This window comes from Aquarana catesbeiana, linkage group LG01, assembly GCF_042186555.1.
Source record: "Aquarana catesbeiana isolate 2022-GZ linkage group LG01, ASM4218655v1, whole genome shotgun sequence".
NCBI lineage: Eukaryota > Metazoa > Chordata > Amphibia > Anura > Ranidae > Aquarana > Aquarana catesbeiana.
The window spans coordinates 475,756,981-475,901,159 of NC_133324.1; the positions used below are offsets into that span (position 1 = coordinate 475,756,981).

Consider the following 144,179-nt stretch of genomic DNA (forward strand, 5'->3'; position numbering starts at 1 on the left):
GTTCCGATTCTCGGCATCTTCTGCCCTACTCTCCAGGGCCTTCACCCTCGCCTTCAATGTGTGTAGGTCCCCTGAGTGATCCCGCACAGTGTCCTCAGTCCTGGAGACCCGCTGCTCCACCTCCGCCATGCGGCCGCGGAAGGAGTCCAGGTCTCTTCGGATAAAGTCCACATTGGTCTGGACATGATCTATTTTGTCCATTAGGGCAGCCTGGCCCGAGGCAATTGTTTGAATGGCTGCAGCTAGATCTGCAGCCATAGCAGGAGGAGAATCTGCTGCCTCCGTCTGGGACGCCATGTGCGCTGTAATGGCTGCCTGGCTCCGTGTCCTTGCTCCGTCAGGATGTGCCGCTGCCGACTTGGATCTTCTGGTATTGCCGCTGGGCATGACCCAGAGTCACCGCCGATCCCCTGGGCTCTCGCTCAACTCAGGATTCGCACCGGATCCGGGATTATATGGAGGATAAGAAGCAGTCTCCGGGAGCTCTGTTACTGAGCGTCCTCTCCCGTCGCCATCCTGGACACGCCCCAGAAAAGAAAGAAGAATAGTTAACATTAAAATAAAAATTAAACAAATATTTTTTAAAAAGTACAGATTTAATGCTGCCTCAACATGAGATTTCCTTAAAGAGCATTGCGTCTGTATTTAGTTAAACAAAAAAAAAACACAATTGAAACTGCTTCCAAACATTGCAGCTATACCAAAGGCAACTCTCTCTCTCTGCAGTGATTAACATATTAATTGATCCTTTTTTTAGGGCCAATATGCAAGTCAGGCAGGAAACAAAAAGAATTAAAGCAGAGAGGACAGCAACTCTGTTTAATTAAACAAACAAACAAAAAATAAAAAAAATTTAGAATTTAGTTAGGCCTGACTGCGATTACACTAATTCAGAGGCTTATCCTTAAAATAAACATAAAAAACTATGCTTTAAGGTCCTCTGTGTTTTTCCTCTATAGTATTTTGCCTAGTCTGGGTCATATCTGTCTTATCCATCAATGTTTGTTTGTGTATTTTTCCTAAAATACAAAACTAAAAACCATTAATAACCCTTCATTCTACCTATCTGAGAGGTTTCCCATTACTACACTAGTTGTGGATGCTTGAAACCACCTTCCAGCAGAGGTAATGAGTCAGTCAACATTATGAAAAGTAAAAAATGTACAGACACACCCACATATCTATACTCTGACAAAAAAGGTTATAGGAAAACTTGGTGGGTTTCTAAGTACTTAAAGTCTAAGAAGACAACATGTAAACATATAACCTTCACACACATTAACAGGACATGAGTCAATTTGGAAGGAAAAACAAAACACAAGGCATACTGAATCCATAAGATGCTATAAGGTGCAAAGTAATGTATTATTATGTACTTTCCAAGTGTCAGAATGAATTAAACTTCACTCTAAGCCCCAGGAAAGGAAAAAGAAAAAAAACAAATCACTACAGTTTCTCAGAGTTCTGGGGATTGAGATCTCATATCTGTGCACAGGATCATTATTCAGGAATACATTTAAACTTCTAAAAGAAAAAAAAGTATAACTGTAAACTGGTACCAGTACTGAGCTCATTACACACAGAAACTAAAATAAAAAGCATGTGCATAATTGTGATCACCTGATGGCCATTCAACAATGGTGTGTACACACCCCTGAGAAAAAAAAAAATCTTTGTTTACACATAGACAGTTCATACACATCCATTACATCACCCAGATACACACATTAATTGAGATTGAATCCCATACATTCTGGATAGAGAAAGCTTTTGTAATTGCAAAATAATTACTAGGTGTTTCATGCAACTGGGAGAATAAGAAAGAAGGAAAAAAAACAATGAAACAGGAGTACCTAGTACTTTACCTTTTGTTAGGCGTGTGTATTTATGCATATGTACAGCTATCTACATACACCTGCTTTATATGTAAATACACTTTCAGGAACTCACTGAACCTGAATAAGATAACTTATAGAAAAAAGTATTACTCCTTTTTTCTGTAACCTACAAAGAAAGCAAACAATACAACATTCTTACGTGTACATTGGTAAATGGTCAATGACATTCCCACTTTGATGTAGCCTTAATAGTTGAGGAAGGGATGTATGATCTAGTATTTTCATATTTAGTAGGCCCTGTTCCCCAGCATGGTGAGTACACTTCAATGTCACGCCTCTTTGTTGTATATTGATTTTGTTTCAATATCTTTTCACCAGAAGACAAACAGAATTGGGCAATTTGACCGAATAATCCACAGGTGTAACATTTTTATCTTTTGTAAAGTATTAAAGCGTCTCTTAACAAACAGTTTGGTTTTAGGCTGAGAATATTCAATGGCTAAAACCTGATTAGCAACTTTTTCTGTCTGCATACAAGATTTAGGGGCACTTTTAAAAGAGCTCCCACTCTCACAACTCCCTTTTAAAAGAGCTACCAGCTTTCAATAAGTTGTTGAAACTAGCACATACTCCAGATAAAGATAATTTCCCGTTGCATCTAGAAATACTCAAATCAGTTGCATTACAATCTATGGTATGTGGAGATTGCACAGGCTACCCCCAGGCTGGAAGATGCAGACAATTGTTTACATGTACTCTCTGCCTCCTTCAGCCCACGCGCCAGCTGATCATTCTCTTCCTGCTCATTTTTGTTGTCTATTGTTGGTTGCTGATGGCTAGCATTCAAATTTGTCATAGAAACTTGTAGAGTACTATACTACTTTTGGCTACTTCCAGATCCTCCTTGAGGGATATGTTTTGCAACAGTAATTGTTCGTAATTGTTAGCCAACAGCAAGCAGCAAAAATAAGTGCAGTCTTACCCTCACGTTTTATGTATTTTTTCTCTGTTAGCTTTACATTTACATTCTCTTGTACCTGGTGCCATGGGCTTTTAGATTCCTCCATTGCTCTTGTTATTTCAGAGCTATTTTTAACTTTAGCAATCCTGGCCATCAATTTCTCCATGCTGTACAACAAGTTCAGTGATGATAAAATACACCACAGAACAAACTTCTGACACAGTAGTCTACCAGTAGATATGCACAGGAGTGGAGACACAAACATTAAAATAACACTAGTATCTTCATGGAATAGAGTCCACACCCGAGAAACAAAAGATAGCGGAGACATGCTGAACAATAGAGATGGAGATACAGTTTGTACAATATACACACAACAAACAATAGTGGAAGAGAACCTCCAGGCAGACAATAGAAACAAAAAGTGCTGAGATACCGTGTGTACAGTTAGCACACAAGGAACAATAGGGTGGGTAACCCTCTATGTAGTCAGTTAAAGCGATGCAGTGCCGTATAAAAAAAAAAAAAAATGGCCTGTTCATTAAGGGGGCAAATCCTTCCAGTCCTTAAGTGGTTGAAGTAGTTTAACCCAGCTCAGACAGACTACACAAAAACTCTTGTCTATCTGCAATATAATTTTACTCTGATAACAATGAGAATATTACTGCTTGTAAATTCCCACAAAAAAGAACTGCCAAAAAAAACAATTAAAACAAACAACTCTCCTGTAGTTCAGTTCCAATGTCCTACACAAATACTATGCCTTTAGTGAACACAAAATCTAAATAAAAACAAAAACCTGTTGAACCTTTTCAACCAAACACAAAAAAATCACATTTTTGTGTCTTAAGAATAAATAAAAACATAAAAGAAACTAGGACAATAAGAAAAATCAAAAACAAACCAAAAAAAATAGTTGCAAAATTTTCCAACAAAGACCACACTCTTTCAGTGTCTTTCCAATAAAACATATATGTACTTACTATAAAGCAAACTTGAACAATGATTAGAGAGAAATAAAGCTTGGTAAGCACAAGGGAAACAAAGAAAGCAAAACAAAATTGTCCCGCTCAGTATATCCTCCCCATTAAATTGACCGGTTTTAATAGTTCTCCTAATATACTTTTTCAACTATAATTACGGGATATTAACCAAAACAAAATCTGTGGGTTATCCTCCCTCTTTATTAGAGTTATTCTAATACCCACTAATAAAACAAAAAAACTTTACCTATATTATTTTCCTAGATAAAATTGCTGTGACCTCCAAACTACCGGAAAAACAGACTCAGTTTAAAATCCACCCCAATAACCTAAATCTGCATTACACAAATCTTGATATTATATTAAATACTTTCAGTCTGGTCCTGCCGTAGTCGCTAATTATGTTACTCGTAAGTTATATTTGAGATTTAATATCTCTCAGATATGATTTGGGTTAGATGTATTGGTAAGTAGTAAGAAGGCCTAAACTAATACACATCTATTGTACAGGAAACGGGTAAAAATCATGGATTACATGAAGGAATACAGAGTGTATTCTTTAAAACATTAAAATACAAACCATGAGAGGGATAAGACATAAGACAAACATTTAGATCTAAGTGCAAGGGATATATTCCATAGTTACCATGCTACTGAACGTCAGTGCTCCATTCTGGTGACTGCCCTTCCAGCGAGAGTGATCTTTCCCCCTCGTCTATTCTGTGTTTATCATTACAGGCCGGTGCCTCATGGAGTGGCTTTAAATGGTGGGCCTTCCTGTTCCTGGTTAAGGATTGGCTAAATCCCTATACTTTGCCTAAGTCAACCCCCTTTAATGCAAATCATTGGCACAGACTATTTTGAGCGGGAGATTTAACTTGCATGTACACCTTTTCAGGGAAGTTAGGTATTGATGACCTTCATTGCATATCTAAACGAGGGATCCTTTGAAGTGAATATTTGTAGAACAAAGAGGTTTGGGTCCCATTGTTTAGATAAACAAGCATAGGCACCGAATCATCTGTATAACAGGGGCTTCCGGGAAGCTATATTACACACCCACATTGATACAACTCTAAATGAAACAATATTTTACAGCTATTAATGGAGATTTCACATAAACCCATAAGGCAACTCTGTCAAAGGTGTTTATATCAAATACTAATATAGTTCATTTTTGTCACCTTTTTAAATGTAATTCATTTAAAGCCCTGTGCAGACATTTGTTTTTATTTTGATATTACCCACTTGACTGCCAGAAGGTTTTACCCCTTTCATGACCAGGGCATTTTTTGCTATTTAGCACTACACTACTTTAGCAATTGCTCGGTCATGCAACACTGTATGCAAATTAAATTTAAATAATTTTTTCACACAAATAGAGCATTCTTTTGGTGGTACTTGATCAGCACTGGGTTTTTAATCTTCTTGCTATATAAATGAAACCATACCAAAAATTAGAAAAAAAACAAAAAAGCATTTTTTTTTAGTTACGGTTATAAAATCTTGCAAATAAATAATCTTTCTTCATAAGTTTAGGCTTAAATGTAATCTACTACATTTGTTTGGTAAAAATAACCCAAATCAGTGTATATTATTTAGTCTGTGTGAAAGCTGTAGAGTTTTCAAACTATGGTATATACAGCATTAACACGTATTGAACACGTCACCATTTTTCTAGGTAAATATATTTCTAAAGGTGCTATTGGCATGACATTTTCACCACATGTCGGTAAAAACCCATGCAATCCATACATACAAAAAATCAAAACAAATACATTCAGAAATTAGGTTATGTATAATAAAATGGAATGACACTGGGAAAAAGTATTGAACATGCTAACTGAAATTTATTTAATACTTCATACAAAATCCTTTGTTGGTAATGACAGCTTCAAGGCGCCTCCTGTATGAAGAAACTAGTCGCATGCATTGCTCAGGTGTGATTTTGACCCATTCTTCCACATAAACAGTCTTCAAATCTTGAAGGTTCTGTGAGCCTCCTCTATGAACTCTGATCTTTAGTTCTGTCCATAGATTTTCTATTGGATTCAAGTCAGGTGATTGGCTGGGCCATTCTAGCAGCTTTATTTTCTTTCCTTGGCTTTGTGTTTGGGATCATTGTCTTGCTGAAATGTCCACCCTCGATTCATCTTTTTCATCTTGGTAGATGGTAACAGATTTTTATCAAGAATGTCTTGGTACATTTTTCTATTCATCCTTACTTCAACGATATGAAGTTTGCCAGTACCGTATGCTGAAAAACAGCTCCACACCATGATATTACCACCTCTAAACTTCAATGTTGGTATGGTGTTTCTGGAGTGATGTGTAGCGCCATTTGACCTCCAAACATGGTGCATTACTTATTGTTTTCTTTGAAACAAGTGTACCTGCTAATTCCAGGTCTTTCTGAAGCTCTCCACAAAGAGTCCTTGGCTCTTGGACAACTCTTTTGATAATTCTTTTCACTTCTCTGTCAAAAATCTTGTGAGGAGTGCCTGGTCGTGGCCAGTTTATGGTGAAATGATGTTCTTTCCACTTCCGGATTATGGCCCCAACAGTGCTCACATGAACATTCAGAAGTTTAGAAATCCTTTTGTAACCAATGCCATCAGTATGTATTGCAACAATAAGTTTGTAAAGGTCTTGAGAGAGCTTTTTGCTTTTACCCATCATGAGATATTGCTTGTGTGATACCTTGGTCATGAGACACCTTTTTATAGGCCATCAATTTTATTTATTCATTTCAGGTACTTATATAGCTCCATCAATTTACGCAGCACTTTACATATGCATTGAACATTTACATCAGTCCCTGCCCTCAAGGAGCTTACAACCTAAGGTCCCTAACACATTCATACATACTAGGGCCAATTTAGACAGGATCCGATTAACCTACCAGCATGTCTTTAGAGAGTTAAGAATATAAATATAGATAGGTAGCTGCACCAACCCCTATCTTTAATTATACAATACTCAATCAATTATAACAACATAAATTATACATTAAATTGTAATAAATTATCATGATTCAAGCAAAAAACGTGACTAAGTGCACAAAAGTTCCAGTGGTAATTTGTCATAAAAAATGTATATCCCACGTGTCCGCATATAAATTCGTGTTTGAGCAATCCAAAGCTTCTGATTCACCACCACCTTCCAAAGTTTGCACTCACCAGAAAGCAGTGATCAAAAAGTCTCAACAATGCCTGGTTCAGTATATTCTCTGTTGAGATGTACCAAAGATTTTCCCAGCGAGTGTAGCAATACTCTTCATATATCTCCACCATTTAGTATTCCTTGTTTCTCATGCAAAACAAACGGCCATCATTGCTCACTATTGCTTACTTTATTTTAATTAAAAAAAAGCTTAACAAATGTTAACTCACATGAATTAGTGCCTTTAGACCGGCACTAAGTCTATCCAGTGTTCCAAATAGAGCCTGTGCTTGCCGCTCCGCCTCAGGAAACCGGCGTGCGTTTCAAGACTCGGTTTCACTGCGGTTCAGGGGCAGTAATGTCAGTGTCGCTCAACTAGCCTTAACGTGTTTCGCATAGATAATGCATCATCAGGAAGCTAGTTCCGCCATTTTACTTAAGGTATTTATGCCCTTACTTAGTATTGTCTAACCAGTTGGCTTCCCGCAGACCGGATATTGGTATTGGCCGCGTGCTCTCCCAACCATTCCTCCTTCTCCTTCTATTAGTATGCTGCTTCACAGTTGATATATTTAGACTATAAGGAAAAGCTGGATAGACTTTTACAATCCTATCTAAACTTTAATTTTTTTTTTTTAATTTCACAGAAAATTAATTTATTAATAAGGCATATATATATATATATATATATATATATATACAACCATTATACCTTTTAAAATATATAATATAATATACTAAACATATCTAAACAAGAAGTATATATGCATATACCAAATGTAGAAATAAAAATTAAAATGTGAAAAAAATTATAATAATAAAAAACTAAAATAAAAATGAAATAAAATTAAAACATTAAAGCCCTGTTTTAGGGTTTTTTTTCTTATAAAAACAAAAATAATAATCCTCAATGAAACAATTAATATCTAATTCCACGTTTAACCCATTCGTTTTCATATTATTCAGTTTAAACATCCAGTAGATTTCATTACGCAAGTTTAAATTCCTCCAATGTTGATCTATCTTATCTATGGCATAGAATTTAAGATGTTCTGGGTCCCTGTTATGCTTAATCCTAAAATGATTAGAAACACTGTGGTACCTAAATCCCTTTTTAATGTTTTTAATGTGTTCACCTATCTTGATAGAAAGTTTTCTCATCCTTCTCCCTACATACTGGAGCCCACAACTGCATTCCAGTATATAGGTGACATGCATGCTACAGCATTTAATGAGTTTCTCTATTTGATATTTTTGCATAGTTATTAGATTAGATAATATTAGATTGGAATTCCATTCTTTTTCTTGTTCCCTTTTTAGTCGTCCTACAAGGCTTGCACTTGCCACCCTTTTGGTCAAAAAATGTTATCCTCTTTTTAGGTGGATTTTCACTATACTCTTCTATAAATGAACTTTGGTTTGGAAGGCAGAATTTTACTTAAATGGGGTCATTACAAATAAATGGCCAATTTCTCTTTACAGTGTCCTCCAAAGTCTTATACTCAATATTGAATCCTGTAACAAAGGATACCTCATTTTGCTCTCTTGTTTTTATTGGTCTATCTTTTAGTATACTTTAACTATGCTTCCTACCTTATCCCTTGTATGCTCCAGTTCCTTTCTCTCATATCCTTTATCTACAAACCTTTCGATTAATATATCTGTTTGTTTGAGTAATAGTGCTTCATGAGGTCGCAATTGCGCTTAATTCTAATGAATTGGCTTTATGGTCCTTTTCCACTGTGGATGACAACTACTATAGGGAATGTAACCATTTCTGCCTGTATCCTTAAAGTGTGTCCTAGTGTTCAGATAGTTTCCGCTCTTAAAAAGGAGGGAAGTTAACCACTTGCCGACCAGGCCATAGCCGAAAGACGGCAGCAGCGCGGTCGGCTAGTTCTGGGTGGACATCCATGAACGTCATCCCAGAATCATGCTCTCGCGCGCCCGAGAACTTCCGTGACCGCCGGGTCCTCTGCATCATGGATCATGGTAAACGGCCGCTGATCACGGCCGTTTACCATGTGATCGCTCCGTCAAATGACGGAGCGATCACATGTCAACAAACCTCCCTCCCCTCTCTGTACTGATCGGTACAGTGCGAGGGGAGAGGGGGAGGGATCGGATGGCAGCACCGCTGTGGGCTGCATGTGTAGTGCCCACAGCGGTGTTCAGTGACAAATACAGTCACATCCATCCATCCCTCCATGCTCAGCCATCCCTGCAATATACCCTGCAATATACCCTGCAATACTCTGCAATATACCTCGCAATACTCTGCAATATACCCTGCAATATACCCTGCAATACTCTGCAATACACCCTGCAATACTCTGCAATATACCTCGCAATACTCTGTAATATACCCCGCAATACTCTGCAATATACCCTGCAATACTCTGCAATATACCCTGCAATACTCTGCAATATACCCAGCACTACTCTGCAATATACCCAGCACTACTCTGCAATATACCCTGCAATACTCTGCAATATACCTCGCAATACTCTGTAATATACCCCGCAATACTCTGCAATATACCCAGCACTACTCTGCAATATACTCTGCAATATACCCGACAATACTCTGCAATATACCCTGCAATACTCTGCAATATACCCGGCAATACTCTGCAATATACCTGGCAATACTCTGCAATATACCCGGCAATACCCCGCAATACTCTGCAATACTCCACAATACCCAGCAATTTTTAACCAGTTCCTGCCCGCAGTCATATGACGTCCTTGACTTTGAGCGGGGATATCTGAATGATGCCTGCAGCTACAGGTATCATTCAGATATCAGCTTTTTCAGCCGGCGATTCCCTACACCATAAGAATGATCATAGCGGCTGTTCCACTGCTTGATCATTCTTATGGGAGGCGAGAGGGGACGCCCCCCCTCCCGCCACCCTCCGGTGCTTCTACCGACTCACCGCTACGATCGAAGCCAGGATCGTTTTTTTTTTTTTTTTTTTCAGGCTTCCCAGCCTAGAGGTGAGATGTGGGGTCTTATTGACCCCATATCTCACTGTAAAGAGGACCTGTCATGCCATATTCCTATTACAAGGATGTTTACATTCCTTGTAATAGAAATAAAAGTGATCAAAAATTTTTTGGGGGGGAAAAAAGTGTCAAACTAAAATAAATAAAGTAAAATGAACAAAAAAAAAAAAAATTTAAAGCGCCCCTGTCCGTGTGCTCGCATGCAGAAGCGAACACATACGTAAGTCCCGCCCACATATGAAAACGGTGTTCAAACCACACATGTGAGGTATCACTGCGAACGTTGGAACTCAAAACATGTAACCAGTAAAAATTTTTAAAGCGTCACCTATGAAGATTTTTAAGTAGCGAAGTTTGGCACCATTCCACGAGCGTGTGCCAATTTGAAGGGTGACATGTTAGGTATCTATTTACTCGGCGTAACTTCATCTTTCACATTATGCAAAAACATTGGGCTAACTTTACTGTTTTGTTTTTTTTAAAGCACAAAACAGTTTTTTTCCCCCAAAAAACGCGTTTGAAAAATTGCTGCGCAAATACCGTGCGAGATAAAAAGTTGCAACAACCACCATTGTATTCTCTAGGGTCTTTGCTAAAAAAAATATATATATATAATGTTTTGGGGTTCTATGTAATTTTCTAGCAAATAAATGATTATTTTTACATGTAGGAGAGAAATGTCAGAATTAGCCTGGGTGCTCCAGAACGCCTGGAGGTGCTCCCTGCATGTTGGGTCTCTGTATGTGGCCAGGCTGTGTAAAAGTCTTACACATGTGGTATCGCCATACTCTGGAGTAATAGCAGAATGTGTTTTGGGGTGTAATTTGTTGTATGCATATGCTGTGTGTGAGAAATAACCTTCTAATATGACAATTTTGTGGAAAAAAAAAATCTTGATTTTGCAAAGAATTGTGGGAAAAGATGACAATTTAAAAAAAACTCACCATGCATCTTTTCAAATACCTTGGAATGTCTTCTTTCCAAAAGGGGGGCTTTTGGAGGGTATTTGTACTTTTCTGGCATGTTAGGGTCTCAAGAAATTAGATAGGCCGTCAGTACTTCAGGTGTGATCAATTTTCAGATATTGGCACCATAGCTTTTGGACTCTCTAACATTCACAAAGACCAAAAAATATACACCAAGTTGTACTTATTTTTACCAAAGATATGTAGCAGTATAAATTTTGGCCAAAATTTACGAAGAAAAATTACTAATTTGCTAAATTTTATAACAGAAACAAAGAAAAATTCATTTTTTTACCAAATTTTCAGTCTTTTTTCTTTTATAGCGCAAAAAATAAAAAACCCAACAGTGATTAAATACCACCAAAAGAAAGCTCTATTTGTGTGAAAAAAAGGAACAAAATTTCATATGGGTACAGTGTTGTATGATTGAGTAATTGTCATTCAAAATGTGAGAGCACCGAAAGCTGAAAATTGGTCTGGTTAGGAAGGGGGTTTAAGTGCCCAGTGGTCAAGTGGTTAAAGGTGTTTTTTTTGTGTATTTCCTGTGAACTTAATCCCGTATTCATTTGTGCCTATATGTTTTATAAATTCATTAAATTCTTCCTGGTTTCCTTTCCACACAATGAGTATATCATCTATAAATCTTAGACTGATATGTGTGGCCAACATCTTCCAAACATTTCCTCTTTCACCCACTTATTAAGGAATATGTTGGGCACACTTGGAACATACTTATTACCCATACCCGCCCCCTTTATTTGTCTATGTTGATGTGTATGCCAGAAAAAGTTGTTCCCCATGGCCATTCTCAAACCCTCCAGGATTAATTTCTTTTGTTTTAATTTTAAATCAGGTTGATTTTTTAATGCCCATGCCACTGCTACCAGTGCATTGGTCGGCTTTATATTAGTATACAGTGATTCCACATCTATCATTACCAATAGAGTGGAATCATCTACCCATACCTCCCTCAATTTATTAATCACATCTTTACTGTCCTTAATGAAGGCCTGTCCTTTACTTGCTAGGGGTTGTAGGAATACATCCGAATATTCCCCTAATCTTGAGTGGATGGATCCAATTCCACTAATAATTGGTCTTCCCAGTGGTTTGGTTCTATGTTTATGTACCTTTGGGACCTGGTAAATTACTGGATATTTGGTGCCTCGAGCAATAAATATCTACCTTCTTTTTTGTTTAATATTCTATTCTTAATCCCATTATTTAGGAACGCTCTTAGTTTATTTTTCAATTCCCTATTTGGAATCCTACTTAATTTTTGATATGTGGTAGTGTCATTGACTAGCCTGTCTAATTCTACTGCATAGTCCTCTTTTGTGAGAATGACAAGCCCCTCTCCCTTGTCCGAAGGGCCTCACCACTATATCCTTAAGTTTTTCTAATTTCTTGATTCCCTGACATACTCTATCATGTTTATTGGTGCGTTTAGGTTTAATGGCTTTATTTTCTATTCCACCATTTTCTTAAAAACTTCTATGTACTGATTAGAAGTAGATTTAGAATTAAACATGGATTTGTTCCTTGATTTACTGTGTATATTCACACACTTGTTCCTGATTCATTTTTCCCCCTTTTTCCAAAAAATGTTTCTTTAGGTTTAAATTCCTAATAAATTTTTGTAAATCGATAAAAGCTTTAAATTGGTTAAAAAATTAGTTTGGTGCATATTTTATTCCTTTATCTAAAACTAATAATTCTTCCTGTGAAAATGTTATGTTGTCAAGGTTAAAAATTCCTCTACCTAAATTTTCCCTTTTTCTTTTTGCTTACTCCTCTACAATCTCTGCGTCTTGTGGGTTTCTGTGCCAACCACCCCTGTTGGTCTGATATGGTTGCATGGGTGGTTTGTAAGGCTCCCTTCATTCCCCCTGCCATTGGGGGGTCTATAGTTTGGGGCATATACTCCCCTTCCTCTACCCCTATATCCCCCTCTCCAGGGTTTATTTTAATAGGCCATCGGTGGTTGATTTGGGCAGTGGTTTCCTGTGTATCCCCCTGTTGCATCTGGTCTATTTGGAGTGGTCTTAATTAGAGTTGGTATTGGAATTGGGGTTTTTTCACTTGGTATTTTTAACATTTCTATTAATGGGTGTACCTGTTGCTCTCATTTTTGCTCCTTCTCCATTTACCCCTTCTACTTCCATGTCATCACTCAGGGAAGTATTGTAGGAGCCATTAGGTGTGTCATCCTCCTGCCATTTATATACCTTCCCCGCTACATAATCTTTTTTGTCTCTTTGGTATTTTTAAATTTTCTTATTTTTTATTTAATTATCTAATTCTTGGAATTTACTGGCCCTGGTTTTATACTGATTAATTTCTACATGTGGTACCATATTTTCCTTAATTTTATCAATGTTGGTTTCTAATTTTGCTAGTTTCTTTCTCCTCCTTTCAATAATAATGTTCAATAATTTATTTTCGCATTCATTGAAGAAACCGTACCAAATTTTAGGTAATTCCTCATCTATCAATCTATCATTAGGTCCCACACTACAGTCCCACACTGAGTCTCCTTGGTGTGATGTCTCTATGTCTTAATCTCTAATCTCTATCTCTAAACTGTTTGTCCATGGCATTTTTAAGGTGTTTAAAACCCTATTCTAAATTCACAGCTGTAGTATTATCAAAATTTTCGAATAATTCTCCCAAATCTATCCTTCTATTTGCTAAAAAAAAGAAAATACATCCATTATTGCTGCCAGTGAATATTTACTTAAAAGTAATAGCAAATTAGTGTGATCAGTGTCACAGGCGTAAAAAAAAAAAGTGATATAGACACAAGGTTTGCTGCAGCTGCAGTTTCCCCACTAAATGTGGTGTATGGTATATTAATAAAGATAGGTAGCTGCACCAAACACAATCTGTAATTATATAATTACAGATACCTGACGAAGGAGCACGCATGCTCCAAACGCGTGCACGTATCAGCCTCCTTCCCTTAGAGACCAGGGACCTCCTGTATGATGGCTTCCTCCTGCACCCTCTCCATCCAGTCCGGGACACCTGAAACCCCTGGCACCACCCGGTACGATGACACTGTGCTTCATGGATGCTGCTTTGGACCCCTGGAACTCATCAGCTGTTCTCATAAGATGTGCCTGTTTTTAACCACCATAGTGCATTACTTTTAGAATAAATTTGTCTTCCAAATTGCTACACTCAGATTGGTGCTGCTTTTCTGTTCTTTTATGACTTCATCCCAGAGTCTCTTCTGCTTTTCAGTGTGCTGCCTCTCCAGTGTAAGCTCAAAGACCATCATGCCATTTCCTGTGGCTACCACCCAGGACATATTGGGGGTTATTTACTAAAGAAAATCCACTTTGCACTGCAAGTGCACTTGGAAGTAAAGTCGCTGTAGATCCGAGGGGTAAACAAAAGGAAAATAAAAAACAGAATTTTAGTTTAATTATAATTTAAATCATTATCTTCCCACTGCCTCCTTACCTGGACTAATAGTGTTACTTATTGTCCCTCCTAGTTCACCATCCATTGCCCCCTTTTTTTACATATATTTATAACTTTTGAATATAATTCTTGCCATCGTGTATGGTTATATACATGTTAAACTCTCCAATAGAGTTTTTTGCTTTCGCTTCTGCCTTTGGAGTACCTAGCATGACAATTATTGTTTTTTGCTTTTTGGATCCAGCAATATATCCCATTAATGATTTCGGCTAGAGACAGGTATATCCAACTTAAATTTCTCCACAGATCGTATTTTACCCCCCAGAAACTTTCAAGGATATACCCCACTCAATCTGATAAATGTCCTTAATGCGACACTCAACTGAGAACATTCCTCCATGTTGTCTGTTCTTGTCCCCTCCTTCAAAAATTTTGAATAGAGGTAGTAGAAACAATTAACTTCGTAGGAGATGTGACCATGGCTCCTATGATTCTCTTTTTAGGGATCTGCGATACGGTTACCTCTAATACCTATAAACGATTGTTTATATTCTATGCAGCATTTTATACGAGGAAAGCTATTTTGATCAAATGTAAGAAAACCGAACCTCCCACAGTCTCAAAGTGGAGATCCATACTTTGATTAGATTTTACCATTATACTAACTTACATATATATGAGTCGGAAAAAGTCCAAAAAGTTTGAAAAGATATGGGGTGCTTGGGCTAAGGGATAGCTTAGAGACAATTTTTTAAAGTCCTACCCATGTAAGCAAAAAGTGTCAGGTACTTCGATGTGTCCTCCCTCAGTCTCCCACTCCCGTGCCCCCCCCCCCCACACTTTGGGGTACAACACCCCCACTGTTAACCTATTGCTAAGCCAGATTTGAGACCTAACCTGTTGACTAATTGTCACTATGGATGCACTATTTTACCTGCTCAGATACGATTCCTTTATATTGCATACTTTGTATTGCACTGAACTACACACTGGGGGTTATTTACGAAAGGTAAATGCACTGAAAGTGCACTTGGAAGTGCAATCGCTCTAAATCTAAGGGGTAGATCTGAAATGAGTGGAAGCTCTGCTGATTTTATCATCCAATCATGTGCAAGCTAAAATGCTGTTTTTTATTTTCCTTGCATATCCCCCTGGGATCTACAGTGACTTTACTTCCAAGTGCACTTTCAGTGCAAAGTGGATTTGCCTTTAGTAAATAAACCCCACTGTGCCTTAATGTTCAGTTTAATTTACCTACTTATTTTTGTTTGCTCTTTTTTTGTCCAATTGTATTGTTAATTCTTTTTTTAAAAACTCTTCTGTTAAAAAAAAAAAAAAAAAGAAATTGTTTAACTACTGCATTTCCCATTCTTTTGCATTTATAAATTGGTAGAGTATCTCTCTATCTATAGTTGCACATTTTTCTGTTTTTCATATAGATACTGCACAGAACTCCACTGTTAATGCCTGTCAGTGCGTGGTAATATTTTCAGGAGTGGATATCTGTACAGTCATTTTAGTAAATTGTATCTGTCATGTAAAATATGGCAAAAATTGTTAAAATAACATACATGCAAAAATTCTTACGTCGTCATTTTAGAAACCAAAAATGAGCAAATGACATATGGGAGTGAAAATACCTCAAGCGTTATGTTTTTGACAAATGTAAGCACAGAATTTTCCCTTTCACGGTAGAGCTCCTACATTACAAGTGTTTTTATGGAGTATACCATTTCCAGGTTGAGAAAGTCTGCCACCTTCAGGCTATAGGGAATTCTACACTAGGCTAAAAGTGTTACTAGAAAGTGTGAGTACAAATAAATATTCTATGTAGATGCTTCCAAACTGAAATAAAAAATATTTATCCTTAAAATATTTATTGTTAGAGATTGATCATGGCAACAGATATTCTTGCTTCTTTAGCTGCTTTAAAGAAGCGGCAAGAAAGAAGGAAACATTATTACTAATCGACATTAGTTTTTATGAGTTGGCAAACCCGGATTTAGATTGATCAACTCCATTTAGAACAGTATTACAAAATGTGCTCAAACATCTACAGTATATGGACCAATTAGGGCAAGAGACAGAAAATTTTTCATGTCACAGACTGCTTTTGCTACAAGAATCTCTATTTAAAGCTGTAAAATTACTTAAAATACAGTACCATTAGTAAACTTAGGTCACTAAAATTTTATATATATTTTACATATATCAGGTTATCACAAAAGTAATTTTTACAATAAATGTTATTAAGATAACACTAGGTGATCCTGCCTTGAAGGTGACTTCCTGATATCGAGTGACAATGCTGTGTCCCTGCCTTACAATTGTTACCTTCATTAGCACCTTGTTACACAGACTACAAGTGGCTGTTTTAGTTATCAGAGAGGATATGTACTATACCGTATATATCTCCAAAAATGATATCAAAATATTTCCTTACAAAATTAATCCCTGGGTCACATCAGTGATGTTGAAGGGCATTTGCCATTACTGTATATGTCATTTGAATTGCTAGCGATCGCAATCCTGTGAAAAAGTATCTTCCGTGCTAATTCGTGGTATACTAACAATTTACGCAAACATTTATTTTCCTGTATGCATCATAACATAGCATTAAAAGCATAATGAAACGCTATAGTAAAATGCATACTTCAATTTGTGCTTTACCATTCCATTTGTTAGTTCCATATTTTGCAGTAAATATATGGGGGTACACACATTGCAGAAACATTGCAATGGGAACAGATACAGAAAAATGCTAATTTAACCACTTTGTGCCCAGGCCAATTCTGACATTTCTCTCCTACATGTAAAATTCATCATTTTTTTGCTAGAAAATTACATAGAACCCCCAAACATTATATATGTTTTTGTAGCAGAGACCCTAGAGAATACAATAGCGGTCATTGCAACTTTTTATCTTGCACGGTATTTGCGCAGCAATTTTTAGAACGCTTTTTTTTGGAAAAAGAAGATTTTCATGATTTAAATGAAAACAAACATTAAAGTTAGCTCAATTTTTTTGCATAATGTGAAAGATGAAGTTACGCCAAGTAAATAGATACCTAACATGTCATGCTTCAAAATTGCACACGCTCGTGGAATGGCGCCAAACTTTGGTACTTAAAAATCCCCATAGGCGACGCTTTAAAATTTTTTACTGGTTACATGTTTTGAGTTACAGAGGAGGTCTAGGGCTACAATTATTTCTCTCACTCTAAGGTTCACAGGGATACCTCACATGTGTGGTTTGAACACTGTTTTCATATGTGGGCGGGACTTACGTATGCATTCGCTTCTGCGTGCAAGCTCACGGGGACAGGGGCACTTTAAATTTTTTTTTTTTTTATTGTTAAATTTGACTTTTATTTTTCTAGTTTGACACTTTAAAAAAAAATGTTTTTGATCACTTTTATTCCTATTACAAGGAATGTAAACATCCCTTGTAATAGGATTATGGCATGATCGGTCCCTTTTACAGTGAGATATGGGGTCAATAAGACCCCACATCTCACTTCTAGGCTGGGAAGCCTAAGATAAAAAAAAATGATCACTGCTTCCCAGCCGAGGCGGCGCCGTTTTTTTGAATGCAGAGGCTGGGCGTGACGTCATAACATCGTGCCCGGCCTCCGAACGATCATAGAGACTCCGTTGACCATCTGGTCTGCCAGAAATCTCTATGATCACCATCCGGGGCTGGCGGATCCTGTCTCCGACTCACCGATGGAAGCGGTGAGTCAGTAGAAGCATCGGAGGGCGTCCCCTCCCGCTGCCCGTAAAAACGATCAAGTGGCGGAATAGCCGCTATGATCATTCTTATGGTGTAGGGATTCGCCGGCTGAAAAAGCCGATATCTGAATGATGTCTGTAGCTGCAGGCATCATTCAGATATAACCCCAGAAAGTCAAGGACGTCCCTGGACGCCCTACCGGCGCGAAGTGGTTAAAAAAAAAAAAATACTATTTAATCCCAAGTAAAAATACAGTATATTAATCCAAATTTGTTACCAAGTTAGGGCCCCATCATATATAATACATTAGGGTATATCAAAAACTATAAAAAGTAGGAATGGCAGGAAGGGGGTAAGAGTGCCCGGTACTGAGGAGGTTAAAGTATAACTAAACTTTTTTTTTAATGGAAATTCAAGTGCTCGGTGTCAATGGGTATATATAACACGGTACTACCTACATCCTAAATATTATTTGAACAAAAAAGTATTTAAAAAAAAAAAAGGGGGGGGACAGAAGGATTTTTCTTGGTACCGTTAAGGACAATACACCAGATTAAATTCACATAATTTTATTATAACTAACATCACAAAGAAAATATACCTAATATTAGAATACATAAAATTTAAAAATCCCTCTAACACCCACAAAATAATTCTAACTTGCACTATATAGATGTTAATCCAGAATAAAGGTGTACATGCAATCAGCTAGACTCGACATGTTTCATGGTGACCCACTTCTTCAGAACTAAAATGAAGGAGCAGAGTTCTACAACAAAAGGATAGAAAGATAAACAGAATAATACCAATAGTAATAACAATAAATGTTCTTAATTGCACAAAAGAGCAGCATAATCATACAGATAAATAGTTGCTAGAGATGGTGGTCTAAACCAGCACTTACCCCAAGAGCCAGATGAAGTACACAAGCAAACACCATACAGAGGCGCCAAAGCAATCTTCACCGGGCGAGCATGGAAGTAAAACAAAAAGCCTCAAGGCACCTACACTATATTACCAAAAGTATTGGGACGCCTGCCTTTACACACACATGAACTTTAATGGCATCCCAATCTTAGTCCGTAGGGTTCAATATTGAGTTGGCCCACCCTTTGCAGCTATAACAGCTTCAACTCTTTTGGGAAGGCTGTCCACAAGGTTTAGGAGCGTGTCTATGGGAATGTTTGACCATTCTTCCAGAAGCACGTTTGTGAGGTTAGGCACCGATGTGGCCTGGCTCGCAGTCTCTGCTCTAATTCATCCCAAAGGTGTTCTATCGGGATGAGGTCAGGACTCTATGCAGGCCAGTCAGGTAACTCCACCCAAAACTCGCTCATCCATGTCTTCATGGACCTTGCTTTGTGCACTGGTGGAAATCATTTGGTGGAGGACGGATTATGGTGTGGGGTTGTTTATCAAGGGTTGGGCTTGCCCCTTAGTTCCAGTGAAGGGAACTCTTAAGCATACCAAGACATTTTGGACAATTTTATGCTCCCAACTTTGTGGGAACAGTTTGGGTTGGCCCCTTCCTGTTCCAACATGACTGCGCACCAGTGCACAAAGCAAGGTCCATACAGACATGGATGAGCGAGTTTGGGGTGGAGGAACTTGAGTTCTGACCTCAACCCGAGAGAACATGTTTGGGATGAATTAGAGTGGAGGTTTCCATCCCAGAAAGTGGAATGAATACTGACCATTTTACAATCAGGCTTGGATCTACAATTGGACCTAGGTACTCTGAAGGATCTGATCTCAGCACTTGCCACATTGTTCCAGTGACTGCTAGTCTCCCATTCGTCAACTAAAACATACAAGGTGGATGTTGAGGACTCATCAGATGCTAGCTTTGAGTATACGAACCTTAAGGCCCCTCTCTGAGCTGCAGGCAGTATCTAGTTTATTTCTATGTTATAGTTGAGCCTGTTAGCGATTTGCTTGTCATGTTGCCCACTGCTCAGTTAAACTGCTTTTAGGTGTTTCATTTTTTTCTGAATCCTGTGTCCCTCAATTAATGAGAAAATTGGTTCACTAAGGGACACAGGTTCCACCCCTCTGCTCCCGGCTTTGCTTGGTAAAAAACTGAGGCATGCTGGGAGTGAACGGGGTTATACCAGGCTGGTAACTGGTTTTTGTTTGTTTACCAGTGTTCAAATCCTCTTCTAGGTTGCAGTATAACCCAATTGCCTTTGAATCCTGTGCCCCTCAATGAACTTCCAAGAAATCATTTTACAGTGAGAACAAAAATCCAATTTTGTCCTAAAAAAACAGTAAAGCAATCACAAAATGGCCCTGTCCACAACTAGTTCCTGCCCTGTTCTCCACCAACTCTACTACAAGCAACTTTAAACATAACTCTGGGCATTACCAGTCCTCCCTTCCCTGAGCTTATCATGATCATTATCCAGTATGCATAGCCACATCCTCCTCCATTCCTGCCTCATATACCACACCCCCTGCCCATGATTAGCTTCTGCTGTGTCCACAACCAGTTCTGCTACTTTCTACCATCCAGTCACGGTCTGCTGCTACTCGGCCTCCTAATCCCTGGTCCACAATCAACTCCCTATCTGATTTCTCTCGTTTCACTCCTTGTTGCTTTACAAGTAATTTCTCTAAATATTCTCCCAACGGTACAAAGTCAGGTGCAGCTTCTGTGTCTCATCCACCACTCAGCCACAATCATCATATCCTCTGCCCACCAGACCATGATGAAATCCAAGTCAACCTTCTTTCTCAAAGGTCCAAAATCTTCTCTTGATTTATTGTTTAGGGACCTGACTTCCTTAGAGAATCTGCTCTTTTGAGACTCCATGCCTGATCGTACCCTCTCAGTAATATATAACATCCTTGTGTGTGGCGCACATCCTGATCTTCCCGGTTATACAGACCGCTGGGCAACAAAACTTATTGGAAGCCTGGGATAAATTCTTTATACTTACTCACCATTTATCCTTAGCTAGTGGGGGCCATGAAATTAGCTTCAAATTACTATCTAGGTGGGGCAGGAGCCTGACCCTTTTTTTCATCATCTCTGTCTGTGACTGATCTCTGCTGATGTTGTCAGCGGAGTCAGGGTACCCTGATGCAAATGCAAATTTTAGTTGGAGCTACAGTACGCCATTCTCAACTGAGCAATAAGCATATTCTGACAGAGGTATTAAATGTGTAAATATATGCGGAAGCTAAAAACAGCAGGACAGGCACTTTCGTCTACTACTACAGTCCTACTCTAGAGTGATAAACTGCAAAATTACACTGGATGTGAGCATGCATGTGTGGGAGTAGCTCTATATTAACCCTATGGCATGCATAAATTATATATATATATATATATATATATATATATATATATATATACACACACACACACACACAGCATCTCACAAAAGTGAGCACACCCCTCACATTTTTGTAAATATTTAATTATATCTTTTCATGTAAGGACACTGAAGAAATGAAACTTTGCTACAATGTAGTGAGTGTACAGCTTGTATAACCGTGTAAATTTGCTGTCCCCTTAGAATAACAACACACAGCCATTAATGTCTAAACCGCTGGCAACAAAAGTGAGTACACCCCTAAGTGAAAATGTCCAAATTGGGCTCAAAGTATCAATATTTTGTGTGGCCACCATTATTTTCCAGCACTGCCTTAACCCTCTTGGGCATGGAGTTCACCAGAGCTTCACAGGTTGCCACTGGAGTCCTCTTCCACTCTTGAGGACATGAAGAGCTGGTGGATGTTAGAGACCTTGTACTCCTCCACCTTCCATTTGAGGATGCCCCACAGATTCTCAATAGGGTTTAGGTCTGGAGACATGCTTGGCCAGTCCATCACCTTTACCCTCAGCTTCTTTAGCAAGGCAGTGGTCATCTTAGAGGTGTGTTTGGGGTTGTTATAATGTTGGAATACTGCCCTGCGGCCCAGTCCCCGAAGGGAGGGGATTATACTCTGCTTCTGTATGTCACAGTACATGTTGGCATTCATGGTTCCCTCAATGAAATGTAGCTCCCCAGTACCGGCAGCACTCATGCAGCCCCAAACCATGACACTCCCACCACAATGCTTGACTGTAGGCAAGACACACTTGTCTTTGTACTTCTTACCTGGTTGCCGCCACACACACCTGACACCATCTGAACCAAATAAGTTTATCTTGGTCTCATCAGACCACAGGACTTGGTTCCAGTAATCCATGTCCTTAATCTGCTTGTCTTCAGCAAACTGTTTGCGGGCTTTCTTGTGCATCATCTTTAGAAGAGGCTTCCTTCTGGGACAACAGCCATGCAGACCAATTTGATGCAGTGTGCGGCGTGTGGTCTGAGCACTGTCAGGCTGACCCATCACCCCTTCAACCTCTGCAGCAATGCTGGCAGCACTCATACGTCTATTTCTCAAAGACAACCTCTGGATATGATGCTGAGCACGTGCACTCAACTTCTTTGGTCAACCATGGCAAGACTTGTAATGAGTGGAACCTATCCCTGTTAAACCGCTGTATGGTCTTCGCCACCATGCTGCAGCTCAGTTTCAGGGTCCTGGCAATCTTCTTATAGCCTAGGCCATCTTTATGTAGAGCAGCAATTATTTTTTTCAGATCCTCAGAGTTCTTTGCCGTGAGGTGGCATGTTGAACTACTAGTGACCAGTATGAGAGAGTGAGAGCAATAACACCAAATTTAACACATCTGCTCCCTATTCACATCTGAGACCTTGTAACACTAATGAGTCATATGACACCTGGGAGGGAAAATGGCTAATTGGGCCTAATTTGGACATTTTCACTTAGGGGTGTACTCACTTTTGTTGCCAGCGGTTTAGTCATTAATGGCTGTGTGTTGAGTTATTTTGAGGGGACAGCCAATTTACTCTGTTATACAAGCTGTACACTTACTACTTTGCTACAATGTAAAGTATCATTTCTTCAGTGTTGTCACATAAAACAATATAATAAAATATTATCAAAAGTGTGAGGGGTGTACTCACTTTTGTGAGATACTATATATATATATATTATATACACACACACACACACACACACACACACACAAAAATTATATACACACATACACTATACACTGTGTTATGTCCATCTTAGGGCAGGACTGGGTGCGACTGAGCGGAGCTAGCCGAACGTAGCCGAGTACACTCAGCTATGTATGAATGTCAGTGGCGCTCGCTTACAGTCAGCGGGGGATCGGCGTATAACACGCACCCATGATTTTCCCCTGATTTTAAGGGGAAAAAAGTGCGCGTTATAACTTATACGCCGATAAATATGGTAAATACATGTCAAAATATAATGGGAATAGGTTTGTTAATGTACTCACCACATTAAATAAAAAAAAACACACAATAAAACATTTTTAAACTTTATTACTCTTTTATTGTTTGAAAAGTTCTGTATAAATGTACAAATTTTGCACCACTTAAACATTCCTTAGGTATACAAACCCTTATGCATTACTGCCTGTGCATTTAAGAAGTTGCTCTGGTGTTGAATATGCCTTTATTAATGAATTTTACTTGTTTTCACCTACTTTCATATACTAGTAAAATGCATTGAGGCTTTGTATATATAAAATGTTGTATATTCTATTTTTGTTCCGCCAATATTATACAATTTTTGAACCATGTCAGTCATTTCACTTTTTTTTTTTTTTTTTAACAAGAAAGTAATTTCACATTTTTAATAAGGCAACATCGCAATCAGATTACAGGCAAAGTGAAATTCAGATCCTACATCTGCATGAGGTACATTAATTTACCAATTACAATATTTATGATATAAAATCGTGCTTTAAGTGCATAACTATGCCAAAACTTCCAGCAACAGCTGTCTAAGCAGATCCTTTTTCAGGATTCAAGATTATGTCTTCAGTGGTAGCATAGATGTTTCTGACAATCACAGCTTGGAATTCAGTCGGCCCATAAGCGCCTCCAGCTTCATTGCTAGAGCCATATTGCCTTTGATCTTCAGCTTTCCTCCCATGAATGCCATTGTTGGCTTTAGTTTACCTGATTATTAAGATTAAACATACTCAATGAGTGCCAGATTAAATGCTAATTTCTTGTTTAATTTACATTTGTAAAAACAAAACAAAAATGTGAAAAAAACCAAAAGTAGTAATAGAACAGATGAATATACAATAAAATGGTATCATAGTATGCGATCTCTGCTGAAAAATTAATTGGAAACCTAAACAGACTGATCTTTAAGTGGATGTAAACCCTCACATATACCCAGTGAAGTGAACAGCCTCAGATGATACACAGAGATTAAACAAATCTCCCTACAAAGGTTTTACATGTATATCTGCTGCCTTAAGCTTTATATATCCTTTAGAATGTGCACATCCTGTTAAAGATTTTCTCTTCCTGTTTAACACTGAGTGTGAAGTTTGGGTATACAGCTAAGACAGCTGATTGGGGGAAAGGCAAACCCCCCACTCTACATTGGCAAAGGAAGTAAGAAATGTGCAGAGCTCTGCTGTGAGATGGCAAGCTGTCTGCTAATCTATTTACACAAATTTCAGGCTGCTTTTATCTCCTTGTCAGAATTTATGAGGCTGATAACAGCTATGGAGTAGGAAAAAGCCACAGGACTCAGTGCTTTGGAGACAGATAAGAAAAACACTGCAGATCTATGTGCCCAGCTTAAATTTCATGAATCGGGTTTACATCCACTTTAATTCATAAATAGCTAGATGTGGACACTGTATAATTAATTTAGGAGCAGCTTATCAATGCAAGAGGTAGGCTTCCCAGGGATTATACATCTTATATTTTTTTATTTAATCATTCATCCCATAAATCAAGTTATGTTTGTTAAGCATCAATCTTGATGTGGAAGTGGGTGAGTTCTATTTATGAAAGCGTTAAATATTGGCCAAGAACGGGCATAAGTCAGGATGCAACAAAATCCATACGGATCAACCTTGTTACCAACAAGCGATATGCCAATCAGTGAATTATATACAAAGTGGCACACACACATACAAATATAAATAAATGAATAATCAGCATCTCCATGCCCTAGGAGCAACATTAGCACTAAGTGCAGTCCACCCAGAGAGATACTTACCTTGATTCTCAATTCAGAAATCTTTACTGTTGGATCCACACAGTGTTGCTTTAGAAACATTTCCCCATCAAGTCAACTTAGCTCTGTGCATATACGCCATGGCTTCTGTTATTCCTAGGGAGAGCCATACTAATGGCGGCTTCCAGCAGTTCTACAGATTACTCCCGGCAGCAATGAATAAACCTGCAGTGCGCAAGCTCTGGATTTAGAGTACAAGGGCTCTTTCAAATGCAAAGATTGCTGGATGGAGGAATAAGGTATTCCTCCAGGTGAGCTGTACTCAGGGGGGGCATGCCTTAAAGAAAACTGTAACTAAAAGTTACACGCGTCCTTGAAGTATAATGTTATAGTCACATGCTCAGCCATTTGTATATGCTTATAGGTTATAGAAAAACAGGATTTTTTGATACTTACTGTAAAATCCCTTTCTCGAAGTTCATGGAAGGACACAGCTCGGTATCTTTCTTGACTGAAGCAATATAGCACCACAAATGATAGGCCAGAGGATAGGCCAAATGGCAGTGCAACAAACTGGAAGTGACCGCCTGTCACTGTCCTACTCCTGAAACTGGTGCTATAATTCTACAGTCAAGAATGATTCTGAGCGGTGTTCTTCATTGAATGTAAGAAAAAAACGTGATAAAGATGAGCATCAAACAAACAATACTGGATAATACACTTTACAAGGTATTAAAGTCCATAGCCTTAGTCACGCTGAAAGATATTCAAATGTCCAGCTATTGTTATATATTCTGGATATTGTTTAGGTCCAATATCTTCATATGAAACATAGAGCTCTTTCTCTGGAGAAGTATATCCAAGTAGGGGAAAGTTCATAAGTATTATTACTATTGGCTATTTTTTTTAGGCTGAACTACATATACACATTTTAAAACTTCCTTCAAACTGAAATTTAAACTTGAAAGACAGACGGTCCTGCAGACTAGACTGTCTGTGTATCTATTTGCCCGTACCTTCAATACAAGCAAGTTACACTTGAAAAGGAAGAATCAATGAACTACCACAGTGCTCAACAGCTCCGTGGTAGTTCATCGAGAACTACAAGCCAACACAGCTGCAAAGGCTGTCGGACCTTGTAGTTTTTCTATTCAGAGAATACTGTGAATTGATGATGTGGCCTGGTGGGCAGAGCCCCGTACAGCTACATCTTTTTTTAGATTGTGACAGCCAGCCAAGGGAGAAGATACCCGCTAGCTGGCAGAACAGGGTATTGGGGGAGAGCGGGGGCCAGTGCATATGTGACATGTTACACCCTAAATATATGGGTGTAACATGTTACAAAAAGTAAACTTATCCTTTAAAGCAGTATTAAATACAAAAGCAAGCATTTGTTATATTGCAGTTAACCAATTTTTGATGTGATGGCTGCATTCGTTTTCTTTTTTTATGTTTTCACCTACTGATCTGTACAGCGAGTCTGTTTTTTTTCAAAAGAAGAAGCTCTTTGCAGATGTAGCAGATAGAGACTAGTATGTTAGTTAATAGCAGTTAGTATGAGACAAACTATTTAACATTGACGGGGTGCTTACAATAATCAGCTTTTATGTAAAACCTTTATTCAGAATAGTAAAAAAACGGTTTGCTGGAACTGCTTACAAAGTGTTAGCTATTTTGGCTTCAGTTTGTTAATGTATCTCTATCTGCTAGCATATGTAACACTCCCCTCCCCCCAGATAAACAATGCTGCTGTCCAAATGTGACCCTGTGCTTTATCCAGAGTGGGGGCACTCTAATACAGAAAGTATGTTACTGGCCAGATTATCAGGTGAAAACAGAGCCTAAAAAAGAAAAGCCTAAAAAAGGAAAACAAATGCAGCCAGCACGTCTAAGGATTGATAAGCTGCAATATATTAGAGTTTTGATTTTGTGTTTAACCACTTCAGCCCCGGAAGGTTTTACCCCCTTCCTGACCAGAGCACTTTTTACAATTTGGCACTGCATCGCTTTAACTGGTAATTGCGCGGTCATGCTATGCTATACCCAAACAAAATTTGCGTCTTTTTTCTCCACAAATAGAGCTTTCTTTTGGTGCTATTTGATCACCTCTGCCGTTTTTATTTTTTTGGCGCTATACACAAAAAAAGAGCGACAATTTTAAAAGAAAAAAAAAAAACAATATTTTTTAATTTTTGCCATAATAATTATCCCCAAAAATGTTTTTAAAAAACAAATTTCTTCATCAGTTTAGGCCCATATATATTCTTCTACATATTTTTGGTTAAAAAAAAAAAAATCGCAATAAGCGTTTATTGATTGGTTTGTACAAAAGTTATAGCGTCTACAAATTATGGGAAAGATTTATGGCATTTTTATGATTATTTTCTTTACTAGTAATGGCGGTGATCTGCGATATTTAGCGGTATTGCAACACTGTGGCAGACAGATCGGACACTTTTGACACATTTTTAGGACCATTGACATTTATACAGCGATCAGTGCTAAAAAAATGCACTGATTATTGTGTAAATGACACTGGTAGTGGAGGGATTAACACTAGGGGGCGATCAAGGGGTTAAATGTGTGTTCCCTCAGTGTGTTCTAACTGTATGGGGATAGGACTAAGTAGGATAGGAGACATTTCACTGTTCCTACTTACTAGGAACAAATGACATGTCTCCTCTCCTCTGACAGCACAGGGATTTGTGCATTTACACACACAAATCCCCGTGCTGGTGCTCGTGCACGTGATCGCGGCCATGCGCATTAGGTCCCCCGCCCCTCCGGCGGCTCTTAAAGAAACCCTGTATATATGCACGGGGCTTCACACAGCGGTGCCATTGTGCATGCGAACCGGTTAATACCACCTTAATGAATAATTTGCCCATACTAAAAGTACGACATTGGCCCTGATGTCCAGAAACTTGGGAAAGGGAAATGTGTTTTGCCAGCAAAAACCAACTGCTTGAATCTATCAATTCTCACACACGATAAAGTGGATGCAACAGGCGCCCTTTCCCTAACCACAGCTTTACACATGGGGTTCATAATTTGTGTCATTTTTTAAAAATCATTTTTACTAACCTGTAAACATTTTCACAAAGTCTTCGCTGTCCAAACTCATCACCACATCAGCTTTTACAGATGGTTCCCCTTTTCCAACTGCACCCTTGTCATTTTTCAGATCCATATACCATGTGCCTTGTTCTGCCCCTGAAATTAAAGCAGGTCACAAAACGTAAATGGATAACTTAAGCTGAGTTCACAAGAAGAGTTCTTTCACGTATCACTTCTGCATAAATAAAAGGAAGAAATGAAACACCTTCAATTTTAGTCCTTGGGTTATCAAAGAACACAAATATAAACATGGGAAAGAAGGGTCAATCCAAAGAAAACAAAAGAAATAGCTTTTATCGCTGTCGCCCATTCCCATCAGCAGACCCAGGAATGGCATCGCAGGTGCCACTGGGTACCATTCGCTGATCTCCCCTGCCTAGTAAGAACACAGAAATTACATGTAAAAGATCACTTCTGTGTCTGGCTGTCACTTTCCCAAGCCACTGTGGCCACTCCATTAGCTTTAAAAAGGTGGGCAGGCAAGACAACACCCCTAAACATTTGAGCCCTCCCCCACTCTCACACACAAATGTATGCATAAACACAAAAATATTGATAGAGCTACACGTTATATTGCTGCGCATGCCAGGTAGTAGAGCTGCACGATTAATTGTTAAAAAAATAAAATAAAATAATCGAGATCCCCATTCAACCCCCACAAGATCTTAATCCAGCATTTCCACGATTCATGTAACAGTGCACAGCAGTTTCCTGGCTCACAGCTGTCAAAAAAAAAAAAAGCAGCCGGAAATGTTTATCAACGTTTCTCAGTGCTGAAAGCAAGATAAAAAGAAACATTGTATCGTTCTGTTCAATTACAGATCAAAGGGATGAACTAACAGAAACATACTGATGTTTCTGCTAAAATATATATATATTATATATATTATATATTATATATATATATATATATATATATATATATTAGCAGAAACTATAGAAAATAAAATAGCGGTCGTTGCAATATTTAATATCACACTGTATTTGCGCAGCGGTCTTTCAAACACAATTTTTTGAGAAAAAGTTAGCCCAGTTTTTTTGTATAATGTGAAAGATGATGCTACGCCGAGAATCGTGATCTTTATTCTAAGCAAAAAAATCTTTATTTTCATTTTATCTAGAATTGTGCAGCTCTACCAGGCAGGAATAATTCTAGACCCAATATTCCTGGGTAACGTTAAATTAATTGATTTGTAGAAGCCTTTAAAGGGTTGCCTACACAAAATTTAGGGTACCAAAGTTCGCTGCCATTCATGACAATTTTAAAGGGGAAGTAAAGTCTTCCTCTTTAATTAATTGTTACCTACAGGTAAGCCTATAGTAAGGCTTACCTGTAGGTACTGTAAATCTCTCCTAAACTTGCACCTTTTAGGAGATATATTTACTATATACACTGCCGCTGACGTCATAGGCGCAAGAGCACTGAAGGAACAGCACGCCAGGACCATTTCTTCAGGACCCCTGCTGTGACCGGCGGCACCCGCGTGTGATGTCTTTGCTGCTGCGGCCATTCACAGCACCGGAGCCCGCGAACCCAGAAGTAACTCCGGGAAAGCTGTCGGCCATGGGAGAGGAGTGCGGGCGCCACTGCAGGGCATCATTCTAAGGTAACTATTTCGTAATGAGCTAGTATGCGATGCTTACTAGCTCATTATGTCTTTGTCTTGCAGGTTGTTTTTTTTGGGAATTTTTTTTTTTTTTGAAGGTTTACAATCTCTTTAAGGCTTGACATGTGTATCTACTCAGCACCACCTCATCTTTTATATTTTAACAGAAAATTGTGTAAAATTGCGTTTGTGTGCCCTAAAAAGAAGAATTTGACTTATCTGTAAATTCTATACCTTGGAGTTCAGTACAGGACACAGACAAAGTATTCATAAACCCTGGGTTATACAATCGTACCTTCAGGTGATTGGACACTGGCAAAGCTTTTGAGGACACACCACCTGGGTGCCACCACTATAACCCTACCCCACTCCGTTAAACCTCAGTTTTGTAGCAAGCAATGCAGAATAACTAAGGCACATGTGAAAAACGGAAGACCCCCTAACGGGGCTTTACTGCAGCCAATATTGTAATATAATACAATTCAAAATTGGGTGGATAGTCAAGATGTTTTATTGATATAAAAGATACCTAGTACATTCTTACATATAAAAGTCAGGACATGAACTGGAGTACAAAATTGGTAAAAAGCACTACCCATAACGGGAAGCAGTGTACAGTACAATCAGCCATGGGCAACAAAGATATAGTAGCATAAATTTTAAATCGTGAAACTGACGCGTTTCAACCCCAGTGGGTCATCTTCAGAGGATAGGTGTATGACAATGATGAGAAGTACATGTCCTATCTGACGATCTTTCCCATAACTGTTGCTCTTGGATGCTGGTCTGGATGGACTTATAGTCCTCTTTTTTTACTCCTCTTTAGTCCTCCTTACTTCTCTTTTATATTTGACTTGACTTTGTTACTCTTGCCTGCCATTTATATTTCTGTTCTGTTGGTGAGATCACACTTCATCTCTCATAACAGCAAGACAAGTGATTTTCCTCCAATCAAGTTGAACTTTTCTACCGACAGAACAGAAATATAAATGGCAGGCAAGAGTAACAAAGTCAAGTCAAATATAAAAGAGGAGTAAGGAGGACTAAAGAGGAGTAAAACAAAGAGGACTATAAGTCCATCAAGACCAGCATCCAAGAGCAACAGTTATGGGAAGGATCGGCAGACAGGACATGTACTTCTCATCATTGTCATACACCTATCCTCTGAAGATGACCCACTGGGGTCGAAACGCGTCAGTTTCACGATTTAAAATTTATGCTACTATATCTTTGTTGCCCATGGCTGATTGTACTGTACACTGCTTCCCGTTATGGGTAGTGCTTTTTACCAATTTTGTACTCCAGTTCATGTCCTGACTTTTATATGTCAGAATGTACTAGGTATCTTTTATATCAATAAAACATCTTGACTATCCACCCAATTTTGAATTGTATTATATTACAATATTGGCTGCAGTAAAGCCCCGTTAGGGGGTCTTCCGTTTTTCACATGCATCTTTTGAGGTGCGCAGCCCTTTTTGTCTGTACTCCTCTGAGTGTCCCTTTTGTTGCAGAATAACTAAGGAATTAACAGGTAAGTCAAAATCCCTCTTATCCTAATCATACAATACAGGACACAAAGTATTCATAGACCCTAGGACATCCCCAAGCAATGAAGAAAAAGGGAGGGCAACTAGGCAAATAGAACTGTGCCTTGCAGTCAAAAGCAGCATGCACAGAAGACTGGAGATCTATCTGCCTGATAATAATTAGAGAAAGTTTGAACAGAGGACCAGGTGGCGGCCTTTCATGGCTGGGCTACAGAAGTCTCCTGCCGAAATGCCTAGGAAACTCTCACTGACCTCTTGGAATAGAAAGAGATTTATCCTTGAGGATGTCATTTCTTATCCATCTTCTAATGGTGGATTTGGAAGCAGAGTGTCCCTTGGGAGGTCCTGAAAACAGGACAAATAGGGAATCTATATTTCTGATTCAAGCTGTAGCTTTGAGGCACACTCTAATGTCCAGGCAACGTAGAAAAAAACTTTCCTTAGGACACTTGGCTGCATGGCATAAAGATAGGACTATGTCCCCATTAAGGTAGACGACTGGCACCATCTTTTGAAAAAAGGATGGTCTTGGGAGTAAAGCAACCTTGTCTGCATGAAGTACGGAAACGGCTTCGTACACCAGAAACTCAGAGAAACATCTGGCTGATGTGACAGCAACCAAAAAGGCTACTTTGCAGAAGAGGTAATTTAAGCAAATATCCCTGAATTGTTTGAAGGGTGGATCTTTGAAAGAGAATGGACAAGGCAGAGACTTAAAAACATACAGCCCTTAAGGCCAGTAAATATACCCCAACTGGACCACACCAATCAATCTATATATCATGCAAAAAGTTTCTATGGTAAGTAAATGCTGGTAAGTGGGTCCTCATCCAATGTCCAACACATTTCGCTCACTGCGTAGCATTGTCAGGAGCATAAAGAATGAATTGGGGAAGAGTTTTAGGGGGAGCGCATGCTCAAAAGCTTTGCTAGTGTACTATCACCTGAAGAAACAAGGCTATAACTCATGGTCTATGAATACTTTGCCTGTGTCCTGTACTGTACAATTGTATTTTTCACTGAAATTCTGTGCTAATATAGTGTGATATAAAAAATTGTCGCTACCACTATTTTACTATCCAGGGTGTCTGTGGCTTTTAAGTAATTTTCAGGTCTAAAATGATTGTTTAAACATGTAAAAACACGTAAAGGGCCAACAGCAAAAACTTAAGTTTTAGATACAGCAGAAGGGACAGGGCCTATGTGAAGGGCTTTTATTAGTCTATTGATGTATGCTCTCTATGGGTGCACATGACTAAAAAGAGTTTCAGAACAGCAATTCAAATTAAATTATAAAATATCAAAAAACTGTTTTACAGCTCCCTATAAATCTTTATTGAACATCAAATGTGTATTCTTGTGCTTTAACCGCTTGCCGACCGCTTCACGCAGGTATACTGCAGCAGAAGGGCACGCACAGGCATACTAACGTACCTGTACGTAGCCCTTTAAGCGGCTTGCGGGCGTGAACCATCGCAAGCTCAGTGAGTGTGATCGCGATGTCGATGTCTGCTGGGATACTAGTCTCACGGAAGAAGAACGGGGAAATGCTGATGTAAACAAGCATTTCCCTGTTCTGCCTAATGACACTGACACTGATCACAGCTCCCTGTGATCGGGAGCGGTGATCAGTGTCCTGTCACACGTAGCCCCCCCCCAGTTAGAATCACCCCCTAGGACACACTTAACCCCTGCAGCGCCCCCTCTTGGTTAACCCCTTCACTGCCAGTCACATTTACACAGTAATCAATGCATTTTTAATCGCACTGATCGCTGTATAAATGTGAATGGTCCCAAAATAGTGCCAAAAGTATCAGATCTGTCCACTATAATGTCGCAGTCACGATAAAAAAAAAAAAATATTAATAAAAATGCCATAAAACTATCCCCTAATTTGTAAGCACTATAACTTTTGCGCAAACAAATCAATAAACGCTTATTGTGATTTTTTTACCAAAAATATGTAGAAGAATACGTATCGGCCTAACCGGAGGAAACAAAACTTTTTTTTTATATATTTTTTGGGGATATTTATTATAGCAAAAAGTAATGCGATTTTTTCAAAATTGTCACTATTTTTTTGTTTATAGCACAAAAAATAAAAACCGCAGAGGCAATCCAATACCACCAAAAGAAAGCTCTATTTGTGGGAAAAAAAGGATGTCAATTTTGTTTGGGAGCCACGTCGCACGACCGCGCAATTGTCAGTTAAAGCGATGTAGTGCCGAATCGCAAAAAGTGCTCTGGTCTTTCGCCAGCCAAATGGTCCGGGGCTTAAGTAGTTAATATAGTGTAGGCAAAGTCAAAGATGACTGACACTAGCTTTCATTTTGTTTGGTTGGCATCTGCGTCCAAGGCTTTACAGGTAAATGTAATCAATCAGCATCATATTCCCTGAAGGCAGGATCAACCAGGTATATTTCACTCTACACAAAACAAATGCTTGAGTGGCTTTGTGAGTATGCACACTGTTACATAGCACAAATAAGTCTTTCATAGTCTGTGTTTAATGAGTTTTTGTCACGCATAAAAAAATTAAACCAAGGAAAACCTATTGGAATCTATAGAAAGAAAAGCACACAATAAATGATATCCCTTCCCTTTTGTTCAGGAACTTACTCATAATAAATGATAGTCATTCGATAGCAGTAGTTTTGGCATATTTGATAAATTCTATATGTGCTGTTGAAATTGTGCACCCGGTGACTGTAGCAGGGAGGAGTACAACATAGTTTTGCAACTTACATTTAGAATATATGATCTGTGTCAACTTGTTTCTAACAAACCACCATTAAAATTAAAAGGTCAGACATTTAAACGTTAATCCTTTACATATCAGAGCCCTGCGCCATGAACGCCGGCTCCTGCACGCATGCGCAGGAGTTACATCATCACGGCTCTGGACAGTCACAGAGCCGGAATCTGCGAACCTGGAAGCAAGACGGGTGAAGATGGGAGCGTCTGCAGCGCTGCTATCTTGGTGCTGGAAGAGCTTCATTTTAAGTGAGGAGTTGACTTCAGATTCTTTCCTTAACTGACCCCCCCCCCCCAGTTCCTCAAACTACTGCTTAGCTAAACAGTCCTCCTTTTCCACTTCATGAGTTTGCCTCCTGTCTTGTTTTTGAACTAAAGAAACAGAAGCCAGACTATAAATGTTGAGAATCAGTTGATCCAGGGGTGGAACAGCGTGGTTTATTCTGTTATTGTCCACTGACAGTGCTGGCCTCCTGTTTAAAGAAAAAAAAAAAAAAAAAACACATCCCAATGAAGAACTGTTCTTGCTTTCCACAGCAAGGTCTTCCACTCTGTATACAAATATATATTGTTACTACAGCACGTTTGTTTTCCAACTGTAGGCACATCTAGGCAGTGCATAATAAGAGTAAATGCCAATCAATCAATTTTTCAGCATGTTCACCTAAAAGGTCAGCATTCTCACCTTCAACCATAACTGCTCTACTGCCAGATATAAAACTCAACTGGCACATTCTCAAGATTTTACTTGCCTTGTGGGTGATCTATGTACATTACAAGAATTGTAACAAACTTTGTTGCAGATTCCTACTTTTTGTTATTCTGAATAAATACATGTGCGTTTGTCTGTACCCGCGTTCTGAGTAAATGGAAGGGGAATGGTTTCATAATTATCAATCAGCTGCTGCACCTGCAGGGCTCAAATGAGGAAAGTGGTGGGCGTGGTCTGCATCCATTTAGACGTGATTTCCTGTTGGGAGTAACTCACCAAAAATGACATTTTTGTTGCAGGGGATGCCCAAAAATCAGTAAGCCAATCACACAAGCAGGAAATGACATATCTGGGGGGGGGGGGTCTGTGTACAGAACACCTCCAGGTACCCATATTGTATTGCATATTACAGCACTGCAGATTGAAAAGGAAAGGTAATTTTTAATAACATTCAATTCACTTGACCCTCCCTTCTAGATTGTAAGCTCTAATGAGCAGGGCCCTCTGACTCCTCCTGTATTTAATTGTATTGTATCTGTACTGTCTGCCCTCATGTAAAGCGCTGCACAAATTGTTGGCGCTATATAAATACTGTATAATAATAACAACAACAATATGACTTGTGTCGCAAACTGTATATGCTATATATATATATTTTTTTATTTGCCATTTTTTCCCCACTAATGTGGAATTACCCTTTAGGTTCCTTATTATTTCTTGATGTTCATCCACCATTGTTTCTTTTACCACCAGTTTCACAGCTACTTAGTGACAACAAATAGAACTTCCTACCTGAAAGTACAAATTGATAGATGCCTTGAACAGACTTTACAGCATCTTCATTAATTGATTTTCCAATGGCTTTAAATGTATCCTCCACTGGACTTTGGACTTTTGATGTTGGTTTTTCCCCACCTTTAAATGCAGAAGACACAATATGATACATGAAAAACAATGTAATTAGGTGGCTTTATGAAAATTGTAAAATGTAAATTATGCTTTTTCTTACAAGCCAGATCTACAAATGAAGATGGAACTCGCAGAACTTCGCAAAATATTCTTAAAATACCTTCTACTATAAAGTATGACAAATAACAAATACTGAATGATTTGTATTGAAAATCTGTTCTTGGGTTTTAAACCTTTAAATAAGACATTGATTTGAAAATGCTATATAGTTTTTCTCCAGCCTTGGTGCCCTACATGGTGTCTGCCATTTGCTGGACTGGATCTGCCTCCTGTTAGGCACCAGAATGGCAGCAATGAGCACTGAAATAAACGCTGTAATTTCAGGTGAAGTGACCTCTGCCCGACAGTACAGATAAAATCCTGGCCTTAGGGAAAGACAGTGGTGCTGGAGCTTGTGAACAAGTAAGTGGCAACCATCACTGGGGGATTAAGTTTCAATGTCACTGACCACCAATGCAGAAGGAGTAATAGTGACATTTGAAGAAAACTACCATGGACCGCCAATGGGAGGAGGGGTAATGTTAGATAGCACTGTCACTGACCACAAATGGGTGGGTGGGGGTATGATTAACCACCCCCTTCCCAGACTAATTTTCAGCTTTCAGTGCTCTCACACTTTAAATGACAATTACTCAGCCATACTAAATTGTACCCAAATGAAACTTTTATCAGTTTTTTTACACAAATAGAGCTTTCTTTTGCTGGTATTTATTAACCTCTAGGTTTTTTATTTTTTGTAATATAAGTGAAAAAAGAGCGAAAATTTTGAAAAAAAACTATATTTTCTACTTTGTTTTAAAAAATATCCAATAAAATCAAATTTCATCATAAACTTAGGCCAGAATGTATTCTGCTACATGTCTTTGGCAAAAAAAAAAAATTCTAATAAGTGTATGATAATTGGTTTGTGTAAAAGTTATGAAGCAAAGCCGATCAACTGACAGCCTCCTCTGTTTACATTACACAATGGCTGTGATTGGACACAGCCATCGTGTGATCAGAAAGGCCAATCACAGAGTCCTTCTGCCTACATCAATGTTGGGAGTGTTATGCCGTGTACACACGGTTGGAATTTCCCACAACAAATGTTCGATGTGAGCTTGTGTAGGCTTCATCGGCCATTTTCTGTCGGAATTTTCGACAACAAAAATTTGAGAGCTGGATCTCAAATTTTCTGACAACAAAATCTGTTGTCGGAAATTCTGAGCGTGTGTAGACAATTCCGACACACAAAATTCCATGCATGCTCGGAATCAAGCAAAAGAGCCACACTGGCTATTGAACTTCATTTTTCTCGGCTAGGCGTACGTTTTGTATGTCACCGTGTTCTTGACGTTCGGAATTTCCGACAACATTTGTGTGACCGTGTGTATGCAAGACAAGTTTGAGCCAACATCCGTCGAAAAAAAATCCAGGATTTTGTTGTCGGAATGTTTGATCGTGTGTACGTGGCATTAGTATGACCACAGACACCAATACTGGGAGTTATTATCATGGTGTAGCCACTGACACCAATGCTGGCGGTTCATCATTTTATTCAATCACACTAATTCTGGGGGTTATTACTACCTTCACTGACGCCAATACGTTTTTTTTGTTTTGTGTTCACTGACACCTATGCTAGAGGTTACTGCTGCCAGCAACATCAGTGCTGGGGGTTGTTATTTCTGCCACCCTCACCAAAGAAGGGGGTTATTCTTGCATAAATCAATACCAGGGATGGGGCTATTATTGTGGCCACTGATACCAAAGCTGGCTTTTTTGATTGCAGCCACTGACACGAATGCTGAGGATTACTACTACTACTAACACCAGTGGTGGGGCTTATTTTAATCCCGCTTTCTCTTCAGTGTGTGTGTTGTGGTACGCTGCAAAATTTTCAGGTGTTTCAACCCATTTATTTTTTTAATGGGTTGCCTAACAATGCAATGCACCACTACTGGTCTACAGATTTCAAAATTCAGTTTTTCCTATGCTGGATGCTATGGCCTACCAAGAAGTGCATCAATGATTACATACTTCATTCCAGCTTTCTCCCTTGCATGTGCAAGCACCTTTCAGACACAACAAACGAGTATTCTCCTGTGTGACTCTTGGGATGCCCATTAATTCCTTATGTATGGCGTTACTGCTTATGAAGAACAAGGCAGGAAAAGCCGTAGCAATGGCATGTCATCTGGGCAGACCATGACATTAAAAGAGAAGTATGGAAATCATTTTTTTTTAAATCATATTTACCTAGGTAGACACAGAAATGGTTCAATTCTGCATTTATCCCCCTCCGGGTCTAACAGAGCTCCCTGAGCAGGGAGCTGGTGACTGTCAGTCATTGGCTCTCTGCTCTACCCCCCCGCGCTCACTGGAGCGCTAAGCTGTGGAGGGGGGGGGCAGGAGCGTCTGGCTCAGGCTCTCAGTGGCTTGCTGAGAGACTGAGCTGGGTGATGTCCAGGCATGTGGGCGGATCCTGACCATATGGTTGCGATTTTGTCTGAGCATGGATCAGCCGTCAGAGGGCTTCAGCTCCCTGAAAACGGGTCACAGAAGCGCAGAAAGAACTGGACTCCCGTGATCCACAGAAGTACAGCCTTTAAACATAGGTCTACAATGTATCTGGGATTGGTCATAGCCACTATATTTTTAATAAGATAAACAAGGAGAGGTGGGGGGATAGGACCATGTCTAAGGTATTGTGTTTCAGCAGTAGAGTTGCTGAAACCCTTGAAAGCCACTTCGACCTTTGGGCAGTGAGTGCAGCTTTGGCTGCAATAAAACTGTACAATTTACATGACTTTATCACTAGTAGTTTTCTGTGTTTTATTACACAGATACTGTATATTGTTGTGTGTGGATGCACTCTGCACTACATTAGTTTATTTTTTAATAAGGTCATTGTTTATTAGAGTCAAAATAACCTTTCAGAAAGCAATTACTTACCCAGCTCCTCCAATTTACTGGTGACAACATCTGGGCTTTCATCTAAGAAAAAGTCAGGAAGCAAAGGATGCCCTAAGAGGAAAACGTCAAAACATTATACTCTATCCTATAATGTACACAGTTAAAATTGATAATTGATACACTACAATTTAATGCTGTAGTTTTAAAGAACTATTCAGAAGATATTCCAAAGTTGTTGAAGCTGGCCATTTGTATTGTCTTTAATCAAACTTCAGAATAGAAATCGGTAAAAAAAAAAAAAAAAATCAAATCAGTCCTACTGGTGATCTGCTTGATTAATCTAGATCAATACGATCCACAAAGATCTAACCTGCAAGAGCGTCATAACACATCATTTCAACTCCAGGCAGATTATTCAAAATTAGATTTTAAAAAGATCGCAACACACTAGATTTGAGCTGAGAAACACTGGACGTTTCATGATTTTTCTGAGTCGCTCCTACAGATTAGGTGTTTGAACTGCGGGAGGTCTACAATTTACCTGTCCACCAGCAATTAAGAGGCTAACAGCCTCATTGCAGGCAGCAAGTTGTTTCCCTTTTCTGATGAATGGGTGAACTATTCTAATGTCAAAATACCTTCATTTGAAAGAAAGTCTGACTCCCCCCCCCCAGTTCACCAACCTAATGAAAATATGACCGAATGTTGAATATATTTTTATATGTTAATTGCATGTGTACATGAAACACTTACAGGTATTTAGTATAATTCAAGATAAATGGTAAGGATGATCCGAACACCCACCCGATTCGGACCAGAACAGGCAAAAAATTCGGATGAACACGCGAACACCGTTAAAGTCTATGGGACACGAGCATGAAAAATCAAAAGTGCTAATTTTAAAGGCTTATATTCAAGTTATTGCCATAAAAAGTGTTTGGGGACCCGGGTCCTGCCCCTGGGAACATGTATCAATGCAAAAAAAAGTTTCAAAAACTGACGTTTTTTCGGGAGCAGTGATTTTTGTAATGCTTAAAGTGAAACAATAAAAATGAAATATTCCTTTACATATCGTGCCTGGGGAGTGTCTATAGTATGCCTGTAAAGTGGCGCAGTTTTCCCATGTTTAGAACAATACCACAGCAAAATGACATTTCTAAAGGAAAAAAGTCATTTAAAATAGCTTGCGGCTGTAATGAATTGTCGGATCCCGGCATGAGTCGTCCACCCCCCCCCAGCCTATGAATATTAAGGGGAACCCCGAACCAAAAAATGATGCGGTGATGTTCTGTCTTCTCGTTCCCTTCTCGGGAATAGGGCGCGTGTGTGTCCCACAACACATCGCATCCCATTCACAAAGCGCTGCGCAGTAGGAAACGGGCAGTGAAGCCGTAAGACTCCACTGCCCGTTTCCCTTAGTTAGGATGGTGGTGCCAGGACCCGAGAGCCGAGGGACGGGTCGGCCTCGGGCGGCCGACATCGCGGGCACCCAGGACAGGTAAGTGTACTTATTTAAAGTCAGCAGCTACAGTGTTTGTAGCTGCTGACTTTAAAAAAAAAAAAATTCCTGGCCGGAATCCTGCTTTAAAGGGGAACCCTGTGCCAAATAAAAAAAAAAATGGCGCAGCCCCCCCCCCCCCCCAATTCCATACCAGACCTGATTTTAAGGGGGATCCTGCACCAAAATTAAAAAATCCAAACACCTTGCCCTCATGTTGATGGGGACAAGGGCCTCATCCCCACAACCCTTGACCAGTGGTTGTGGGGGTCTGCGGGCAGGGGGCTTATCGGTATCTGGAAGCCCCCTTTAACAAGGGGACCCCCAGATCCCAGCCTCCCCCCCACGTGAATTGGTAACGGGTACATTGTACCCCTACCATTTCACAAAAAAAGTGTCAAAAATAGTATAAAAAGACAGGACACACTTTAGGACAAGTCCTTTATAAAAAAAAATATGTCCCACGATGTAAATCCATGTCACACTGTCGAAGATATTAAAAAAAAAAAAAAAAAAAAAAAAAAAAAGCCGCAACAGCTCCGCCTTCATGGGAGGCTCCCGCCGAGTGACACTTCTTCTTGGTGACAGCTGTTATATAGCTGAGGGCGGGGCCACCTGGTGACGTAAACGGGTGACCCCGCCCCCCTCTGACGCTCTGTGACGTATATAACACCGGTCACTGAGAAGAAGTGTCACTTGTCCCAAAGTGTCTCCTGTCTTTTTTAGTATTTTTTACACTTTTTTGTGAAATGTTAGGGGTACAGTGTACCCGTTACCAATTTACATAGGAGGGGAGGCTGAGATTTGGGGGTCCCCTTGTTAAAGGGGGGCTTCCAAATTCTGATAAGCCCCCCGCCCGCAAACCCCCACAACCACCGGGCAAGGGTCGTGGGGATGAGGCCCTGGTCCCCATCAAAATGGGGACAAGAGGCTTCGGGGGTGACTCCAAAGCATCCACCCCATGTTGAGGGCATGTGGCCTGGTACAGTTCAGGAGGGGGAGGGGGCGCGCTCTCTCGCCCCCCTCTTTTCCTGCGGCCTGCCAGGTTGTGTGCTCGGATAAGGGTCTGGTATGGATTTTGGGGGGACCCCTACGCCATTTTTTTTTTAATTTTGGCACAGGGTTCCCCATAAAATCCATACCAGACCTGAAGGGCCTGGTATGGATTTTGGTTTGGGGTTCCCCTTAATATTCATACCAGACCCAAAGGGCCTGGTAATGGACTGGGGGGGGAACCCATGCCGTTTTTTTCAATGAGTTTTTTATCTATATTGCGGGTACCCGACAATTCATTACAGCCGCGAGCAGTTTTGAATGACTTTTTTTCCTTTAGAAATGTAATTTTGCTGTGGTATTGTTCTAAACATGGGAAACTGCGCCACTTTACAGGCATACTATAGACACCCCCCAGGCACGATATTTAAAGGAGAATTTCATTTTTATTGTTTCACTTTAAGCATTATTACTGCTCCTGAAAATCTGTCTTTTTAAAAACTTTTTTTTGCATTGATACATGTCCCCTGGGGCAGCACCCGGGTCCCCAAACACTTTTTATGACAATAAATTACATATAAGCCTTTAGAATGAGCACTTTTGGTTTTTCATGTTAATGTCCCACAGACTTTAACGTTTTTCGAATTTGCCGCGAACACCGCATAATGTTCGCTGTTCGGTAAACAGACGAACACCCGATGTTCGAGTCGAACTTACGTTTGCTAAATAAATGTTACTGCCTAGACAACGCCATATTATTCTTTCTTCCTAGTATCATCTTTGTTCAATCATCACCAAGGGTCAGCATCATCTTCTTGGACTAGGATGCTGGGCCAGGCTAGGTCTCAGCAATTATTTTTAATTATGAAGGGTATGGCTTTTTGAAAAACGATTCTCTAACTTGACTTGTATCAAAAGAGGTTAGGTTTTTTTTTTTTTACAGGCTTGTAAAGTTACTAATAGGTCCGCTTTAAAAATATTTCTTGACAGCCTCTATGCTTTATCTGGCTTAAAATAATTTAATTTAATTTAATTTAATAAAAAATTAAAAAAAAATAAAAGCTTTAGAGCAGATAAACCATAAGCCACCAGAAATTATCTTTACCCACCTTTACAATTAATTGATAGAGGATGGAAGTGCTTCAATCAAGTTCTTTTGAAACACTCTTGTTAACGCATTCGTAATGGACATTGGCATGGCTCACTTACGCTGGGTTTACTGACCTGTATAACTAATATGCTAGGTTCGTTTTGTAAAAGAGGGGGAGGGAAAAGGCTGCTTGTTGCAATATTTTTCAATTCTATAAAAATTTAACGGCCCATTCATACTTGAGTTGTAATAACACGATCATTGCATGCCTCTGCACACTGGGGAGCAATTCATTTTGAATGGCACCCAAATGCACTAACCCAACGCTGGACTGTAGCGCACCACAATGCACAGTAAAATTTTCATTTGTTTTGGTGTGCTGCACTGGAAAGAATGCTCCATGTCCTTTTTTTGTCTGTTCTGGTGTGTTGGCAGCCCATTCATGTCTTAAAGTGGTTGTAAAGGCAGGTTATTTTATCTTAATGCAATTTATGTATTAAGATAAAAAGCCTTCTGTATGCAGCAGCCCCCCTAACACTTACCTGAGGTCCCTTCTCTGTTCAGCGATGTCCACAAATGTCTCAGCCGCCCGAGATTCTCCCTCCTGATTGGCTGAGACACAGCAGCGGTGCCACTGGCTGCAGCTGCTGTCAAAGTCAGCTAGCCAATCAGGGGAGAGAGGGGGTTCCCTGTCTGAACGGACACAGGGAGCTATGACTCGGCTCAGGTGCTCCCATAGCAAGCTGCTTGCTGTGGGGGAATTGAACAGGAGGGAGGAGCCAGGAGCACCAAAAGAGGATCCAGGCTGCTCTGTGCAAATCCACTGCAACAGAGCAGGTAAGTAAAACATGTTTGTTATTTTTATAGGGAAAAACTAACCTTTACGATCACTTTAACACAACACACATTAATGCGCAACATACCAGAACTACAAAGTTTGATTAGGCCCTTAAAGTTCAGTACAGTGCAGGTTAATTTTGATCTTGGCAGACCAATTAAAAAATAATCCTCAAAACCAGTTTTATGCATATAGTAGCTGTTTTGGCATTAAGTCAAGGAGATGGAATTTATAAAAAAGACATTTATATTTGTCACATAATTTTTTAACAGTTTAACGTTACTACCTGGAGACACTGCATAGACATCAAAATCTTTTATTCCTTCAGTCCTTAGTAGCTCTTCATCAATTACAAAATTTCCAGTGTAGCTCTTAGGTTTCGTTAAAATGGAGTATGCAGCGTCGGCCATGATGTCGGCAGTTCTGCATTGCTTCTCCACCCCAGATCCTCCCAGCATATCCATAGCAGCTGTATGTATACCTATAAACAAAAGTGAAACATCTGTGAGAATAATGTAAAGCAACCAACCTAGAGTCTACTGCTCTATCATAGAGCTGTATACTACCCCTTTTACATTTCAACCAAATATCTATTGACCTTTTTTCAGACACTTGTCCTATTCATGTGCTGTAAAATATGTTCCTTTAACCCCCATGTAATTATATTAGTTTAGCTATTAAGGTGAATAAGAAAAAAAATGAAAGATTGGTATTCACAATTTTTTTTGTACATGATGAATATTTCTGAATGACAGCTAAAGGTACAAAAGAGCTGCAGATATTGAAAATGGTTACCAAAATAGCAAAGTTACTGCATACAAGGATACAAAAGGTAACTCATTTTGCACTCTTCTTCACCTTTTACTATGAATCAACACACACTTTAAAAATTATAACAGGCTTATCAAAAGTACTGCACACAAAATTACATTTCATCTTCATAGACACAAAAGGGCAAAACAAGAAACTTAATAGATTTATACAATTAAATCACATGACAAGCAGATTAATATCAGGTTACAAAACAGAATAACCTGTAAAAGTGAGTGAGCCACTGAGAGAGGGGACGGGGCTGGGCTTCAGCTCCGTGTCTGAATAGACACACACAGCAGCAGCACGGCTGCCCCCATAGAAAGCTGCTTGCTGTGGGGGCACTCGGCAGAAGGGAGGGGCCAGGAGCCCGGGCGAGGGATGCAAGAAAAAGGAGGATCTGGGCTGCTCTGTGCAAAATCATAACACAGAGCGGGTAAGTATAACATGTTTGTTAATTTTAAACAAAAAATAAACAAAACTTTTAGTATTACTTTAAACATATGAGAAAAACGAAAAAAAAAAAATCTCTTGGGCAAGGACAACTTACATGTTGTATTGCCATTTCCAACAATGGAAGAGTATTGTGATACCACATTGTACCACATTCAAAGCACAATAGTGTGTTTAGAGACAACTGATCCACCTTCTTTCCCTTAACCCAATCATGAAGATAAAAGGTAAGCTCATTCAAAATTTCCTATTCTGCCAATATAAGGTTGGTGATGAATTGCTGCTGAAAAAAAAAACCAAAAAAACAAAAAAAAAAACATGTGGCTGCCTGATTCACAGCTGGCTTTGCCATTCAGGGTGCGGCTGAGAGTCAAAGCTGCCACTGCCTGCCTCTTCCCAGCCTGGCGTTCCAGTGAGAACTGGAGAAGCAGAGCAAGATGCAGTGACTGCGAACAATAATGTGGTTGCTCAACTCTTGGTCTTAGAGCTGATGTGAGACAGCTGCAGTATCACACGAAAGCTGCAGCATGTAATTATGGGTACAACTATGTACATATAATTCACCTTTAAAAATAATTATTTTTTTTAAAGTTTACATTAAAATAAATACATTAGATGAAAGACACTATTTATAGAACAATTAAAGACCTATAAATAAATGTACAAAAAAAGAACATGTTTTCATATCCTCTCGTTTTAAGTTGTCTTAGGCTTCAATCTAATACAATCGCTCAGCGAGTGTGTGGATGGAGAAATCAAGTCCAGTTTTTTCGTGCAACTTTTACTTTTACTGGCAGAACAAAAGTATTGGGGGGGGGGATCTCTGACAGGAAGGTAAATATTGCAGCAAAGGCTGGATTAGGCTTATTTTATTTTGATGGGTGATTCATTTATATCTTAATTTTTTTTTTTGCTGGAGTTCTGCTCTAAGGATACTGCTAATTATTTATCTAAAATCATTGTCCCTTATGAATTCTGAAATGTATTTAGTGAGCTGGGATGTAAACTACTGGTCCAGAGTAAACAATGCAAACAAAACCAAAAAAAAAAAAAAAAGTATACTTTTTCAGGAAATATAATAAACAAAACCCCCAAATTACAACTACAACCCTTTGAAAGTGACTTTATTACAACAAAATAGTAAACTAGTACCCAGGTATAAAGAACCCCCCCCCCCCCCTCTTTTTTTTAAATGTCAATACTGTGGAAATTATTTACGGAAATTATTGAAACTCAAGAATATAGGATAAGACCGTTGTAGTCGCTAATGAGCATACTGAATAAGCACCATAATATTCTACTCTTGAGATGTGTTATACAGTGGTAGCAACTGGGATTTTTGTGTTACTCAACACGTGTTATAACCTAGTGCATTGAAAGATTGATTTTTCAGAGAACAGATTTTTTTCTGAATGATTGGGGGATTACATCCATATTTTTACTGCATCTGGTTGTATCAATTTATTTGAGTGCACAGGGACACTTCTTAATTGTAAACAGTTGCCAGCAATGCACCCTGCACTTATATATACACAAGCAAATCTAAACTTGTGAGCCCCCCATAGGCCAGACTGGGTTTTTGCCGGGTTCTCTAGACCCCCAAGGTACGTGGGCAGTATACTAGGAAGTCTGTCAAAGTAAAAGGTCCGTAAGCCACATTCACGAAGCAGACCCATTTTTGTAAATCAAAATTGATAGAATTAAGTAGTGGCATAAAATTTAGTAAAGTCACCGTTGTAGCTAACAAAGAGATATTGAGAAATTCATTCTTGTGAAGATTTACTCCAAAATTACTTAAAGCTCCAAAAGTCTCAAATTCATTTAAGATGGCTAGCCAGGTGCTCTATTGTCATCACATATAATAATGGAGACAGGGTACACCCCTGATGGGTTTCACGTGCAACAGGGAAGCTGGAAGATAAAGAACCACTTGCCCTGGTGATATTTTCACTACAAAAGAATTAAAGCCAATGTGTGAAAGGGTCAGTCTGAGGAAGTCCCAATCCACCCGACCGAATGCTTTTCAGCATCTATTGATTGTAGCCAGAGAGGGACATGGTGGATTGAATGCAGAGTTTTAAGAGTGTTGTCTCTTGCTTCTCTATGAGACACAAACCCCACTTGAATGCTGTGAAAAAAGGATAGGAACAGGGCTGCAAATGGTTAGCGATAAGTTTGAAATAAAAAGTTTAATCTCGCCATTCAATAATGATATAGGGTGATAGCTTCTAAGGTCTGTACTGTCTTTCCCCGACTTAATGGCAACCCATATTTGTGCCTCCATATTTGAGCGAGGAAAGGACATTCTAGGGAGATGGCATTGAAGAAGTTTAAAAGAAGAGGGGATAATTCTTGCTGAAGTTGTTCATAAAATCTATTGGTAAAGCCGTCAGGCAGATTGTCAATACTGGTAATGCCCCAAATATCCTTGATGCTAGAAGATAAGTCTACATTGCTAGCCAGGGGTTATCCCAAGGCATTTTTGAAAATAATCTCAATTCTGATACTAAACAGGTGTTACAAACTGCTGTCCAAAAAAAAGAGGATTCTGTTCGTATGCCAGTATCATGGTTTTTCTGCATGTGTTTTTTCTTATATTAAACATTATTGGCATATCTTGTGTACAGCATATTCAGACGTTAAACAGTTTCAGAGTATGCCTGACAGGCATTTAGACAGTTTCAGATGATTCATGACAAGAATACACATGATGATAAACCAAAATGTGAGGTGTGACACACATTTTTTGGTATCAAATATAAAGGCTCATTTCAATGCTCATCATGCTGGCATTGTGCCCATAACATTAGGAGCAATACAATTTCCAATTCTGATGGCACTAAGTAATTTAACATCATTTGACATGCCAGAGAACCTACACAGTGAATTTACTGGTGAAACTACACAACAGGTCAGGGATAGAGTGTAAGAACATAGGAATGATATTAGATGCAAACAGACTGAGCTCTGTGTACCCAGACTCTTTGTGGAGGCTGGTTATAGGGGATACTGACTTTAACATTATAATAAAGGATCACGTTTTAAAGCCTAGGTAGGAAGGTGATCACATTATGCCCCAAAATGTAAAGAGGTTACTTTATTTTTGAAAGAAACTTGGTGTCATGACCTTGATTTCTTCTGGCCGATTCTAAATCGGTGACCATACCTGTGGTTCACTAATTTTGAATGACACACCAGGTTTTGTGCATACACACAAATATATTTTATATATTATATATATATATATATATATATATATATATATATATATATATATATATATATATATATATATATATATATATTTATAATACTTATATTGAAATTGTGGGGGTTCAAGATCACCAGCCAGTTGACTTTGTAAAAACAGTATTTTATTGTTCCATCAGCACCTCACAGACACCTGCTGACTGCTTCCTACTCTTTTCAGCCCTCTCTTACAGGCGAGTTAAACCTTTCAGGACCAAAGTCCCCATAGTCAGGGTTGAAGGCTCTTTCCTATCAGAAATCTCTGAGTCTCTGAACTCTGTGTCCCATACCAGGATTTAACAATCTTGGGAAAACTGTAAATCGTTTTTCCTCTTTCTATTGGATAACCACAGGACCCCTCACCCTGCATGGGTGAGAATGCCTGAGTTCTACTTCTGTATCTTGTCTCCCCCCTTAAAAGGGACCACAACCAAAAGAATAGGGACACATACCTGCCTTCCAGGATCCATCCCTGATGTCCTGTACAATACATAAAAAGTTATGATTAAAGTGCCACAAAGATGGTGTCAGTCTGGGGAAGAGAGTACCAGTCAAAGACAATGCCAAGGGCCCAGATACACAGCTCTGCTGGCATATAGTGTCATCCAGTCAAATAGCATGATGGGTAGAGGGGGCCAATGGCAGCACGCAGCATCTGCAAGTGTCTGATAGATCCATTCTTTGGACTGTCAACCCCAGTTGTTGGTATTTCTTGGGCGGCTGACATGTTTCCAGTAAGTGATGTTGAGGGCTGCAGTGTGACAGTTTTCCCTCCCCACACCCTGAAGTTGCTTATTTCCTCTCCTCATCAGCTCTGCCCAGGCCAATCCTCTGCTCACTGCAAGCCCTGTATTTTCAGTGGAACTGCCTGGCCACTTTACCACTGAAGATATGCAGAATTCTCTACAGTGTAAACAGTTATGGCGGCAATAACCCATAAAAGGTTGTTCTCTGCCACACATGTGTAAGTTATCACCAACATATTGCCAACTTTTTTTGCAGTGGTGCATATGGGAAAATGTGCCAGCCACAGCCTGCCCACTGTGCCACGACAGCTTCTTTTGCTCCAATGCCACCATTATGCAATGTCCTTTTTGCGTGCGTGGTATTGTCTGAGACTCTATATGTGACGTGATCGCACACACATATGCTGCTACTTTCCGACTGATTTGATAAAACCCATATTGGAATGATTCAACCCTCGTCTGTTTACGTATATAATTAGGATTGCTTGGGTCAATTCTGGGTTGCATTGCACACAACTAAATCAACATAAGACAATGATTTAAAATAGAAATAAAAGAGGGAGTGACAACTAACCTGTTTTAGGCCACAAAGCATTGACAGCAATTTCTCCTTTAAATTCTTCAGCCATCCCCAAAACGCACATGGACATTCCATACTTTGCAATTGTATATGCTAAGAAAATAAAAAAGTAGCATTACAGTGCATGCAAACACAAACATGTTGTTGTCTTGACTGCTCTCCTGTCAAAGCTATACAAAAGAATATATATATATATATATATATATATATATATATATATACACACACACACATACATATACACACACTGTGTATATATATATATATATATATATATATATATATATATATATATATATATATATATATATATATATATATATATATACTATATATCTAAGAGTTTAAGTATTTATGTTTATTATGCAACTTACGGTTTTAAGGCACCCACTTTAAAAAATGTATTTGACTTAAAGCGTTTTTTACCCCAACACTTCATATTCTTGATATGTGCCTGCTGTACCATACACTCGTATGAGAAAGTATCCTGTTCTCTTTTTACTGCTTCCTGGTGTACCTGCCAGTCCCTCTGCTTTCTTATTAAAAACTGACCACACTAAGCAGGAGAGCACACTGTGGTCAGTTCTCGAGTTATGCTGAGAACTCTGTGTACTCCAAGGATCAGACTTGTCCTGACATACCCCCGCTGCACAGCCATTCACTGGGAAGCTCAGTGTACTGCTGCTTCTCCTCCTCCTCCCCCCAGCTCTTATGCAGAGGGAATTTGGTCACTTATAAAAAATAAAAAGGAAAAAAAAAGGGATTTATAATGTATTTTTTTTATCTATACAAAAATTCTTTGCCTTTCATCTATTTTAAACGGAATGGGTTGCTTTACAAGGTGATCGTTTACAATCACTTTAACAATTTGTCAATTTCCATTTCTACATGGATGATGAAATCATGCAGGACACTGCCTAAAACAACTATTACTCTGTACAGTACTCAAAGTGATTGTAAGGCTTTGTGTTTTTGTTTCTTTTTTTTTTTTAAAAAACAGTTAAACTTACTTGCTCTGTGCAATGGCAAGCTCGATCCTCCTCTTCTCGGGTCCCTTGTCGGCACTCCTGGCTCCTCCTCCCTGCCGAGTTCCCCTATAGCAAGCTGCTTGCTCACTCCAGGGCCGCCTCTGGGTGTTCATAACACACACACAGGGGGTGTTGTCTTGGCCCTGCCCCCTTATCCCTCTTCACTGGCTCTGATTGACAGCAGCGGGAGCTGCTGTCTCTGAGCCAATGAGGAGAAAGATGGCCGAGAGAGCCTCTGCTCTTGTGCACATAACTGAGATTGGGCCCAGGCAAGTATGGGGGGGGGGGGGGGAGCAGCACATCAAAAACATTTTTAACTGAATGCAGAAAATGCATTCAGGCAAAAAACCTTCAAGCTTTTGAAACACTTCAAAACATTAGCACAACATAAAATAAAGTCGCAAACTCTAGAACTTACCACAGTGATTCTTAAACCAAACTGGATTCAAGTTGAGTGGAGGACTAAGGTTTAGAATGTGTGCCACTTTACTTCTTTTTAAGTGTGGGATGCATACTTTTGATCTGAAAAGAAATTCCATTTCAGGATGTGAAAAGCAGAGCAGTGGATATCTGTAACCTTATTTATCAAAATGAAAAAGAAAAACAAATCTGGTTGCCATGGAGTAAAATGGAAAGCTTATTGGACATTGTAATAAATGAGATTTTGCATGATAAATGAGGAGAATGAATGAGAAAAATACTGCCAGAACCCACACTAAATGCAGTCACAAAAGTGTTTAACATAAAATAATTTCGGATATAAAAACAAATACACACAAACACACCAAATATACTGAACATACATACAAACATACAGTAGCTGTGTCCCTAAGCTTATTCTTAGGCCTGTGACTGCTGTTAAAATAAATGCATTAATATACATTCTATGCATGTAAATATTCGGAATCACTCAGAATTTTCTGCGTGGCTTAGTTACCCTTGGGCAAATCATGGGCAGGAGTGCAGTGCCAACACTAGTTGACCCCCAAAACATTTTGGAGAGAAGAGAAAACTGAACACAAAGGATCCATGGTAGTCCACCAGATAGAGTATGGAATATACACTGTAGCAATATTTCTTCGGGTTATAAATCAGGCTAATATTTCTCTAAAACACAATATAGGTTCCATTCAGTTAACAAATATCTTTGAGTTAACTGGCAAAAATCTTATGGTGACAGCCTTCCAATTTGCTAATACCTGTAAATACAAATACTATAGTCTCCAGGTGCAGTAGTCGGAGTGAGGAGTGAATGAGCGATTGCCTGAAGAGTGCCCGTTTCCAATATTGCTGGCTCTGATCGCCATCACAAAGTTTTTGGATTAATTCATTTTACAATTATGTTGTTATCACTAGTGACATGACAAAGCCGAGGAAAGTTGACAAAGGCTATAGGATGATGCCTGTGCAAAAAAAATGGGGGAAAAAAGCTGTGGGACTCTAAATGAAGCACATATATGTATATATGCCTCCATCTCTATTCAGGTACAAAAGAGGAGGGAATTTGGGACTTTGAATAGGGCAATTTGACTTGATAAGTGTAAAATGGATGTTATTATGACGATCCATGCTATACAGCGTATATATATATATATATATATATATATATATATATATATAAAATTACCTGTGTATGAGCTATATGTCTATGCTATGTATTTATACCCAGCCACATGCCAACATATTAATATACTTATATCAAATTACACTTATCAAGTCAAATTGCCTCATTCAAAGTCCCAAATTCCCTCCTCTTTTATAGGATGATGCCTGGGCGATTATGAAGCCGATGTTGGATGGGATAAAGAAGCAATTTGTCAGTAGAATATGGGAATGATGGTGAAGCGGACTGATCAAGGTGTAAATTGAAATAGTGATGACTGGCCAATGTGAGAGCGAGCTGCAGAAAAATGAGCAGTGTGGGGTTATGTCAGGGTTGTGTTGTGATCCCCTCTGCCCTCAGACCCCCTCCCATTCTTATACTTGCATGTCCTTGATACAGCAAGATATCAGCTATGTGAAGAACGTGTTGGCACCACACAGTCACTTGTGAAAATCTTCGTAGCTCGGCCTATGACATGCACTCTGCACACCGATTTATTCCTATAGAGAGTGAGTACAAGCTCATATTCCACAGTTTTCCATCAGTACACTGTGGGGTTATTCCACTTTGTGCTACAAGTACACTTGAAAGTGCAGTCTCTGTAGATCTGAGGGGGACATGCAAGGAAAATAAAAAAAAAAAAAACAGCATTTTTGCTTGCACAGGATTGGATGATAAAATCAGCAGAGCTTCCACTCATTTCAGACCTTCCCTCAGATCTACAGTGACTGCACTTTCAAGTGTACTTGTAGTGCAAAGTGGATTTGCCTTTAGTAAATAACCCCCCATGTGCCAACAGTAGAGCCGATGGTGCAGTGTGTGGGCGATAGTGGAGCAGAGTAGGAACTAAAGCTACCCATAGATGCATCGAATTTTAGCCATTCCTGCTTACAGACTGTTGGACAGTGGCTTGCAGCCAATCATGTATTCTGACAGCAGAGGAGCCCTTTTTTTGTTTTTCTGATCAACCAGTGGGCTGATTGAAAACAAAAACAAAAAACAAAAAAAACAAAAAAAAAAAACAATCCCCCCACTGGTTGATCAAAAAAACAAAACAAAAACAGCATGTAAAACATAAAAAACACACAATGGTGTTGATTTACTAAAACTGGAGAGTGCAAAATCTGGTGCAGCTCTGCACAGAAACCAATCAGCTTCCAGTTTTTTTTTTTTTGTTAAAGCTTAATTGAACAAACTGAAGTTGGAAGCTGATTGGCTACCATGCACAGCTGCAGATTTGGCACTCTCCAGTTTTAGCAAATCAACCCCATTCAGTCTACACAGAATTAAAATAATAATAAAAACGTAGGTAGTAATCCTTCAACCGCTTGCCGACCAGCCGCCGCAGTTTTACTGCGGCAACATGGCTCGGCTGCGCGAACCGCTGTCATACTACGTTGGTTCTCTTTTTATCCACTAGAGGCCCCCTGCTTGCCCACGGAGCTGATGCGAGTGCCCAGCGGTCGCGATCACTGTCGGGCTCCCGCAATTGCTCGGGGCACACGGAGAACCTGGATCTGTGTGTGTTAACACACAGTTTCCGGTTCTCTGAGGGGAGAAGTGACAGATCGTCTGTTCATACACAGTATGAACAGCGATCTATCTCTACCCGTACACAGTCCACTCCCCCCCTTCAGAACACACACATAGGGAACACAATTAACCCCTTGATCGCCCCCTAGTGTTAACCCCTTCCCCGCCAGTGCCATTTTTACAGTAATCAATGCATTTTTATAGCACTGATCGCTCTATGAATGCCAATGGTCCCAAAAATGTGTAAAAATTGTCTGACGTGTCAGCCATAACATCGCAGTCGCGATAAAATTCGCAGATCGCCGCCATCACTAGTAAAAAAAAAAAAATTAATGATAAAAATGCCATAAACTATCCCCTATTTTGTAGACACTATAACATTTGCCCAAACCAATCAATTTACGCTTATTGCAATTTTCTTTTACCAAAAATTTGTAGACTACATATCTGCCTAAACGGAGGAAAAAAATGTTTTTTTATATATTTTTGGGGGATATTTATTATAGCAAAAAGTAAAAAATAATGTGTATTTTTTTCAAAATTGGCGCTCTTTTTTGTTTATAGCACAAAAAAATAAAAACCGCAGAGGTGATCAAATACCACCAAAAAGAAAGCTCTATTTGTGGGGGAAAAAAGATCGTCAATTTTGTTTGGGTGCAACGTCGCACGACCGCACAATTGTCAGTTGAAGCGACGCAGTGCCGAATTGCAAAAAGTGCTCAGGAAGGCGGTAAAATCTTCCGGGGCTGAGGTGGTTAAATTGCTCTACAAAGATTTCTTTTCAGAAGACCTATTTAAAGCAGAACTTCACTCTCTCAATCAACATTGACCATTTAAATCCTTATGCTGCAAGGATTATTACAGCGATATTAAAGTCTTTTTTATTTTTTTAAATAGCAAAAGTTTTATAAAACTACTTGTTCTGTGCAGTGATTTGCACAGAGCAGCCCGAATCCTCCTCTTCCCAGGTCCCACACCGGCGCTCCTGGATCCTCTCTCCTGCTGGGTGCCCTCCTGCTCTGGGGGCACCCAAGCAGGTGCACTCCTGACCCACGGCTCTGTGTGTCCATTCACGGCTCCGTCCTGATTGGCTCACTGGCTGCGATTGACAGCAGTGGGAGCCAATGGCTTCTGCTGCTGTCAAATTGAAATCAGGAGTGCGAGTCCCTGGAGAGGCAAAACTTGTGGACATCGCTGGATCGAGAGGGGGCTCAGGTAAGTATTAGGGGGGCTGCTGCACACAGAAGGTTTTTTACCTTCATGCATATGCATGAAGGTAAAAAACCTTGTGCCTTTACAACCACTTTAAAAAGATAGGAAGATATATCATATTTACTTGTTTTAAACTTTTTTTTTTTTACATTTCTTTAGTTACTTCCTGGTTTCTGGGCCTAGGCAAATTATGTCATATATACCAGGAGTCTTCAGAAGGGGTTTTCTCAGCTAAGCACGCCCTCTGCTGACTTTCACTATATGGACACTTACCTGTCCAGGGAGCACCGATCTTCGGATCGGCTGTCGGGTACAGCCACTGCCATTCCAGGTAAGGGAACCCGGCAGTGAAGCCTTTTGGCTTCATGCCGGGTTCCCTTCCGCGCATGCGCTTTCTGATTGGCCCGGTGGCAGAGGAAGGAGGAGGGGGCAGGAAGGGGACCTGTCAAAAACAGGTCCCCGTTCCCACCTCCCCCTGAAAGGTGCCAAAAGTGACACTTTTGGCAAGGGAGAAGAGCAATTAAGCGGAAGTTCCACTTTCGGGTGGAACTCCGCTTTAAATAGCGTTTTCGGGGCTCCACTTTAAGTACATAGGCTCAAGCTGAACTCCAGCCTTACCTTGCCCTGGGTGCCACACATTGGGGGGTGTCAGTGGCCAAGTGGCATTGGTTTGGTGGTGCGCTCCGCACCCGGGTCGGGTAACGCTGTCTGACACCATCCCGAGGGCATCCCTGGCTCTGGCTGCTCCCTTTGGTAGTTTTTTGTCAGCTGGAACACCCTCAGCGCTGCGGACGCAATAGCCTGGTCTGGTTACAGTTTTCCTCCTGCTAGCTCCACCCACCACTGCTGCGCAGCCAGACCAAGCTGAGTGTGTCATCATTCTCCGCCGGGGTGGCTGCTGTTACATATTGTGTCCACACAGTCTTGAGGAGTCTGGACCTCCCTAGCTGAAGCTGAGAGCCCAAGGTGAGCTGGTGATAGGGGGTGTGTGGGTTGTGAGAAGAGGCTGGAGGAGTGTTTGTGTCTGTCCTGCCACCCTATGCTGGTCTGACAGAGTATAGTGTAGCTGACCTGATAAAGGGGGGGGTAACCTGTAAATAGCACACAGGCGTGTACTATATACAGGTTGCAGAATCCAGGCGTGTGCTATAAACAGGTTGCAGAATCCAGGCATGTGTGGACTATATACAGGTTGCAGAATCCAGGCGTGTGATATACAGGTTGCAGAATCCAAGCATGTGTGTGTGCGCGCCAAATACAGGTTGCAGAATCCAGGCGTGTGTGTGCGCTATATACAGGTTGCAGAATCCAGGCGTGTGTGTGCGCGCTATATACAGGTTGCAGAATCCAGGCGTGTGTGTGCGCGCTATATATAGGTTGCAGAATCCAGGCGTGTGTGTGCGCGCTATATACAGGTTGCAGAATCCAGGCGTGTGTGTGCGCGCTATATACAGGTTGCAGAATCCAGGCGTGTGTGTGCGCGCTATATACAGGTTGCAGAAGCCAGGCGTGTGTGTGCACGCTATATACAGGTTGCAGAAGCCAGGCGTGTGTGCACGCTATATACAGGTTGCAGAATCCCAGCGTGTGTGTGCGCGCTATATACAGGTTGCAGAAGCCAGGCGTGTGTGTGCGCGCTATATACAGGTTGCAGAAGCCAGGCGTGTGTGTGTGCGCTATATACAGGTTGCAGAATCCAGCCGTGTACGCTATATACAGGTTGCAGAATCCAGGTGTGTGTGTGCGCTATATACAGGTTGCAGAATCCAAGCGTGTACGATATATACAGGTTCCAGAATCCAGGTGTGTGCTATATACAGGTCGCAGAATCCAGTTGTGTGCTATGTACAAGGTGCAGAATCCAGGCGTGTGTGTGTGCGCGCTATATATATGTTGCAGAATCCAGGCGTGTGTGTGCGCACTATATATAGGTTGCAGAATCCAGGCGTGTGTGTGCGCTATATACAGGTTGCAGAATCCAGGCGTGTACGCTATATACATGTTGCAGAATCCAGGCGTGTACGCTATATACAGGTTGCAGAATCCAGGCGTGTGTGTGCGCGCTATATACAGGTTGCAGAATCCAGGCGTGTGTGCGCGCGCTATATACAGGTTGCAGAATCCAGGCATGTGTGTACGCACTATATATAGGTTGCAGAATCCAGGCGTGTGTGTGTGCAATATACAGGTTGCAGAATCCAGGCGTGTACGCTATATACAGGTTGCAGAATCCAGGCGTGTGTGCTCGCTATATACAGGTTGCAGAATCCAGGCGTGTGTGTGCGCTATATACAGGTTGCAGAATCCAAGCGTGTACACTATATACAGGTGTGTGCTATATACAGGTCGCAGAATCCAGTTGTGTGCTATATACAGGTCGCAGAATCCAGTTGTGTGCTATGTACAAGGTGCAGAATCCAGGCGTGTGTGTGTGCGCTATATATAGGTTGCAGAATCCAGGCGTGTGTGTGCGTGCTATATATAGGTTGCAGAATCCAGGCGTGTGTGTGTGTGCGCGTTATATATAGGTTGGAGAATCCAGGCGTGTGTGTGCGCACGCTATATACAGGTTGCAGAATCCAGGCGTGTGCGTGCGCTATATACAGGTTGCAGAATCCAGGCGTGTACGCTATATACAGGTTGCAGAATCCAGGCGTGTGTGTGCGCGCTATATATAGGTTGCAGAATCCAGGCGTGTGTGTGTGTGCGCGCGCGCTATATACAGGTTGCAGAATCCAGGCATGTGTGTGCACTATATACAGGTTGCAGAATCCAGGCGTGTGTGTGCGCTATATACAGGTTGCAGAATCCAGGCGTGTGTGTACGCGCTATATAAATATAGGTTGCAGAATCCAGGCGTGTGTGTACGCTATATACAGGTTGCAGAATCCAGGTGAGTGCTATATACAGGTCGCAGAATCCAGTTGTGTGCTATGTACAAGGTGCAGAATCCAGGTGTGTGCTATGTATAGGGTCCAGAATCCAGGCGTGTGCTGTATATTGCTGTGTGACCACCACCCACATAGAGTAGCCAAGCTGTGAGCTTACCTGCTAAGGGGGCGGGTGGGGTGGTGTTGCTGTGTTCAACACCCAGGTAGAGTAGATGAGCTGGTCTGATAAAGGGGGGGGGGGGTGTTTGCAGCCCAGGTGTAAACAGACATTGACCTACACCCACATCTGGCAGCCATCAGATCTGTCCAGCAAGCAGCAGGTCACAGCAGCATCTTGCCATCTTCCGTGCGGTCCAGCAAACAACATGCCTTGGCAGCAGGTCAGTTAAAAAATCTGAATCAAATCATCAATGCCAATGATACCATTGTATGACAGATCCAATCCAGAAATCGCCATACAGTGGGATCTCTGGATCGGATCTGTCCCTGAGGACAGCAGATAATGAAAAGTATGGGCCATACTTTGTATTGTCAGCTGTCTCTTCATCTCACTCTGATGTCTCCCTCATAGGAGCTCCCGTCCAGCTCTCCACTTCCCTGACCGTGGCACGATCTGTCCAAAAATGTGGGATCTGCTCACACCTGAGTGACTGACACCTCTTGCCTGTCCCATCATTTCTCACTGGCTGCCATGGATGAACAGCATTGGCTGTTATTACAAGGAGCGGGAACGTCCTGGTCCCCGTACCTCTCCGCCCAGGTCTCCCATCCCACCCAGAGACCTGAGCCACCAGCCGGCACATCCGCCGGCTGGCCGGGGTCCTGAACAAAGCCAAATTTGCCTTTGATCAGGGCTCCAATGTAGAACCCGGAAGCAGGTGTCCCAATACCTTTGGTAATATAGTGTATGTTTCTTGCTTAATTGGTTCCCGCCCGGCTCACGCAGATATACTGCGGCAGAATTGCTCTGCTGGGCGAAACCCTGCACGGGTATGTCCTTCTCTTTTTCGGCCACCAGAGGGTGCGCGCGTGCTGCACGGCGGGGAACCCAATGTGCTTGGCTGGCGGGCAAGATCGCCGCCGGCCACACGCGATCGCGTGCACAAGCCCCAGCACGGGGATTTGATCCCTGATGTTAACCCCTTCCCTGCCAATATCATTAGTACAGCGACAGTGCATTTTTGCTTTTGGGCTTAGACATGGTTTCAGCTAGAAATTGTGTACAAGTGATCACAAAATATCTGAAATCTGTGCAATTAGAAGGATGATTCATTTTGTGTTTCATATGAAAAATGAATCCTTTGCAGACATTTGAACTGACCGGAAATGAATACCACTAGGTCAAGGGCAGCTAATTTTCTCTTTTCAGATACAAAGCTTTTTTGTTTTGTTTTTTTATTACTGGTAGTTCTGGAAAATAAAATTAAATGTTGAAAAGATTATAGGACAACAGCGATCACATTTATTTACTAAAAGGAAACTATGTACAGTGCCTTGCAAAAGTATTCACCCCATTGGCATTTCACCTTTTTTTTTGTTACATTACAGCCTATAGTTAAATGTTTTTTAATCTGAATTATATGTGATGGATCAGAACACAATAGTCTAAGTTGGTGAAGTAAAATTAGAAAAATATATACTGTACATAAAACAATTTTTCAGAAATAAAAAAAAGATAAATTTGTCATGTGCGTATGTATTCACCCCCTTTGTTATGAAGCCCATAAAAAGCTCTGGTGCAACCAATTACCACCTGTGTGCAATGATCTGTCATTACATATACACACCTTTTTGAAAGGCCGCAGAGGCTGCAACACCTAAGCAAGAGGCACCACTAACCAAACACTGCCATTAAGACCAAGGAACTCTCTAAACAAGTAAGGGACAATGTTGTTGAGTAGTCCAAGTCAGGGTTAGGTTATAAAAAAAAAATATCCAAATCTTTGATGATCCCTAGGAGCACCATCAAATCTTTCATAACCAAATGGAAAGAACATGGCACAACAGCAAACCTGCCAAGAGACGGCCGCACACCAAAACTCACAGACGGGGCAAGGAGGGCATTAATCAGAGAGGCAGCACAGAGACCTAAGGTAACCCTGGAGGAGCTGCAGAGTTCCACAGCAGAGACTGGAGTATCTGTACATAGGACGACAATAAGCCGTAGGCTTTATGGCAGAGTGGCCAGAAGAAAGCCATTACTTTCAGCAAAAAACAAAATGGCATGTTTTGAGTTTGCGAAAAGGCATGTGAGAGATTCCCAAAATGTATGAAGGAAGGTGCTCTGGTCTGATGAGACTAAAATTCAACTTTTTGGCCATCAAAGAAAACGCTATGTCTGGCGCAAACCCAAACACATCACATCACCCAAAGAACACCATCCCCACACAGAGAAACATGGTGGTGGCAGCATCATGCTGTGGGGATGTTTTTCAGCAGTCGGGACTGGGAAACTGGTCAGAGTTGAGGGAAAGATGGATGGTGCTAAATACAGGGATATTCTTGAGCAAAACCTGTACCACTCTGTGTGTGATTTGAGGCTAGGACGGAGGTTCACCTTCCAGCAGGACAATGACCCCAAAACACACTGCTAAAGCAACACTTGAGTGGTTTAAGAGGAAACATGTAAATGTGTTGGAATGGCCAAGTCAAAGCCCAGACCTCAATCCAATAGAAAATCTGTGGTCAGACAAAGATTGCTGTTCACAAGCGCAAACAATCCAACTTGAAGCAGCTGGAGCAGTTTTGAAAGGAGGAATGGGCAAAAATCCCAGTGGTAAGATGTGGCAAGCTCATAGAGACTTGTCCAAAGCGACTTGGAGCTGTGATAGCTGCAAAAGGTGGCTCAACAAAGTATTGACTTTAGGGGGATGAATAGTTATGCACATTGACTTTTTCTGTTATTTTGTCCTATTTGTTGTTTGCTTCACAATAAAAAAATCTTCAAAGTTGTGGGCATGTTCTGTAAATTAAATGATGCAAATCCTCAAACAATCCATGTTAAATTCCAGGTTGTGAGGCAACAAAACACAAAAAAAGCCAAGGGGGGTGAATACTTTTGCAAGGCACTGTAGTTATATCAGATCAGACTCAGACGGAGGATACTCTTTATTATTCAGTATCCCAGCTTATTGAAAATGGTGATTGAAGCATGAAATTAGACATTTGAGTCAGAAAATAAAATTTAGGGATATGAAAGTAGGTGTGTGTGTGTGTGTGTGTGTGTGTGTGTGGCTAAGGGACAGTTTTTCTATGTTTAAAATGTATGAACTTGTGTAATTTTCTCATTGTACACGAAGACCATTTTACTCTGCCTAGACGGCATTTATAAAAGATGCTGTCGTAAGATCAATAAAACTGATATTAAGGTGGAGCAATATTTTTTCAGGCTATTAAATTTTTATTATTTGTCAAGGCCTGGTGTGAAGCCATTTTCTTTATGTCACATCTGCATTACTATTCAGAATTATTTCACTTGTCAAGTAATTTGTTATGAGAATACTTTCAATAAAAAAGTAGAAGCTCTGCCTAGTGCCTCCCAGCCATTTTCACAATATTGTACTGAAAGAGATTTGTAATGGAAAGCAGCTGTTTAGAGGCAACCATGTGCATCATCGCTGCTTCATGCGAATATATTAAGCAATATATCAAACCTCAAACAATTTTTTTTTTTTACCCTGATTATGTAAAGGGTACTTTATGTACATTTTCTCCAGTACTGATTGCGATATAAAATAATGCAAAAACACACTTGGCATTGAAGGGTTGTTCAAACCCATTTGATTAAATAGCGGCACTCCAGTGCATTTGATCTAGGCCAATCTTATCATTCTGCACACACCACACTTTAGTTATTAACATTATTTATACTACATCGTTCCCCCAGCTGGCAAATGCACAGATGTATGAAACACAGTAAAGACACTTCAGTGCATTATTTTAATAAATGTGTCAAAGCTCTCCGCATTGTTCCTTTTAATGACACTTTTTACACAAAGACACACTGAATTGTGATTGTAAAATGCATTAAAAAGGGGTGTTCTTCTCAAGAAAAAAACAGCGCACGTTTGTGAGCTATATTTAATGCCTTCAAAAGCGGTATTGTTTGGCAGATGTAGAAGGTTATTCTGGGGGTTAATTAACTATAATTCTTTCTTCGGAGTCTGACTGGGGGTGTAAAACCCTTGGTTTAACAGCAGTTAAAATGCATGGCATTTAATAGAAAGTTGTACACCTGCATTATTGTAGCAGGAAACATATGTTTATGTATGGATCTAGCAAAGTGTTACCTTGCTACATACAACCATGGACAAATTTGTTGGTATCCTTAAACAGAAAAAGAACCCACAATTTTCTATGAAACCACTTGAAATGGACTAAAGCAATTGGCACTCCTCATTGTTTATTCCATATTTTATAAATATCATCCATTGCTTTTGATTTACCAGAATATTTTAAATAAAACAAATGAAAATGTAATGCGCAAAAAACAATGAGACCCTTTTTTACAGTTTTTTTTTTTTTTTTTTTTTAATCTTCTGTCAGGGTGGATTTGATTTGAATCATAATTTTTAAAGAGCATCTGTGTCCCTCAGCGGCTCCTCCTTTGACCCGCTGTTGACTCACCGACAGTCCCATTCACTTTAATGGGACGGCTGGTGATGCGGCAGTGACACAACAAGGTGAGGGATGTGGCGGCAGTGACACAACAAGGTGAGGGATGTGGCGGCAGCAGATGATTGGATGTCCACTAACATGCGCTACCATGATGGATCTTGAAATGACAGGTGCTCTTCAAATGTAAGGACTTATTCTTGCTGGAAGTTTTTTTGTGCATTTTCATGCTTCTTTGAGCTTTTTCGCATTTTTTGGGGCACTAAGGCCTCATGTACACTGCTGCTGGTAAACGGATGTTTAGGAGCAATTGGGCATTTTTTTCAGCTGCCCCTGAACTCTCCTCTATGCTATCTTATCAGTGCATGTACACAGGGTCGTTTATAGTCATTTCTAGGCAGCTGAGTTTAGAAGCTTTTTTTGGAACGCAAAAAAATGGATTCAGACGGATGTTCATAGGCATTTGAAACGCCAAATGCCTGTAACAGCTTGTAAACACTGCTAAACGCGGTAACTCACGTTTAGCAGCGTTTCATCTGTAAATGAAAAACATCTGTAAACACTTCTAGACGCAAACGCAACTAAACGTGGCATGTAAAGGCGGCTAAACAGTTTCTAGCCGTCAAGTTAAATCGTTGAGGAGAGGTTGAACAACATCCCGTGTACATGAAGCCTTAAGCCGTGTACACACAGGCGGACTTTTCAGCATCAAACGTCCGACGGACTTTCGGACTTGCCCACACACGAACGGACTAAAGTCCGTTCGAAAGTCCGTTGGTATAAACGTGATTACGTACGAAGGGACTAGAATAAGGAAGTTCATAGCCAGTAGCCAATAGCTGCCTTTGCGTCCTTTTTTGTTCGTCAGACTAGCATACAGACGATCGGATTTTTCCACCAGACTCGAGTCCGTCGGAAAGATTTGAAACATGTTCCAAATCTAAAATCCGTCTGATTTTCAACAGAAAAAGTCTGCTGAAGGTCCGATGAAGCACACACAGGTTTAGATTGTCCGACTGATTGGTTCTATTGGACCAGTCCGGTCGAAAAGTCCGCCCGTGTGTACACGGCATTAGGCATCTTTTCTGCTCGAAAGCTCCTCTCAAACATGCGAGTTTGGTGGGGTTTCTTTCTGCCTGTAAAATCGTGAAAAAACATTAGTGAGCATAGACACATTGGCTAACATGGAGGGGAGTTTCCAGGGAGAAAAAAAAAATGAGAGCTCAAAGGCCTGTAGGAGCAGCTTCTTAGAGCTCCAGTGTGTGTGTGTGTGTGTCTCTCTATCTAATATATCTATATCATATACACACACACACACACACACACACACACACACACACACACACACACACACACACACACATTTCTAACCTAGGTTTCTTGGAAGAAAGGAAAAGAATTATATAAAACTGCATAATGAAAAAAAAAAAAGGGATAGGTAAACCTAAAAGTCAAAATGCGCTTTTACTTTAGGACAGCTTTTCCTTTTAATCAAGTATTTTGTTTATTGAAGAATAACCATTAAGTTATATTTCCCAGCCAGATACACACAAAATACCTAAACAGTAAAAATTAGATCAGTGGTTCTCACCCTTACTAGTGCCGTGACCCCTTGATAAAATTTCCCAAGTTGTGGGGACCCCTAACAGTAAAATTATTTTCGTAGCGTGGGTGTGTCAGCACCCAAGGCAAGACAAGTAATTTGCGCCCCTTAACCCACGGATATTTAGCGCTCCCTGATTACCTTCCACTTGTACAATATTAAAACCCCTTATGGTACATTTTAGGATGTATCACTCTCTTTGTTCTCCTTTCTTTCCCCTTTCCCTCGCACTATCCTAACTCTCCCCCCCCCCCGTCTCTCTCTCTAGCCGTCTCCTATTCTTTCTCTCCCTTTTTCTTTGTTCCTCCCCCTCTTTTCCACTCCCTTCCATACATTCTCTATGTTTATTCCTTCTCTTACTCCTTGGTGGGGGGGAGTTGGGATGAGTGGCAGTGCTTGTGGGGAGTTGGGATGAGTGGCAATGCTGAGGGGGGGGGGGGGGGGGAGTTGGAATGAGTGGCAATGCTGGGGGGGGGAGTTGGGATGAGTGGCAATGCTGGGGGGGGGGGGGAGTTGGGATGAGTGGCAATGCTGGGGGGGGGGAGTTGGGATGAGTGGCAATGCTGGGGGGGGGGGGGGGGGTTGGGGGAGTTGGGATGAGTGGCAATGCTGGGGGGGGGGGGTGGAGTTGGGATGAGTGGCAATGCTGGGGGGGGGGGGTGGAGTTGGGATGAGTGGCAATGCTGGGGGGGTGGGATCAGTGGCAGTGCTGGGGGGAGTTCTGATCATCCAACTTAGGTGCTCTTGATCAAGGTCATCTGCTGATCTGAGAACTGTAGTAGGGACTTTTAACCGCAACTATAATCACAGGTAGTGTTACTCACTGTGTCTCAGACTTTGTGGTGTCTCGCAGCAGTGACACCTATCCCGAAATCAGGAGATATAGTTTCCTCCAGCCCCTCCCACGTCACATTCTTCACCAGTCAGCTGACTTCTATTCTCTGACCCCCAGCCATGCCATGAACTCTGAATGGGTGGCTGAGAAGAGGCTGGGTGGGCGACCACGGGCTCCAGGAACAGCCCAGCTGGGTGGCCGCGAAAAGTCTGGGAGAGCAGTGCGGGCTTCAGTAACAGCCCAGGATTCGGTGACCCCTGGCAAATCCTCATTCGACCCCCAGGTTTAGAACCATTGGATTAGATATAAAATACCAGACATGATTCTATTTGAGCTCTTCCATTTCCAGAGGTACAATGCATGAATAAATTATCCAGTTAGGTTTGCTTGGACAGAAATTAGCACAAAAGCAACAAATTCCACTGGGTTGCAATTGCAAAATTTTTAAAAGATACTGTGATCTCTTGTTTGAAGCTCACACAGTAAGCGCAAAATGTTATCCAGTGCATTTTATGGTATTGAATGAGGAGAAGGTTTTTTTTTGTTTTTTTTTTAAACCTTTCACTGTTCAAGACAAATCCTACCTGTCATGGCATTGAAGGGGTTAAAACAAGCTTATAGTAGCCATAAGCTAGCTTCTATTTTAGTATACAAGACCTACAGTAAAAGACAGTATGGCTGCCGAATCACTTTTACAGGATTCGGAAGGTGCTGCACCCCCATATCTTATTCGTGCCTGCTGTTTTTGGGGCTCAGGTGAGTAATCCAATGCATCCAACCTATACTGTTTAAAGCAGAATTCCAACTCCACCTGTTTGTCCCATCTGCTTCTGGTGCTTGGTAGTAAACTGTCCTCCTCTCTTTCATAATAGCAGGCACACACTTCCTGCTAGCAGACACCTAGTCTCCCACTAACTGTCATAATCAAGTCCCTGGGCTGCAGGGGTTGTGTGTTGGTGTGTTGTATGCGGTGCACACAACTTCCACAGCCAGTTTCATCTGATGAATAAAGAGTTACTGCAGAGCCCCTTCCCCGTGCACACTGAATTCTAATGCCGTGTACACACAATCGGACTTTACGGCATACTTGGTCCAGCGTACCGGATTTCGTCGGACAATTCGATTGTGTGTGGGCTCCAGCGGACTTTGTTTTCTCAAAAGTTTGACGGACTTAGATTTGAAACATGTTTCAAAACTATCCGATGGACTTGAGTCAGGTCGAAAAGTCCGCTCATCTGTATGCTAGTCCGACGGACAAAAAACGACGCCAGGGCAGCTATTGGCTACTGGCTATGAACTTCCTTGTTTTAGTCCGGTCGTACGTCATCACGTACGAAACCGTCGGACTTTGGTTGATCGTGTGTAGGCAAGTCCGTTCATTCGGAAAGTCCGTCGAAAAGTCCGACAGGCAAAGTATGCTGTAAAGTCCGGTCGTGTGTACGCGGCATTAGAAAAAAAAAAAAAAAAAAAATCTACTCCAAAAAAGTAGGATTACTCAAGAAAATAAAAATCATAATATAAAATAGACAAAGCTTGTGTCGGTTCCTTTGGATTCTGTTCAATGCATTATGAGAAATCTGCTGATACTGGAGTTCAAAATTCTAGTCACAGCATCAGCTAAGGTATCCTGGAGTTGTTAAACAGGCACAGAGAGGGGATGACTGGTTAAGGTCCCATATAACACATTTAAACATTTTCTAATGCAACTTTAAATCGTAAACGTCTACCGAAAAAATATATACCGATAGAAATGCAATATAACAACTTTCATGATGCCTAATATGAAATCCCTCTTCCCTCTGAAAATACTGATATGAAGGTCGCCTCTCATTAATGCCTGTGATCTTTTTATGGCAACAAAGGGTCCTAAATAATTCAATTTCATAAATCTACAGATCATGTACAGAATGCCACTTGCCTTTCGTCTAAAGCCCATCTAATTTTCCAACATTGTGCTGGCGGGGCAGAATGACACATACATATGCAAGGTAAGTGTTAGAACGAAATGTTTTGGATCTGCCCCATAGCACCAATGAACAACCATACATTTTACACTAAAAATTAACATCTGTACAGAAAAGATGTGAAATTATTTGTCATAGGATGCGACATTTGGCTTTACCGCAGCAATGCTCTACTTCCAAAAACCATGATTAAAATGCTGTCCAACTTCTTAACCACAGGACAAAACATTTATAATACATGTTGGAGAGTTAAAACAGAATTATTCACCATGAAATACTGTGGATCTCTATGTAGTAGCTATATATGTATCTACGCACTGGTCATGTTTTTCCCAAGCAGTATCTCCTTGCTGGTATGTATGCATTTATGAAGCTCTCTTTCACTTTCTGCATCCTCACAAAAATGCATCTACATACACACGAACCAATTATCACACACAAAAAAAGCGTGCAACTCTTCCATATACACAATCGCAATACTTTGATGCAAACACATGCACACTTTCACATATAGTATACAGTACAATCAGCTACTCTCCAACATGAGAAAAATTTGAAGAGAGCTGTGCAGGTTTTTTAAACACTATTGTTATTCCATATCATTAAACGATTGCAATACTTTCTCACTCATTCACAAATTTTCAATAGTGATGATACATAATTAAAGTGTATATAGACCCTTTACAATGAACATTTTCTCCCTTTGGCTTGTTAAAAGTATATTTCAGCATATATTTGTTTGATAGGTGGAAAAAACACATTCAATTCTGATAGAAGTCCAGTAAGCCTATAACCACTTGTGCCTAGTTCCCCCTCTAAACTACAAAACACCTACACCTATGTTTTGGGGATGTTAAAGTGGTGGTTGTGTCAGTCACAGTTGCATAGTTGGTGAGGTTGAAAAAAGACACAAGTCCAACCTATGTGTGTGATTATATGTCAGTATTACCTTGTATATCCCTGTATGTTGCGGCCGTTCAGGTGCTTATCTAATAGTTTCTTGAAACTATCAATGCCCCCCGCTGAGACCACCACCTGTGGAAGGGAATTCCACATCCCTGCCGCTCTTACAGTAAAGAACCCTCTACGTAGTTAATGAGTGGCCACGAGTCTTGTTAAACTCCCTTTTTAAATTTAAAAAAATTCTATTATGGGGTCACCAGTACAGTATTTGTAAATTGAAATCATATCCCCTCTCAAGCGTCTCTTCTCCAGAGAGAATAAGTTCAGTGCTCGCAACCTTTCTTCATAATTAAGGTCCCCCAGACCCTTTATTAGCTTTGTTACAAAGCAAATGAACAAGCTATGTATTTCACTGCACTAACAATGTTCTGCTGCTATAGCCTGATTTACCGTATTTATTGGCGTATAACAGGCACCCCAATTTTAAGAGGGAAGTTTAAAGGAAAAATGTTTTCACAGCCCCCTTTACAGTACACAGACCTCCTCCCCAGTACACAGCCCCCCTCCCCTGCACTCCCAGGAGACCCCCAGTCTCCTGGGACAGTGCTGCCAGCATTCTCTACAGTTAAGAAAAAAATCACTGCCAGGCCCTTCCACACTGCTACTCCTCTGTCACTCATCTTGTAATATGAAGCTTCCATATACCTCAATAGCTCTGTTTTTTCCACTGACCTGGTCACATGACTGCTCTCTCTAACGGTACATAGATGATCATGTAATCGCTCTCCTCCTCCAATCTAAAGCTAGGAGGAGGAGGAGCAGGAGAAGGAAAGCAGCCAGAAAAAACTGAGCTATTGAGACATTTAAAAGCTTCGTTTTATAATGACACTGACACATGAGGAGCGGTGTAGGAGAAGGGGCTGGCAAGTGAATTTTTTATAAACTTTAGGACTATGCAGGTAGCGATGTCCCAGGGCCAGGAAAGGCGGGGCAGCCGGCCTGACACCCCCCAATAGGTGGATCCCCATCCCTGTTGGTAAAACATAGTATCGGTGTATAACACGCAGGAACTGTTTGTCCTCTACTTTCAGGGGAAAAAAAAAGTGTGTGTTATACGCCAAAAAATACGGTATTTATAATAAAACGCGCAGGCACTGTTTGTCCTCTGTTTTCAGGGGGAAAAGTGTGTGTTATACACCAAAAAAATACAGTATTTATAATACCTTAGTTACTAATCTTTAGCTATCAATTCAAATGTAAAATGGCAACAAAACAATACATACGTTAGATATGTTCCTCTAGTGTTGATTCCCATCATAAGGTCCACTTTCTTCATTGGAGTGTCTACAGTATTAGTCAAACTGATTGCACTGGCATTGTTTACCAAGATGTCTATACCTGTTCACATAAATAAAAGCATATGTAAGCATCCTTAGGCAGAACTAGGGCCCCATTCACACCTGAGGGTTTAACAGCTCAAAGCTTCAAAAGACGCAACATAAAAATTGCATAGTTTTTAGCTGTCCCTATTCACACCAGTGTGTAGCATCTCTTGAAGCTTAGCCCAGCCTGATATACACATGCTTCTTTTAAACTACAGGCTTCAAGCATTTTGGCCTCACAGACTTCAATGCAAAAAAAGTGTGCATAAACAATTTTTTTCTCCCTGGTAAAAAATAAATAATAAAAAATAAAATGAAAATAACATTTTTTCCTCCCTGGTAACTAGCTTTCCATTGACAAAAAATAATGTAATCGAGAAACACCTAAGCAAAAACACTTGAAAATGTTTGTACAAATGCAAAAAATGCATGTAAAAATCATCAATGGCATTCAGCTCAAGAGTGAATACAGCTACCGGTAGTAGCTCACCAGTAGCGATTTCCTTACAGCCTTAGGTTTCTGGCAGATTTAGAGACCCACTGTGTGTATTGGCTGTGTGTGTGCAGTATGCTGTGGCTCCCAACTCCAGCCACTATGCTGGTTTATCCCTGCAGCTATTAAAATGTATCTTAAAACCAATTTGTTTTGGAAGTTAGTTTTGGAGTGGTGAGGGGCTAGAACCCCTGGAAGGTTTTCAATCACTGCCTGTGTCTTTGTTAAGGAGAGTTACACTCTGTTTCTCCTGATGACCACTGTCACTGGGACCGAAAGTGAGGGAAAATCCAACATTTTTAGTGGTCACTGGAACAGGAATAAAAGGGGTGATCCTCCAAGAGGGACAACTGTTCTGGTGACACTTATGTTAAAGAAATTTCTTCTCACTTGTTTCTTGGAGAGGAAGCGAAGATAAACCCAATTGGCGGGAAGAACCCTGTGATTGTTCAGACTATCCCCCATTCACAGACCAGGTTACAGAAATGTAACCAGCGAAAGAACTTTACTCAATGGAGGGGGGGGCAAGAGGGGGATTTATCCCCATCAGATCATCTTTAATGCAGCCCGGATATACGAAGCTGTTAACCCCCACAGCATTCAGCAGCAGGAAGAGAACAGGGCAGCCCTGCAATGAAGACTGCCACAGAATCCAACAGCCTGCACATTGTAAGACATACTTCATTATAGGTAAGTAATGTAACTAAAGCTGTAGAGAAAAAAAAAAAAAAAAAAAAAAACTTTTTTTTAGCTAAACTTCAGGTTTAAGCAACTTGATGATGGAAGCCACAGTGTGCAGGGGGAAAACATAACCATTGGACACTTTCAGGTGCTTTGGATGAATACGATTTCAGCATTACCTCTCAGCTGCAAGGGAGCAAAGTAATACACTTCTATTTGAAAACATTGTCTTTTTTTTTTTTTTTTAAGAATGAATGAAAAGTGTAAGTTTTGCAAAAAAAAATGCAAACATTTTCTATTTGATGTCTCTGTACTCATTGCTGTATTACTGATCTTTACCCAACTGTGCAAGCATTGTTCCATAGACAACTATGCACCTGTATTTAGATCAGGTCAGTAAAAAACATGGCGTTTTTAAACCTGTGTGCAAGAGGTCTAAATTCTTCCAACTATTGCATTTAACTGCATCTTTTCTAGGTCCTTTTTTTTTTGTATGTGGAGGTCTATGTTGATCATGGTGATAGCCTATATTCTAATCCCACTGGTAAGAACACTACCCAGGAATTTTTTATTGAACACCATAAACATATGCAAGAGAATCTCCCTGCCACACAATTTGTGAGGGTTTTACAGATTTGCTCTAAGAGCCCTTTCACACTGACAGTGCCCGGGCAGCAGCGGTAACCGTAGTTTTTGAGGCACTTGATAGCACCCACAAAGCACCGCTGCCGAGGAGCTGCCCATTGATTTCAATGGGCAGGGGCGCTTTAGGAGTGGTGTCGCTCCTAAAAGCACCTCAAAGAAGCAGCTTGTAGGACTTTAAGCGTCCTGTCAGCGCAGCGCCCCAGTGTGAATGCACTCTGGCTTTCACACTGGGATTGCAGATGGAGGCATTTTTCAGGCACTATTTTTAGCGCTAAAGTGCCTGACAAACGCCTCCAGTGTGAAAGGGGTCTTACCCCACTGACAGAGAGGTCTAGATTGGAAGCATTAGGGATAAATTACTTGAGTGTGGTTATCCCACACAAAGTTACTAGGGTAGACGATAGGTTACCTTAACAGGCCTAGAAAACAGAGGCCAAGAAATTTCCAATGTAAGCATTTAGAAGGGGACTTCAGATTTCAACTAACTGACCAGCTAGCGACAAAAGGGACACGTCGCACTGAATGTAGGTATTGTCTCTTGTGCGGTAAAAAAAAAGGAAAGGGAGGAGTATAAGAAAATAAAAGTGATAAAATGTACCAAAAATTTAAAGTAACCCCATTTGCCCTGCACACACCTGCAAATGCAACCGAGTGCACACTTATGTAAATCGCAATTTACCACGTTATATATTGCTGCAAATGTCAAAGTGAAAGCAATAATTCTACAGTCATCATTTATGGTGTACTCTAAACTGATAAGCTGCAAAGGCATTTAAATCATTGCCTAGTAATACTTTTGGCTACCATCATTTTTTGCCATTTTGTAGATGCAATCAGTTTTTAGGCTTGACATATTTCTTACCTATATGTTCTACACTACCTCATCTTTTGTTATGTACAAAAACACGGGGATTCAATTGTGTTTGTGTGAAATAAAATTCATCTTAGTGCGTTTTTTCCTGAAAATATAGATTTATTAAACAAACAGTGACGTAAATATCATGCAACATAAGAAAATTGCAACTACTATAATTTTTATTCTATAGGGCCTCTGCTTTTAGAAAATATATATTTTTCTGGGGGTTTCCAGTAATTTTATAGGCAAAACGACAGATTTCAACGTGTGCAAAAAAATTTGGATTTTTTGACAGCTTAGGCTTCATGTGCATGGGACCTTTCTCAACCTCTCCTGAACGCTGGAACATCACAGCAAGTAATCCACGTTTAAAAACGTGTGTTTAGCAGCGTTTACAAGCCACGTTTAGGAGCATTTACTAAAGATAACCCCCAGGAGATCCTCCCAAATGATTAGAAAGCACTAAAAACAAGTATTTAACAACCATTTCTGCCATTCTGTGAGAGAACAGTGTGAGTAGCAGCTAAGAAAAGCAATGTGCTTGTAGCTAGCTGTTATTTTTTGGTTGGTTTGTTAATATGGATCCCATGATGAGCATGTGTGAGGAAATGCTCCTGATGTTGCTTTTGCTGAGGCTCCAAAGACATAGAAAATTGCGTCAGAGGACCAGAGTTTGTCGCTCCTGAATGCATCCATTGATGGCTCAACGCATGTCCACAGGATACTTTTCTAATATGTATGTTCAGCTGCGTAATTACCCAGATAATTTTTTTAATTTTACACGCATGTCAATTGCCACCTTTGACGTTCTCTTGAAAAAGGTTAGACCCAGTCTAGTTTGCAAATTCTCAATGGTTGACGAGTGAGTGAAATTCCTATTCAACTTCAGCGTCAAGTAATGCAATTTGTGTATTATACACCATAATTGGCTGATGAAGGTCACATCACATTGTATATCAAGCTTGCATACAGTGTTAATTGAGTTTTTGGTGTGTTTTTAGCATTTTCCAGGCTCAAAAGTAGTAAATAAAATGTTTCCCATTAAAAACACTACTAGATGAAAACGCGCCTAAATGCGGGTAGCCGCGTTTGGTGTTTGAAATGCCTCTAAACACAGCTTCTGAACGCATTTCTTTGGGTTCCAAAAAAAAGCCTCTAAACGCAACTGCGTAGAAACGACTATAAACGAACCTGTGTATACGTACTGATAAGATAACAGAGGAGTTGTTCAGGAGCAGTTGAAAAAAATGCCCAACTGCTCCTAAAAGTCCATTTATCAGCAGCAGTGTACAGGAGGCCTTACTTGTAAAAGCCTTATTTTGGAGTACATCACGGGACACAGAGCAGCCATAATAACTAACTGGGTTATACGCCACCTACTGGTGAATGGACACTGGTAAAGCAAACAAGAAGTCCTCCCCTAAATAAACACTCCTACACAGGAAGTACCTCAGTTTTGTAGCACGCAATAAGCTTCCCAGACAAGAGGGGAGAGATCTGTGACCCGTGATGTACTCCAAGAAAAGGATTTTACAGGTAAGCTGTAGAAAAAAATCCTAAATTTTTTACACACATTAAATCTGTAGAAAAAAAAAAAAAAAAATACGAATTTCTTTATCATATATCACGGGACACAGAGCAGTCATAATAACTAACTGGGATGTCCCCAAGCAATTCTTTTGAGGGGAGGGAACCCATTATGACCAAAGAAACACAATCAGAATCTATATTGCTGCCTGCAGTACACTGCATCCAAATGCTACATCCGTCCTAACATTCACTTGATAAAACCTAGTAAATGTATGCACCGAAGACCAAGTAGCAGCCTTTGCAAATCTGAGCCATTGATGCTTGATGATGAACTGCCCATGAAGCACTCACTCTTCTGGTAGAGTGTGCCCTTACTGGAAAAGGTGAGGCCTTAGCCCTTAAACCATACGCCTGAACAATCACTTGTCGAATCCCAGTCCCAAGGACACAAGAGTGGCCTGACATGTGGGACTATCTACGCTACACGCTGTATAAAGTATGAATCCAGGAGTGAGAAACCATGGCCTCTGGAAAAAATGGATAGGGATGAACCCTTAAATGGTACCCAAGGCCAATCTCCTTTCCCCTACTGATTGGCAAAAGAAAAAAAAAAAAAATTCCCACTCATATTCCTGTGGGTGCCACTTCCTGGCTTCCCCCAGGGAAAAAATATTTCCAAGTCCTGTAATCGAGGTTCCCTGAAACCAGCTTCCAGGGCTCAACAGTGCTGAGATACAGGACTCAAGACCATTAGATCCCGCTGGACTGGGAGTGTTCAAGGAGCGACCCCGCAAGCTTCGCTATGTCAGCGTACCAAGCCCTCTTGGGCTAATTCAGCTAACACCATTATTAGTGTTACCACCTCCCAGATTCTTCGCAAAAGATGTGGGAGAAGTCGAAACAGAGAGAAAGCATCAAATACGGGAGAACTGGTCTCTAAGATGTTACAAGTGCATCTGCCCCTATTGCCAGTGGGACTTTCGTCCCAGACACACCCTGTTCCCACTTGTTGTGGAACTTGGAATCTAGTAGGTCCACCTGCAGAGTTCCCCCTGCCATTATTCTATATCTGGAGTATGTACTAGTGATAGAGATAGCCACTTGTTGTACTGTGTCAGACAGAATCTGGTTCACCTTCCTGAGCCGCTTCACTCCTGGTGGTTGATATATATGCCTGCAGAGGCATTTCCGGATTACACCTACAACTGGTTTGTCCCAACATCCAGAGCAAGACATACTGGCTAAAAATCCAAGATATTGATAGGCAGTGTTTTCTCTTGTGGAGACCAAGTCCATTGAACTATAGCCACCTTCAAACCAACTGGAGAAGCTGGCATCAGTGGTTATTATCTTCCCCATTCCTTCTCCAGAATTCGAACCATCAACCAGCAATCTTAGCTCAGCAATACCCCGGGAACAGAGCCCTCTGGCAATCCAATGCCTGGAACTTCATGTTCCAGACAGAGAGAATGATCTTCTACCAAAGACCTGGAGTAGGACTGTACGTAGGGAACGTGCCTTGACCTAGATACAACTTCCTCCTGCAGAAATATATCAAAAGGAAAAATCTGGAACAGACTGCTTCCTGAAAAAAGATTGAGGTATACTGAGATTGGCACATCTGCGTTTTCAGCAAGTCCAGTGCTGGGAGCTTTGTGAACCCTCAGAGCCTGAAGTGCAGAGACTGAAATTTGCAAAAAAAAAAACCTTGATGAGCCTGGAAAAAACAGCACATGAAGATATGCGTCATTGATGACTATGGACCCCGAAATCTACCTCTCGCAAAGGTCAACACTAAATGGACAGAGCCTATCTGAAACAGAAGGATGTCCAGCGGCTTAAGCTCTAAGCTAGACCTTATGTCCCCATTTGGTTTTGGGACCGCTACCGGTTGAGGGTTTTTTCTTGTTGGTTTGTTTTTAAATAATGAGCCCATACCTTCTGCTCCAAGAGTCAAATGCAACGCAAAAGACTGTCGACTCTGTGGCAGACCCCCAAAGGCCAAAAAGAGGCGTACCTACCTACCTAGCTTTTGCTGGCTAAAGATGGAGCAAAAAAACACCTCAGAGACTGCCCTAAGATCTTCTGGCCTGAGATACTCTCAAAAACACAGCAACCTCAGATGCCTCCCTCACACAGGTGGGGAAAAGCTTACAGCATCTAGTATTCCCGGACAGTCTCAATTCCATATACTAATTAGGCTTGATCCTGCTTAGGCTTCGATCACCAGAGATCAGGCATGATCAAGGTGATTCGGCCACAGTCCATCTGATGAAAAATTTAAAGTATCAGGAAAATACTGCAATGCCAAACCCCACAGTGGCTCAGATGCATCTGACACCACTGTCCATCGGGAGATGTGGACACCGCCAGATCATTGAACCTGAGAGAAGTGCACCTGCCTTCCCCGGCTGCCTCTCCTTTCTGGAACCATTTAACTGGTATAACAGGTAAATGACATAGCAACTATATTAGCCAACCTAATACACAGTCCTCCAAAGATGTTGGTTTACTGCTATGCAACCCCTTACGCATGCAAGTATGCAGGTACCCAAGTATACAAGTATTCTTGCATTTATGTAAGCAGCTAAAAGGAAAATAAGCACATATGCACGTAGTCCCAGGCAACCAAGCACATATGCACGTAGTCCCAGGCAACCAAGCACATATGCACGTAGTCCCAGGCAACCAAGCACATATGCACGTAGTCCCAGGCAACCAAGCACATATGCACGTAGTCCCAGGCAACCAAGCACATATGCACGTAGTCCCAGGCAACCAAGCACACATGTATACAGCTTAATGTAAATATGCACATATGTATGCAGTTTCATGTAAATAAGCATATACGTAGGTAGTACAAATGAATACATGACAGTATGAGTTAAAGCCATATGCATTTATGGAAGCATGTGCTTAGGCAAAACACGCACTTATGCAATACGTGCCCCTCTAAACATGCATTTACGCAATAAGCAAGCATGCGTTTATGCAACCCATATTTCGCAACAGGTATCTATGCAAACATGCATCTTTTTGCCACCATGTATCTTTATGCAACAATATATCTTCATGCAACCATGTATCTTTATGCAAACATGAATAAGCATGCATCTTTGTGCAACCATGCATCTTTATGCAAACATGTATAACCATGTATATTTATGCGAATATGTAAAAACATGTATCTTTAGCAACCGTGCGTTTCAGCCAAGCTTCAGCCAAGCTTAAGCTAGTTTGCAAGCATGCAACTTCTTAACTGCAGTTGGCCCCATGCCTGTCTTCAGTCCATCGGTCCAGCCTCTACGGGGGGGGGGGGGGGGGGGGGCTGCGTTCCGGGGCGCCGCCCGCCTTGATGGGGCCACAGAGCTCTTGTGGCGGGCGGGCTCGGGGCCACCCATGCTCATGTTTTTCCAAACGTGTATATTTAAACATGCATTTAAGCTACAAGTTTGCAAGCACGTATACTACGCTGCACCTGCATTCCGAGCAGTCAACAACACTTTAAAAGTGAACTGCTATCCATTCAGGGGTGTATCGACTTACATTTGTACAGTTCCCCCAGACAAGCAGTAAATATGCAGCATATAATCATGATTTGTCTGCCACACAGTTCTCGCATAATAAGTACTCACACTTTGTTAGTATCCATGGGCTGCCGTTATGTCTGCAGACTCCCTGCTAACCACATGGCCCCCCTTCCACTTCCTGCCTATATGAAAATAGGCCATACTAAGCAAGTCTGTGCCCTCTAGTGGCTGGAGGAGAAACAGCAGCCCACACGACTAAAAAGTACACAGCATGATTAAACAGCACACTGCCCCCAGTGGCCACCAGGAGGACAGTCAGATCTCTATTTTTTTTTAAAAGAGAAATTGCAAAAATGCAGGACTTACCATTCCCGCTGCAGGACTCTGAACATAACGGGAGTCCAATCTTCACCATCACGGTGAGCTGTCATAAAAGACCTTCAGAGACTGGGTTCCCCTTAATCTGGGGTCCACTCCCCTGGACCTGTATAGCACCCTGCTGGAAAGCACCTTGGTCAGAACAAACACTGCACAGGTTTCCATTACGCAGGGTCCAGTGCCATAAGGCTGCATTACAGGCAAAATTCGAGGAATCTTCTCTCCTGCCAATGAGGCTCAGGTACCATCCATTTTGGCCGACAGCTTCTTCGAATGGATCCGACTGAAGTCCATGATTCTTAATAGAACTGTCTAGCCTTCCAAGAGCACATGTCACATTAGTGACCATCCACCTAACAGACACTGGCGAAAAAACGGAGGTACTTCCTATGTAGGAGGGGTTATATAGGGGAGGACTTCTTGTTTGATTGATTTTCCAGTGTCCATTCACCAGTAGCTGGCGTATAAACCAGTTAGTTATTATGGCTGCTCTGTGTCCCGTGATGTACGATAAAGAAAATGAAAATATTGCTCTAGAGGGAAACTGGTTAATCATCTTGCTAGACACTTGCTAAATATGATGCTTAAAATTAGTATTTATACACCGATTAGGCGATATGTATGTGTTTAGAGCCCTAAAACCAGCTCTAATCTGTTGGGACGTTATCTCACCTAAGGTTACTGGTAGGGTTGCACCGATACCAGTTTTTTTAAGACAGAGTACTAGTACCGATACTTTCCTCAAGTACTCGCCGATACCGATAACTATTTTTACATCCATTTTTATAACCAACTTTTTTTTGGTGGAGAGGGGGTTATTGTTTAGGGTGGAGAGAGAGGGGGGGGGTTTATTTTTTTTTAACGTGGAGAGGGGGTTATAGTTTAGGGTGGAGAGGGGGGGGGGGGTTATAGTTTAGGGTGGGGCCTTAATTTTTTGGGAGGGGAAGGGGGTATTTGGGAACCCAATCACTGCGCTAAAACACCCAGTAGACTTGCCCTCCCTCTCCAGCAGCAAAACCTGGCTCAGTGCAGGACACACTACTCACTAGGCAGGCAGATCTGTCACCCCGCAGCTGCCCGAGTAGGAGAAGCACATTGCCGGAGGACACAAAAATAGAGCTAAGGGGGAGGGGCAGAGCCGGGACTGGAATGGGCGAAGACGCAACATGCTACTGCAGGGAAGGGAAATCCCCACTGACAGCTGAAACGTCATTGGTTAAGGACGCGGCGGCCCCGCTCCTTAACAACTAATGACTGCCTGCATTCTTTTGTATATATTCTTTCATCTGTCAGCAGGGGAATCGCGCTGACAGATGAAAGAGCCAAACCTGAAGGTATCGAATTCAGGTATCGGCGCATTTGCACAAGTACCGATACTCGTGCAAATGCTTAGTACCGATGCCGATACTAGTACAAACCCTAGTTTCTGGTTTGCCCTTGTAAGCAGTTTAATACGTGTGGTAGGAGAGCTAGTCATAACTTTCATTCTACCGTAACTGGCCGTACATATCAAATCAAACATTTTTGCACTTGTTAACTTGTCCGTGTGGCAAACAATTTGTGGGCCGAAGTATTAGGTCATTTTCAACGCGGGCGTCCGCACATATAAATTTGATTAAAGCCGGTAGTACTAAACATACGGTCCCCCGCCATTATAGGGAATTTCATGAATCGGAACCCTATAGGCACACAATTTCTTATTATTGATAAATATGTTGCCCCATGGAGGGGAGGAGCTACTCTAAGAGGTGTCTTTCGCTCGGAGACGTATTGGATATACGAGCTTGCAGTCCCACTTTCCGCAAGAAATGAATGTGGAGCGGGACATCAACTCGTTCATCAACCAAGCCTAATAGGAATGTTTCTTTCTTCTTTTTATCCTTCATAATTTTTTATAATAATTTTTCCTTTTTTTTATTAATTTATGCTTTCATTCAGTTGTTTAGGCTTATGACCTTTAGTCATTTTAGGTCCAGATTTGGATTTATTTATAATTATAATTTAAATTTGTCTTTGAAAAGGTACCTTGTTTTATTAAAATAAGTTTTATGATTATTAAATTAGGAAATATATTATCTAAATATATGATTGGTTCTGTGGCTTTGGAGGTGACCGTATTTGATCGATGGGATTCAACTATAGTCGACCAATCTGTTCACCGGTAGAGATCCTGTTGGATAGCTGACACCGTCGCAAGCCGCAGTTGATATTTTGATATATATTTCTATTGCTTACTGTAGAGAGAGCCATGTGGCCATCCTCATAAGGAGGCTTGGCTTGCTTTCTATGAGGAGCCGTGACGCTGCCGTTGTAACTAGTGACGTCACGACATACGGCATTAACGATGCCCGGCTCCGCCTATTGTTTTGCCGCACATGACACGTTCTAGTGTCATCCCAATAGCAAGTCATGTGGCCAGCCTCAGATTGAGGCTTGGTCTACTTCCTATGGAACGTAGTGACGCCGCAGCGCTAATGTGGTGTCGCAACATCACGTTGTATGGGACGAACGAGGCTTGGCTCTGTTTAGTACAGGCAGCCTCTCATGACATAATATGAAAACGAGGCTTGGTCCCGTTCTCTCACTTCCTGCGGCCAGTTTCCTTTTTTCTTTTTAATATTAAGATATTTTAAATATATTATTTCTCTTGTGAGATTAATACTACTTGGGACCTTATATATACATAATGGCCAACTCAAAATTTAAAAGCTTTATCTAACCGGAAGTGATGCAATCTAGTTACACTTCCTGTATCATGACACTTCCATAAGGGGTCATTAGTGTTTTATATAGCGGTGAGGTGGGGGGGGGTTCGCACCCCAGATGACGGCTCTTTAGCAGAAATGCGTTGGGTGGACACTTCACAATTACCGCTATTCGAATTTTGTGCTTTTGATGATCTTCTAATATGTGAGTCTATTTTTGATATATGTTATAATAAACCAGTGTTATTGCGTTATGCGAGTCCTTTTATATCTCGCATGGTATACGAATATTCGTTTGTGGCCTTCTATTGGAATATTACTTTCTATGCTGCGCGGATAATTGTGGAAGTTGAACTGCCATCTTGGTTTGGAAGTCATTGAGGATATCTGAGAAGACGCATCATTCTGACCAGTTGGTCTCTAAGCCTTTTTGACTTGGATGAGGTAAGTCCTCTCAAGTCAACAACCTCTGGTAAGCCTCTCGATGTGATCGGCGACAGCTCCTGAACCAACAGCTTTCCTGCTCACTTTTGTTGCCTCCAAACCTCTACATAGCTATGCTGCTTACCTATTTGATCCAGTTGATCCCTCAGCCTTTGTGACTTGGTTGACATAGGTCTTTCCTAGACATTTGCTTTTGGTAAGCCCCCTAAGACCCTGGGTGGTGGCTTTCTCACTTTTTCTTATTATTTTCAACAACATTGGTGGACTTTCGATATACGGGTTCTGGGTGGTGTCAACTCCATCTGAACTTTTTGGACTTTACTGTTTTTTATTTTTTAATTCCTGTCTACATTATCTGTATATATGTACTACACACAGTGTATTATATTTAGCTCATACTAATATTGCATTGTGGTTTTTTCACTTTTGTTCACAGTATGTACACTATATTTGTACTATATAGAGTACATAATAGTTTTTTATGTTAACACTTAATTGTATGTTATACACTTGAGTTGTGTTTAAACACTATTCACTTAATTTTCTAAGTTTTTAGCGCTACACTTTTTTGTACACTTCTTTCTAATACTTGGGTCTACAGGTGTGTTGGCTGCTATTTACTTCCATTTTTTTTACGCAGCGCTGTATTACTTATATTTTTATGCCCTTGTAAGCATCCTGGCATTCTGGTTACGACCCTGGTTTCTGTTTGCTTGGATGCCATCTACCCTAACCTTTTACCCATGTCACAACACTACCTGCATGCCACCTCCTCAAACCATATCCACCTATGAATTTTAAGATTGTCTAATGTTTTAACACTTTGCTTGAGTTGTCAATCAGCTCTCACTAAAGATGTAAAACCACAAGCTGCAACTTAGAAGCATTACGCAGTGAAACCCAAACTTCACTGTAGGGGTAACTGTAAGAGACAGGGCACTGTTTAAGTTTCATGGCTCCAGGCAGCCCATGTGTACCATAGCCGGTTATACAGCGAGTACAACACAAAGCATAACGCCATGTTTTTTTTTTTTTTATATATCAAATATGTCAGAACACACACACAAAAAAAAAAAAAAAGGAAGAAGAGTACACATTCCAAAAATGTGGTCCCAATAATAAACAACAGCAGGTTCTGCAGTGACGGCAAACTTTAAAGTTTACGGATATTTTGATCGCCATTACCAAACCTAAACTACATACCTTAATCTACTTTTACTTTCTACATTTACTAGCTACAGTGAAAAATGTAGACAACTGTTGCTTGCTTGTCATGCTATTTTAAGGTTTACGCTTTGGTGGAACACTTTTGAGACTGTATCTGAAACAAGTTACAGGCCAACAATAAGTCTTACCTCCAAATGTGCTCACTGCTTTCTCCACAGCATCGCTGATTTGTTTTTCGTCTCTCACATCAACAATGCAAGGCAAGGCCCTTCCACCAACCGCTTCAACTAAGGTAAAAATAGAAAAAAAGTTAAGCATGTATTTCATTTATCCATTACTGTATAATAATTGAGACAGTACATACCGGATACTAATACAGCATTTAAAGTGGCTGTATACTTTTTTTTTTTTTTACTTTTACCTACAGGTAAGCCTATAATAAGGCTTACCTGTAGGTAAAAAAAAATATCTCCTAAACCTGTACGGTTTAGGAGATATTCCCCTTGCAATGAGCCGCTAACTGCAGCAGCGCATCCGCACAGGGGATTCTCGGCAGACAGCCCGGCAAACTCCGGAGCTTGCTGGACAGAAGGCTCCTGCGCGCATGCGCGGGAGTGACGACATCGCGGCTCCGGCCACTCACAGCGCCGGAGCCGCGATACCCGGAAGACACGCCGAGGGGAAATGTCAGCTCCCTCGGCGTGGACCGGGTGAGATGCCGGCGCCTCGTTCTAAGGTAAGTATCTCATAATGAGCTAGTATGCGGTGCATACTAGCTCATTATGCCTTTTCCCTTGCAGGTGTAGAAAAAAAAAAAAAAAACAGCGGGTATACAACCGCTTTAAAGGTAAAGGTTTTTCTTTTTTTTGGCCCAAAATAAAAAAAAAAAAAAAAAAAAAAAAAAAAAGGTGTTATCTTTTCCAGCTCTGTGCAACAAAATTTGCAAAGAGCAGTCCCTTACATCCTTTTTGTCAGTCTCCCACCAGCACTGTCTGCTTTTCCCTCCTTCAAATGCCCCTCTTCAAGCCGGGTGCTATGGGGGCACCCATGTGTGCACGCTCCTGATCTGGGCTGTACGCGTCCAATGCCAGTAAGCCACAGATTTTGACTGACAGTAGCAAAAGCCTATGGCTCCCGCTGCACTCAGTGTCTGTTATAGCAGAAAGTAAAAAATATTGTTTTTTTTTTTCAAAATTGTCAGTCTTTGTTAATAGCGTGTTCTCCTGCTTAGTGTGGTCAGTTTTTAATAGGATAGCAGAGGGACTGGCAGGAACACCAGGGGTTTCACACAAAGAACAGGATACTTTTTCATACAAGTTCATGGTACAGCAGACACAGATCAGAAATATGAAATGTTGGGTTCACGTAATCTTTATGGAGGCAGATGATCTCAGGAGGAGCTCTAGAAGTAGATTTACAGTGGATATAGGAAGTCTACACACCCCTGTTAAAATGTCAGGTTTCTGTGATGTAAAAAAAATATGAGACAAAGATAAATCATTTCAAAACTTTTTCCACCTTTAATGTGACCTATAAACTGTACAACTCAATTGAATAACAAACTGAAGCACATTGCCTGTCCTATGCCCAAGGAGATTATCAGTGAGGGGAGTAATGAAGATCCAACTACGGCCCTTCTAAAATATGTCACAGAAACACAGTGCGGCCACGGGACTGGAGTTTTTAGCTTTTGCCAAGTCCAGCAAACTCTTTCCTACCTATGCTCTAATGCAGAAAACCCGGAACAAAGTTAAGCAGCTACAGGATATTACCGGCTTCACTGGTTATAGCCCTATTTGGGACAATAGGTACTATAAGGAACTACAATCCCTGATATGTGCAGCAAGGTGGAAATTCTATGGTGTTGCACACCTGGTACATATCTTTTCTAGTGGTAAACTGTGCTCCTTTTTGGAATTACAGGCTAAATTTGGGTTACCCCAATCAATGTATTTCCCTTATTTACAGCTATATCATGCGATTAAGGCACAAACTGGTGGAGCCTTGTGGATACAATCTCTGGCTCCTGTCTTCCATTACATGACAGAGGGATCCCATTTTAAAGGGATTTATCTCCAGGTCTTATTTTATGTTTTTGTCTGTATTCCTAAACAACTTCCCAGCCAGAGTGATAACCAGGTGGGAGAGTGATGTGGGCACTTTTGAAGAAGTCCAATGGAAAGAAGTGTTACAGGCTGTACAGTGCTCTCTCAATACGGTACAACTTTTATCCCAGCTGTATATTGTGCTGAGAGTACACCTTACACCTGCGAGACTGTATAAGATGGGCATAAGAGAAAGCTCTGATTGCACTGGGTGTTCTAGGGACCATGAGGACCTTATCAATTTCTTTTATGGCGTTGCCTAAAACTACACCTCCACTGGACGTGAGTTTTTTACAACCATTAATAAAGTATTTCAGGTTAATGTTCCACGGGATCCCAAACCGTGCATTTTGGGAATCCTTGATGACTTTCCATTTGAAGATAACCCTAAATAGGCAATTACAAGTGCTCTCTTTCAACCCCGTAAGCTCATTCTTAGATTCTGGAAGGCGACTGAGCCTCCTACTCTAAGGGAATGGATAGCCCTGATGAGAGCTACCTTACGATTGGAAAAATATATTTTCCAACATCATGGCCACCCTGGTAAATTTGACAGGTTATGGTCCTCATGGTTGAACACATCTGGCCTAGCTCCAGTAGATCTAATTCTGGACAGGTTACTGCTTTAAATTCAAATGCCGGTTTAACTCGGGAAGTGTAGTTGATGGTACGGAAATGTAAAGATGTATTTATCGTGATGCTTGGGGGGGAGGAGAGGTATCTACTGTGCGTTGTAATCTGTGGATAATGTGATCTTGAATGTACGTACATGACACGGTTTTAACTGGAACCTGTATTGTTTGTTTATTTCCTATGTTTAATTTCAATAAAATCCTTTTTGAGAAAAAAAAAAAGAAAATCAAACTGAAATCTTTGGGGGGGGGGGGGGGGGGGAGTAAAACACCCTCTTAAAACTGGGGATGTAGCTGTGTTCAGAATAAAGCAATCATATTCAAACTCATGTTAAATAGAAGTCAGTACACACCTGCCATCATTTAATATGCCTCGGATTAACCCCAAATAAAGTTCAGCTGTTCTAGTGGATCTTTCCTGACATTTACTTAGTCGCATCCTACAGCAAAAGCCATGGTCCACAGAGAGCTTCTAAAGCATCAGAGGGATCTCATTGTTAAAAGGTATCAGTCAGGAGAAGGGTACAAAAGAATTTCCAAGGCATTAGATATAGCATGGAACACAGTGAAGTCCGTCATCAAGTGGAGAAACTATGGCACAACAGTGACATTACCAAGAACTGGACGTCCCTCCAAAATTGATGAAAAGATGAGAAGAAAACTGGTCAGGGAGGCTGCCAAGATGCCTACAGCAACATTAAAGGAGCTGCAGGAATATCTGGCAAGTACTGGCTATGTGGTACATGTGACAACAATCTCCTGTATTCTTCATTTGTCTGGGCTATTGGGTAGAGTGGCAAGACGGAAGCCTTTTCTTACCAAGAAAAACACCCAAGCCCAGATAAATTCTGCAAAAACACATCTGAAGTCTCCCAAAAGCATGCGAGAAAATGGGTTATGGTCTGATGAAACCAAGGTTGAACTTTTTGGCGATAATTCCAAAAGATATGTTTGGCACAAAAACAACACTGCACATCACCAAAAGAACACCATACCCACAGTGAAGCATGGTGGTGACAGCATCATGCTTTGGGGTTGTTTTTCTTCAGCTGGAACACGGGCCTTAGTCATGGTAGTGGGAATTATGAACAGTTCCAAATACCAGTTAATATTGGCACAAAACCTTCAGGTTTCTGCTGGAAAGCTGAACATGATGAGAAACTTCATCTTTCAGCATTACAACAACCCAAAGCATATATCCAAATTGACAAAAGGAATGGCTTCACCAGAAGAAGATTACATTTTTGGAATGGCTCAGTCAGAGCCCAAACCTAAATCTGAGGGGTCATCTGAAGAGGGCTGTGCACAGGAGATGCCCCAATCTGACAGATTTGGAGTGTTTTTGTAAAGAAGAGTGGGCAAATATTGCCAATTCGAGATGTGCCCGGCTGATAGACTCATACCCAAAAAGACTGAGTGATGTAATAAAATCAAAAAGGTGCTTCAACTAAATATTAGTTCAAAGGGTTACTTTTTTCTTTTTAAATAACAAACATGTCATACTTTCCTCCACTGTGCAGTTAATTTTGCACAGAATGGCCCCAATCCTCCTTTTTTGGGGTCCCTCAGCGGCGCTGGTGGCTCCTCCCCGCATTGAGTGCCCACGTTGGAGAAGTGCTCTCCTATAGTGGACATCTGTGCGGGCGCGCTCCAAGGTCCTGCTTCTGGGTCTATTGACACAGAAAGCAGAACTCTACCCTGCGTCATTAGATTTGATTAACAGCAGCGGGAGCCAATGGCTGCACTGCTATCAATCTATCCAATCAGGGCACGAGACACCGGCCGGATCTGGTGTGCTCACTCCCGTGGGAATTACGGGGCTCAGGTAAGTATTAGGGGGGCTCGGGGGGGGGGGGGGCTGCAGCACTACAGAAGCTTTTTCACCTTAATGCATAAAATGCATTAAGGTGAAAAACCATGTGGGTTTACAACCCGTTTAACCACTTCCCTACCCGCCCATAGTCATATGACGTCCACAGATGGGATCTCCCATCCTGGGTGGATGTCATATGATGTCCTGGGATTCCCGGCCGTCTAGGGGGCGCGCGCCCGCCGCGTTCCTCGGGACCCGGTGCGTGTGCCCGGCGGCCGCGATGTCCGCCGGGCACCCGCGATTGCCCGTTAACCGGGCCGGCATGTGGATCTGTGTGTGTAAACACACAGATCCACAGCCTGTCAGCTCTGAGGAGAGCGATCTGTGTTCCCAGAACAGAGGAACACAGATCGGTCTCCTCCCCTAGTGCGTCCCCTCCCCCTTCAGTTAGAATCATTCCCTAGGAAACATATTAACCCCTCCCCGCCCCCTAGTGGTTAACCCCTTCACTGCCTGTCACATTTACACAGTAATCAATGCAATTTTATCGCATTGATCGCTGTATAAATGTGATTGGTCCCAAAAATGTGTCAAAAGTGTCCGATGTGTCCGCCATAATGTCGCAGTCACCAAAAAAAATCGTGATCGCCGCTAAAAAAAATAAAAAAATATATTTTTTTTAAAAAATGCCATAAATCTATCCCGTATTTTGTAGACGCTATAACTTTTGCACAAACCAATCAATATACGGTTATTGCGATTTTTTTTACCGAAAATATGTAGAAGAATACGTATCGGCCAAAACTGAGGAAAAAATTGTTTTTAAAAAAAAAAAATTGGGATATTTATTATAGCAAAAAGTAAAAAATATTGTGTTTTTTTCAAAATTGTCGCTCTTCTTTCGTTTATAGCGCAAAAAATAAAAACCGCAGAGGCAATCAAATACCATCAAAAAAAAGCTCTATTTGTGGTGAAAAAAAGGACGTCAATTTCTTTTGGGTACAACGTCGCATGACCGCGCAATTGACGTTTAAAGTGCGACAGTGCTGAAAACTAAAAATTGGCCTGGGAAGGAAGGGGGTGAAATTGCACAGGGTGTGCACACTTATGCAACCATATTAAATTTTTTATTTTTACTTCCCTTCACCTACAAGATTTTAGTTAGTTGTACAGTTTATAGGTTACATTAAAAAGGTGGAAAAAGTTCTGAAATTATTTAGCTTGATCTAATTTTTTTTACATCACAGAAACCTGACATTATCGGGGGTGTGTAGACTTTTTATATCCACTGTAACTTTACACACCAGTCACCCTAATCATTTCATCCACAAATTAATAGCCTTCAGCCTCACTGCCCCCAAATATTACAAAATCATTGTTGTAGGAAATGCTTGCTTATCATGTCTGACTAAATTGAAAAAAATCAGACCACAAAGAAAGCAGCAATTACTTACAGACTTCTGTACTGTTTATCTATACCCACTACATAAGTGTCACTCTTCCAATTTACAAACATATTTCTAAGAAAAATGAAATACGGTGTTTTCAAGCAGAAAAAACAAAAACAAAAATAAAACACAAATCATCAATATTTACTTTCCGCAGCTGCAGTATATATTGTTCCTGGAAGCTTAGGGTGTGGGTCTGCAGTCTTTGCCGCTACAACCACATTGGCACCGTCTCTTGCAGCTTTCAGCGCAATCGCTTTTCCAATACCGCGACTGGCCCCGGTGATGAAGAGAGTGCATCCAGCAAGTCTCCTGCAATATATGAAGAGCTGAATAGTCAGAGTATTATATATATATATATATATATATATATATATATATATATATATATATATATATATATATATATATATATATATATACACATATATACATACACATATACATACACACACACACACACACACATATACACACACTATGGTACAATGATGCTCTAACACATTTTTTTTCCCCAAACCACCATAGATGGTTTCACATGAGTGCCTTTAAACAGGCTTTTCATGTAACTAATTGTGGAGTTTACAGATGCTGTGGATAATACACATTAGCTCATTACACAAAGCAGAAAACCCCATGAGCAGTGTCAGTTGTTTCTCACACTACTGAGCAAAGCTTTGCTATGCATCTCTAGGGCAATCATATAATCATGTCAGAATGGATGTCCTAACAAAGTTTTGTTCATGCAGCCAATCTTCAATGGAAGCCAAGTCCTAATGAATGACCAAGGTAAGATGGGAAGGCAAAGAATGATCCCACATATTTGGTTTGATTTACAAGTAGTTCTGCACCTTGTAGGAGTCGCATGGACTATTACAGCTATAGCTACGCTCCAGAATCGAAGCTTTGATAAATTTTGCTACCTTTTTTTTCTGTAGATCTTTAAAAAAACATTGAGGGGGATTTACTAAAACTTGGGAGTGCAAAATCTGGTGCAGATGTGCATGGTAGCCAATCGGCTTCTAACTTCAGCTTGATTTTAAAAAAAAATTCATTTAAGCTGATTGGTTTCTATGCAGAGCTGCACCAGATTTTCCACCCTCCAGTTTTATCACATCTCCCCAATATGTCTTTGTTCAACATGGTAAAAAGCAAGGCAATTCATAGCAATAGCTCCTCATTCATCTGCATTGCACAAAACTGATGAAAGGCAAAAGCTCGATGTACTCCATCAGCGTTGTATGGAAATCCTGGAGCTGCTTAAAATACTGGCACACAGCAGCTACCCTAAAAACTACTTTAATGAAAAAAAACCCAGCACACTAAGGCCCCATTCACACCTCAGCGTTATGGAGCTTGAAGGTCCAAAACACTGGAGGAGAAAAAATAAATTGAACGGGAGCCAATTCTCCTCCCAGCCTCCGCTTCCTGTCATTCACTTAGCAGGGTCTGGCATACAGCGGGAGTTGGCAAAGAACGGGGTGAGCTGAGGGTGGGGCGGGGCCTGTCAAAGTTTACTTTTCCTATTAACAAGATGATGATTGGTTGCTCAGACCGCCTGACAACCAATCCCCAGCTTGTTAATAGGAAAAGTAAACTTTGGCAGTTCCTGCTCCCCTGTCCAGTGCTGTGCTCTGCTGTAAGTCTCTCTGCATCCTAAAATCAGTTAAAGTGTCATTTATTGGTTTTAATTTTTTTTATGCTCTATTTAATATATTAAATGCATTAACATAATTACTTACAAGGCAGTAATGATGGGTACAGTGCCTATAGTAGCCAATCATATTTTATCCTTATTTTATCACACTCAGATCAATTAAATATGCTTTACGGTAATATTGTTAAAGTTGTTGTTGTTAATATTTATTTTTGTAATGTAATTCTGCACAAAACATTTAACAGTGTCATTTCATGGGATAATTAACAAGGTTGTGTTTCGGAGCGGAGTTAGGGGCGGTGCAGGGTAGGGGTTTGGTAGGGCAACTGGTGGCAAGTAGCTGTACAGGCCTGGCTTGTAGCTCAGGACTTGAAATTTTGAGCCCTGCCCTAACATTAACCCCTAACCTAACAAAATAAATAATATAACAATAATAAATAAACCCCTAACAAAATAATAAAAGTAGATGAAAAAGCTGAAAAACATAGCAACAAATGATGAAGCAGATTATATTTTTCTCTATTGGCTAATTAAAAACTACCAAAGCTCAAAAACGCTGCACTCAAATGCTTAAAAAAAAAAAAAAAAAAAACCTCAAAAATGTGACGCTCAGGTGTAAATACAGCCTTTAGGTGGTTGTTAAGCCACAATATCATCTGTATACCATCCCATCTGCTATATAATGCTATGTGTCCCAGCGCCTGTGCTGTATAAAAAAAACAAACTGCAGATTTCTACCTTATCTTAGAGCGTCTCCCGCTCCTCGGCTCTCCTTTCCCCAGCTGACAGCTATAGCGGGCGGAGCCAAGAGTCTCCCACTGCCGTCAGCCGGGTGGAAGAGAAGCATTGAGCCGAGGAGTCACGCGAGTGCGCGGGAGACGCACTGAGATAAGGTAGAAATCGGCATAGTTTTTATACAGCACGGGCACAAGGACAGACAGCATTATAAAACAGATGGGATGGCATAGATGATTTAGTTTATTATAGCAGTAGGATGGGGGGCAGGCAGTGTCTGGAGCTGACAGGCAGGGGAAGGGGGAGAGCAGAGTGGAGACACAGCAGACGATGGAAGCACGTAAACCGACCATGGTGTCAGCGCTCAGTGGCCATGATAAACCATGGTCAGTTTACAGGTGGAAGGGCAGAACCAGGCAGGATCAGCCAGGTATTTCAGGTGATAGATGGGGCTGTGCTGTATAACATGCTTTAAGGGAACAGGCTCTACGGTATTTTTTTTTAGGGTAACAAACACTGTAAGGTCCCTTTTACACGATAAGCACACTCGGATCCACCTGTCCGTTTTTCAGGCGGATCTGAGCGGGTCACCCATTGACTCCTATGGGCAGGAGGATGTCAGCGGAGATGTGTCCGCTGATACCCATCTGCCATCCAATCAAAACAGATGTATGGCGATACGTTCGCCATCCGTCTTGGCGGATCGGATGGGATCTGATGAAAATGGACATGCTGTCTGTTTTCGTCCGACCTCCCCATAGAAAGCAGCGCGGCTCGGTGAGCAGAGACGGACCTGTCATCTGCTGGCTCAGCGGAGATCAACCGAGCAATCTCCCACTGAGCGGATCTGCACGTGTAAAAGGTGCCTAAAGCAACAGCTGACCAGCTAGTTAGATGTTGCTTTAATGCGTTGGGCTTTCTTCAACAAAGTTGTTTTTGGAGCACCTGCTGTGCCAGTATTGCATCTGTTCATAATGTAATTATACTAGTGGCTCAGGGAAATCACTTTTTTTTTTTTTTTTTTAAATATCTTGGTAGACATTACAAAACAACCTGTGGACTGATTGTGCACAGCATGCAAAAAGAAAGAAAAAAAAAATGTACACACTGTTTCAAGAACCACAGAAAATATTATATATATATATATATATATATATATTCTCATAGCAGTCCTCTATGGCCTACTCTGCCATCACCTAATACTGCAAAGAGACCAGGCTTTGCAGTACTACAGTAACCCCAGTACTACAAGGCAGAATTACTAACCACTATGTGCTGTCCTAGGTTACACAATTACATTGCAAAAGCACAGTGGACGTTTGCACACACACAAAAAAAAAAAAAGACTGAGTTTAAATAACACTCTGCACTATACCGGCCACTGTTGCAGGATCCTTTGCCCCAGACCTTGTACAATTACTAATGAAATGTGCTGTGTGTAAATACAGAGATGGCTTGTTGTTTTGCTGACAGGCCACCTGCCCCCCTGTGTTCCTTCCTATGCACACTGTTCTGGCTTACCCTGTATTTGGCAGCATGGTGGCTGTGTGTGAGCACAAACTTCTCCCAAATCTGCAATAGCCGAGGTGGCTGCTGGCTGCTGCAAGTCTGAATATCTGGAAATGGAGAAAGGAGGAGTTAGAGGTGATTCCAGACACTACTGGTGCCGGTGCCCTTTGTTCCACATTACCAAGTTCACCAGTAACGTCACCACCTAAAGGTCAATACGTTTCGATCAGTACATAGTAATGAGCAGTACATGAGAATCATGCACCAACACAGCTGGCACTAAAAGTACAACTGCACGGCAAGTCTGCTATACAGATGTACCTTTGTACCACACCAGGAAGTCCTCACCATGACCGGTCACCTACTTCCAGATGGACTGATACAACAAGCACGCCCAGAGTAGGCTGTCACATGGGACGTGGATGCAGCATCGCAACCAATAGCTGATCACCTCACTTTATCTCTCTGAATTTGATTGGGTATGCTTGTAGCGTAAAAACGAGGCTTGGAACGCATGGAGGGGCGGAGCGTAACTCCGGGTTATAATAGGGTGGCGGTGCTCATGCTGTGTGACAAGTCTTAGGTAGGTCGAGTGATATAAAAGCAAGAAGCGTATTTATCACCTGTGAACCGGATACAGGGTTATACGGCAATAAAATGTGTTTTTGGTTGATTGAAAGTAGACCCTAACCCTCTTTCAGAAAAATCAGATCTACTTGCAACTCTGCATACTAATGGGAAATTATTTAGTTGTCATTTTTAACCTCTTGACCTCCAGAAGAGTTAACCTCCTTCATGACCAGACAATTTTTTTTGTGATATGGCAATGCGCTACATTAACTGACAATTGCGCGGTCTTGCGACGCTGTACCCAAATAAAATTTATGTCCTTTTTTTCCCCACAAATAGAGATTTGTTTTGGAGGTATTTGATCACCTCTGCGTTTTTTTTTTTTTTTGCGCTATAACCAAAAAGAGACCAACAATTTGGGAAAAAAATATATATATTTTTTACTTTATGCTATAAAACATATCCAATAAAAACAATGTAAAATAAAAAATCAAATTTCTGACTTATAGCTGGACTGCAATGTTGCGGCGGACATTCTGACACTTTTGACACTTTTTGGGAACCAGTGACGTTAATACAGTGATCAGTGCTAAAGATAATAAAAATGTAAAACCTCAAATTGCTTCATAAATTTAGGTCAATATGTATTCTGCTACATATTTTTAGTAAAAAAAAAAATCCCAATAAACGTATATTGATTCGTTTACGCAAAAGTTATAGGATCTACAAACCATAGGATATTTATTTTTTTTTTTACTAGACAGCGATTAACGACTCATAGCGGGACTGCAATATTACAGCGGACATTCTGACACTATCTAACACTTTTGGAAACCAGTGACACTAATACTGCGATCAGTGCTAAAAATAGGCACTGTCACTGTACTGATGACACTGGGAAGGGGTTAAACATCAGGGCAATCAAAGTGATCAAGTAGATGTAAACCCCCACATACAGTTGTGCTCATAAGTTTACATACCCTGGCAGAATTTATGATTTCTTGGCCATTTTTCAGAAAATATGAATGAGAACACAAAAACGTTTCTTTCACTCATGGTTGGTGTTTGGCTGAAGCCATTTATTATCAGTTAACCGTGTTTTAAATCATAATGGCAACAGAAACTACCCAAATGATACTGATCAAAAGTTTACATACCCCAGTTCTTAATACCGTGTATTGCCCCTTTAACATCAATGACAGCTTGAAGTCTTTTGTGGTATTTGTGGATGAGGATCTTTATCTTCTCAGATGGTAAAGCTGCCCATTTCTCTTGGCAAAAAGCCTCCAGTTCCTGTAAATTCTTGGGCTGTCTTGCATGAACTGCATGTTTGAGATCTCCCCAGAGTGGCTCAATGATATTGAGGTCAGGAGACTGAGATGACCACTCCAGAACCTTCACTTTATTCTGCTGTAGCCAATAACAGGTCACAATGACAACATGGTATCCATGATGAGGACACTGGGATCGCCATCCATTCACTTGATTCCCCCCCCCTTAAACCTTTCCTCGATCGGACAACTAACCTTGGAGATTGGCTACCGCCCTAATGAATATGGGTGACACCTCTGCAGCATTACAAAGAGAAAGACTTCCTATATAATCGGAAAGTTTATTCCGTTTCTCTCCTCAACCAACTGACCTTTTGTATCCAGTGACGATAGAGAACACAGCTCTACCATCCCTGATCGGTATCCCTCTGCAGCGGCTGTGACGACACCAGTGGATCACGGAGAACCCGTCTAGATGCCGGAGGCTGCGAGAAACTGTACATCAGAAGATGTGGTGAGCTGTATCATATCTCTTTACCTGCTGTCGAGATTATCATCTTAAGTGATAAGTCAAGTTTGTTGTGCAGTACCTAGGTTGATACTTTGTGTCACTAGCCAGTGATCTCCAATAATTGTGTATACACATTTATACAAGGAACTTTTCTTTGCAACATAGTTTCTATCACGGAGCTATCGAGGAAATTCACACAGCACTAGCACTTTCTTAAAAAATTCAACAGAAATATTTTTTCTTTTTCTTGTGGAGAAATAGCCATGGACTTTTATATTTTGTAAACGCAGAGAGCCTGGATACAATCAGTGGCACTGAACTAGTGTTCATGGACATGTTATAATCAACTTTACCGATCTTTGGATCGATCCAGATCTGCATGTGTGTGAGTGCCTGTGTGAATGAAAGGGGATAAGTTCAGGTTGAACCAGTGTTACGGTGGCCACCGCTGTCCTACATAGACATTAGGTCTTTTTAACATGAATTGGATATAGGAGTATTACTTGTGTATTCTATTTTGCAATCTTTGTTTAGTTTTCTAATATATGGATAATCAATAAATGATTTATAACTTATCCACCGGCCTGTCCTCTATGAAGAATTGCTGTGTGACCTTTTCACAAATTTTGTTCTAGCCAATGACAGGTCGACTTGGCCTTGTGTTTTGGATCAGTGTCATGTTGGAATGTCCAAGTACGTCCCATGCGCAGCTTCCTGGCTTATGAATACAAATGTTCCTCCAGTATTTTTTGATAACATACTGCATTTATCTTCCCATCAATTTTGACCAGATCTCCTGTGCATTTGTAGCTCACACATCCCCAAAACATCAGCGATCTACCTCAGTACCTTTCATCATAGGCCTTGTTGACTTCTCTCCAAATGTAACATTTATGGTTGTGGCCAAAAAGCTCAATTTTGGTCTCATCACTCCAAATTACTTTGTGCCAGAAGGTTTGAGGCTTGTCTCTGTGCTGTTTGGCGTATTGTAAGCGGGATACTTTGTGGCATTTGCGTAGTAATGGCTTTCTTCTGGTGACTCGACCATGCAGCCCATCTTTCTTCAAGTGCCTCCTAATTGCGCATCTTGAAACGGCCACACCACATGTTTTCAGAGAGTCCTGTATTTCACCTGAAGTTATTTGTGGGTTTTTCTTTGCATCCCAAACAATTTTCCTAGCAGTTGTGGCTGAAATTTTAGTTGGTCTACCTGACCATGGTTTGGTTTCAACAGAACCCCTCATTCTCCACTTCTTGATTAGAGTTTGAACACTGCTGATTGGCATTCTCAATTCCTTTGATGTCTTTTTATATCCCTTTCCTATTTTATACAGTTCAAATACCTTTTCCCGCAGATCCTTTGACAATTCTTTTGCTTTCCCCATGACTCAGAATCCAGAAACGTCAGTGCAGCACTGGATGAAAGATGCAAGGGTCTGTCAGGAGTCCAGAAACTCATTGACCTTTTATACACACACACTAATTACAAGCAAACAGATCACAGGTGAGGATGGTTACCTCTAATAGCCATTCAAACCCCATTGAGCCCTTTCACACTGAGCCGCCCCGGGCGTCGGCGGTAAAATGCCACTATTTTTAGCGGCACTGCACTATTCGGCCACTAGCGGGGCGCTTTTAACCCCCGCTAGCGGCCGAAACAAGGTTAAAACCGCTGGCAAAGTGATGCCTCCTACTCCGGGCCACGCCCACAGCATGAAAAGAGATTTTTCAAGTCAATTTATATTGGATTGTCAAATATAACTATGGTTTGTATTGTTATTACAATGCCGGTGTTACAAAAAGGAAGTATATGCTGTGACTGTGCAGAACTACTGTAAATATATTGGCTATCACTTTAAGGGCTCGTTTTCACTTGCGCTTGTACACTGAAGAGCAAGCTGTGATGAATTGCTGTTTAGACAGCATTTGACATTTGAAAGGGTGTTATGGCACCTCCTCATTGCCTGTTTTAACCCCTAAAAGCCTGCACCACCAGGCTGCAACCACATGAAAATTTTTGCTAGCCATGGCATGTGAATAATCTGTACAGCTGCCTTTAAGGCCTGCTTCGCATGCGGCTGACAGCAGGGGTCCAGTGCATCCCTATTCTCCTTTTAAGGGACGAATCAGGCCCTAGTTTTTTGCCTGAATTTGGACATCAAACGGAGCCAAAGACGCACAGGACCCCTGTGCAATCCGCTCCGCAGCCAACGCGGAGATGTGTGAACCGGCTTCATTGAGAGCCAGGCTCACTGTCCTGTCATGCAAATTGGATGGGGGGAAACCCTCATCCATTTTGCATAAGTGTGTACTCAGCCTAAAGCTTGGAGGGGGAGGGTGGTTCCCGCAACTTCCTGGTTTTTGGAGGCACTGGTGATGTGGCCAGGGCCTCACAAATGCCCCTTGGGTAGGTTATGTCACCAATGCCTTCAAGGGAGATCTATCTTCTTAACAGCGAGATCTTGGGGATATTAACATTTTATTTCTTTTTACAGAAGAGTGTTTTGTTGTACAGCACATGTGTGAGAGGAGATGGATGACATTGTGTGTCCTTGTGTTGCTCCCTTGCAGCCAGCAAAGAAGCAAAGCATGAAAACATGTTCTCTTCTATTTTTAACAATGCTATCTCTGGCAACAACTCAGTAAAATTGCTGGTATAACATGGCCTTATAGGGCGTACACATGGTCGGACTTTGTTCGGACATTCCGACAACAAAATCCTAGGATTTTTTCCAACGGATGTTGGCTCAAACTTGTCTTGCATACACACGGTCACACAAAGTTGTCGGAAAATCCGATCGTTCTGAACACGGTGACGTAAAACACGTACGTCGGGACTATAAACGGGGCAGTGGCCAATAGCTTTCATCTCTTTGTTTATTCTGAGCATGTGTGGCACTTTGTCCGTCGGATTTGTGTACACACGATCGGAATTTCCGACAACACGCTCCGATCGGACATTTTCCATCGGAAAATCCGACCGTGTGTACGGGGCATTAGAGTTGCCACCTATTCTTCAAGCCAAACCCGAACACTTCAGTGTCTCACAGCTAATTTTTTTTTAAAGGGGAATGCTGTGGACTCTGGTGTAAAGGGGAACTCTGATGTAAGGGGGTTTCTGCTCACCAAACCTCCCACTTACATCAGAGTTCCCAGCATTTCCCCTTAAATCAGGGTTCCCAAATACCCCCTTAAATCAGAGTCCACAGGGCATCCATTACATCTGAGTCCCTCTTACCTTAGTATATTCACTCGCCCGGAGGCAAGAGAGAGAAGGGAGGGTGGGGGAGACTTCTGTCACAGACATTGGATGGTGAGCTCACTCCCCCAAAGATGGAGGCTTAGGTATCGACACCTTTCATCCATGATGTATCTGAACTTCAGATTTCCAGCCCACACATCCCTTTCCAGAGGACCAGAACACCGGAGATTGGAGTGTGTGGGTGGGCAGGCAGAGTTGTAAGGGTGAGAGGAGGAGGAGCTGATCAAGCCCTCTTTCCTCTCCTGTCTATGTAAGGGAATGGGTCCTGTGCACACCCCTATGCACTCGGCGGTTGTGTTACTCGGTTACTTGGAGAGCCAGAGTTCATTATGAATATTGCGTTCATGTTTCCATTATGAATATTGTGTCCGGGTTTCAGGAGGTCTGAAACCTGGACACACAATTCAAAACCTGAACTGTCCTGGTGAATGCCGGACAGGAGGCAACCCTACATGGCCTCCCTGTTAGGTGGCTGCTGTCTGTACACCTAATACAGAATGGGACAGGCTGTCACACTGACAGGGGAGCCCTAATAATTACATTGACTCTCCCAATTTAATGACCAGGGCTGGACGGCAGGAGACAGCAGGCCAGAGCCACCGGGAAAGGGCCATGGTGCAGCTGTGACACCCTTCCCAAAACCCAGCTTGGCCTTATAGAGAGGACGATGAGAGGAGAAGGGGGGAGATCAGTTTAGAAGCAGGTGCATAGAAGGTATTTTGGGGAGCCAGAGATAACAAGGGGGCAGTGTGTGTGTGTGTGTGTGTGTGTGTGTGTGTGTGTGTGTGTGTGTGTGTGGCACAGAAAGATGCTACTTCTCGTGCAAATGATACATTTTATGTTTAATTCAATATAGAATGTTATCTTTTTTTCCGTTACAATTAAAACATACCTGTGTGCTGTCGTTTTGCTGTAGTTGACTAGCATTACCAGTCCCTGAGGGGAAAAGAGGACAGTCAACCATTTGCTGAATGCAGGGGTAAAAGGACCAGTGCAGAGCTTTGGGTGGGAAAAACAGGAAGCTCAGAGCATAATGCAGCAACCCTTTTCACTCTGACAGTTGTAGCATTGATGTGTGCTAGTAGCAAGAGTTTCATTTGAGGTCACAATCACACAGATTAAGTAACTGCCTTGGAACAAGGAGTAATAAAAGGGACAGGTTGAAGGTAAGGGGTTGAGAAAAACAAAGTGGTATTAAACCCAGAAAGAAACATATTGCAGCTTACCTATTCTTAGATGTGATGGCTGCATTAGTTTTCTTTTTTAGGCTTTCTTTCTTTTATTTTCACTTGATGATTCTGTCGTTTTTCAACAGAACAAGTTGTCCTGCAGATGTAGCAATTGGAGGGTTGAGACAAACCATACAACACTGACAGGGATGCTTACAATAATCAGCTCTAGTTATATAAATATTTTTTTGTTTATTTCAAGCACGTATCTAGCACTGTCAATTTACGCAGCACTTTAGATATACATTGTACATTCACATCAGTCCATGCCCTTAAGGAGCTTACAATCTAAGAGTCCCTAACTCACATACTGGGGCCAATTTTAGAGTCAAATATATATTTTATTGTGTTTAACAGAGTGAAACAACATAATATACATTATAACTGGATGTTCAGTGTAGGGAGTAATGCAATACAGGCTTCATATTTGGTGTATGCTTGGTGAGAAACCAGTAAAATATACAGGTGCAACCTTTTGCTAGTAGATGTCGGCTTAGCCCGCCGTGTATTACAAATCATCTTATTAAGAATGAGGATGCGAACCTCCAGATCTTAGTCATTGTAATGTAGAAGAAGAGAATGAAGAAGATAGAGGGGGGGGGGGGTTGGAAGATTGGGAGGGGAAGGCTGGGGTGTAGCAGGGGGGAGGGGGGGACTGAAGGGGATGAGCAGGCCTTGGTGCAACACATTGGGAGGGGAGGGGAGGAACATAAGGTACGTTTAGTTCAGTTGAGGCGAGCTTTTAGGGAATCGGAGGTGGAGTATTCAATCCAAATGAGCCAGAGATTTTTAAATTTATCGACGGTATCAATCATTGTCCAAGGCTATCATCTCTTCCATGCGCATGATGTCGTTGACCACTGAGACCCAGGAGGACAGGGGAGGGGTGGTAGTAGTTTTCCAAAAAAGGGGTATAAATTGTAAGAATGGCAAAAACCTGAGACCAGAGGGGTTGAATGGCTCCACACTCCCACCATATGTGGAGATAACTTCCCTCCACATCGCCACCTCTCCAACATGAAGTGGGGGCAGAGGGGAAGATTTTATGAAGTGATTGAGGGTCCTTGTACCACCTGGATAAGAGTTTAAAGTTCATCTCTTGTGTGTAACAAGAGGTGGAGGATTTGTACGTAAAGTGGAATGACTTTTGCAAGTCAGCCAAAGAGAGAGTTATTTTCCCAGGTCCGTGGCCAACCTCCTGGTGTAAGATGGGGGTTGGTCGTGGATAAGTGAGTGTTGTAATTTATAAATGGTAGAGAGCAGGTGTTTGGGTGTTTGTGAGAGAGAGCATAGTTGTTCGTAGCCTGTCAGGGGCCTATGTATTTGAGAATAGGTCTGAACAGAAGGAAGATATGTGGAGAGCAGTAAGCCAGTTACCCTGTACTCCTGGTACAATAGGTGTACCCAAGGTTGGGTGCACAAATGAGCTTGCTATATAGGCCATGTAGAACGGAGTTATGGACCCACCGTATTGGATCCCATACCCTGGGGGAAGGCAGGGTGATCGAATAATGATGTAAGTGGCGAGGGGTCTGTGGGCAGCAGCAATGACAATCCCTTTTTTGTACCATAGGTGTAATGCTGCAGTCGTTAATGGGGAGGAATTGGACAGAAGGTGTAGTTTCTGCCCATACCCCCATAGCAATGCCCGGAGGTCGGGAGTGGAGAGATCTTGTTCTACCATTGTGGATGCTTTGGGGAAAGGTCAGGGGAACCATTCCTGGATAATGGAGAGTATGGCAGCCCTATGGTACAATTCAAAGTCCGGGAGGCCTGCTCCACCTCTTATTTTGGGGTATGTAAGCAGGATAATCCTTGCCAGATAAAGCGTATGGACATGGACCATAGGGAGTTGAAGAAATGTTTGGGGACATAAATAGGGACTGTCTGGAATAATTTAAATAATTTGGGAAGGGTGTCCATTTTAAGTGTGTTAATGTGGCCAGGTCAGTGGTGTCCCATTCCAAGTGTCTAGTTCCCTCCGAAATCTAGTCAATAAGGGGAGGTAGTTGAGGTTATAGAGATCTGAGAGGTTGGATGGGATTGTGATCCCAAGGTAAGATATGCCCTTGGATCCCCACTGGAATGGGAAATTGGTCTGTAGGTGGTAGGGATATGTTGAGAGCTTCTGTCTTGGACATGTTAAGTTTAAAGTTCCTAAGTTCTCCAAATCTATGGAATTCCTGCATCAGGGAAGTTAGGGATGTGTGAGGTTGTTGAACGTAGATGAGGAGGTCATCTGCATAGAGCGAAAGTTTGTGAACGGAAGAGGGCGTCTGGATCCCCACTATATTTTCATTTGGCTGTTGCCAAGTGTTCTATCACCAAAACAAAAAGTAGGGGGGATAGAGGACATCCCTGACGGGTTCCGTTAGAGATTTGAAACGAAGAGGATGAGGAGTCATTGACCAGGACAGATGCCGGGGGACGAAAGTACAATGCCATAACCTTGGACACAAACCTGGGGCCAAGGCCTATCTGTTCCAAGGAAAGGCGTAAAAACTGCCAATTAACCTGGTCAAATGCCTTCTTGGTGTCAAAGGATAGGTTACATGCCTTTAAGTTGTGACGACGGATGTAGGAGATGAGGTGGATTGTTTTAGTGGTATTGTCCCTGGCCTCTTGGTGGTCTTGTACAAAGTCTCGAATTGACTGCTCAATAGCTGCCACGCAAGGGGTGTCTTTAAGTAGATTGTCGTTTAAACACATAGAGAGTGTTTTGTGAGATTTGGGGGGTGGGTCAAACTTAAATTACGGGGGCATGGTCAGACCAAAGAATGTTACCAAGGGATGCCTGCAGTGGGATGTCAAGTAGGGATTGGAAGACAAGGCAATAGTCGATGCGACTGTAGGAGTTATGAGCAACTGAGTAACAACTGTTTTCTCTCTCAAATGGGTGTTGCACTCGCCAAACATCCACTAGTTGAGCAGAGTGCACGAGTGATTTTATGTGTCTGAGGGTGGAGTGTGGGATGGAGGACTTACCGGAGGAAGTGTCCATGGCCGGAGAGAGAGTCACATTAAGATCTCCACCTAGTAGGAAACAAGGACCGCCAAAAGAGAGCAATTTGATCAGGACCATGGATAGGAATCCCCCCTGGTCTTGGTTCGGTCCATACACGTTAGCCACTGTAAAAATAGAGGATTTCGATTTTAATTTAAGGCTGCGTTCCAGCCCCTTAATTCCGTATCGGAAACGACGTAGTAGCGTAGCCACTACTTCCGGTACTGAAGTAAGGGGCTGGAACGCAGGTGGAGCGCAAGCTGTGAACCAGTGCCCTTACAGATTGCCTGTTTCATTGTGCTTATAGGTCTCCCTGTACTGGGACACCTTTTGTTTTTGCATATAACTTTTAATAAATACTTTTTTAAAATACTACACAATGGAAACCTTATCTCATTCTATGAGGATCTTACTATGAACAGCTGACGATTCAACTTTGGGAAAAGTGACTAGGAAGACTCCCTTGGATACCCTTACTGGGTGGAGTGACCTGCTAAGGCCCTACAGACCACAGATACCACGTGTGGACCACTAGGAGAGATACCAGGAACCATCCCAGGCTATCTTTACATGCCCATTACCCCTGCAGGGGTTCAGGGAGCTGGTGAGTGGGGACCCATCAGGGGGAGCACAGAAGTCACTCGATTCTCTGAACACAAGAGTCACTTGAGCACTTTGGACTTTTTTTGTTTTTCGCTGGTCATTTTGGAGCTTCATAAATAATTTTTTATATATATTTTATATCTTCATGCTGATTTTTTATTACGGTTTATGACTAAACATATGTGTCACTGGATTTTGCTGGTTTTGGGTTTTATACATTTTTGCACATAATGTATATATATTTTTTATCTTTTGGACATTAAGGTTTTTTTGATGGTACATGGATCCCATGAGGTTTATCGCTCAAGGTTATTCTTATGTACACATATATATGTGAGGTTTATTGGGATTCACTTAATATTTATTTTTATCTGTGTATTGCACATTTTTTTATTTTTTGCACATTGGTATGGATGCATGGAGCCTGCATTATCAGGTTAACTAACCCTTCCGTACACACATTCACCACTGGCATGCACATTGCCACTATATTCATCCTTATAAGTTAGCCAGTAGGTAGCACCACCAATCCCACACCTGCACATCATTACTTTCTTCAGTCTCATTCCAGGGACTGATTAGGGGAGGCTGCAACCTGCTATAATATTGTTATAATATTGTTTCTATCCTGAGCGCGGAGTTTCTCTCTATATATAACAGTCACATATAACTTTAACCATGTGCCTTATAGTACTGACATTGTGTGGCACACCTGCATTTCTTCCACACTGTTATGGAAGTACCCGGGGAAGCCCACAGGAATCCCATGTACACAGGATATAATTTGCAGAACTGGGGTGGGGGGGGGGGGACAATCCCTCATATCGAGCAGGCCCAATCCGAGCTCAGTGTTGGGGCCAATTTTAGACAGGAACCAATTAACCTACCAGCATGTCTTTGGAGTGTAGGAGGAAACCAGAGTTCCCGGAGGAAACCCACGCAGGCACAGGGAGAACATGCAAACTCCAGGCAGGTAGTGTCATGGTCGGGATTCGAACCAGCAACCCTTTTGCTGCTAGAGTGCTAACCACTACACCACTGTGCTGCCCATATATAAAACCTTTATCCCAAAAGGAACAAAACTGTTGCTGTAACCTATTTTAAAGTGTTAGCTGGAGTTTAGCTTCACTTTGTTGGTGTATCTAAATCTGCTAGTACATCTAAGGCAGGCCATACATGGGTCGAATTTTGAAATAGTTTTCTTTCGAAAATCTTATCTAAGAATTTACGTTCAAATTCGCACCATTAGTGGGCTGCAGCAACAGCCGATGTCCGTGCGGCCATCGAATTTGAGTAATCGGGCATGTTGGAAATTTTTTGAAAAACAAACGATTTTCTAATCAATGATGGGAGAATCATGCGAGAAATGTAATTGAAAAAGAAATGCACATGTTCAAGAAAAGAAAATTCACGGAAAGAAAAGAAGATTTCTGGCCACGAAAATTCCTTTCTGTAGCAACAGGAGGTGAAATTGAAGGCTTGGTCAAATTTCAAAATCAATCTGATCACAAAATGCACGAAATTTCATATTTTCAAAAGAAAATTATTTCGAAATTTGACCATGTATGCCCAGCCTAACACTCCCCTCCCCCCAGACTGACAATGCTGCTGCTCAAAGGTGACCCTGTGCTCTTTCATCCAGAGTGGGGGCACTCTCATACAGGAAGTGTGTTACTGACTAGATCACCAGGTGAAAACAGAGGGAAAAAAAGCCTAAAAATGAAAACGAATGCAGCCACCATATCTAATGATTGGTAAGCTGCAATATATTACATTTTTGGTTTTGGGTTTAATACCGCTTTAAGGCCCACGTAGGCATTAACGTATGCATGTTAAGACATAACTAAAGTAAAATAATTTTATATATATATATATATATATATATATACACACTGTAAATGTATCTCCCTTTGTAGTCACACATTCAGTTGCACTGAGTGCAGAGAGTATAAGTGATAACCAGTAAAGAGGCTCAGGAAAATAGCACATCTCCAGCAACTGTTTAAAATAGCCATTCACAGTCAATGACACTTGAACTCCCTGAGCGGCGATGAGCATTGCAGTAATGCATAGGTGTGAATAGGCCCTAAGTGGCAGATGCTTCTATTTCATTTTACTGGCCAGCTCCCTTGAACTTCACCAGTTTATATTTTTATGGCATCCACCCTTTGTTAGATACACAAATCCCCTACGAGCTGAGAAAGAGGGGGGGGGGGAGCACAGCCTGCACCTTCTCTCAGCTTTCTCCTCCACTCCTTGGGCTGACAGAATTAGTGCTGCCGATGTCACTACTCCTGTATCCTTATAGTAGAAGGAACTTCCCGTGCCCCCATCCCTACAATACACACTGCGTCCAGAGCAGCCGCCCCTTCTGTCCACCCCTTGTCCTGACCCTGGTGTCTAAAGATAAGGGTGATATACTTGAATAAGAAAATTTGCCTTGTATCCATTAATTCAACAAAAATATTAACAGGTGTAATAGAGTACTGTGGAAAAAGTAGGTACACTCTAGACATCAAAAGCTGGTATTGCCCCCTTTAGCAGAACATACTTATTGTTGGAATTTTGCATAACTTCTCACCACTCTCTGACATTGACTCTCTCCTTCTCCTAGTGAACTCAGTAGCTGTCGCTCCTTGCCATTCAAACTGCGTAGGTGCACATTGTGTGCTCTCTCCTTCTCTAAGCTGAGCTCAGAGAAGCTCTCAGCTTGAAATGCCTGGAATGGCCGCTATTGAGCATGCACTATTTTTTGGCAGTTTTGAATGCACTGCACTGCAATGTTTGCTGCACTGTACTGCAATGCATGTTCATCGGGAGGTGTGCTGAGGAATGAATGGCACCGCATCTCACCAACATATTTAACATAGTCGCACGTTGCAGTCACACACTTTACTGCAACAAGCATAGGTGTGCACAGGGGGTGTGCCTGGGCACACCTTAATCACTATGTGCAGTGCCAATTCCCCCTACTGGCCACACCCCCCTCCTTTTTGCCCCCACCCGCAGTACTGCTGGCTTCCCTCCTCTTCCCCTGGCTGTTGATGGGTATGTTTTAGGATGGATGTACATTTACCAACTGTCAGGGCTGGACTCAGCCCTTCCTTCTCTGAGCTGGCCACTCAGCTGTCGGCTAATTGCCAGCTCCTATCTCTCCACAGTTACTCAGCTGTTGATGATATCCTGCTCGTCAGTCCTGCCTACTTAAGCCGTCCAGCCCAGAGGATCTCTGCCTTCGCTTTGGTCAACATCACAGAGACTATCTCCTGCATTCCTGTTTAAAGACTTGCTTGGCTGACATCCCTCCTGGCTCCAGATCCGTCTTGCTGTTCCACTACATTCATCCCTGACTTCTGGCTTGGCCAACTATCCGTTCCAGTTAGGCGGTTACTGAACTTTGGCTAGGTTTTGACTACGTTTGTTCTTTTTACTTTTGTTTTTTAAACAAGTGTGATTTAACTGTACTTCTGTCTCAGTCTGATTTCATGGTTCATGACAGTGGGCAAAGGCCATGAATTCAGAAGATGCAGTCAATCCACTTGTTGGTAATATTTTTTCCAGATTGGATAACTGGATCACCGCATGGATCAGTTTGCCATGGCATTACAAATGCTTCTGAGTTGTACGGCTCACCTGGAATCTCCCACTGTAGCCACCCTGGTACAACTTATGTTGCAGGCCGTCCCTGCTGCTGCTCCAGTCTCTGTGCAGGCACCCGCCTCGAGTATTACCTCTATAAGAGGTATGTCTGGTTCCGCTCCGCTTCCCCAGTGATTTGGGGGTGATCCAGTCCAATGCAGAAGGTTTCTCAACCAGGTTGAGATATATTTTGAAGTGCTGCCCCAGGTGTTTCCCACGGACAGAAGCAAAGTAGGTTTTGTGATATCTTTGCTTTCTGAGAAAGCCTTGGCCTGGGCAAACCCTCTATGGGAAACGCAAAAACCTGTTGTCTTGACTTACCCTGAGTTTATGGCTTCGTTTAAAAGGGTATTTGACATTCCTGTAAGCTCCGCTTCTGCTGCCAAATGCCTCATGTCCATTGAACAGAGTACGAGAACTGTTGCCGACTACACCATTGAATTCCGTACTCTGGCAGCAGAGGTTGCATTCAACAATGAGGCCCTCATGGCTGCTTTTTCTCATGGTCTCTCGGATACCATCAAGGATGAGATAGCAGCCCGAGATATACCCACTGAGCTGGAGAAGTTGATCACGTTTGCCATCCTCATTGACTCCAGACTCAAAGAAAGACTCTCTTTTAAGGAGCACTTGCTGAAGCCTCCTGTACGTTTGTCTCCAAGCTTTGCAGTCCCACCCGTGCCTCCCTCACCTCCCATGCCTCCTGGTACCGAATCAGTCAGTGAAGGTGAACCCATGCACTTGGGTTTTACGTGTCTCTCTGTGGATGAGAGAGCCTTTAGGAGGAGGGACAGATTGTGCCTTTATTGTGGCCAGGCAGGTCACCCTTTGAAGTCTTGTCCTACCCGTCCAGGGAATGCCCGAACCTTGAGGTCCTGTCACAGACAGACCTTAGGTGGCGTTTTTTCATCCCCAGTTATCCAGAAGGATAAGCCCCTGGTTTCGGTCACCCTTTCTTGGGCTAAGTCGTGAGTCAAGATACAGGCTCTAATTGACTCTGGGGCTGCAGGCCTGTTCATTGATGCTGCCTTTGTATCAAAGCACTCGATTCCGCTGCAGCTGCATGACACTCCATTTGCCATTGAGGCTCTTGATGGGAGCCCTCTACAGCCTGCACATGTGACTCATGAGACGGTTCAATTGTCCATGGCCGTAGGGGCTCTTCACCATGAGATAATCCAATTCCAAGTTATTTCCTCACCTAAGTTTGGTTATTTGTTATCCTTGGTTACAGAGGCACAACCCCTCTTTTGATTGGCTCCGTACTGAGGTTCTCTCCTGGTCGCCACAATGCAGTAAGACATGCTTCCAGAAGGTAGCCAAGGTCCTGTGCACCTCTTCACTCTCCTCCCTGCCGGAGGAGTACCACGATTTTAGCGTTGTCTTTGACAAAGGTCAAGCCGGTAGTTTGCCTCCACACCGGCCGTATGATTGCGCAATTGACCTTCAACCTGGTGCCATACCCCCTCATGGCCAGGTTTACCCTTTGTCAGTCTTTGAGGATAAGGCCATGGAGGAGTATGTTGCAGACGCACTTTCTCGAGGTTTCATCCGCAAATCCTTGTCTCCTGTTGGTGCTGGTTTCTTCTTTGTGAAGAAGAAGAGTGGTGAACTGAGACCTTGTATTGATTATAGGGGTCTCAATAGTTACAGGATTAAGAATCCCTATCCAATTCCGTTGATTACGGTGTTATTTGACTGCCTCAAGGGAGCAACGATTTTCACGAAGCTTGATTTGAAAGGGGCATATAATTTCGTGAGGATTAAGGAGGGCGACGAGTGGAAAACTGCTTTTAATACCAGGACAGGCCATTATGAGTACCTCGTAATGCCTTTTGGCCTTTGTAACGCCCTGGCAGTTTTCCAGGAATTTATTAACAATGTCCTCCGAGATTTGTTGCAGTTATGTGTGGTGGTTTATCTCGATGATATCCTCATATTTTCCAAGTCCCTGGAGAGCCACCACACAGATGTCTGTCGTGTGCTTCAGAAACTAAGAGAGAACAATCTCTATTGTAAATTGGAGAAGTGCGAGTTCCGTGGTGAACAGGTTAAATTCATGTCATTTCCACTGTTGGTTTTTCGATGGACCCAGAGAAACTTTTAGCAGTCCTACAGTGGCCCTGACCCGTGGGTTTACGTCCTCTGCAGCATTTCCTGGGCTTTGCCAACTATTATCGGAAGTTTATTCGTAACGTCTCGTCTCTGGTCAAGCCCCTGACTGATATGACCAGAAAGGACAGTAACCCACAGAGTTGATCTCCAGAGTCTGTTAAGGCCTTTGATAGTCTCAAGGCTGCCTTTGTTTCTGCTCCTGTGTTGGCACATCCTGATCCTACATTACCTTTTATCCTTGAGGTTGATGCTTCTGAGGCGTTGGCGCCCTTCTGTCTCAACGTTTTACCTCTGAGATCGCTTTGCATCCTTGTGGCTACTTTTCCAAGAAATTGTCACCTGCGGAGTTCAATTACGAATTTGGTGACCGAGAGCTGTAGGCGATCATTTTAGCCCTGAAAGAATGGAGACATCTCCTCAAAGGTACCACTATGCCAGTTCTCAATCTTACTGACCATAAGAATCTCACATTCTTGTCTGAAGCTAAATGCCTCTCTCCCAGAAGGGCACGATGGGCTCTTTTCTTGTCAAGTTTCAATTACATTGTCTCAGTCTTACCCGGTACTAAGACTGTAAGGGCTGGCGCTTTGTCACGACAATTTTCCTTCACTTCCAAGATGGAGTCGGTTCCGATTCCTGTGATTCCTCCTGATCCTATTCTGGCTATGGTTCGCACCAGTCTCACTTCTCCTTTGGTTGACAAAATTCTTGCTGCTCAGGTCCATGCTCCTCCTGAGAAACCTTGTGACCGCTGCTTTGTCCCAGAGAGTTTCTGTACTGCCGTGCTCCAGACTTACCATTCTCCCAAGGCAGCTGGCCACCCTGGGAAGAATCAACTCTTTTGGGCCATTTCCCAACAATTCTGGTGGCCTAGTCTACGCGCTGATGTAACTGCTTTCGTAGCTGCCTGTTCCGTGTGTGCTCAGAGTAAGACTCCACGACACCTTCCAGTGGGCCTCCTACAACCCATACTCAATGGAGAGAGGCCCTGGACCCACCTGTCAGGAGATCTTTCGCTTACATGGGCTACCCAAGGTGATTGTCCCGGACAGGGGTAGTCAGTTTGTGTCCCAGTTCTGGCGAGATTTTTGTGCACAGTTGGGAATTCAGCTTGCTTTCTCCTCTGCGTATCACCCTCAGTCTAATGGGGCCACAGAACAAGTCAATCAGCCCTTGGAGCAATTCCTACGTTGCTATATTTCTGACCATCATAACAGGTGGTCAGACCTATTACCATGGGCAGAGTTTGCTCACAACAGTGCCTTGAATTCTGCTTCCCGATTGTCCCCGTTTATGGCGAATTATGGTTTCCAACCTTCCATGTTGCCTGACTCATTTGTTCCGCAGAGTATTCCTGCATTAGAGGAGCATCTCCGTGGTCTTCGTTCCACTTGGACACAAGTCCAGGAGGCTTTGCGACATGCTAATGATAGGTACAGACTCCATGCTGACCCCAGACGCCTGCTTGTGCCTTCCTACCAGGTTGGGGACAGGGTCTGACTGTCATCTCGCAACCTCCAACTTCGTATTCCCTCGCTGAAGTTTGCACCTCGGTTTATTGGGCCTTTCCGTATTCTTTGCAGGAATAACCCAGTGGCTTACACATTAGACCTTCCTTCTAATATGCATATTTCAAATGTATTTCATGTCTCCTTATTAAAACCTTTGGTCTGCAACCGCTTTTCCACCTCGGTGCCACATCCTCACCCTGTACAGGTTGAGAACCATGAGGAGTATGAAGTACAGTTCATTGTTGACTCCCGTAGGTTCCGTGGGCGCATACAGTTCCTGGTGCATTGGAAAGTGTATGGTCTGGAGGAAAGCTCTTGGGTCTCATCCTCGGACGTACATGCCCCTGTCCTCCTCTGTGATTTCCATAGACACTTTCCCCTAAAACCTGGTGGTCCTCCGAGGAGGAGGGGTCATTGAGGAGGGGGTACTGTCAGGGCTGGGCTCAGCCCTTCCTTCTCTGAGCTGGCCACTCAGCTGTCGGCTAATTGCCAGCTCCTATCTCTCCACAGTTACTCCCTGTTGATAATATCCTGCTCATCAGTCCTGCCTACTTAAGCCGTCCAGCCCAGAGGATCTCTGGCTTCGCCTTGGTAAACATCACAAAGACTTTCTCCTAGATTCCTTTTTAAAGACTTGCTTGGCTGACATCCCTCCTGGCTCCAGATCCGGTTTGCTGTTCCACTACATTCATCCCTGACTTCTGGCTTGGCTGACTATCCATTCCGGTTACTGAACTTTGGCTATGTTTTGACTAAGTTTGTTCTTTTTACTTTTATTATTAAACAAGTGTGATTTAACTGTACTTCTGTCTCTGTCTGATTTCCTGGTTTCTGACACCAACCCCTTCCTTTTCGAAATTAACACAGTGAGCACACTCGCTCACTGTATTCATTCATAACTGAAGCATAGTAAACTGTGTTTAGTGTGCTTCAGTTTGTGAATAAACAGGAAGCCACTCAGCACAGAGCACTTCCCATTCATTCACTGTCCAGTGCAGCTGAGGCTGCAGAGAAAGGCATGTGTGTTTTGAGCTTTGGGGAGCACACCCTAATGCAAAAGGCTGCGCACACCTATGACAACAAGGTGATGTGAACAGTACCTAATGGCAGATTCACACTTGCCCGCACGCTAAACCTAAGTGATTTAGTGTGCAGGCAGCTGCAGTGTGCTGTAGTGATGTGCTAACTTCATTTAAAGTGCACAAAGTGACACTTCATTTATATGACAGCACAGCAGCACTGTGTAATTCGCTTCTTTGCGGAGACATGTGGTGACATCCAATGAGGTGCATTAAAATGCAGCATGTCTGCATTATATTGCACCTCACTGTACTGTACCTTCGGGTTGCTCTGTAGTGAGAACAAGGCACAAAGAAAACAATTGTATGTGCCCTAGCGATGACTGGTGTTCTGTTTGGAAAAATGCCAGTCACTGCTCTAGTGTGAATGGGACATAAACTGCACTAGCAGTTTTTAGACCTGTTATAATCTTTTTTGAAGGCTGCTATGGGAGAATTGCAGGTGGAATAACCAGCACACACATACACACTACTACTTCACAATATGTGTCAAAACTAGCAAAGTCCCAGTCTGGACACTTTTTTGTGTGTTTTATTCCCCCCTTGGCATAGTTAAAGTGATTGTAAAGTCTTGTTTTTATTTCCCTTAAAAATAACAAACATGTTATACTTACCTGCTCTGTTGCAGCGGATTTGCACAGAGCAGCCCCAATCCTCCTCTTCTCGGGGTCCTCTTTGGGTAGCCTAGCTCCTCCCTTCTGTTGAGTGCCCCCACAGCAAGCAGCTTGCTATGGGGGCACCCGAGGCGAGTCACAGACCCGTGTTCATTCAGACACAGACCCCCGACCCGGCCCCGCCCACTCTCTCCCCTGATTGGCTAGCTGACTTTGATTGACAGCAACAGAAGCCAATGTCGCCACTGCTGTGTCTCAGCCAATCAAGAAGGAGAATCTCTGATGGCCAAGATGCTCGTGGACATCCCTGGACAGAGAAGGACCTCAGGTAAGCATAGCTCCCAACTGTCCCTGATGTCAAGGGACTGTCCCTGATTTGGAGCAATGTCCCTTTTCCCTCATTCCTCTTTATTTGTCCCTCATTTTGGTCTGATCTATATAGATGTATATAAAATTGCACTTTTTATCAAAAAGTGTTCTCCAGCGCTAAACATTTCATCTGATTTCTAAATTGCTGCATTTGTAAATTTCAAAAGCCAATATAAAGGAATAGTAGTGGTAAAAAAAGCACTTGTGGGCCTAACTACTCTTGTTTTTTTGTACAATTCTCCTTTAAGGGGGTGAGGCAAGGGGTGAGTCCTATGCCTACATACTTTTGCTGATAGAAGTCCCTCATTTCCATCTCAAAAAGTTGGGAGATATGGGTAAGTATTAGGGGGGTTGAGGGGGTCTGCTGCACACAGAATTCTTTTTATCTTAATGCATAGAATGCATTAAGATAAAAAAAACCTTCTGACTTTACAACCACTTTAATAATAGAAAAATCTTAGTCTGTAATACATACCTTTATTCTGGAGCTGTTCTCTGCAGTTCTTCTATTCCACCACTAGAGGCCCTCAAATGCTCAGCATCATTCAACCTGGATGGACCACTTAGGACATATTATTAAATGGATGTCATGACCTTGTCCCCTGAGGGGCAGCAGTGCAGCAACCTTTGTACAGATAGCGCTGCTGACATCATCACTGCTCTGAACATCAACAGAGGACTCCCCTGAGGCCAGGGAAGAGGTGTAAAAGAAGAAGACCCAGCTTGTCATGTGACTGACCTGAAGACATATGAACAAGGTACGTAAAAAGAAAAACAAAAAAAATTAATAATGTAGCAAAACATACACGGTAGGGGCCTCTATAGGGGTGATGATTGGGGGGCAAGTGCCGAGCCCAGAGTAGGGCTTTTATCCAACATGCCTACAGCCCTTCATTTCCTGCATGTTAAAGTAAATGCATTGACTTGATTTCCATTTAGGGCTTATTCACACCAGGTGCGATGCAGGAATGCATGCAAAATCCTGTATTTTGGGATGAATTAGAGGGGAGACTGCAAGCCAGTCCCTCTCGTCCAATATCAGTGCCTGACCTCACAAATGCGTTTCTGGAAGAATGGTCAAACATTCCCATAAACACTCCTAAACCTTGTGGGCAGCCTTCCCAGAAGAGTTGAAGCTGTTATAGCTGCAAAGGGTGGGCAAACGAAATATTGAACCCTACAGACTAAGACTGGGATGCCATTAAAGTTCATGTGCATGGAAAGGCAGGTGTCCCAATACTTTTGGCAATATAGTGTAGGATAACATGCTGGGGAGTTTACTGGCTGCAGAACAAAATGCCTGAAACCATAAACAGCAGCTGTAAAAACGTCCAGTGTACATGAGGCCTAAGTGGTCATACAACAATTTGTAAGGATAAGACCAGTAGGGGATAGTTAGTGCTTAGAAACACTCATTATTACTGAAGCAGATTATTGGAAAAGATCTGTGCAAGCTGGCTGAATACACATGCACATGCAAATCCTAAATCCATCAGGGAAGTTACATGAAAACGGTGGCATAACCCAACACATAATGGCAGTAGACAGCCAGATATCTCTCTGCATTGATGAGACAATTTTTTTTTATTTCTCTACAGATCAATTTGCTTTTGCAAAGCAGTTGTAGAATAACCTGCTCCTCAAAATATCCATCTACCATGAAGGCACATAGAAAAATCAATTCCAGTTGAATATTTTATGAATAATAACATCCATTACTAGACTATAAATATAGACTTCATTGTAAGAAATGTGTTTTCTAATTTCCCTTGGGAAGGTCTTGGCTGTGCCAAATATCTAGCTGATACTTTCTAAGGTTTGCCACATCTGAACTAACTGTGGCCTTGCCCTAACTCCTTGGGGACGCAAGACAAATTTTGTCTTTACAAAGCTTTTAGTGAGCACATCCCTGTACTGCTAGATTGATTGATCTTTTCCAGCTAATAAGCTAGAGGCAGCAGATATATACTGTATGTATGTTACTCAATGGCATTAATTTACTAAGGGATGTTTAAAGGAAACCTTTACAGAGATATATTTATTGGCTGATAATGCTGACCTCATTCTGAAAAGACACATTGCCTGGCTGTCCCTGGCTTTAACACTTTCTAAAGCCAGCCATAGACAATTCAAATCTCGGCAAGGACCAGCCAAGATTGGGCAGGCTAAATGTACCTAAGTTGATCAATCGTTAAACTTGGGTACACCCAGCTGTAGAATTTTACATAAGATTATTGCTAGCAGCTTTTACAGCCGCTAGCAGTAATCACTGTGTTCTCCCGGTGGGGACAGCTCCCCCCACTGGGAGAACACAATGGCTCCGCACGAGGGATTCCCCCATCAACACTGACTGTGTTGATGGGGGAATCAAGCGATTTTTTTCTTTTCTGCAACCACAGGTAAGAAAGAAAATTGCTCTATGACCAGCTTCAGGCTGGTTCACACTATCTTCGCATGCGTCTCACAGCAGGAGTCTGGTGCGTCCCTGTTCACCGCAACAGGCACAATTTCAGCCCAAATTTTTGTCTGGATTCGGACCAGAAACGAACCAAAAGACGCACAGGACTCCTGTGCAAATTCACACCAGAGCCGCAGCGGTGATATGTGAACCGGCTCCATAGAGAGCCGGTCAAAATCTCCTGCTATTGTGAATTGGATGCGGGCATCCAATTTGCAATAGTGTGAACCCAGCCTAAAGCCTCGTACACTCAATCGGATTTTCGGCAGGGAATTGTGTGATGACAGACTGTTCGCCTAAAATCCCACTGTTGGTACGCTCCATCAAACAATGGTTGTCCAACTTTCGGCCAACAAATGTTGGATGGCAGGCTAGTAATTTTTCGGCAGACAACGGTCTGTTGTCAGATTTTCACCTACCAGTGTCGCCTACCAGTGCCCATCAGTGCCACCTATCAGTGCCTTTCAGTGGCGCCTATCAGTGCCCATCAGTGCCACCTATCAGTGCACAAGTCCATCACACAAAAGTCCAAAGTACAAACACGCATGCTCGGAATCAATGCTCACCAAACACGACATTAGCAGAAGGTGCCCAAAAGGTGGCGCTCAAGAGCTGAAATTCCACGTAGTACGTCACTACATTTGTGTTTGTTGGCCGACAAGTTCCTGGCACACGCCCTTCGGACAAAAGTCTGATGCTCTGTTGGCCAACAATCCGATCGTCTGTACAAGGCTTAAGTCTTGGAACAAACATTCAGCCCTTGATCTGCATACTTGTTTTTGGAGTGATTAATAAAAATAATAAAGACATTAGACATTGTCACAAAGTGTTAATACAATGATAAGAATGCTTGTTTTAGCTGTGTAACAGTAATTTTCAAATCTCATGACTAGGTTGATAATAACTGTCACATTCTTAAATATAAGTATCCTTATTCTGGTTTGTTAGCTTTGTGAATTGAGCTTATCGCATCCCTGTAATAGATACAAAACAAACTATCATTTTTAAATAGTTAAATTTAAGGATTAGGTTAAGAGTGATGTTCCAGGTTAAATGTCTAAGTTTGAGTTTTAGCTCTCGTTCACATTGGAGCGACTTGTCATGCGATTTGACACGTCAAATAGCATGACAAGTTGCACCCTATTGTCAGCAATGGCACTGTTCAAACTGACTTTGCAGTGCCGCATCGATTTGAAAAAGTAGTTCCTACACTACTTTTCTGGCAATTTCGGGTGCAACTTGCAGAGACATCTGTGCATGAAGCTGCACAGATATCTTCAAAGTCGCACGCAAAATCGCACTGACATTTCAGATGAAGTTGCACGATTTCAAAGTTGCATTCAGTGTGCACGAGAGCTAAAGGGGACCTGAACTCATCTAAGTATATCTAAACCGAAGCCAAAAAAATATAGTATTGCAGCTTAATTGCAGCTTAATTGTCCTTAGATGTAGAGCAGTGGTTCTCAACTCCTGTCCTCAGGACCCACTAACAGGCCAGGTTTGCAAGAAAACTGAAACACATCACAGGTGATATCATTTGCTGCGCAGTGACTGCAGTATTCTAGTCTGCATCTCTCCAAGGTAATACATAAAATCTGGCCTGTTAGTGGGTCCTGAGGACCGGAGTTGAGAACCACTGATGTAGAGTTTACTTCCTGGTATGTTAGAGTGCCTATTGTGCCCTGTACACACAGGCAGACTTTTCGGCAACAAAGGTCCAACAGTCTTTCCGACGGACTTTCGACGGACTTTTCCGTCAAATCGGACTTGCCTACACGCGATCACACCAAAGTCCGACGGATTCGTACGTGATGACGTACAACCGGACTAAAATAAGGAAGTTCATAGCCAGTAGCCAATAGTTGCCCTAGCGTCAGTTTTCGTCCGTCGGATTAGCATACAGACGAGCGGATTTTTCGATAGGAACTTGGTTCGGCAGAGTTCCGACGTAAAGATTTGAAACATGTTCCAAATCTAAAGTCCGTCAGATTTTCGACAGAAACAGTCCGCTGAAGGTCCGATGAAGCCCATACACGGTCGAATTGTCCGCCAGATTCGGTCCGTCGGACCAGTCCAGTCGAAAAGTTCACTCGTGTGTACAGGGCATTAGCCATTTATAAAGGTTAGGTCATTGAAAAAAATACATTATAGGGTTGAAACATTTTTGCTCACATTTTAATTTCTATTTGTTTTTATTTCCAAAAAAGCAGCCTAGTACACATTTTGGAGCTTTAGTACATCCCTCTGGAAGATTTTGGTTATAAAAATTGCTAAATAGAGCTGGAAAAAGAGGATAATCTTCCCTGTTTTGACTTGTTTACAGATGACAAAAAATGTTTAATATACCTTTTACATTTTTGTTGCTATAAATAAGAATGTGGTTAGTAAACAATCTAATCACTGAGTTTAACCACTTACTGACTGGGCACTTTCACCCCCTTCCTGCCCAGGCCAATTTTCAGCTTTCAGCGCTGTCGCACTTTGAATGATAATTGAGCGGTCATGCAACACTGTACCCAAACAAAATTTTTATCATATTTTTTCACACAAATAATATAATAATAATGTAATCACCACTGGGTTTTTCATTTTTGCTAAATAAACAGAAAAAAAAACCTTTTTCATAGTTTGGTATAAAATTTTGCAAACGGGTGATTTCTCTCCTTTACTGATGTGCACTTATGAGGCGGCACTGATGGGCATTGATGGGCACTGATGAAGCTGCACTGATGGGCACTAATAAGGCAGCTGCAGATGGGGGCAGGAGGCAGAGAGGTCCTGCAGATGGGAACAGGAGGCAGAGAGGTGCTGCCGATGGGGACAGAAGGCATAGAGGTGCTGCAGATGGAGACAGGATGCAGAGAGGTGCTACAGATGGGGACAGGAGGCAGAAAGGTGCTGCAGATGGGGACAGGAGGCAGAGAGGTGCTGAAGATGGAGACAGGAGGCAGAGAGGTCCTGCCGATGGGGACAGGAGGCAGAGAGGTGCTGCAGATGGGGGCAGGAGGCAGAGAGGTCCTGCAGATGGGAGCAGGAGGCAGAGAGGTGCTGCAGATGGGGACAGAAGGCATAGAGGTGCTGCATATGGAGACAGGATGCAGAGAGGTGCTACAGATGGGGACAGGAGGCAGAAAGGTGCTGCAGATGGGGACAGGAGGCAGAGAGGTGCTGAAGATGGAGACAGGAGGCAGAGAGGTCCTGCCGATGGGGACAGGAGGCAGAGAGGTCCTGCCGATGGGGACAGGAGGCAGAGAGGTGCTGCAGATGGGAACAGGAGGCAGAGAGGTGCTGCAGATGGGGGCAGGAGGCAGAGAGGTGCTGCAGGTGGGAACAGGAGGCAGAGAGGTGCTGCAGATGTGGACAGGAGGCAGAGAGGTGCTGCAGGTGGGAACAGGAGCCAGAGAGGTGCTGCAGGTGGGGGCAGGAGGCAGAGAGGTGCTGCAGGTGGGAACAGGAGGCAGAGAGGTGCTGAAGATGTGGACAGGAGGCAGAGAGGTGCTGCAGGTGGGAACAGGAGGCAGAGAGGTACTGCAGATGGGGGCAGGAGGCAGAGAGGTGCTGCAGGTGGGAACAGGAGGCAGAGAGGTGCTGCAGATGGGAACAGGAGGAAGAGAGGTGCTGCAGGTGGGAACAGGAGGCAGAAAGGTGCTGCAGATGGGGACAGGAAGCAGAGAGGTTCTGCAGATGTGGACAGGAGGCAGAGAGGTGCTGCAGGTGGGAACAGGAAGCAGAGAGGTGCTGCAGATGGGAACAGGAGGCAGAGAGGTGCTGCAGATGGGGGCAGGAGGCAGAGAGGTGCTGCAGGTTTGAACAGGAGGCAGAGAGGTGCTGCAGATGGGAACAGGAGGCAGAGAGGTGCTGCGGGTGGGAACAGGAGGCAGAAAGGTGCTGCAGATGGGGACAGGAAGCAGAGAGGTGCTGCAGATGGGGACGGGAGGCAGAGAGGTACTGCAGATGGGAACAGGAGGCAGAGAGGTGCTGCAGATGGGAACAGGAGGCAGAGAGGTGCTGCAGATGGGAACAGGAGGCAGAGAGGTGCTGCAGATAGGAACAGGAGGCAGAGAGGTGCTGCAGATGGGAACAGGAGGCAGAGAGGTGCTGCAGATGGGAACAGGAGGCAGAGAGGTGCTGCAGGTGGGAACAGGAAGCAGAGAGGTGCTGCAGATGGGGACAGGAGGCAGAGAGGTGCTGCAGATGGGAACAGGAGGCAGAGAGGTACTGCAGATTCGGACAGGAGGCAGAGAGGTACTGCAGTTGGGGACAGGAGGCAGAGAGGTGCTACAGATGGAGACAGGAGGCAGAGAGGTGCTGCAGATGGGGACAGGAGGCAGAGAGGTGCTGCAGATGAGGACAGGAGACAGAGAGGTGCTGCAGGTGGGAACAGGAGGCAGAGAGGTGTGCAAATGAGGACAGAAGACAGAGAGGTGCTGCAGATGGGAACAGGAGGCAGAGAGGTGCTGCAGATGCGAACAGGAGGCAGAGAGGTGCTGCAGATGCGAACAGGAGGCAGAGAGGTGCTGCAGATGGGGACAGGAGGCAGAGAGTTGCTGCAGATGGGGACAGGAGGCAGAGAGGTGCTGCAGATGCGAACAGGAGGCAGAGAGGTGCTGCAGATGGGGACAGGAGGCAGAGAGGTGCTGCAGATGGGGACAGGAAGCTGAGAGGTGCTGCAGATGGGGGCAGGAGGCAGAGAGGTGCTGCAGATGGGGACAGGGGGCAGAGAGGTGCTGCAGATGAGGACAGGAGGCAGAGAGGTGCTGCAGATGGGGGCAGGAGGCAGAGAGGTGCTGCAGATGGGGGCAGGAGGCAGAGAGGTGCTGCAGATGGGGACAGGGGGCAGAGAGGTGCTGCAGATGAGGACAGGAGGCAGAGAGGTGCTGCGGATGAGGACAGGAGGCAGAGAGGTGCTGCGGATGGGGGCAGGAGGCAGGTAAGTGTTTAGGGGTGGGGAGGTGGGGGCAGTTGGTGTGGTGTTTTTACCATAGTGCAAGGAATGCATTCAGATACGTTTTTATTTTCCCTAATGCGGGAAATGCATTAAGGTAAGAAACTGTTTACTTCAGAACCACTTTAAGGTTATTGTGACAGTACAGACAGTAATAAAAAAACTGACAGAGATACTAACCCTTCCCTATTGCATTCAAAATGAATAAATGGTTTATGACACACTTTAATTCTCCTAAAATGTACTATGTTTGGCGTCAAAAATTGATTGCCACATTTCCTTGAATCACCAGAAGAGCAAATTTTACATTATTTTATTCATTGATAGGCATGTATGGAATGTGACATAGAAATCCAGAGTACACATAGTTACATATAGTTACATAGTAGGTGAGGTTGAAAAAAGACACAAGTCCATCAAGTCCAACCTATGTGTGTGATTATGTGTCAGTATTACATTACATATCCCTGTATGTTGCGGTCATTCAGGTGATTATCTAATAGTTTCTTGAAGCTATCAATGCTCCCCGCTGAGACCACCGCCTGTGGAAGGGAATTCCACATCCTTGCCGCTCTTACAGTAAAGAACCCTCTACGTAGTTTAAGGTTAAACCTCTTTTCTTCTAATTGTAATGAGTGGCCACGAGTCTTATTAAACTCTCTTCTGCGAAAAAGTTTTATCCCTATTGTGGGGTCACCAGTACAGTATTTGTAAATTGAAATCATACACCCTACACAAAACACTTCCACAGCTAAATAGCAACATATTGTACCATAGCTTTTAAAACATGAAAGAAGGGACTGGGAGAAAGATTTGCTTATAATATTTGACCTCATTTTCCAGTTTCACCTGACATGTTCATAAAAACCTTACAAAAATAGAGATACAATAAAAATGTACTGGGTATGTTGTGATAAGCTTTGTGCTTACATAGTTAATTTGTTTTGCAGCCCTTATTGTGATTTTTGTATGTTGCTGAACTCACAATGTATCAGAGATACAAGGAAGTTTAAAGGCATGCACGTCATAAGCTTCTGCTTTCAGCAGCAACCCCTTCATTAGCATCAGTCTTTTCCATGGACATTTAATAATCAGAATAAATCACAAATGAATAAATAAATGTATGATGCTAAGAACAGAAGAGTAGACCTAAGGGGACCTATGAAGATATATTTTAGACATGTCACATTTGAAAGCAACTCCACAGAAAACAATTACACAAATTTAATTACACAAGCATGTTTTCTTCAAATCTATGGCAACATCCTTATAATAGATAAGAGCAGACTTAGGAAATTACCTGAATAATCTGATAGAGGAATGGAGAGGTCTCTGTCTGTCGTCAAATTATTGTGTTAATGCAAGGTAGGATGTTAAGTCTGTTTTACAGCTTCTCACAAAATTATTTGCTTGCCATTTAAAGATTGGGAGACCATAGGGGCTAATTATAACTCCAATGTGGTGTTACAGTTTACATATTCCATTTCGAAAATAGCATTAAAGGAGAGCTAAACTAAGCATGCTTGCTTATTTAACATAAGATTATGTCCACATGGATTTTCTTTTTATATCAGCTACAGAATTAGCAGCATTAAGCCTCATACACACTACTAGTTTTTTTTCCTTAAACTGATAGCTCAGAACCGAGCCGCTTTACCAACAATACGATGTTAGTACAGCAATCTCAACCACTGTTCTATTTTATTCTGCCAGGGAGATGTTGCCCCCCCCAACCCCCCCTCCCTCCACCAGAACACTCTGGTCAGAACTCTCAGCTGGTCGGCAGACCTTTTTTGATCATGAGCCCTTGACAAAGGCCGGGTGAACGGCCAGCTTCTGTCGGACCGGCTGCTGTACACATGGGCTGAATGTCAGCTGGTTTCTATTGAACCTGCCCTATTGTACAGCGGAAACAAGCCCCCCCCCCCTCGTAATTTTATGCGTGTGATTTCTGACTGACTAGGGATGAGCTTCAAGATCGAGTCGAACTCATGTTCGACTCGAACATCGGCTGTTCGCCAGTTCGCCGAACAGCAAACAATTTGGGGTGTTTGCGGCAAATTCGAAAGCCGCGGAACACCCTTTTAAAGTCTATAGGAGAAATCAAAAGTGCTAATTTTAAAGGCTTATATGCATGGTATTGTCATAAAAAGTTTTTGGGGACCTGGGTCCTGCCCCAGGGGACATGGATCAATGCAAAAAAAAGTTTTAAAAACGGCCGTTTTTTCGGGAGCAGTGATTGTAATAACGCTTAAAGTGAAAAAATAAAAGTGTAATATTCCTTTAAATTTCATACCTGGGGGGTGTCTATAGTATGCCTGTAAAGGGGCGCATGTTCCCCATGTTTAGAACAGTCTGACAACAAAATGACATTTCAAAGGAAAAAAAGTCATTTAAAACTACTACTGAAGGGTCTGGTATAGATTTTGAGGGGGACCCCACGTAATTTAAAAAAAAAAAAATTTGGCCGGGGTTCCCCTTAATATCCACACCAGACCTGAAGGGCCTGGTATGGAATTTAGGGGGACCCCCCACGCCATTTTTTAAAAAAATTTTGGTTCGGGGTTCCCCTGTGGGGAATTCCCATGCCGTTTTTATCAATGAACTTTTATGTGTATTGTCGGAGCGGCTTTTCATTAGCCGCGAGTAGTTTTAAATGACTTTTTTTCCTTTGAAATTTCATTTTGCTGTCAGACTGTTCTAAACACAGGAAACATGGGCCCCTTTACAGGCATACTATAGACACCCCCCAGGTACGAAATTTAAAGGAATATTACACTTTTATGGTTTCACTTTAAGCATTATTAAAATCACTGCTCCCGAAAAAACTACAGTTTTTAAACCTTTTTTTTTAGCATTGATCCATGTCCCCTGGGGCAGGACCCGGGTCCCCAAACACTTTTTATGACAATAACTTGCATATAAGGCTTTAAAATGAGCACTTTTGATTATTCATGTTTGTGTCCCATACTTTAACGGTGTTTGCGTGTTCGAACAAATTTTTTGCCTGTTCACATGTTCTGGTGCGAACCAAACAAGGGGGTGTTCGCACCATCCCTAGTCCTGACCAGACCCCTTGGGATGGAGCACCTCATCATCCCTCACCAGTACTTCTAATCAGTGTCCGTCTGAGTTATAGGAGGAAACCTTTTTGTTCCCCCAAAAAGAGGAGTGTATCTCTCCCATGGTTAGTGTAGGACCCAATGAAAATGGGTTACTTTGATGCAGTAGTGGGCTTAAGCACTGTATGGCCATATGGTGTGACCAAATCCCCATATTTGCTTATTATGTTCAGGTGCTTTAAATAGCCTTGTAGGATTTTAAATTACATTTTTGTATGTGTGCGCTGTAATTTTTGGTTCCATTCACTTTTATGGGTTGCCCTATGCATGTTTGTCATGCAAAAGAAGCTTATAAGATGAGCTTAGAGCAATTTTTAAATACATGTTGCCGTGATTTCTATGTAGTTGTGTTGCTTTTCAAATGATGGCAAAAACGCACTGCATTTTGGGTACCATTTAGAATACTGGCATTCAGACGCGTGTTGTGTGTTTTTTTTTGCCAGCAATTTCAAATTGTCAAGTGTGAATGCAGCCTAAGGGCTTTTTCACATGGGGGGACTCCGCCAGCAGATCCGCCTGCTCAGTGGGGGATCTGTCTGCTGATCCCCACTGAGCAGGTGGATGACAAGTCCGTGTCGGCTCTGCTTATGCAGCTCTGACATGGACACAGCCCGCTGGACACAGCCTATCCATTTACATCTGGCTGTTAGAGATGGGCCCGATGTTCAAGTCAAATGTAAGTTCGACTTGAAAAATCAGGTGTTCGTTTTGTTCATAGAACAAACTAACATATGGGGTGCTCGCGGGACATTCGCCCACTGTGATGCGCCCCATAATGCACTGCGAGATCGCAGTGCATTGCAGGCTGCTGATTGGCACCTGACTTGTATGCTTTGGCCAATCAAAGCGCCATGTGCTATGAGAGCCTTGATTGGCCAAAGGCAGGGTGCCTTTGCCAATCATGGCTCGGGGGCTAAGTCCACGCCCCACACTATATAAGGCTGCTTACACGGCGGCCGTGTATAGTGTTTATGAATGGAGAGAGATTAGGAAGGTTAGTTAGTGGATTGAGCATGCAGTCAGTGTAGTTTATATAATCATACAGTGTAGAGTATATAGTGCAGTCAGTGTAGAATATATAATACAGTGCAGTCAGTGCAGTGTATATAATGCAGTGCAGATTATATAGGGCAGTCAATGTAGTGTATATAATGCAGTGCAGACTATATAGTCAGTGTAGTGTATATAACACAGTGCAGAGTATATAGTGCAGTGCAGCGTATATAATACAGTGTATTGAAGTGGTTAAGAGGAACCCTATGACAGAATTAAGAAAAAAAACAGCATGGGGTCCCCGCCAAAATCCATACCAGGCGCTTTGAGTCTGGTATAGATTTTAAGGAGAACTCCACGCCAAAATTAAATTAAAAATTGGTGTGGGGTCCCCCCCAAAATCCCCCCCCTGAACCATACCAGGCATTTTCCCCTCAACATGGGGAGGGTGCTTTGGGGGCTTATCAGAATGAAAAAGTTGAAGCTCAGTTTGCTATGATTGCAAAAAGATCTTCACGCCTACCGGAAGTTTCCTGTCATGTGGACTGCGATAATCCTGAAGAAAAGAGTATTATATATGAACATTGTATGCATTCTTAGGTGCTGCAGTGGAGTCTTATGGAGGACTAGCTGTCAAAGTTATATCGGAGGAATCAACTAAAGACTTGGCCTTCATACACTGTAATGCCGCGTACACATGATCACACATTCCAACAACAAAATCCATGTTTTTTTTCAAACAGATGTTGGCTCAAACTTGTCTTGCATACACACGGTCACACAAATCTTGTCGGAAATTCCGAATGTCAAGAACGTGGTGACGTACAACATGTACGACGAGCCAAGAAAAATGAAGTTCAATAGCCAGTGCGGCTCTTCTGCTTGATTCCAAGCATGCGTGGAATTTTGTGTTTCGAAATTGTGTACACACGATCGGAATTTCTGACAACAGATTTTGTTGTCGGAAAATTTGAGATCCAGATCTCAAATTTTGTTTGTCAGAAATTCTGACGGAAAATGTCCGATGGAGCCTACAACAAGCTCCTATCGAACAACAAGCTCCTATCGAACATTTCCCGTTGGAAAATCCGACGCGGGGGGGGCAGGAGGCGGAGCCTAGCGGAGCAGACATGCATTGTTAGAGCTCCACACCGCTGAGGAGAAAAGAGAAGGACAAAGCGGAGCCTGCATGCTCAAAAGGTATCCATTTGAACCTTTTTGCCCCAGGGAACAAACTGTGAAAGTTTGGGCAGGAAATATGGTACTGGGAGGAAACCGTGGCAGAAATAAAAATCACCTCACAAAGAGCTCACAGGCACTCACTGCAGCTGAAGCAGCTCCAGTCACCTCACAAGATACAGCATCAGGGCGCTCTCACAGACAGAAAATGTCACAGCAAGACTCTCCATTTGAGTCAGATACAGAACAAATCCTCTCACAAACTTCTCCACAAGCCTCCTCAGTATCCCCAGTAATATTATTACAATTTGAAAAGATGCTTCATAAGGCTTTAAAACAAACCTCAGACCAAATAACAAAAAGCCTAACCAAAGAAATAAGAGAGCTGGGAAACCGCACCGCAGCCTTAGAAATAAAAATGGATGAAATTGAAATTACAACCCAAGAAAATATAACAGAATTGGAACAATTAAAAAAAGAGAATTTAATACTTCAAACTAAGCTCGAAGATTACGAAAATAGAGCCAGACGTTCAAACTTGCGCATAAGGGGAATACCTGAAACTGTGACAGACCTGCAATCTACTATTACTGCTCTATTACAAGAACTAAAGCCAGATATCCCTATTGAACGTTTAGAACTGGACAGAGTACACAGAGCCCTCACAGCCAAAAAGAAAGATGGACCCCCACGTGATATAATCACAAAATTTCATTATTACAGAACGAAAGAACAAATACTAATTGCTGCAAGAGAAAAAAAGGAACTTAATTTTCAAGGACACAATTATCAAATTTTTGCTGACCTATCCCAACTTACTATTACTAAAAGACGATCCATGAAACCCCAACTAATGGAACTGCAATGCCACAACATTATGTATCAATGGGGCTTCCCCTTTTCAGTCAGATTTAACTACCAAGGTACAATTTACAGAAGCAGATCAGCAGATGAACTACAACAAACCCTTTTAAAATTAAATCTGACAGAACCCACAAGCAGCAACACTCCCACACGCAGAAGAATGGCATCATCTTCACCTTCAGGCAGCACCCAGAAAATTTCAGAACAAAATGGGAATCATCATTCTCACAAAAGAGGCTGTTATGCCACATCATCCATGGACCAAGAAGATTCAATGGACTGACATCCTAATTCCTGATATCTCTTCATTTATTATACTAAGAGATGGTTCTCTATAAAAAACCTATATTTATAACTGAATGTAACTGCATTCTGATAGTCACACACTGTGTGGGATCATGTTACATTCCAGTTATATTTCTTATTACTTCTGTTTCATATAGCCTTAGAATATATAAGTGAAATAAGGAAATTCTTGTTCAGTTATATATTATCAGGTAATAACAATAGATTTATTACTTTTTAGGACAAATATGTTCAATAATCCAGAAGTAATGGAAGCTTTTTCTTTCTTTTCTTAAAACAAATATATTATTACCTAACTAGTTCCTAGAATTATGTTTTTGTTTATTCTAATCTGAAGCAATACAACCTCAATTTTATGAGTTAACATATCTAAACAGTTACATATGAATAAAATATGTAATTGTTTACTCTAAAAGGGTTAAAATCCCAAAATAATTCAAACTATCTTCATCAATACCAAAGTTATTAACAGTACCTTTCTAACTGAATTATTTAGCCTAGGGCAAGACTAACCATATACAACCACCCTGGAATAAATAATTTCAACAAAAACTATATTCTGCACTCCAATTAATGAAACATCATTTTGATGTCTTTTGACATAGCACTTCTCTCCTGTAAGTGGAAGATCCGTGTACCCCCATTAGCCCTCCTCATTCTCCCAACCATATTATGTGGGAGTGTGACGAAGGCACTTATTCCCCTGAGAGAGATATTTATTCTCTTTCACGGGTAAATTGTGATTACTTGCAAAAAATAATTTATACAATGTATCATCTAATCTCATATGTTTTTTGTTTACTCTTTACTCCAGAATTCACTGGTTTCTTTTCTATCTTTTCATCTCTTCAGTCCACACAGGTTGATCTGCGCAGTCAGCTCTGCATAACAAAAAGTAAGTCAAAACTATTTGATCTATTGCCATGGCACCACTGAATATACTTTCCCTGAATGTTCAGGGAATAAATGTCCCTCAAAAAAGGACCAAAGCCTTCCGTACTTTCCATAACAAGAAGGCTCACATAGTATGCCTCCAAGAAACACACTTCACCAAAGATTCTACTCCAAAATATATTTCTCCTTTTTATCAACAAATATACACGGCTTCTGCCTGTACCAAGCAAAGGGGAACTCTAATTGCATTTCACCGATCCACACCATTCACCTTATCATCAGAAATTAAAGACCCAGAAGGTAGATACCTGATACTCATGGGTTATATAATGGATACAGCAATCACGGTGATTTCCTACTACGCTCCTAACAAACAACCTACACCATTCCTCTCACATATATTACAAGTGATTAATACACACAAAATAGGAACAGTGATAATGTGCGGGGATTCGAACCAGGTCCTCCTCCCATTTCTAGATAAATCACCTTTTACACCATCCAAAATAACCTCTAGATTACCTTTTTCTCAACTTCTTTCCAAATACAATCTGGTAGATTCATGGAGAGAAAGTAACCCAATGAAAAAGAAATTCACTTATTTCTCGCACCCTCATCAAACCTTCACCAGAATAGATCATATTTTTCTAACAATAGGAATGATACCAGAAATTATTGCATCAGATATAATTCCGATTCCGTGGTCTGACCATAATGCAGTATACACTACTATAGCCTCAGCCATACCAAAAGCACATGACCCAACGTGGTACTTACCGGACATAATGCTCAAACACCCACTACATAAGATGGCCATTGAACAAGCTTTAAAGGAATACATATCAATTAATAATACAACAGACATCTCCCCAATAACACTGTGGGAAGCTCATAAGCCTGTCTTGCGTGGTACAATACAAAGACAAATGGCACTATTTAAACGGGAACGCAAAAATCTAGCAAAAAAACTAGAACTCAATTTTAATGCAGCCTACATATCATTTCAAGATAATCCATCTCAGAGTACAAAATCTCATCTGGAAAAATCTAGATTGGAATACGATCTATTTCTCACTGAGTCAGTTGATAAATCCCTCAAACGCTCCAAACACAATTTCTACATGAATACAAACAAACCAGGTACATATTTGGCTCGGGCATTAAATTCAACTAACAAATCTTTCAAACCAATACGTTTGAAATTATCAAAAAATGTTTACACTTGTAATCCAGTTAAAATAGTCCATAAATTTCACTCACATCTCGCAACTTTATACAAGACAAACAATGAATTTAATCCTACAGAGGCTGAATCCTTCTTCTCAAAAATAACCTTACCTGAGTTATCTCAGAATCAAAAAAGCAGTTTGGATGAGCCTATAAATATAGATGAAGTTGCTAACGCCATAAAAGACCTAAAACTTAACAAAAGACCAGGCCCAGACGGCTACTCGGCTTTATACTATAAAACATTCTCAGAAATACTCTCTCCCATTCTCACTGAAACTTTTAACAAACTTCTAGATGGACATTCTTTTCGGCAAGAAACACTAATGGCAATTGTTTGTATGATCCCAAAACCCTTTTCTGATGATACTTCCTGTGTGAATTATCGGCCTATCTCTCTGTTAAACCTCGATATTAAATTATTAGCAAAAATAATAGCAAAACGCCTCAATAGCATTATAGGAAAATTAATACATAGAGATCAAGTAGGCTTCATGCCAAATAGACAGGCAGGCGATAATATACGCAGGGCAGTGTTATTGGCACATATTGCTAAAAAACGGAAAATCCCTTTATGTTTTCTATCTCTCGATATTAAGAGGGCATTTGACACAGTATCCTGGCAATATATGCAATATTCATTACAAAAATGGGGTTTTGGACCCCACTTTTTAACATGGATCAAAGCATTATATAATAAACCCAAAGCCTATATAAAATATGCTGGATACAAATCTGAAGCCTTTAATATCGAAAGAGGTACCCGCCGGGTTCGCCCATTATCTCCCTTATTATTTGCCCTTATACTCGAACCCATGGCCCAATACATCAGAACAAACCAAACTATAACTGGCATTGAAGTAGGAGGTATTACACACAAATTATGTATATTTGCAGACGATATATTACTTTTTCTATCATCACCACAGGTCTCTGGTCCTAACTTAATACCAGCTCTTGATGGATTTGCAGCCCTATCCGGCCTTATGATTAATCCTAAGAAATGCCTAGTGCTTAATATTTCACTCACAAACATGGAATTGATCCCGGCTAGGGCTGCACTCCCATTCACATGGGCAGAAAAATCAATCCCATATCTTGGAATTCATTTAACAGCATCTCATTCTGACTTATTCTCAACCAATTATCCTCCTGTATTAAGACAGATCACAAATTTAATAAAACAATGGTCGCAACTTCCTTTATCCTGGATAGGGAAGATTAATGCAATCAAAATGACTATTCTACCCAAATTGCTTTATCTATTCAGAGTCCTCCCTATTCCAATTCCTTCCTATTTTTTGAGAATAGTACAAAAAAGAGCAACTTCGTTTATATGGGGCTCTTCTAAACCACGTATACCTATACACACACTACATCTTCCCAAAAATAAAGGAGGCCTGGGATACCCTAATTTTACTAACTACTACAGAGCAGCACATTTGGCCAGTCTGTCCAAATACCATGCAAAACAGGAAATCCCATTATGGGTATTTATAGAGGCTTCAGAAAATGACCCTCTATTAATATCAAATTTATTATGGCTTGATCCTAAAGACCGCTTTAAAATTCATAATCCCATAACTAAACACTTCCTATCTCTCTGGGATAAACTAAAAACCAAATATCAGTTACAATCTCCACACAATCCTCTCCTTTCTTTTATCAGAAATCCGGCCTTTTATCCGGCATGGATCTACCCAAATTCTTTTAAAGCTTGGACAACATCAGGCATTCAGACACTAAATGACTTCATAGCATCTAAATCATTCCTTTCATTCCCATCGCTTAGAGAAAAATATGATCTACCAAACTCTGAGATATTTAGATATCTCCAAATCAAAAATTTCTATACACCATTCCTAAAGGGGGATACACCATTATCCCAATTATCCATTTTTGAATCAATCTGTACAAAAGATCCATTTGCTAAAGGTACAATTTCATCACTTTATAATCAATTATATGGAGTAGCAAATCTTAATAGACCCTCTTACGTTCAGAGGTGGGAGGAGGACCTGGGACAAACTTTAGAAGACACGGACTGGTCTAACATATGGCTCACATCTAAGTCATCTTCACCCAACATCTTAGCACTGGAGACAAATTATAAAGTCCTAACTCGCTGGTACCTTGTACCCGCTAGAGTGGCAAAATATTCACCTAATACCTCAGCTCTTTGTTTTCGAGGATGCCCAGAAATAGGCACATATTTACACATATGGTGGACGTGCCCAGTAATCCAAACCTTCTGGAAGGAAGTCTTCGTGATTGCATCTAAAATAATTTAAAAAATAATACAACCAGATCCATATTTAACTTTACTTAATCTAAAACCAGAATGGTTAACACTCTCTCAATTCAAACTTATGATCCAACTAATAATGGCTGCAAAACAAACAGTGGCCAAGGCATGGAAATCTCCTACAGCAGATACTAGGTACTACAGCAGGTACTAGCAGAAACAATTCACAGAATGAATAATACAATGTCCCATGCTAAGATGGTAGCCATCGATCAAAATCAAATTCCAAAATTTGAAAAACTTTGGCATCCTTGGATAAAACAACAGTTCCTGTCAAACTTCAATGACTCTGTCCTGTTGCCATGGTAACAGATTAAATGACTTACAGAGACACCCATTCTAAGGCTTCAAAGAGAACTAAAAAGAATAATAAACTGACGAGCGGGACAACCTTGTGGACCATACCTCTACCTTTCAACCCTTTTTCTTCTTTCTCTTTCCTTTTCTCCACCTTACGATTAAAGCTCATTATCAGAATTTATTTGACCTATATACACTCTACTTGTAAACAATATGTATAGTAGGTATAAATCATTTAAATACCTACAAAAGTAACTAAGGAAATGATATATATCTTTAATTTAGGTTTACGTGAACCCAATGTTTAATATTTGAAATTTCATGATATTTACCTATATAAACCCTACTGTAAAACAATGAGCTTACTTTATAGATCCTTGTAAACTTACTTTATGTATCTTTATAACATTGTATACTCAATAAACTTCTTTTGACAAGGAAAATCCGACCGCGTGTACAGGGCATTAGACCAACATGTCATTTTTAGATATTTTTGTATTTTTTTAAGCCTTGACAAAGCAAAATTAGATTTTTCTGCAGAAGAAAATTGGGTATATAAATTAGGAGAAAGATGAACTAGGAAAACAAATATTTAAACTAAGTTTAGGCAGTTAGAGGGAGATGTAGGAATTTAGAAGGGATTGATAGGGATTGAAATTTGATCTGCCTTTCTTTAAAATGCCATTTATGTTAGGTTTCGTATGTGTTATGAGACTTAGTTTGTCCCATTTTTCCAATATCACTACGCCTAATATTCACATTGAATTAGGCCCTACACAGCTTTAACTGTTACCAAAGGAATCTCTACACTGAATAGTCATAACCCAACTGTTCACAACCAGTGTATGAATTGTTTGTTATCTGTTATGTTTTGTTAGTTGTGTGGTCAATTTTTAATTTGACCAACAGATAGGATTGATCGGGTAAATGGAATAGCCATTTTATTTATCAAACATTTATTTGTGATTATCAATATATACAGTGGGAACGGAAAGTATTCAGACCCCCTTACATTTTTCACTCTTTGTTATATTGCAGCCATTTGCTAAAATCATTTAAGTTCATTTTTTTCCTCATTAATGTACACACAGCACCCCATATTGACAGAAAAACACAGAATTGTTGACATTTTTGCAGATTTATTAAAAAAGAAAAACTGAAATATCACATGGTCCTAAGTATTCAGACCCTTTGCTCAGTATTTCGTAGAAGCACCCTTTTGATCTAATACAGCCATGAGTCTTTTTGGGAAAGATGCAACAAGTTTTTCACACCTGGATTTGGTGATCCTCTGCCATTCCTCCTTGCAGATCTCCTCCTGTTCTGTCAGGTTTAATGGTAAACGTTGGTAGACAGCCATTTTTAGGTCTCTCCAGAGATGCTCAATTGGGTTTAAGTCAGGGATCTGACTGGGCCATTCAAAGTTGTTGTGAAGCCACTCCTTCATTATTTTAGCTGTGTGCTTAGGGTCATTGTCTTGTTGGAAGGTAAACCTTCGGCCCAGTCTGAGGTCCTGAGCACTCTGGAGAAGGTTTTCATCCAGGATATCCCTGTACTTGGTTGCATTCATCTTTCCCTCGATTGCAACCAGTCGTCCTGTCCCTGCAGCTGAAAAACACCCCCACAGCATGATGCTGCCACCACATGCTTCACTGTTGGGACTGTATTGGACAGGTGATGAGCAGTGCCTGGTTTTCTCCACACATACCGCTTAGAATTAAGGCCAAAAAGTTTTATCTTGGTCTGCCAGCTCTAGGAAGGGTTCTGGTCATCCCAAATGTCTTCCATTTAAGTATTATGGAGGCCACTATGCTCTTAGGAACCTTAAGTGCAGCAGAAATGTTTTTGTAACCTTGGCCAGATCTGTGCCTTGCCACAATTCTGTCTCTGAGCTCTTCAGGCAGTTCCTTTGACCTCATGATTCTCATTTGCTCTGACATGCACTGTGAGCTGTAAGGTCTTATATAGACAGGTGTGTGGCTTTCCTAATCAAGTCCAATCAGTATAATCAAACACAGCTGGACTCAAATGAAGGTGTAGAACCATCTCAAGGATGATCAGAAGAAATGGACAGCACCTGAGTTAAATATATGAGTGACACAGCAAAAGGTCTGAATACTTAGGACCATGTGATATTTCTGTTTTTCTTTTTTAATAAATCTGCAAAAATGTCAACAACTCTGTGTTTTTTCTGTCAATATGGGATGCTGTGTGTACAATAATGAGGAAAAAAAAATGAACTTAAATGATTTTAGCAAATGGCTGCAATATAACAAAGAGTAAAAAATTTAATGGGGTCTGAATACTTTCCGTCCCCACTGTGTTATATATATATATATATATATGTGTGTATATATATATATATATATATATATATATATATATATATATATAATGTTGTATATTCAATGAATATCACCAGAGCATTAAGATTTGGCTTCAAAGGAACTTTAGATAATTAGCTAGTTCCCACACTTTTGGTAAAACATATAAATTGTATTGTTCTCCCTAGCTATTCAGAGCAATTCTCTTTGAAATGAACATGTACTGACATTATATTTGCTCTCCTTGCCTGTGGCTTACAACTACAGGCTTGTGTATTAAATACATTTTTTGGATTCGGCTTCAGCAGTCAACTTTATTGAAACCGTTTAGTTCTGGGGTTTCCCTATCAACACCATCCCCACTGTGAAACATGGTGGTGGCAGCATCAAGTTGTGGGGATGCGTTTCTTCAGCAGGGACAGGGAAGCTGGTACACACGACCGGGCTTTCCGGCAGGAAAGGTCCGACGGAATCATTCCATTGGACATTCTGATCGTGTGTGGGCTTCATCTGACTTTTCCTTTCGAAAATTCTGACAGACCTAGAAATAGAACATGTTTCAAATCAGTTCCTATCGGGAAAACCGTTCGTCTGTATGCTGTTCCGACGGACCAAAAACGACGCAAGGGCAGCTATTGGCTACTGGCTATTGATCTTCCTTTTTCTAGTCCCGTCGTACGTCATCACGTTCTAAATGATCAGAATTTGGTGTGATTGTGTGTAGGCAAGTCCATTTCAGCGGAACTCCATCGAAACTCCATCGAAAAAAACGTCAGTGTTTATTCTGACGGAAAAAACGGTCGTGTGTACGCGGCATTAGAAGAAAACCTCTTACAGTCTGCAAAAGACTTGAGACTGGGGTGGAGGTTCACCTTCCAGCAGGACAACGACCCTAAACATACAGCCAGAGCTACAATTAAATGGTTTCGATCAAAGCATATTCATGTGTTAGAATGGCACAGTTAAAGTCCAGACCTAAATCCAATTGAGAATCTGTGGCAAGACTTGAAAATTGCTGTTTACAGAATCTCTCCATCCAATCTGACAGATCTTGAGCTATTTTGCAAAGAAGAATGGGCAAAAATGTCACTCTCTAGATGTGCAAAGCTGGTAGAGACATACCCAAAAAGAATTGCAGCTGTAATTGCAGCGAAAGGTGGTTCTACAAAGTATTGACTCAGGAGGGCTGAATACAAATGTACGCCACACTTTTCACATATTTGTAAAAAATAATTGAAAACCATTTATCATTTTCCTTTCACTTCCCAATTATGTGCCACTTTGTGTTGGTCTATCGCATAAAATCCCAAAAAAATATATGTATGTTTTTGGTTGTAACATGACAAAATGTAGAAAGTTTCAATAGGTATAAATACTTTTTCAAGGCACTGTATATTGGAATAAATAATAACTGAGTAGAGATAAAACCGTTTAACAAATGATATGTGTCTCTGTCCTATCTAGCTACCTATCTCTATTCTCCTCCTCCCCTTGAATACTATCTGTTTTGAATGATCTCTCAGGGATACCTCAGTGTCAGAAGTTTCTCCTTTATCTCCCTATACAGTGCCTGACATTTAGTGTTATCACTAGCACTCCTTTTAACTTGTTTCAACTGGCTCCTAGGAATCAATTTAAATACCCCTTATGGGTGAAAGCTTTGATAGTGTAACAGCTGATTACAGTCAGTCAGTTTAGAAAAAATTAATATTATTATTATTATACAGGATTTATATAGCGCCAACAGTTTACATAGCGCTTTACAACTTGAGGGTAGACAGTACAAATGCAATACACTTTAATACAGTAGGAATCAGAGGGCCCTGCTCCTTAGAGCGTACAATCTAAGAGTCACTCCATATATGGCCACCCTCTATTAGATAAATGTATTCAAAAATTAGACCAATTCCTGACTGTCTGTACTGTTAAACTGTAAGCCTGGACACATTCATATATGTTTTTCAGCAATCATTGGGCTGAAAAAAAAAAAAAAAACCCATCAGAGAGATAGCAAAAACAGTAGGTGTGGCCAAATCAACTGTTTGGAACATCCTTAAAAAGAAGGAACGCACCGGTGAGCTCAACATCACCAAAAGACCCCGAAGACCATGGAAAACAACTGTGGTGGATGTCGAAGAATTCTTTCCCTGGTGAAGAAAACACCCTTCAGAAGAGTTGGCCAGATCAAGAACACTCTCCAGGAGGTAGGTGTATGTGTGTCAAAGTCAACAATCAAGAGAAGACTCACCAGAGTGAATACAGAGGGTTCACCACAAGATTTAAACCATTGGTGAGCCTCAAAAACAGGAAGGCCAGATTAGAGTTTGCCAGAACTGTGAAAGCCTTCACAGTTCTGGAACAACATCCTATGGACAGATGAGACCAAGATCAACTTGTACCAGAGTGATGGGAAGAGAAGAGTATGGAGAAGGAAAGGAACTGCTCATGATCCAAAGCATACCACCTCATCAGTGAAGCATGGTGGTGGTAGTGTCATGGCATGGGTATATATGATGATGTGACTGCTGACAAAAGCAGCAGGATGAATTTTGAAGTGTTTCGGGCAACATTATCTTCTCATATTCTGCAAAATGCTTCAGAACTCATTGGATGGCGCTTCACAGTTTAGATGGACAATGACCCGAAGCATACTGCGAAAGCAACCAAAGCATTTTTTAAGGGAAAGAAGTGGAATGTTATGCAATGGCCAAGTCAATCACCTGACCTGAATCCGATTGAGCATGCATTTCACTTGCTGAAGACAAAACTGAAGGGAAAATGTCCCAAAAACAAGCAGGAACTGAAGACAGTTGCAGTAGAGGCCTGGCAGAGCATCACCAGGGATGAAACCCAGCATCTGGTGATGTCTATGCGTTCAAGATTTCAGGCTGTAATTGACTGCAAAGGATTTGCAACCAAGTATTAAAAAGTGAAAGTTTCATGGATGATTGTTAATCTATCCCATTACTTTTGGTCCCTTAAAAAGTGAGAGGCACATATACAAACTGTTGTAATTTCTACACCGTTCACCTGATTTGGATGTAAATACCCTCAAATTAAAGCTCAAAGTCTGCAGTTAAAGCACATCTTGTTTGTTTCATTTCAAATCTATTGTGGTGGTGTATATATAGGCAAAAAGATTCAACTTGTGTCCATGTCCCAATATTTATGGACCTGACTGTATTACCCATAAAAGCCTCATAGAGACTAAGTTAAAGAAAATCATACAGATTGAAGTTAGGATAGTATGGAGCAACAGTCCAAACATACCAAACCCTTAAGAAAGTGGAGGGGAATGGATGGGTGGGAAAGAGGTAGTCAAGCAAAATCTGTCCTTGCTAACCAGATGTTGCCATGTTTGGCAGGGCAGCCTCTACTCATTCATATATGTTAACTAGTACATAGAAAGTGTGAAGTTAATCTCCAATAAGTAATCATTATAGGATGGCGGGGAGGAAAGTTTCCACTTAAGGAGAATTTCCCTTTTAGCATTGTAAGATGCATAAAAGTGTAGCAATTTATGTTTTTGAATAGGAAGAGCATCATAAATGCCCAGCAGTAGAACAATGGAACAGGTAATACAGGTAAATTAAGTGTTTTGGACATTCTACTTGTGCTTTGACCCCAATAAGCAAAAACTAGGGGGCAGTTCCATGCCATGTGTTAAAAAATGCCAATGGTGCTTTGGCATCTGTACAAAAGGGAAAGAGTGTTGGGTAGATGTAATGCAACCTCTGGAGTGTATAGTTTCAGTTGGACAAGTCTGTCTTTTGCAGAAATTATATGTTAAGTGTACTGGGCCTCCACATTTTCCTCTTCTGAAAGATTAGGGATATCATTCTTCCACTTCATTAACAAGGAAGTAGTCTTTGATCTGTGATAAGTTATAAGATGGCCATAAATCAAGGAGAGGGGTTTAGTCAGGTCAAGTCAGCAGCTCTCAACAAAGACTCCAAAGGATATTGCCGAATAGAGAATGCCTGCGGAAACTGGGCTCTAATAGCATTCCTAAGTTGGAAGAAATACCAATTGGAAATGTCATATTCCTCTTTTAATTAATCAAAGGTGCCGAGCTCACCTGTCAGAAAAAGGTTATTGAGTGTCTGAATGCCCACTCCACTCCAAACAGTGGGATCAAGATTACTATTAAGGTGAAGTAGCATAAGATTGTTCCAAAGGGGGGTATGAGGGGACCAGAACTTAGGGGTATACAGAAATGTATGTCACGTACCTGGTAGGTGGAGCCCGGAGTGCAGAGAACGGCCTCTCGCATACCTCTGACTTAGGAACCCCTGAAGGTGTGAACAGGGGCTCAGAAGTACAGAGGGGCACAAGTGCCTGGCTGGAACACTGGAGTAGAGAGCTGGATCCTGTAGTCAGCAGGGAGGTGCTCTGTAGTCCCAAAGCAGGTTGCAGACAGCAGGAAGGTGCACTGCAGTCCCGCAGCAGGTTGCAGGCAGCAGAAAGGAGTACTGTAGTCCTGTGGCAGGTTGCAGACAGCAGGGAGGAGTACTGTAGTCCTGTAGCAGGTTGCAGACAGCAGGGAGGAGTACTGTAGTCCTGTAGCAGGTTGCAGACAGCAGGGAGGTGCACTGTAGTCCTGTAGCAGGTTGCAGACAGCAGGGAGGTGCACTGTAGTCCCATAGCAGGTTGCAGACAGCAGGGAGGTGCACTGTAGTCCCATAGCAGGTTGCAGACAGCAGGGAGGTGCACTGTAGACCTGTAGCAGGTTGCAGACAGCAGGGAGGTGCACTGTAGTCCTGTAGCAGGTTGCAGACAGCAGGGAGGTGCACTGTAGTCCAGTAGCAGGTTGCAGACAGCAGGGAGGTGCACTGTAGTCCAGTAGCAGGTTGCAGACAGCAGGGAGGTGCACTGTAGTCCCTTAGCAGGTTGCAGACAGCAGGGAGGAGTACTGTAGTCCTGTAGCAGGTTGCAGACAGCAGGGAGGTGCAGACAAGCCGGGTCAAGGTACTGGCAGGCAGATCAGGTACAGGAGGGCAAACCAAGAGAAAAGTCAGAGTCCAAGCCGAGATCGGGGCAGGCAGCAAACAGGTAAGTCAGGAACAAGCCAAGTAAGTACTGGATACAGAGAAACTGGTAACAAGGGAGCAGAGGTCTCAGGAAACGCTGTAGACCGGACAGCAAGGCAGCATTGGAACAGTCTCCTTTAAATAGCCCAGCTTGGCGCCCAGTGTGTTACAGGGGGCGCGCTATTGCGCACGTGCGTTTGCCCAGTAGCGCTATTGCGCGCGCGCACGAGCGCCGGACGGCGCTTACAGGCATTCTTTTAATCTTCTGTTTGCTGGAATGACTACAAGAGGGCTTTTCCTGACATTGCCCCCCTCCAAAGGGCAGCCTCCGGATGCCCAACTGGGCCATTTTACTCGGATGAGTTCTTTTAAAGGCTAGAATTAGTCATTTGGCGTGGATGTTAGTCTCTGGTTCCCAGGAGTTCTCCTCGGGGCCGTAACCCTTCCATTTTACCAGGTACTGAACCTGATTACGTCTCCTCCGGCAATCTATGATGGATTCTATCTCAAATTTTTCTTCGCCGTTAATAAATACAGGCTCAGGAGGACCGGTGTTCCGGTTAAGAAAGGTATCCGGGACTGACGGTTTGAGTAAAGCCACGTGAAAGACTAGATGAATACGAAAATATTCCGGTAGCTTCAACTCATACGCCACACTGTTCATTTTTCTCAACACTGGGAAGGGACCTACAAACTTAGGGCCCAATTTCCTGGATGGGCATGCCAGTTTCACTTTCTGTGTGGACAACCAGACTTGATCTCCAGGTTTTAGGTTAAGCTCCCCTCTTCTCTTTTTGTCAAACGTTTCCTTGTTATAGTCCTGGGTCCTTGCCATTGTTTCTTGAAGTAGCTTGTTGTTGGTGCTGAAGAAGTTCAAGGTTTCTTGAGCCGCCGGTACTGCACACTCTGGCATGTTATTGGACAGAAACAAGGGATGGAACCCGTAGTTCGCAAAAAACGGGGATTGGTTGGTTGCAGAATGCACAGAATTATTGTAGGCGAACTCAGCAAGAGGTAGCAGAGGCACCCAGTCATCTTGAGAAAAGCAAGAATAGCATCGCAAATATTGTTCAAGGGTCTGGTTGGTTCGTTCAGTTTGACCATTCGTCTGAGGATGGTAGGCAGAAGAGAAGGAGAGGTCAATCTTCAAGGCCCCACACAGGGCTTTCCAGAATTTGGATGTAAATTGTACCCCCCGATCAGATACAATATTAGCGGGTACACCATGGAGTCTTACAATGTCTTTAATAAAAATCTTCGCAGTCTCGGAAGCAGATGGGGTACCCTTCATAGGCAGGAAGTGAGCCATTTTAGAAAGTCTGTCAACCACTACGAAGATGGTGGTGAAATCTTCTGAAGGTGGTAATTCCACAATGAAATCCATGGAGATCATCCTCCATGGCCTTTCTGGTACAGGTAGAGGCCTCAACAGTCCCCAAGCCCTGGTCTTGCTGCCCTTGTTCTGGATGCAAGTAGTACATGCTTCAATATATTGTCTGCAGTCCTTTTGTAACTGAGGCCACCAAAACATGCGCTGCAGGAGTTCAGAAGTTTTGTGTACCCAGAAGTGGCCAGCTAGTTCATGGTCATGACAAGACTTGAGGATGGCAACCCGTGTCTGTTGTGGCACAAAAATTCTGTCCTTGTACCAAAGTAGATAATTTCCACTGTAAAGTGACATCTGTTGGATGGGGAGCCAGTGAAGAAGCTTGTTTAATTTGGGAAAGCAGATCTCCCTGAAGCATGAGAAAATTCCTAGGAGCAAGGATGGTATCAGGAGGAGAAGAAACTTCAGGTTCGCTGAACATCCGGGAAAGCGCGTCTGGTTTAGTATTCTTAGATCCTGGCCTGTAAGTGATGTGAAAGGCAAATCTAGTGAAAAAAAGTGCCCATCTGGCTTGTCGTGGTTTCAATCTCTTGGCAACTTTCAAGTACTCTAAGTTCTTGTGATCAGTGTACACCAGAATAGGATGGGCTGCTCCTTCCAAGAGGTAACGCCATTCTTCTAGCGCAGCCTTAATTGCAAGTAGTTCTCTGTCCCCGACATCATAATTTCTTTCAGCTTCGGTTAGCCTGCGAGAGAAGAACGCCACTGGGTGTAACAGAGCCTTGGATCCTTGTCTCTGTGAAAGAACTGCCCCTACTGCTATCTCAGAAGCATCTACTTCCAGTATATAAGGTAAGGCTGGGTCAGGATGTTTTAAGACGGAGGCTGAAACAAACTGTTTTTTCAAGGAAGTAAAGGCTGCTTGAGCTTCAGGAGACTATTGGAAACGGGTGCCTTGCCGGGTAAGACTTGTGATGGGGGAAATGATAGAAGAAAATCCCTTGATGAATTTGCGATAAAAATTCGCAAACCCCATAAATCGCTGGACTCCCCTCTTATCAGTCGGGGCTGGCCAATCCAAGATGGCAGAGACCTTCTGTGGATCCATCTTGACACCATCTATCGAAATGATCAGGCCCAGAAACTGGATGCTTTGGCGTTCAAACTCGCACTTCTCAGGTTTTGCATACAAGCCATGCTGGCAAAGGCGGGTTAGGACTTTTCTGACATGTCCCCGATGAGTAGCCAGTGAGGAGGAAAAGATCAAGATGTCATACAGGTATACTATGATAAACAAGTCAAGATAGTCTCTGAAAATATCATTAACAAAATGCTTGAAGGTGGCAGGAGCATTGCATAACCCGAAAGGCATGACAAGATACTCAAAATGTCCGAAGCGGTTACGGAAGGTCGTTTTCCATTCATCTCCGCATCGGATCCGGACTAAATTGTAGGCTCCACAAAGGTCTAATTTGGTAAAGATGGATGCAGTTCCGAGTCGCTGGAAAAGTTCAGGTACCAAGGGAAGAGGATACCGATTCTTAATTGTGATTTTATTAAGGTCTCGATAATCTACGCAAGGGCGTAGAGAGTGGTCTTTCTTTTCTATGAAGAAAATCCCTGCTCCTGCTGGAGAGGTAGAAGGGCGTATGAACCCTTTCCTCAGGTTGTCATCTATGTATTCTTTAAGAGTTCCAAGTTCAAGTTCGGTCAAGGGAAAAATTCTCCCAAAGGAAATTTCTGCTCCGGGAAGCAACTCAATCGGGCAGTCGTAAGGTTTATGGGGTGGCAGAGTCTCTGCCCCTTTCTTACTGAATACATCCAGAAAATCATGATAAGCCTTAGGAACTGCTTGGCAGGCTTCAGCATTGGTCTCTAGACATAGCAGAGAAGATGGGATGTTGGGAGTTTCCTGTAAACAATGTTGCTGGCAATAGGAGTAATGAAAACTAATTTTTCCAGTGGACCAGTCTATTTGCGGATTATGTGCCTTGAGCCAGGGCATTCCTAGTATGATGGGAAACAAGGGAGTTTCGATGATATCAAGACAGAGTAGTTCTTGGTGATTGCCGGAAATGGTGGTTTTAAGAGGAACTGTTTCTTGTGTTACAGGCCCAGATTTAATAGCCGATCCGTCGGGCAGATGTACAGACAGTCCCTGTGCTCTGGGTCGTAGAGGTATGCGGAGTCTACGGGCAAAAGACAAGTCCATGAACCCGCTGCAGGCCCCGGAGTCAATGATGATGGTTGCTTGCGTATTCCCTTCTGGAAGCTGCAGAGAGATGGGGATAGCCAAATGAGTAGCATTATCTAACACAGCAGGTGAAGAGGTAGAGGAAAGAGTAAAGTGCTTACGAGTCTTTGCGGGACAAGTCCTCACATAATGTCCAGATTCTCCGCAATACAGGCAAAGGTTATTCGCTCGCCGGAGTTGGCGTTCCTCCGGAGTCAGAGAGGGACGGATCAGGCCTAGCTGCATTGGTTCAGTGGAATCAGCAGGAGTGTGGACAGAAGGCTGTGGCACACGTGGAAGCATCCAGACGGGGCGAGCGGACCCAGTAGTCCGTTCAGCTCTTCACTCTCTTAGGCGCCTATCGATCTGGATGGCAAGATTGATAAGGGCTTCAAGTGTTGCAGGGATGCCAACCCTGGCCAACTCATCTTTTAGTGGCTCGGAAAGTCCCATGCGGAACTGGTGGCATAGGGCGGCATCGTTCCAGTTTGTGTCGGAACTCCAACGCCTGAACTCAGATGCATAGTCCTCCGCCGCCCTACGGCCTTGCTGGAGAGAGAACAGAGCTGCTTCTGCGGTAGCTGCTAGTTGCGGGTCCTCATAGAGAAGGGCCATGGCTTGGAAGAAAGTGTCCAGTTGGTTAAGGCAGCTGTTCTTTTGCTCCAGGAGTCGATGAGCCCATGCCTGGGGTTCCCCCAGCAGGAGGGAGATGACGAACCCCACCTTGGTGGTTTCTAAAGAAAAAGTCCTGGGTTGTAGTGCAAAGAAAAGTTCACAGGCGTTACGGAATGCTCTAAACTTGCTGCGGTCCCGGAGAACCTTTCTGGTGTGGGAACTTTAGGTTCTGGAGGCAACATTACTACAGAAGGACCCGGGGAAGGACCTGGAGCAGGGGTAGAGAGCACTTGAACACATTCTTCCAGACGTTTATAACCGTCTTGCAGGTCTTTAACAGCCTGTGTAAGTCCAGCCAGATGATGACATAAGTCCTCCATAGGCGACGTTCCCTGCGTGGGCTCGGACATGGCTGTCTGGTACTGTTACGTACCTGGTAGGTGGAGCCCGGAGTGCAGAGAACGGCCTCTCGTATACCTCTGACTTAGGAGCCCCTGAAGGTGTGAACAGGGGCTCAGAAGTACAGAGGGGCACAAGTGCCTGGCTGGAACACTGGAGTAGAGAGCTGGATCCTGTAGTCAGCAGGGAGGTGCTCTGTAGTCCCGAAGCAGGTTGCAGACAGCAGGAAGGTGCACTGTAGTCCCGCAGCAGGTTGCAGACAGCAGGAAGGAGTACTGTAGTCCTGTGGCAGGTTGCAGACAGCAGGGAGGAGTACTGTAGTCCTGTAGCAGGTTGCAGACAGCAGGGAGGTGCACTGTAGTCCTGTAGCAGGTTGCAGACAGCAGGGAGGTGCACTGTAGTCCCGTAGCAGGTTGCAGACAGCAGGGAGGTGCACTGTAGACCTGTAGCAGGTTGCAGACAGCAGGGAGGTGCACTGTAGTCCTGTAGCAGGTTGCAGACAGCAGGGAGGTGCACTGTAGTCCAGTAGCAGGTTGCAGACAGCAGGGAGGTGCACTGTAGTCCCGTAGCAGGTTGCAGACAGCAGGGAGGAGTACTGTAGTCTCTCAGCAGGTTGCAGACAGCAGGGAGGAGTACTGTAGTCCTGTAGCAGGTTGCAGACAGCAGGGAGGTGCAGACAAGCCGGGTCAAGGTACTGGCAGGCAGATCAGGTACAGGAGGGCAAACCAAGAGAATAGTCAGAGTCCAAGCCGAGATTGGGGCAGGCAGCAAACAGGTAAGTCAGGAACAAGCCAAGTAAGTACTGGATACAGAGAAACTGGTAACAAGGGAGCAGAGGTCTCAGGAAACGCTGTAGACCGGACAGCAAGGCAGCATTGGAACAGTCTCCTTTAAATAGCCCATCTTGGCGCCCAGTGTGTTACAGGGGGCGCGTGCGCCCGTGCGCCGCTATTGCACACGCGCGTTCGCCCATTAGCGCTATTGGCGCTATTGTGCGCGCGAGCACCGGATGGCGCTTACAGGCATTCTTTTAATCTTCTGTTTGCTGGAATGACTACAAGAGGGCTTTTCCTGACAATGTAAATATTATCACCCAAGCTCTCAGTGTCATTTTCATCAGTTAAGATACAACTGAAGAAAATCTAGGTCCTCTATATGCTATAGATTGCCTCTAGGTCTAGAGCAGGGTTCCCAATAGGAAAGAAAAACCATCAGTGTAGAGTAACAATGAGGCCAGATAGTAAATATTAAAAGTTGGGCAGGTCCAACCTAGTTGCATCTATAGGAAGTTGCAGGGTGACAAGAGCTATTCTAGGAGATGTATCTGCCCATGGGAAGGAGGAGAGAATAGCATCTATCATGAGGAAAATTCAGAGGGGAATCTAAATCATAGCTTGACTGAAGACATAGGTGAATTTGGGGAGAAAGAGCATTTTTATTAAATGAATTTGTTCCATCAATGAAAAGCAGACCAAGCAGGGCCGTCTTTAACGCAGGGCAAACGGGCAGCTGTCCTGGGCCTATCATTGTTGTGGGGCCCATCACAGCTGCCCTCTGAGCTTGCGCTGCCCGCAAATATTTTTCCATGTGTAGTGGGTGCAGCCGATCCCCCGCTTGCTCTCCGAGCCTGTTAATTCATGCGGCTACTCTGTGACAGGAGATAGGCACAGCTGTGGGCTGTACGCGCCGCAAGTCCTGCTTCTCCCTCTGTTAGAACTGGAGCTACTGTGACAGGAAGTGAGACGGTGCAGCTCTGTGTTCCCCCGCTCGCCCCCCTACTTCGTTCAGCAGTGTGGAGATCAAACACACAGACCGGGCTGTGTGTGGTTTCTTCTCTCCCTTCTCGTGTAAGCAGGAAAGAGATTAATAGCGGGGGCAGGACTGGACCGTTGAAACTTGCAGAAGAGGACATAGGGTAAGTTGCTGGAAATTAGTGAATGGTGTTAATGTGCAGTAACCTCTCTAGCAACCAATCAGTATATGGCATTAATGTGCAGTAACCACTAGCAACCAATCAGGGAATGGTATTAATATGCAGTAACCTCTCTAGCAACCAATCAGGGAATGGTAATAATGTGCAGTAACCTCTAGCAACCAAATAGTGAATGGTAATCATGCGTAGTAACCTCTCTAGCAACCAAATAGTGAGCGGTAATAATGTACAGTAACCTCTAGCAACCAATCAGTAAATGGTATTAATGTGCAGTAACCTCTAGCAACCAATTAGGGAATGGTATTAATGTGCAGTAACCTCTAGCAACCAATCAGGCAATGGTAATAATGTACATTAACCTCTCTAGCAACCAATCAGTAAATGGTATTAATGTCCAATAACCTCTAGCTACCAATCAGTAAATTGTATTAATGTGCAGTAACCTCTAGCAACCAAATAGTGAATGGTAATAATGCGCAGTAACCTCTAGCAACCAATAAGTATATGGTATTAGACATGTGCGCCATCAATAAATTCGTTTTGTTTCGTTCCGTTCCATCCCGTATTAGAATTAATACGTATTTCGTAATTCGTGTCCGAAATCCAATTTGGATTTGTACGATATACAAATTTTCGTTATCTTTTCGTAACAATTACGAATGTTCGTTATGATGAATTTATCATTATGAGGGGCTCCTACCATCCCTGTGCTGTGCTGACTTCCTGGGTTTTTAACTTCATCACGAATAATCGTAATTAACGAACATTCTCGTTTGCGTTGTAACGGAATTTGGATCCGAAATTCATAAACAGAATTTCGTGTTTCGTACAAAATTCGGAAGCATAGCAATTCGTATTTCGGATTCTCACGAATTTACGGAAATTCATACGAATTCGTACAAAACTATCACGCATGTCTATATGGTACTAATGTGCAGTAACCTCTAGCAACCAACCAATCAGGGAATAATAATAATAATAACGTGCAGTAACCTCTCTAACAACCAATCAATATATGGTATTAATATACAGTAACCTCTAGCAACCAAATGGTGAATGGTAATCATGCG

At 41.9% G+C, this 144,179-nt stretch overlaps 1 protein-coding gene across 3 annotated transcripts; it reads right to left on the reverse strand.

Moving 5' to 3' along the window:
• Nucleotides 1-23,442: 23,442 nt before the first annotated feature.
• Nucleotides 23,443-91,344, reverse strand: HSDL2 (hydroxysteroid dehydrogenase like 2). 3 transcript variants are annotated; one of them, XM_073591422.1, is made up of 12 exons: nucleotides 91,227-91,344; nucleotides 90,891-90,985; nucleotides 87,126-87,289; nucleotides 81,168-81,266; nucleotides 68,452-68,566; nucleotides 50,429-50,532; nucleotides 48,977-49,075; nucleotides 43,431-43,625; nucleotides 38,765-38,836; nucleotides 35,654-35,776; nucleotides 28,206-28,334; nucleotides 23,443-24,097 (listed from the first exon to the last, which is right to left on the reverse strand). In XM_073591422.1, exons 1-12 carry the CDS (start codon nucleotides 91,227-91,229, stop codon nucleotides 23,985-23,987), a joined length of 1,311 nt encoding a protein of 436 aa, XP_073447523.1. In that variant the 5' UTR covers nucleotides 91,230-91,344; the 3' UTR covers nucleotides 23,443-23,984. The 3 variants fall into 3 exon arrangements, with proteins under 3 accessions (XP_073447523.1, XP_073447517.1, XP_073447531.1); XM_073591416.1 differs by having other exon boundaries at nucleotides 91,200-91,330; XM_073591430.1 differs by having other exon boundaries at nucleotides 91,244-91,267.
• Between the last annotated feature and the right edge of the window lie 52,835 nt (nucleotides 91,345-144,179).

Excerpts from the sequence above, each read along its gene's own strand:
- HSDL2 (XM_073591416.1), bottom strand. The coding sequence starts at position 91,229 with ATGGTGAGGACTTCCTGGTGTGGTACAAAG. Across the intron at positions 87,290-90,890 it reads ACCATGCTGCCAAATACAGG|GAGACTTGCTGGATGCACTC; the intron begins GTAAGCCAGAAC and ends CATATATTGCAG. Across the intron at positions 38,837-43,430 it reads TGTCTATGCAGTGTCTCCAG|GGCATCCTTTGCTTCCTGAC; the intron begins GTAGTAACGTTA and ends TTTTCCTCTTAG.